Source organism: Protomyctophum parallelum (genome assembly GCF_964188405.1).
Source record: "Protomyctophum parallelum genome assembly, chromosome: 12".
Classification (NCBI taxonomy): domain Eukaryota; kingdom Metazoa; phylum Chordata; class Actinopteri; order Myctophiformes; family Myctophidae; genus Protomyctophum; species Protomyctophum parallelum.
In genome coordinates this window covers 30,060,817-30,204,995 of record NC_139712.1, presented here as the reverse complement: position 1 = coordinate 30,204,995, position 144,179 = coordinate 30,060,817, and the positions used below count along the sequence as shown (strand labels likewise).

General features: G+C 42.1%; 2 protein-coding genes across 4 annotated transcripts in view; both read right to left on the bottom strand.

Annotated features, from left to right (window-relative positions):
- Positions 1 to 25,345: 25,345 nt before the first annotated feature.
- scrib (scribble planar cell polarity protein) lies at positions 25,346 to 139,257 on the bottom strand. Its single transcript, XM_083777743.1, has 45 exons — positions 137,999 to 139,257; positions 94,969 to 95,086; positions 91,739 to 91,817; positions 90,572 to 90,661; positions 89,623 to 89,679; positions 88,240 to 88,303; positions 85,156 to 85,230; positions 84,602 to 84,746; positions 82,605 to 82,723; positions 81,546 to 81,745; positions 81,051 to 81,217; positions 79,388 to 79,515; positions 78,702 to 78,827; positions 76,320 to 76,523; positions 75,463 to 75,669; positions 75,008 to 75,226; positions 70,957 to 71,019; positions 68,198 to 68,287; positions 67,543 to 67,620; positions 67,122 to 67,454; positions 64,530 to 64,610; positions 60,938 to 61,180; positions 60,214 to 60,324; positions 59,536 to 59,712; positions 58,442 to 58,558; positions 56,439 to 56,627; positions 55,854 to 55,976; positions 55,584 to 55,640; positions 53,880 to 53,960; positions 48,821 to 49,255; positions 47,571 to 47,642; positions 46,217 to 46,270; positions 44,359 to 44,415; positions 43,334 to 43,456; positions 42,389 to 42,499; positions 41,505 to 41,564; positions 40,706 to 40,876; positions 39,374 to 39,548; positions 38,640 to 38,865; positions 37,337 to 37,426; positions 36,440 to 36,622; positions 34,445 to 34,584; positions 34,127 to 34,164; positions 30,188 to 30,242; positions 25,346 to 27,270 (listed from the first exon to the last, which is right to left on the bottom strand). The coding sequence occupies exons 1-45, from the start codon at positions 138,155 to 138,157 to the stop codon at positions 27,131 to 27,133; spliced, it is 6,030 nt and encodes a 2,009-aa protein (XP_083633869.1). The 5' UTR covers positions 138,158 to 139,257; the 3' UTR covers positions 25,346 to 27,130.
- Positions 139,258 to 141,568: 2,311 nt separating this feature from the next.
- LOC310868298 (poly(U)-binding-splicing factor PUF60-like) overlaps positions 141,569 to 144,179 on the bottom strand; it is a 12,367-nt gene continuing 9,756 nt past the window's right edge. For all 3 annotated transcript variants that reach the window (XM_083778665.1, XM_083778664.1, XM_083778666.1), the window contains 3 exons: positions 143,928 to 144,042; positions 142,949 to 143,202; positions 141,569 to 142,363 (listed from right to left, as the gene is read on the bottom strand). In XM_083778665.1, the coding sequence (XP_083634791.1) occupies positions 142,064 to 142,363; positions 142,949 to 143,202; positions 143,928 to 144,042 (669 nt within the window). In that variant the 3' untranslated portion in view covers positions 141,569 to 142,063. The remainder of the gene's footprint in view (positions 142,364 to 142,948; positions 143,203 to 143,927; positions 144,043 to 144,179) is intronic.

The window sequence follows — 144,179 nt, the reverse complement described above, 5'->3', positions numbered from 1 at the left end:
ATGTTTAAAAATGATGAAAAACGAGGTTTAAAAAAAATTCAAAATTTCAAAAAAACGATGGGCTATAACCCATGTTTTTTTTAATTTTGAATTTTTTTCACATCCTCAAAAATGATGAAAAACGGCGTGTTATAGTATGCCGTACGGTAGGGGCTATAGCCCATGTTTAAAAAAGATGAAAAACGAGGTTTAATTTTTTTTTTAATTAAAAAAAAACGATGGGCTATAACCCATGTTTTTTGAAATTTTGAATTTTTTTTAAATCCTCAAAAATGATGAAAAACGGCGTGTTATAGTATGCCGTACGGTAGGGGCTATAGCCCATGTTTAAAAATGATGAAAAACGAGGTTTAAAAAAAATTAAAAATTTCAAAAAAACGATGGGCTATAACCCATGTTTTTTTTTTTTTTTTTTTTTTCAAATCCTCAAAAATGATGAAAAACGGCGTGTTATAGTATGCCGTACGGTAGGGGCTATAGCCCATGTTTAAAAATGATGAAAAACGAGGTTAAAAAAAAATTCAAAATTTAACAAAAACGATGGGCTATAACCCATGTTTTTTGAAATTTTGAATTTTTTTCAAATCCTCAAAAATGATGAAAGACGGCGTGTTATAGTATGCCGTACGGTAGGGGCTATAGCCCATGTTTAAAAATGATGAAAAACGAGGTTTAAAAAAAATTCAAAATTTCAAAAAAACGATGGGCTATAACCCATGTTTTTTTTAATTTTGAATTTTTTTCACATCCTCAAAAATGATGAAAAACGGCGTGTTATAGTATGCCGTACGGTAGGGGCTATAGCCCATGTTTAAAAATGATGAAAAACGAGGTTTAATTTTTTTTTTAATTTAAAAAAAACGATGGGCTATAACCCATGTTTTTTGAAACTTTGAAATTTTTTAAAATCCTCAAAAATGATGAAAAACGGCGTGTTATAGTATGCCGTACGGTAGGGGCTATAGCCCATGTTTAAAAATGATGAAAAACGAGGTTTAAAAAAAAAAAAAAATTTCAAAAAAACGATGGGCTATAACCCATGTTTTTTTTATTTTATTTTTTTTTCAAATCCTCAAAAATGATGAAAAACGGCGTGTTATAGTATGCCGTACGGTAGGGGCTATAGCCCATGTTTAAAAATGATGAAAAACGAGGTTAAAAAAAAATTCAAAATTTCAAAAAAACGATGGGCTATAACCCATGTTTTTTGAAATGTTGAAATTTTTTCAAATCCTCAAAAATGATGAAAAACGGCGTGTTATAGTATGCCGTACGGTAGGGGCTATAGCCCATGTTTAAAAATGATGAAAAACGAGGTTTAAAAAAAATTCAAAATTTCAAAAAAACGATGGGCTATAACCCATGTTTTTTTAAATTTTGAATTTTTTTCACATCCTCAAAAATGATGAAAAACGGCGTGTTATAGTATGCCGTACGGTAGGGGCTATAGCCCATGTTTAAAAATGATGAAAAACGAGGTTTAAAAAAAAAATCAAAATTTCAAAAAAACGATGGGCTATAACCCATGTTTTTGAAATTTTGATTTTTTTTTAAATCCTAAAAAATGATGAAAAACGGCGTGTTATAGTATGCCGTACGGTAGGGGCTATAGCCCATGTTTAAAAATGATGAAAAACGAGGTTTAAATTTTTTTCAAAATTTCAAAAAAACGATGGGCTATAACCCATGTTTTTTGAAATTTTGATTTTTTTTCAAATCCTCAAAAATGATGAAAAACGGCGTGTTATAGTATGCCGTACGGTAGGGGCTATAGCCCATGTTTAAAAATGATGAAAAACGAGGTTTAAATTTTTTTCAAATTTTCAAAAAAAACGATGGGCTATAACCCATGTTTTTTGAAATTTTGATTTTTTTTCAAAACCTCAAAAATGATGAAAAACGGCGTGCTATAATATGCTGTACGGTATGGGCTATAGCCCATGGTCAAAAATGATGAAAAACGAGGTTAAAAAAAAAATCTAAATTTCAAAAAAACGATGGGCTATAACCCATGTTTTTTGAAATTTTGAAAAAAAATTAAATCCTCAAAAATGATGAAAAACGGCGTCCTATAGTATGCCGTACGGTATGGGCTATAGCCCATGGTCGAAAATGATGAAAAACGAGGTTTAATTTTTTTTCAAAATTTCAAAAAAACGATGGGCTATAACCCATGTTTTTGGAAATTTTGAATTTTTTTCAAATCCTCAAAAATGATGAAAAACGGCGTGTTATAGTATGCCGTACGGTAGGGGCTATAGCCCATGTTTAAAAATGATGAAAAACGAGGTTTAAATTTTTTTCAAAATTTAAAAAAAACGATGGGCTATAACCCATGTTTTTCTAAAATGTCATTTTTTTTAAATCCTCAAAAATGATGAAAAACGGCGTGTTATAGTATGCCGTACGGTAGGGGCTATAGCCCATGTTTAAAAATGATGAAAAACGAGGTTTAAATTTTTTTCAAAATTTCAAAAAAACGATGGGCTATAACCCATGTTTTTTTTTTTTTTTCATTTTTTTCAAAACCTCAAAAATGATGAAAAACGGCGTGCTATAATATGCTGTACGCTATGGGCTATAGCCCATGTTCAAAAATGATGAAAAACGAGGTTTAAAAAAATTTCAAAATTTCAAAAAAACGATGGGCTATAACCCATGTTTTTTGAAATTTTGAATTTTTTTCAAATCCTCAAAAATGATGAAAAACGGCGTGTTATAGTATGCCGTACGGTAGGGGCTATAGCCCATGTTTAAAAATGATGAAAAACGAGGTTTAAAAAAATTCAAAATTTCAAAAAAAACGATGGGCTATAACCCATGTTTTTTTTTTTTTTGAATTTTTTTCACATCCTCAAAAATGATGAAAAACGGCGTGTTATAGTATGCCGTACGGTAGGGGCTATAGCCCATGTTTAAAAATGATGAAAAACGAGGTTTAATTTTTTTTTTAATAAAAAAAAAACGATGGGCTATAACCCATGTTTTTTGAAATTTTGAAATTTTTTAAAATCCTCAAAAATGATGAAAAACGGCGTGTTATAGTATGCCGTACGGTAGGGGCTATAGCCCATGTTTAAAAATGATGAAAAACGAGGTTTAAAAAAAATTAAAAATTTCAAAAAAACGATGGGCTATAACCCATGTTTTTTGAAACTTTGAATTTTTTTAAAATCCTCAAAAATGATGAAAAACGGCGTGTTATAGTATGCCGTACGGTAGGGGCTATAGCCCATGTTTAAAAATGATGAAAAACGAGGTTTAAAAAAAATTAAAATTTTCAAAAAAACGATGGGCTATAACCCATGTTTTTTTTATTTTTTTATTTTTTCAAATCCTCAAAAATGATGAAAAACGGCGTGTTATAGTATGCCGTACGGTAGGGGCTATAGCCCATGTTTAAAAATGATGAAAAACGAGGTAAATTTTTTTTTCAAAATTTCAAAAAAACGATGGGCTATAACCCATGTTTTTTGAAATGTTGAAATTTTTTCAAATCCTCAAAAATGATGAAAAACGGCGTGTTATAGTATGCCGTACGGTAGGGGCTATAGCCCATGTTTAAAAATGATGAAAAACGAGGTTTAAAAAAAATTCAAAATTTCAAAAAAACGATGGGCTATAACCCATGTTTTTTTAAATTTTGAATTTTTTTCACATCCTCAAAAATGATGAAAAACGGCGTGTTATAGTATGCCGTACGGTAGGGGCTATAGCCCATGTTTAAAAATGATGAAAAACGAGGTTTAATTTTTTTTTTAATTTAAAAAAAACGATGGGCTATAACCCATGTTTTTTGAAATTTTGAATTTTTTTAAAATCCTCAAAAATGATGAAAAACGGCGTGTTATAGTATGCCGTACGGTAGGGGCTATAGCCCATGTTTAAAAATGATGAAAAACGAGGTTTAAAAAAAATTAAAAATTTCAAAAAAACGATGGGCTATAACCCATGTTTTTTTAAATTTTGAATTTTTTTCACATCCTCAAAAATGATGAAAAACGGCGTGTTATAGTATGCCGTACGGTAGGGGCTATAGCCCATGTTTAAAAATGATGAAAAACGAGGTTTAATTTTTTTTTTAATTTAAAAAAAACGATGGGCTATAACCCATGTTTTTTGAAATTTTGAATTTTTTAAAATCCTCAAAAATGATGAAAAACGGCGTGTTATAGTATGCCGTACGGTAGGGGCTATAGCCCATGTTTAAAAATGATGAAAAACGAGGTTTAAAAAAAATTAAAAATTTCAAAAAAACGATGGGCTATAACCCATGTTTTTTTAAATTTTGAATTTTTTTCACATCCTCAAAAATGATGAAAAACGGCGTGTTATAGTATGCCGTACGTTAGGGGCTATAGCCCATGTTTAAAAATGATGAAAAACGAGGTTATTTTATTTTTTATTTTTTCAAAAAAACGATGGGCTATAACCCATGTTTTTTGAAATTTTGATTTTTTTTCAAATCCTCAAAAATGATGAAAAACGGCGTGTTATAGTATGCCGTACGGTAGGGGCTATAGCCCATGTTTAAAAATGATGAAAAACGAGGTTTAAAAAAAAAATCAAAATTTCAAAAAAACGATGGGCTATAACCCATGTTTTTTGAAAATGTCATTTTTTTCAAATCCTCAAAAATGATGAAAAACGGCGTGTTATAGTATGCCGTACGGTAGGGGCTATAGCCCATGTTTAAAAATGATGAAAAACGAGGTTTCAATTTTTTTCAAAATTTCAAAAAACGATGGGCTATAACCCATGTTTTTTGAAATATTGAATTTTTTTCAAATCCTCAAAAATGATGAAAAACGGCGTGTTATAGTATGCCGTACGGTAGGGGCTATAGCCCATGTTTAAAAATGATGAAAAACGAGGTTTAAAAAAAATTCAAAATTTCAAAAAAACGATGGGCTATATATAACCCATGTTTTTTTAAATTTAGATTTTTTTTTCAAATCCTCAAAAATGATGAAAAACGGCGTGTTATAGTATGCCCTACGGTATGGGCTATAGCCCATGGTCAAAAATGATGAAAAACAGGGATATTTTTTTTTTCAAAAATTCAAAAAACGATGGGCTATAACCCATGTTTTTTTTTTTTTTTCTTTTTTTTCAAAACCTCAAAAATGATGAAAAACGGCGTGCTATAATATGCTGTACGGTATGGGCTATAGCCCATGTTCAAAAATGATGAAAAACGAGGTTTAAAAAAAAATCAAAATTTCAAAAAAACGATGGGCTATAACCCATGTTTTTTGAAATTTAGATTTTTTTTTAAATCCTCAAAAATGATGAAAAACGGCGTGTTATAGTATGCCGTACGGTAGGGGCTATAGCCCATGTTTAAAAATGATGAAAAAAGAGGTTAATTTTTTTTCAAAATTTAAAAAAAACGATGGGCTATAACCCATGTTTTTTAAAAAAAAAAAAAATTCAAATCCTCAAAAATGATGAAAAACGGCGTGTTATAGTATGCCGTACGGTAGGGGCTATAGCCCATGTTTAAAAATGATGAAAAACGAGGTTTAAAAAATTTAAAAAATTTAAAAAAAACGATGGGCTATAACCCATGTTTTTTTAAATTTTGATTTTTTTTTTAAATCCTCAAAAATGATGAAAAACGGCGTCCTATAGTATGCCGTACGGTATGGGCTATAGCCCATGGTCGAAAATGATGAAAAACGAGGTTTAATTTTTTTTTCAAAATTTAAAAAAAACGATGGGCTATAACCCATGTTTTTTGAAATTTTGAATTTTTTTCAAATCCTCAAAAATGATGAAAAACGGTGTGTTATAGTATGCCGTACGGTAGGGGCTATAGCCCATGTTTAAAAATGATGAAAAACGAGGTTTAATTTTTTTTCAAAATTTCAAAAAAACGATGGGCTATAACCCATGTTTTTTTTAAATGTCATTTTTTTCAAATCCTCAAAAATGATGAAAAACGGCGTGTTATAGTATGCCGTACGGTAGGGGCTATAGCCCATGTTTAAAAATGATGAAAAACGAGGTTTCAATTTTTTTCAAAATTTCAAAAAACGATGGGCTATAACCCATGTTTTTTGAAATTTTGAATTTTTTTCAAATCCTCAAAAATTATGAAAAACGGCGTGTTATAGTATGCCGTACGGTAGGGGCTATAGCCCATGTTTAAAAATGATGAAAAACGAGGTTTAAAAAAAATTCAAAATTTCAAAAAAACGATGGTCTATATATAACCCATGTTTTTTTAAATTTAGATTTTTTTTCAAATCCTCAAAAATGATGAAAAACGGCGTGTTATAGTATGCCGTACGGTATGGGCTATAGCCCATGGTCAAAAATGATGAAAAACAGGGATATTTTTTTTTTCAAAAATTCAAAAAACGATGGGCTATAACCCATGTTTTTTTTTTTTTTTCTTTTTTTTCAAAACCTCAAAAATGATGAAAAACGGCGTGCTATAATATGCTGTACGGTATGGGCTATAGCCCATGTTCAAAAATGATGAAAAACGAGGTTTAAAAAAAAATCAAAATTTCAAAAAAACGATGGGCTATAACCCATGTTTTTTGAAATTTAGATTTTTTTTTAAATCCTCAAAAATGATGAAAAACGGCGTGTTATAGTATGCCGTACGGTAGGGGCTATAGCCCATGTTTAAAAATGATGAAAAAAGAGGTTTAATTTTTTTTCAAAATTTCAAAAAAACGATGGGCTATAACCCATGTTTTTTTTAATTTTTTTTTTCTCAAATCCTCAAAAATGATGAAAAACGGCGTGTTATAGTATGCCGTACGGTAGGGGCTATAGCCCATGTTTAAAAATGATGAAAAACGAGGTTTAAAAAAAATTTAAAATTTAAAAAAAACGATGGGCTATAACCCATGTTTTTTGAAATTTTAATTTTTTTTTTAAATCCTCAAAAATGATGAAAAACGGCGTCCTATAGTATGTCGTACGGTATGGGCTATAGCCCATGGTCAAAAATGATGAAAAACGAGGTTTAATTTTTTTTCAAAATTAAAAAAAAAACGATGGGCTATAACCCATGTTTTTTGAAATTTTGAATTTTTTTCAAATCCTCAAAAATGATGAAAAACGGTGTGTTATAGTATGCCGTACGGTAGGGGCTATAGCCCATGTTTAAAAAAGGTGAAAAACGAGGTTTAATTTTTTTTCAAATTTTCAAAAAAACGATGGGCTATAACCCATGTTTTTTGAAAATTTCATTTTTTTCAAATCCTCAAAAATGATGAAAAACGGCGTGTTATAGTATGCCGTACGGTAGGGGCTATAGCCCATGTTTAAAAATGATGAAAAACGAGGTTTAAAAAATAAATCAAAATTTCAAAAAAACGATGGGCTATAACCCATGTTTTTTGAAATTTTGATTTTTTTTTTAAATCCTCAAAAATGATGAAAAACGGCGTCCTATAGTATGCCGTACGGTATGGGCTATAGACCATGGTCAAAAATGATGAAAAACTAGGTTTAATTTTTTTTCAAAATTTCAAAAAAACGATGGGCTATAACCCATGTTTTTTTAAATTTTGAATTTTTTTCAAATCCTCAAAAATGATGAAAAACGGTGTGTTATAGTATGCCGTACGGTAGGGGCTATAGCCCATGTTTAAAAATGATGAAAAACGAGGTTTAAATTTTTTTCAAATTTTCAAAAAAAACGATGGGCTATAACCCATGTTTTTTGAAAATTTCATTTTTTTCAAATCCTCAAAAATGATGAAAAACGGCGTGTTATAGTATGCCGTACGGTAGGGGCTATAGCCCATGTTTAAAAATGATGAAAAAAGAGGTTTAATTTTTTTTCAAAATTTAAAAAAAACGATGGGCTATAACCCATGTTTTTTTAATTAATTTTTTTTTCAAATCCTCAAAAATGATGAAAAACGGCGTGTTATAGTATGCCGTACGGTAGGGGCTATAGCCCATGTTTAAAAATGATGAAAAACGAGGTTAAATTCTTTTTCAAAATTTCAAAAAAACGATGGGCTATAACCCATGTTTTTTGAAATTTTGAAATTTTTTCAAATCCTCAAAAATGATGAAAAACGGCGTGTTATAGTATGCCGTACGGTAGGGGCTATAGCCCATGTTTAAAAATGATGAAAAACGAGGTTTAATTTTTTTTCAAAATTTCAAAAAAACGATGGGCTATAACCCATGTTTTTTGAAATTTTGAATTTTTTTCAAATCCTCAAAAATGATGAAAAACGGTGTGTTATAGTATGCCGTACGGTAGGGGCTATAGCCCATGTTTAAAAATGATGAAAAACGAGGTTTAAATTTTTTTCAAATTTTCAAAAAAACGATGGGCTATAACCCATGTTTTTTGAAAATTTCATTTTTTTCAAATCCTCAAAAATGATGAAAAACGGCGTGTTATAGTATGCCGTACGGTAGGGGCTATAGCCCATGTTTAAAAATGATGAAAAAAGAGGTTTAATTTTTTTTCAAAATTTCAAAAAAACGATGGGCTATAACCCATGTTTTTTTTAATTAATTTTTTTTTCAAATCCTCAAAAATGATGAAAAACGGCGTGTTATAGTATGCCGTACGGTAGGGGCTATAGCCCATGTTTAAAAATGATGAAAAACGAGGTTTAATTTTTTTTCAAAATTTCAAAAAAACGATGGGCTATAACCCATGTTTTTTGAAATTTTGAATTTTTTTCAAATCCTCAAAAATGATGAAAAACGGCGTGTTATAGTATGCCGTACGGTAGGGGCTATAGCCCATGTTTAAAAATGATGAAAAACGAGGTTTAAAATTTTTTCGAAATTTCAAAAAAACGATGGGCTATAACCCATGTTTTTTTAAATTTTGAATTTTTTTCACATCCTCAAAAATGATGAAAAACGGCGTGTTATAGTATGCCGTACGGTAGGGGCTATAGCCCATGTTTAAAAATGATGAAAAACGAGGTTTAATTTTATTTTTATTTTTTTTAAAACGATGGGCTATAACCCATGTTTTTTGAAATTTTGATTTTTTTTCAAATCCTCAAAAATGATGAAAAACGGCGTGTTATAGTATGCCGTACGGTAGGGGCTATAGCCCATGTTTAAAAATGATGAAAAACGAGGTTAAATTCTTTTTCAAAATTTCAAAAAAACGATGGGCTATAACCCATGTTTTTTGAAATTTTGAAATTTTTTCAAATCCTCAAAAATGATGAAAAACGGCGTGTTATAGTATGCCGTACGGTAGGGGCTATAGCCCATGTTTAAAAATGATGAAAAACGAGGTTTAATTTTTTTTCAAAATTTCAAAAAAACGATGGGCTATAACCCATGTTTTTTGAAATTTTGAATTTTTTTCAAATCCTCAAAAATGATGAAAAACGGTGTGTTATAGTATGCCGTACGGTAGGGGCTATAGCCCATGTTTAAAAATGATGAAAAACGAGGTTTAAATTTTTTTCAAATTTTCAAAAAAACGATGGGCTATAACCCATGTTTTTTGAAAATTTCATTTTTTTCAAATCCTCAAAAATGATGAAAAACGGCGTGTTATAGTATGCCGTACGGTAGGGGCTATAGCCCATGTTTAAAACTGATGAAAAAAGAGGTTTAATTTTTTTTCAAAATTTCAAAAAAACGATGGGCTATAACCCATGTTTTTTTTAATTAATTTTTTTTTCAAATCCTCAAAAATGATGAAAAACGGCGTGTTATAGTATGCCGTACGGTAGGGGCTATAGCCCATGTTTAAAAATGATGAAAAACGAGGTTTAAATTTTTTTCAAAATTTCAAAAAAACGATGGGCTATAACCCATGTTTTTTGAAATTTTGAATTTTTTTCAAATCCTCAAAAATGATGAAAAACGGCGTGTTATAGTATGCCGTACGGTAGGGGCTATAGCCCATGTTTAAAAATGATGAAAAACGAGGTTTAAAATTTTTTCGAAATTTCAAAAAAACGATGGGCTATAACCCATGTTTTTTTAAATTTTGAATTTTTTTCACATCCTCAAAAATGATGAAAAACGGCGTGTTATAGTATGCCGTACGGTAGGGGCTATAGCCCATGTTTAAAAATGATGAAAAACGAGGTTTAATTTTTTTTTTTTTTTTTTTAAACGATGGGCTATAACCCATGTTTTTTGAAATTTTGATTTTTTTTCAAATCCTCAAAAATGATGAAAAACGGCGTGTTATAGTATGCCGTACGGTAGGGGCTATAGCCCATGTTTAAAAATGATGAAAAACGAGGTTTAAAAAATAAATCAAAATTTCAAAAAAACGATGGGCTATAACCCATGTTTTTTGAAATTTTGATTTTTTTTTTAAATCCTCAAAAATGATGAAAAACGGCGTCCTATAGTATGCCGTACGGTATGGGCTATAGCCCATGGTCAAAAATTATGAAAAACGAGGTTTAATTTTTTTTCAAAAAAAAAAAAAAACGATGGGCTATAACCCATGTTTTTTGAAATTTTGAATTTTTTTCACATCCTCAAAAATGATGAAAAACGGCGTGTTATAGTATGCCGTACGGTAGGGGCTATAGCCCATGTTTAAAAATGATGAAAAACGAGGTTTAATTTTTTTTTTAATTTAAAAAAAACGATGGGCTATAACCCATGTTTTTTGAAATTTTGAAATTTTTTAAAATCCTCAAAAATGATGAAAAACGGCGTGTTATAGTATGCCGTACGGTAGGGGCTATAGCCCATGTTTAAAAATGATGAAAAACGAGGTTTAAAAAAAATTAAAGATTTCAAAAAAACGATGGGCTATAACCCATGTTTTTTTAAATTTTGAATTTTTTTCACATCCTCAAAAATGATGAAAAACGGCGTGTTATAGTATGCCGTACGTTAGGGGCTATAGCCCATGTTTAAAAATGATGAAAAACGAGGTTATTTTATTTTTATTTTTTTCAAAAAAACGATGGGCTATAACCCATGTTTTTTGAAATTTTGATTTTTTTTCAAATCCTCAAAAATGATGAAAAACGGCGTGTTATAGTATGCCGTACGGTATGGGCTATAGCCCATGGTCAAAAATGATGAAAAACGAGGTTTAATTTTTTTTCAAAAAAAAAAAAAAACGATGGGCTATAACCCATGTTTTTTGAAATTTTGAATTTTTTTCACATCCTCAAAAATGATGAAAAACGGCGTGTTATAGTATGCCGTACGGTAGGGGCTATAGCCCATGTTTAAAAATGATGAAGAACGAGGTTTAAATTTTTTTCAAATTTTCAAAAAAACGATGGGCTATAACCCATGTTTTTTGAAAATTTCATTTTTTTCAAATCCTCAAAAATGATGAAAAACGGCGTGTTATAGTATGCCGTACGGTAGGGGCTATAGCCCATGTTTAAAAATGATGAAAAACGAGGTTTAAATTTTTTTCAAAATTTCAAAAAAACGATGGGCTATAACCCATGTTTTTTGAAATTTTGAATTTTTTTCAAATCCTCAAAAATGATGAAAAACGGCGTGTTATAGTATGCCGTACGGTAGGGGCTATAGCCCATGTTTAAAAATGATGAAAAACGAGGTTTAAAAAAATTTCAAAATTTCAAAAAAACGATGGGCTATAACCCATGTTTTTTTTAATTTTGAATTTTTTTCACATCCTCAAAAATGATGAAAAACGGCGTGTTATAGTATGCCGTACGGTAGGGGCTATAGCCCATGTTTAAAAATGATGAAAAAAGAGGTTTAATTTTTTTTCAAATTTTCAAAAAAACGATGGGCTATAACCCATGTTTTTTTTAATTAATTTTTTTTTCAAATCCTCAAAAATGATGAAAAACGGCGTGTTATAGTATGCCGTACGGTAGGGGCTATAGCCCATGTTTAAAAATGATGAAAAACGAGGTTTAAATTTTTTTCAAAATTTCAAAAAAACGATGGGCTATAACCCATGTTTTTTGAAATTTTGAATTTTTTTCAAATCCTCAAAAATGATGAAAAACGGCGTGTTATAGTATGCCGTACGGTAGGGGCTATAGCCCATGTTTAAAAATGATGAAAAACGAGGTTTAAAAAAATTTCAAAATTTCAAAAAAACGATGGGCTATAACCCATGTTTTTTTAAATTTTGAATTTTTTTCACATCCTCAAAAATGATGAAAAACGGCGTGTTATAGTATGCCGTACGGTAGGGGCTATAGCCCATGTTTAAAAATGATGAAAAACGAGGTTTAATTTTTTTTTTTAATTTAAAAAAAACGATGGGCTATAACCCATGTTTTTTGAAATTTTGAATTTTTTTCAAATCCTCAAAAATGATGAAAAACGGCGTGTTATAGTATGCCGTACGGTAGGGGCTATAGCCCATGTTTAAAAATGATGAAAAACGAGGTTTAAAAAATAAATCAAAATTTCAAAAAAACGATGGGCTATAACCCATGTTTTTTGAAATTTTGATTTTTTTTTTAAATCCTCAACAATGATGAAAAACGGCGTCCTATAGTATGCCGTACGGTATGGGCTATAGCCCATGGTCAAAAATGATGAAAAACGAGGTTTAATTTTTTTTCAAAATTTAAAAAAAACGATGGGCTATAACCCATGTTTTTTGAAATTTTGAATTTTTTTCAAATCCTCAAAAATGATGAAAAACGGTGTGTTATAGTATGCCGTACGGTAGGGGCTATAGCCCATGTTTAAAAATGATGAAAAACGAGGTTTAAATTTTTTTCAAATTTTCAAAAAAACGATGGGCTATAACCCATGTTTTTTGAAAATTTCATTTTTTTCAAATCCTCAAAAATGATGAAAAACGGCGTGTTATAGTATGCCGTACGGTAGGGGCTATAGCCCATGTTTAAAAATGATGAAAAACGAGGTTTAAAAAATAAATCAAAATTTCAAAAAAACGATGGGCTATAACCCATGTTTTTTGAAATTTTGATTTTTTTTTTAAATCCTCAAAAATGATGAAAAACGGCGTCCTATAGTATGCCGTACGGTATGGGCTATAGCCCATGGTCAAAAATGATGAAAAACGAGGTTTAATTTTTTTTCAAAATTAAAAAAAAACGATGGGCTATAACCCATGTTTTTTGAAAATTTCATTTTTTTCAAATCCTCAAAAATGATGAAAAACGGCGTGTTATAGTATGCCGTACGGTAGGGGCTATAGCCCATGTTTAAAAATGATGAAAAACGAGGTTTAAAAAATAAATCAAAATTTCAAAAAAACGATGGGCTATAACCCATGTTTTTTGATTTTTTTTTTTTTTTTTTTAATCCTCAAAAATGATGAAAAACGGCGTCCTATAGTATGCCGTACGGTATGGGCTATAGCCCATGGTCAAAAATGATGAAAAACTAGGTTAATTTTTTTTTCAAAATTTAAAAAAAACGATGGGCTATAACCCATGTTTTTTGAAATTTTGAATTTTTTTCAAATCCTCAAAAATGATGAAAAACGGTGTGTTATAGTATGCCCTACGGTAGGGGCTATAGCCCATGTTTAAAAATGATGAAAAACGAGGTTTAATTTTTTTTTTAATTTTTCAAAAAAACGATGGGCTATAACCCATGTTTTTTGAAAATTTCATTTTTTTCAAATCCTCAAAAATGATGAAAAACGGCGTGTTATAGTATGCCGTACGGTAGGGGCTATAGCCCATGTTTAAAAATGATGAAAAACGAGGTTTACAATTTTTTTTTTAATTAAAAAAAAAAAACGATGGGCTATAACCCATGTTTTTTGAATTTTTTTATTTTTTTTAAATCCTCAAAAATGATGAAAAACGGCGTGTTATAGTATGCCGTACGGTAGGGGCTATAGCCCATGTTCAAAAAGGATGAAAAACGAGGTTTAAAAAAAATCAAAATTTCAAAAAAACGATGGGCTATAACCCATGTTTTTTGATTTTTTTTTTTTTTTTTTTAATCCTCAAAAATGATGAAAAACGGCGTCCTATAGTATGCCGTACGGTATGGGCTATAGCCCATGGTCAAAAATGATGAAAAACTAGGTTTAATTTTTTTTCAAAATTTCAAAAAAACGATGGGCTATAACCCATGTTTTTTGAAATTTTGAATTTTTTTCAAATCCTCAAAAATGATGAAAAACGGTGTGTTATAGTATGCCGTACGGTAGGGGCTATAGCCCATGTTTAAAAATGATGAAAAACGAGGTTTAAAATGTTTTCAAATTTTCAAAAAAACGATGGGCTATAACCCATGTTTTTTGAAAATTTCATTTTTTTCAAATCCTCAAAAATGATGAAAAACGGCGTGTTATAGTATGCCGTACGGTAGGGGCTATAGCCCATGTTTAAAAATGATGAAAAACGAGGTTTACAATTTTTTTTTTAATTAAAAAAAAAAAACGATGGGCTATAACCCATGTTTTTTGAATTTTTTTATTTTTTTTAAATCCTCAAAAATGATGAAAAACGGCGTGTTATAGTATGCCGTACGGTAGGGGCTATAGCCCATGTTCAAAAATGATGAAAAACGAGGTTTAAAAAAAATCAAAATTTCAAAAAAACGATGGGCTATAACCCATGTTTTTTGAATTTTTTTTTTTTTTTTGAATCCTCAAAAATGATGAAAAACGGCGTGTTATAGTATGCCGTACGGTAGGGGCTATAGCCCATGTTCAAAAATGATTTAAAACGAGGTTTAAAAAAAATCAAAATTTCAAAAAAACGATGGGCTATAACCCATGTTTTTTGAAATTTTGAATTTTTTTCAAATCCTCAAAAATGATGAAAAACGAGGATTTTTAAATCCTGTAATATAACTGTAGGGAGTACAAACACAGTAAGGAACCTGGGGGTTATCTATGAAAAGGCAACACAATGAGCAGAAAATAAACCATGGAAATACAACAAATTGAGCAGAGCACCGCAGGGACTTGAACCCCGTTCTGGAAAACCAGAAAGTACCACACCAGTGCCTTGGTTTTTGTTTTGTTGTAATTTACAGGTCCAACTCGAATAAAACTAAAAACTCTAATAAAACTAAAAACTCTAATAAAACTCTAATAAAACTAAAAACTCTAATAAAACTAAAAACTCCAATAAAACTAAAAACTCTAATAAAAATCCTCACTCTCTCTCCCCCTCTCCATCTCCATATCTTTCTATCTCCCCCCTCTCCGCTCTCCCTCCCTCTGTCTCTCTCTTTGCCGTATATAGTTTCCCAAACAAACGATGCTATAGTATAGTGTATCATGGGAAGGCAACTGGCGGCTCGGGGGGCACATGCGGCCCCCACCTTCACTTAATGTGGCCCTCAGGTTAATGTCAGAATACTGATATAATGTTGGTTTCAGCTGTTACAATTCCACAACATGCAAACATGACCCGCTTTAATTACTTCAGTCTAAATTAGTAGCTCAATGGTCAACACAAGTATAATTAAAGGCATTTGAAATTACATAAAAATGTAAATTTTCAGGATTCCAATTAAAAAATAGCAAAAAGAATATTCAAGATTTCAATTTGAATATTGCAAGAAATAGCCGATCCACAAGCTCAAAACACGTCGCAGCGCTAGGGAGTGAGTGTGGAAATATAGTGGCCCTCTCCATCGCCAAAGTTGCCCGCCCCTGATATATATCATATTTTAAAAAACAATTCAGGTAGGTGACACATTTTCAGCCAATCAGGAGAAAGTAGCTATTTATGAGCTTAATGTTCCAGTTGTCTGTTACATTACAATTCCACTTGTTTAAACTGTATCCTGACTGTGTTCCTGATTGGATAAAATTGCAGTTTCATCTTTTTCTGTTTAACAAAAAGCTGGAGAGACCGGGAGACCTCTGTTACTGAACAAACACTATAGCAATGATTTCTGTCACAATATAGAGCTATTTAACACTGTTACTGAACACACACTATAGGCATATAGCAATGATTACTGTCATAATATAGAGCTACAGTATTTAAGACTGTTACTGAACACACACTATAGCAATGATTACTGTCACACTATAGAGCTATTTAACACTTACTGAACACGCACTATAGCAATGATTACTGTCACACTATAGAGCTATTTAACACTGTTACTGAACATGCACTCTATAGAATTGATTACCACAATACAGAGCAATTTAATTTAGGTAACCAAATGGACCCCAATAGCAGATCTTCAACAAGTTCAATTGTTGTTAAGCATCTGCTTAATTTCCAAAAAACTACACAATTAGAGAATGTAGAAGATTGCTACTTTTTATCCTTTGTTTATATAATGCTGATGATGTTCATATGTATTATTGTAGCAGAGTTGTTAGTGACTGAGCTTGGTTCATGTTCCAGTAGCCAAGAGGGTACTGTTGACGGATTGTAATCAACAGGGCCCGGGTTCTCGTCCCGTTAAAGACTGAGATTGTGTTTCCTTCTTACCAAACACAATAGTTTTTGCATCTAGTCGAGGTCCATTCAGCATCTGAGCCACGGACCACCATTTGAGGCCATTTAGCCTCTCAGACCAATTTGAGCCACTGACCACCATTGTGAGAGTCTATACATGTAAAATGGTGGTCCGTGGCTCAAATACTGAATGAATAATGGACCTCGACTAGATGCAAAAACAATTGTGTTTGTTTGGTAAGAAGGAAAAACACTCAGTCCTCGACGGGGAAGTGAACTCGCGGGCACTGGTGATTAAAAACAACCGAGAGTAACCAGTCGGCTACTGGAACACTATTGTTGTAGTAACATCCTATATATAAACATCATAACAAGTAACTTCATAAGTGATAACAGACGTTTGTACAAAAAACAGCGTTAAGTATTAAATAACATTTAATTATTTACCTTCTGCCTGCAGACGACGGACACGATGCGACGACGGACACGGTGCGTGACATGGCACTTTCAAACAAACACTGACCAAACCCACCACATCGCGTCTGCGCCGTATTTGAGGGTGGCATCACTTCCTTCCGGTGTGAGGCCACGCCTGCGAGTTTTTACCCAGGAAACTCTTGTAGTCATATTGTAGTCCTCCTACGTTACATCCGGGTCCCATCCGCTTCTCATTGTAAATACAAAATAGCTACATATGAACGCGTGAATCTTTTATTTATTTTACAATAACGTTATTTGTCAGAAAGGAAGCCATTGAGGGTTAAAATGGGTCTTAATGCTTCCAACTCGAGTAGAATTATTAATGTAGGCTAACTGTAAAGTGTCACGACAAAGAAAATATGACGTGGCACTTTCTTAGAACACGGAAGTGGCTGACGTCACGGCTTAAATAAACAATACAGAGCCAGATCTCTAATTTAGCAGCGTCCTTGGTGGTCTAGTGGACTAGTCATCTGATTTAAAGTCCTAACTTCGTAACTTTGCCTGTTCAAACCCCGTTGGTAAATTTCTAACAACACGGACTACTTATTTTTGTGAGGTTATGGTTAGGGCTAGTTTGACATGCATTAGCCTGCGGACCCCAATTTAGTGGCATTTCTATCTCTGGGACCCCCAGCAACAAACAGGTAGGTACTGCAGGGGGTCCCCAGACCCCAGCAACCTTTGATTGATTGAAATATTTATGAACAGTTTGCAGAATTACAGTACATTTTGATTGATAGGCCTACTGGGGTTCCCCGGACCCCAGCAACTGACAGGTAGGTACTGCATGGGTTCCCCCGGACCCCCCAGTCTGAGACTCACTGTGCTATTGTGGGCTATAGGCCTATTGTTATTATAGGTCAGTCCGTAAACACTGAAGTTGGTGCTTTGCATGAAAGTAATTAAGGATAGCACTCCATCCATTGATTCACAATACACTTTTATTATATTAAATGAAGCAGACAGCCCTGTGATGAAACCTTTAGCATTACACTGTGGTTAATACCTTTTTATTCACAATGGAATGTTATTGTACTAATATATCATGGAGGTGTAGTCAGCACAGTAGATTCATATTTCAATCGATCTGGGATGTTAAAATTGTGCAAAACTCTGTTCAATGAATTGCCTCTGCTACATTAAACATTACTAAACATTAAACGTTTTATTAGACAACATTTAAAAAAAATATATTTCACATGCAAGTAAAGGCATGGTGTTGCAAAGCAAAAAAAGCACAAAAATTACAATTTAGGCATTTACCAGACGCTCTTAATCCAGAGCGATTTACGTTAAGCAAGAACAAAAGGCATCATACATCACATAAAATCATATAAAAAGCATTTATCATGAAACATGCGTAAGCTAAGAATGTAACAGTAGAATATCTATATAATGAAACTATACCTATACACCGTATATCTAGGTATATCTAGGTGTGCCCTGGGGAAGAAGACGACAGCCTTCACGCGGCCTTCCCTGTGAGTAGCAAGAAATGGTGCAAGACCAGCTTGCGAAACTAATGTCGCCAACCAAACGCAGAGCCGGCAGGCTTAGGAACGGCGGACGGGCAGTCATCCCGACCGTCGAAAACCGAGGCCTGTCGGTGCTTCAACTCAATGTCGAGGGTCTTACCACCGCCAAACTCGAAATCCTACGTCACCTGGCCGATTCCAACGGGGCCGCAGTCCTACTCCTGCAGGAGACGCACTGTATGACCGACAACATCCTCAAGATCCCTGGGTTCCATCTCGCAGGGTCCATCCACAGCAAGCAACACGGGGTGGCAACTTTCGTCCGGACTGAAATAAGCTGGTCAGCCAGTAGCCAATCCCCACCAGGCTCTAACATCGAGTGGCTGGTTACTAAAATCCAGGAAACTTCAGTCGTCAACGTATACAAGCCCCCACCATCGGAGCTATCCGTGACGTCACTCCCATCAGTAACTGCACCCGCTATCTATGCAGGCGACTTCAACTGTCAGCACACAGACTGGGGGTACAACCACACAACACCTAATGGAGTGGCGCTGAGCGAATGGGCCTCCAACGCTGATGCCCTGCTGCTGTACGATCCCAAGGAGCCTCCAACCTTCTTCTCGGCACGCTGGAATACCACCACCAACCCAGACCTGGCCTTCGCCATCTGCCACAGTAACGACTCAAAACCAGAGAGACGCGTCCTCGACAGGTTCCCCCGCTCACACCACCGACCTTCCATCATTAAAGTCCCATCACTGGTGGAACCGGTTCCAGGGAAACCTGTCAAGCGATGGAACTTCCGAAAGGCCAATTGGGAGTCTTATGCTGAGGAGACGGGAAGAAGGTCAGCCGGCCTGCCAGACCCAGAGACGGCAGATATGGATGCAGCCTACGCAGCCTACTGCCGGGTCCTCCTGTGTGCGGCAAAGAAGACCATCCCTCGTGGTTATAACAGGAACTACATCCCAGGCTGGGATGAGGAGTGCAGCCGCCTCCTGAGTGAACATCAGAGAGCCAGCTCCAGAGAAGAGGTGGATGTGACTGCATCAGCACTGCTCCAGAGGCTTGACGCCACCCGCAAGGCCAGATGGACAGAAGTCGTCGAGTCAATCGACTTCACCCATTCTAGTCGCAAGGCGTGGCAGACCATCAACCAGCTTACAGGCAGAAATACAACAGCTCACAGATGCCCAGTCACCGCAGATTCCATCGCTTCCCAGCTCCTGAAGAACGGCCGCTTCCCGGATGCAGACAAAGACTTTGCCCGACTGACATCGCGAGAGGTGTCCTGCATCTCAAGAGCGGCCAGTGTCGATTCCAACCTCTCGGGAGAATTTACAGCGGAGGAACTCAGTGAGGCCATGAGCAAGCTCAAGCCGGGCAAATCTCCAGGCCGTGACAACATCCACCCGGAGTTCGTCATCCACCAGAGCACAACAACATCTGGCTGGCTTTGTGCTTTTTTTACAGCATGCTACCGGAGGTTAAAGCTCCCAAAGATTTGGCGCCGCGCCTCCGTGATAGCTTTGCCAAAGCCAAATAAAGACGCGGATGACCCCAAGTCATACAGGCCCATCTCATTGCTCAGTGTCCCATTTAAGATCCTGGAGAGGATGATCCATGGCCGCATAGAGCCAGTTGTGGACTCACAGCTCCCACGGGAACAAGCTGGTTTCCGTCGTGGAAGGTCAACAGCAGACCAGGTAACACTACTTTCTCAAGACATCGAGAACAGTTTCCAGGACAATGAGAAAGCTGGGGTGGTGTACCTGGACCTGACTGCCGCATACGACACCGTGTGGCACCGGGGGCTCCACCTGAAGCTGTTGAGGACAATACCGGACCAGCATATGGTGAAGTTCATCATGGAGACGCTCTCCAACCGCAGCTTCATTCTCCAGACCAGCAGTGGGCAGTGCAGTAGGCTCAGAAGACTGAGGAACGGGGTACCGCAGGGATCTGTCCTCTCGCCAATGCTGTTCAACATTTACATCCACGACCTACCGGATACATCGTCCAGAAAGTATGGCTACGCAGACGACCTTGCCATCATGTTGAGTCGACCAACATGGAAGGCGATGGAAGAGGGCCTGAATAAAGATATGGGCACCATGGTAGCATACCTTCAAAGGTGGCGTCTACAGCTCAGCGTTGGAAAGACAGTCGCTGCGGCATACCACCTTAGCACCAGAGAAGCAAGGAGGGAGCTCGAGGTGAGTGTCGACGGCAAACGCCTGGAGGTCCAGCAAGCCCCGAAGTACCTCGGCGTGCGTCTGGATCGGACACTGTCCTTCAGTCAGCACCTCAAAGAACTCAAGGCCAAGGTGACATCTAGGGTTGCACTGATCCGCCGCCTCGCTGGAACAACCTGGGGAGCCTCGGCTAAGACGCTGCGTATATCCACCCAAGCCCTGGTCTTCTCAGCAGCGGAATACTGCGCCCCAGTCTGGAGCAGAAGCCCACATGCAAAAAAGGTCGATGTGGCAATCAACAACGCCCTCCGGATCATCACGGGATGCCTGAAGCCCACCCCTGTGTCCCACTTGCCAGTCCTTGCGGGAATAGCTCCGGCCGGCCTCCGACGGGAAGCTTCCACCCTCGTCCTGGCCAGGAAAGCCCAAAAGCAGGATTGGCACATCCTGCATGGCACCACCACAACTCCAGCGCCTCCAAGCAGACTCAGGTCTCGTCACCCCTACAACAGGGCAGCACAGGAGATGCTCAACACCACCCCTGAGGCCATCTCCAGAGATGCATGGCTAGCAGCAGCGTGGAAGCTGGAGTGGGAGTCAGCCGGGCCCTCCCGCATGCATCGGTTCATCTGGGACCCAGGAGCTGGCGCCATAGGAGGAGATGATCTTCCTCGCAAGCAATGGACCACACTGAACCGCTTAAGAACTGGGGTTGGGCGCTTCAATGCATCATTGCAGAAGTGGGGACTGGCAGACAGTGCGGCATGTGAGTGCGGTGCCCCTGAGCAGACCGCCGACCATGTCATCTTCACCTGCCCCTTACACAGACCGCCCTCAGAGGCCGGCCTCTTTGACCTGGGACCAGAGATGCGGGCGTGGCTCCACGACACCGAGTTGGACCTCTAACGTTACACGAAAGAAGAAGAAGAAGTGTGCCCTGAGATTTTTAGGCTATGAAAAGTGTGCCCTGGGACAAAAAAGGTTGGGAAACACTGCCGTACGGCATACTATAGCACACCGTTTTTCATCAAAAACATGGGTTATAGCCCATCGTTTTTTTAAATTTTGAAAAAAAAATGAACTCATCATTTTTGAACATGGGCTTTAGCCCATACCGTACGGCATACTATAGCACGCCGTTTTTCATCATTTTTGAGGATTTGAAAAAAAAAAAAAAAAAAAAAACATGGGTTATAGCCCATCATTTTTTGAATTTTTGAAAAAAAAAGTTAACCTCGTTTTTCATCATTTTTGACCATGCAGGGCTATGGCCCATACCGTACGGCATACTATAGCACGCCGTTTTTCATCATTTTTTAGGATTAAAAAAAAAAAAAAAAACATGGGTTATAGCCCATCGTTTTTTGAATTTGTTTTAAACCTCGTTTTTCATCATTTTTGACCATGGGCTATAGCCCATACCGTACGGCATACTATAGCACGCCGTTTTTCATCATTTTTGAGGATTTGAAAAAAAAAAGAAAACATGGGTTATAGCCCATCGTCATTGATCGTCAGGTGAAAGTGATTTTTGACGTGCCAATGTCTGCCATTGAGCCCCATTGTAAATTTGAAAGCACTATATTTCTAAAACCATGAAACATATCAAATATTCCTTTTCAGGCAAACATGTCCACCGTAAGATTAACCTAAGTAGGCTAGAATGGGGTTGCTAGGAGTAAGAATGTAGGCTTCTATGTTGTTAGCAAAACATCATCATGGGTGTTGCGGAGGATGAGAAACATTAGTTTCTCATCCTCCGCAACATCCATTCTCATACACCGGCATACTTTTAAGTATGTTGCGGTAGAGAACGTCATCATTTTGGACCATGGGCTATAGTATAATCGCCCAATGCATTTTCAATGGCAATAGCACAAACTTTGGCATGCTACTAGTCCTACGTAGCTCAATGTAGCTCAGCTACTTCTTCCATTTAGCTGTAGCTTTTCAAGCTACATTTCTCCAGGGGCAGAAATGTAGCTTGATTAAGCTACTGCCATGGTAGCTATTATGGTCCTGCCTCTTTGCCTTTTAAACAGCCTGCCAGATGCTCTGTGGGTCATTGAATCTGTTGACATCTTTAAAAGAAATCACCTTTTTAGCACTGCTTTTTACCTAGGATTCTGCACTAGTCTTTATTTTATTATGTCTCATTGTTTCTTGTTCATTTTTATTTGTTATCCTAATCCTCCTAATTAATCTTAACCTATTCTGTGTGAAGCACATTGAACCGTAGGCCTACTTGATGTATGAAATGCGCTATAAATATATATTTTTATATTGTCGCTGTTGGGCAGAAACTTCTTATCTCCATATTCTATCCTATTCTTTGTGTTTTTTCATAAATCAACGCCTCTACTTGATCATACTACAGCAGGGGTTTTCAACTGATTGTGAACGAGGGACCATCACCCTGACTACGAATCAACCTGGGGACCACTCTTGTGTTGGTTGGGCATAAGATTATTTTTATTTTTTGTGACACTTGTTATGCATCCCATATCTATGCATCCCACTGTTTCTCAAATAGCTCACAGACTAGTTAGTGGTCCATTGTATAATTAGATCTGCAGGTGGTCCATGGGAAAACGTTTTAAAATTAAAAAATAAATACTTTGTTAAAGGTATATTCAGTGATTTCACTTAATTCAAATATCACTTCTTTTTTTGTTTTGTTGTGATAATCCTCCCTACTATAGTGTGCTGACCATATAAGGAGTTCCTCCCTGTCCCCAGTTAACCCCTGGGGGTCAAAAAACCTTAGGTTTCGTTTTTGACTCTCTATCCTGATTGGACGAAAGGCTGGGTCCCACAGCCAAAAACGAAACCTAAGGTTTTTTGAGTGAAATCACTGAATATACCTTTAAATGTTTAAATCAATTTTAATCAAAATTTAAGTCCATAAAAAACATATTTTAATTAATAAGCATGAGGGGAAAGGCTACACGGTAGTATGCACAACAAATTATATCAAGCCCTATCGGTCATTATTGACATGAAATATGTGGTCCAGAGCTCAGAAAAGGAAGAGAACCACTTATCAGTTCTTACTTTATCTCACGGTTACCATAATTCAATTCTTACTTTACCCAAACTTCCATATTGAACAAATGTTATATTAATCGGATATACTGATTTTAGGAGCATCGAGCACACGCATACAATAAATATTTCCTAATAATGACTGAACCAGTGTGGGTGCACTTCCCCCTTCTTGAGATTCAAACTCATTTTTTCTGTGGAATGTCTTCACCTCCAACTTCCAAATAAATGACAACATTGCAGGCCTTGTCTCTCCATCACAGGTTCCCAGGTCATTTAGTTTCAACCACCAGTTGAAAACCCCTGTACTACAGCGTCAAACAAAAGCATCACATCTTGTAGATCTTGAGCTTGTAGATCCGTTACTTTTGATAGTTTGGAATTTGAAACCTGAAAAGTAATAGTTTTGGACATACAAGGTTTCCACACGACAGACGATATATTTTGCCGTCATTCATTTGTTCATAATGCAAATCAATCACAAGACACAAGGCAAAGAATCAACGTGTTAAATGAAAAGTAAAATTTATTATTCCTGAACCACAAAATAGACTTCTTTGGTTGTACAAATTCACTAGTTACAGTCTTGTATGAACTCTAACCCTTGACCATAGGACTTCTCGGACCCTCTCCCCTCCAACCTACTTGGAAATAATAGCCCCAAGAGAACTCAAGACAAAGTAGAACAAAATAAAAGTTCCAAACACTGCATTAAAAAAAATGTAGTGTATCCCACTTTTCTTTGAGAATTTATTTTATCTACTGTAAGTTTAAAAAATAAAATAGAATAAATCAGCCATTTTGCAAATGTTAAAAAACCAAACTGAATTTCAGTCAGTGAGAGCAACATGGAAAGTATAATTAGTAGGACCTACATTAAATTAACATTATGCAACCCGTCAAGATGCAAATTGACTTTATTTTTTACGAAAAGCAGAGAGAAATACTAGCTTGAGTATGACTGAAAAGAGACTTTTCTTGAGAGCGATTTTTACCGGGTCAGTTTCGCCTCTCAAGGCTCTCCCATTTATTAGACCAATATACATGCAACAGAGCTCCACCAAGCCTGTTCTAAAACCCGGACTCCTCTAAGCAGTCCAGACATCGCTTGGTCTTAATAATTAGGTCTAAGACTGGCTCAGTTTAACTTCCCCCCCAAAAAAGTCTGCTGTCCTTTCAGTATTTGTACATTATTCACACAATAATAAAACGATTTTTCAGTGGCGTCAGAATTAAATTAACCAAAAGAGATACAAAAAAGCAACACCTGCTACCTTCACAAAAAATAAAATAAAATCCAGATATGTAGAAATATGACTTTTTCACATTGATGTAAAGATGCCCTGAAAAGGGCAAAGGGAAAAGTACCGTAACTTAAAAATGAGAGAAAAAGAAAAATGTATTCCCAAAAAATATTCTGTATATCCGTGTTGCAATCAAATAGATCAGATGGTGATGCTGGTATCTCCAGTGCAGTCACATTCACTGAAAAAAGGGAATGTAACAGTAATAATGAAGCTGCCCCCATTCAAACCATAGATGCTGTACTACTGGCGTACTTTACACATCAGGACAGGAATCATCAAAAGGAATAAGGGCGATAACCGTTTTGATATAACCTCTTCGCCTAGGGGTTGCAAACAGTTCATCAAACAAATTGAAAAATAACTGATAATCTTTAAGAAAATGACCAATTAATAATCGATACAATTTTCTGGGTGTGTCATTGTAGATGATTAATTTGATTAATCGTAAATTGTTATCGATAGATTAATGACATGCATAGTTGCAGGCAGCCCTAAACCTATTCCCATTCTCTACACAGGGAGATATCAGCAAGAAGCTACAAAGTCAGCTTTTATTTTTTTAGACCAGCATAATAAACGGATATGCGACAGCTAGTAAAATATAAAAACTGTACATACATAAAGGGGAATTTCAAGATGGTATACAAAGCAGAATTTATGTAATAAAGTGATATGCCAATACTCAAAGCTTTGTTTAGCTTTAAAAATATTTATGAAGGTACATAGTTACATATATGTACCTATATGTACAATATACTATAAATGTAAATATACATGTAGTTTATGTAATAAACTACATGTAATAGGTACATATAGATACATATAGTAGAGACAAACATGATTGTACAACAGTGTAATATATGTGAAGGCCTTCAATTCGACTAAAACGATATAATACAAAACTTAAAAACTCAATATATTGGCCGAGATAATGTTTGTTAACCACATTAACCCGTTCTTGGCCATGTCATAACATAACATTCTGCAAGATAATGCAAATCTACAAGCTCCCCAACACGTTGTGAGCTTGTAGATGGACTGTTTGACGTATGACAAAGTATAAAAGGGTTTTTAAGTGGTTAAGAAGCTGACCAGTGGGGTGCCGGGTGGCTCAACCAAGCCCCCAGTAAGGCTATCCAACGTTGAAGCTGCCACTACCTACTGGCGAAATATGGAATTGCAGCACTTTCATGGAGGTGGACGGACGTTCATGACGTCACATTCGTAAGCCCGGACCTCAAATTTGAGGTCCGGGGCTAGGCTAGGCTAAACTTCCACTCGCTCCATTGAGTTATAATTATACTTCCGGCAGTCTTCCAGGTGCTTCAAAACGCCAATGAGGAACTTCTATTGAAATTAATAGCGGGGGTGGGAGGGCTAACTCTCCGGTTCGGTCTCTATCTTTTTATTACTCTATGGGCTCAACACTGACCACATGCTCCTTGTGAGGACTCGAGTTCAAATGTGACTACATGTCTCCACTTCCTGCTGTATGCTTCCTGTCTCTCTCTACACTCCTAAATAAAAAATCTAAATAAAAGCCGCAAAAGAAAAGAAAACTAAAATAGCTGACTAATGGCAGTGCAATAACGATATGTAGTGTTTTTTTTTTAAACATTGTGTCTGTGAAGGTAGCAGGATGTTCCACCCTCATTCAACATATATACACTCCTCACCTCCCAAATATTCAACAACATAAAAAGAAACCTGACATTTTACAATCTATTCACTGAAAGCATCAAAAATATCATTCAAAAAAGTTAGTATTACAGCTATAATTCATCTCTTTCTCTTCCAGTACAATGTTTTATTTTTCTCTTCTTTTAAAAACAGCAAAATCATCAAATAAGTTGGGGAAAATAAAAGTCAAAATAAAATACAATCAGTGTGGCCTTCCATTAATCGTCTAATAGGCTCACTGAGAATAGAACCCAAATTGTTGTTTTTGTTTTATTTTAAAGGAGGTCTAGGTAGCAATGCTAGCTGCTTGCTAACCGTGCTAGCGCTTTGTTGTGCCCTAAGGGACTCTTTTTTTGTATGGTCGATGTCTTTGTGCCGACTCATCGATACAGACTGTAAAAGGCATGACTGGCACACAGGATATGATCCTAAGTGAGTATGTGTGCTTCTATGATGATGACGATGATGATTTTCAGCTTCATAGTCTCTGCAGTGGTTAACGGAAGAACAATTCTTCTCAATCTATGGACACAGCATGTAATGTACAGTATATAGCAGTACTGACTCAGTCAGCGCTTCTTCTCGATACGAACGTGTCCCGTCGTGTCCAAATTGTCCTCGTTGCAGTGTGCTGCTTTTAAGGGTTACGTGGGCACGGCGGCCTCCAGGCTGCGGCGGCCTTGTCTCAGCTTGCGCTTGTTGCTGTAGAGAGCCATCTCCTCCAGGGCCGAGGTGGCAGACAGTGGGGAAGAAGGCACCTCCGCCTCGGGGTTCACAGCCGGTGCTACTGGGCAGAACAAAAAACAAAACAAACACATGGAACAGCTTACATTAGCGGGTTCTACGGGTAGTTGCCACATGGGGGGGAAGGCAGGTTTTGCCTCAGACATTCCACGCCATTAACCTGCCGTGTAGGAGAACGGCAACTCTGTGCGTCTACCAGTAACCTCACTCCACTAGTTCGAAGACTTTTTCTAGTTTAGCATGGATACACAACCGTATCTTTTATTTATTGTTCTAATCGCTAACGTTTTTTGATTTAAAAAAGGTAGGATAAGTGACATTTCCTGGTTAAAACCTTTTAGTCATCTCGTCTCTCCAGCTCTTTAATAAACAGAAAATGCATTTTCTGGTAGGTGACAACATTTCAGTCAATCAGGATATCAGATATCGGTACCCTGCATTTATCAGCTTCATTCAAGTTCCAATTTTGTCTGCTCATTTCTTTGTGTCGTCACTTCCAATTTCACTTCATCTGTATCCTGCGAGTTCTCTATGGCGATTGGATAACATTTCTATCCTGACCTGAAAATGCATTTTCTGTTTGTTAAAGTGCCGGAGAGACATGAAGACTCCTGTTACTGAACAAACACTCTATAGCAATGAGTACTATCAGAATATAGAGCTACAGTATTTAACACTTATTTTAACCAAAGAAAATCACTTTACCCTACTTTTTGACCTCTATTTACATTGGACCCTTTAAAATGTTTAGCAGAAGCGCACTCCAATTCCAATTGTTTAGATAGGCACGATCATGGCTTCTTGAAATGCACTCAAAGCTAAAAAGGTTGCTGGTAGACATACAGGCTAATGTTGCTTTGAAGGCAATCAGGCAGACAGGTCATGTGCAGCAGGTGTCTGAGGGCCAGAAGGTCCAATAAAAATAAAATGGTAAAATACCACCTTCTCCTGCAAAATAGGCCCCAAATCTACACCCCAGCTGGACGCCACTAGGTTCATTAGCAGTTGCAACTGCTAAAGAACTGGAAATACTGGACTCATGATTGGATAATGGTGAAATAAGCTCAGAGACGAGAGAGCAAGGGCCATTTGCATAGTCTCGGATGCAGACTGATTCGCTCAGTTCAGCAGTTTAGTTTTTCCTCACTTTGATTCCCAGTCTGGCCATGGTCATATAGAGCGTCACAGTCATGACGACGCCAGGCCCAGGAAATAATTGCCAATGCATTTATTCCTATAGACATTTCAAAAAAAGTATATATTTAAAGACCTTTTAAGCGTCGTATGAAGCCAACTCGAGTCGTGACAAATCATGACAACAAACACAATATTTTGGACCAAACAAATAATTACAAAGAAGAAAAACAACACAAGTGTTGTAACCTGCCATTTTATTCTTCTTTCTAATTCTTTGTTTGGCCCAAAACATTGTGTTTATTGTCATGGTTTGTCACGACAAGAGTTGGCTTTGTCCGCTGCGTAAACATCTTTAAATAAATACTTTTTGAAAAGTCTGAGGAAAATGAACGGGGAATAATTTTCCGGGTCTCTCGAGGGGGCGGGACTGCGACACTATTAGACTCCAGTTACGTAGGCAAGACAGAAAGTGAATCCAATTTTACATTGGAGGACCCTGCTCTCTTTTTAATCTTTAATTTTGTCTTATTCAAAGTGGCTCCATGCGTAGCCTGGATCTTGGTAAGAGATTGAGAATTAGTTTGGCACTCCAATCAAAGTTCACTGTGGTCCGATCAACCTGCACCTGTGGAACAGTAAAAGGTGCTTGCACACAACCACGTGATATGTACTGTATCAAATCGTTATCCACGCAGAGTGCATGCAAGTCATGGTAGTAGGAATGCAGGGTGCTCAGAAACTACAGCATACAGGATTATATAACCCATTAAGACCTGAGGCTGATTCTACAAATGTCTTCTACAGTTTTCTGAAAAACATGTTGCAATATTAGTTGTTCTCAAGCATTTTCATATCAAGGACCCCCAGAATTATATGTATTTGGCCGCTGACCCCCATCTAAAAATACTTTGTTCCAGGGACCCCCAGAAGCAAAGAAAAAATTGATTTGTACAATTTCTTAATAGCCAAAGGATAAAACAATGGTTAAAGTGGTTAAATAAAATGACGGGAAGTAGTTCTCAAACGATTTCGTGTCAAGGACAGCCAAAATCTATATATTAGATTAGATAACATGTATTCTATTGCTAGTTTGATCACTTAAAAAACTCTTTAATCTTAAAATAACTAATAACCAAAAATAGCAGATCTACAAGCTCACAGCACTGTAACGTGTTGTGAGCTTATAGATCTGCATGCTTTCATAGAAGACATTGTGGCTTCTATGGAATCCAAATGACTTGAAATCAGTGGTGGTGACTGAGAACTTGAATCCAGAAGCAGCTTACAGTATACCAGCAAGTCAAACCCAGGTAGAGATACCCTCCCAAAGGCAAGTCAGAGTTCTTTAGTGGGACTATCCCAACGCTACACTACGGTTTAACACACAAGAAGCAGGGTTAGAGACTTAGAGTAAGAAAACACACGCATTCAAAAGACCAAGAGAGAGCACACAGTCCGCAAAAAGCACACACTCTCTCTTTCTCACAAAGACACACAGAACAGTGTATGAATCCTACCAATAGGAGACGCTTATCCCAGGTAGTCACCTGAATCAATGGAACAGAAACATCAAGGTATACATTATTGGGGAGACCGGGTGTGGCCTTTGGGGGCAGAGAGGCAGTTTGAATTCATGTCAGGGTTACTGGCCAGGCCACTTTATGAGGACAATTCTGTAAAACGTGTGTCAACATCTGGCAAATTACAAATGTGTACAAATCTTTGAAAGACAATCAATTTGTTCATCTTGCTTCTTAAATGGCAATTTTCTCCTACTTTGCCTCCCTTAACCTAAAAATAAAATCAAACTGGCCACTCACCTGGGTTGCTGGAACCATCATCCATAAATTGCACATCGTCAGCAGCTTCTGGGGTCTGGAAGGTAAGAGGACAAACTAAATGTCTAACTGAAGGGCAGGGAGCGTGTTCTACGGGAAACCTTCACCACGTAAGCATTCAGTGGCAGTGGGAGGCCTGGCGACAGTGTTGATTTCATCCACTAAAACCATGACGAAAAATGTTCGTCGACTACATATAAACTAAACTATGATGACTAAAACTAAGACTAAATGATATATTGACACTTTTATCAACAGGGGTGAGGAACTGTGCCATCTGTCCCACTGCCAGCGTAGCACCACCCAATACCACTTCCCAAAGGATTCAACCCTTCAGAGAGAGACAGTGTCTCTACATCAATGTTATTTCCCCAAGAGAGCTTGGAGGGTTAGAAAAGGGGTTTGCTGAGTTAGGTCATCAGTGGGGCAGAGGGGGGGGGGGGGGGGGGGGGATTGCTGTATTTATGCAGCAAATAGGCCTGTCACAATTATTACATACCGTAATCGCTTAATCGCAATTATTTGAGATAATCACAATTATTTCTGCATAAACGTCAATCGTTTCCATGTTGAAACGTGTCCACATTTGGAAAGAAAAACATATTAAAAATGATTAAATTTGTCAGGGATTCCTTTGCATATTTAAAGGCATTATGTAACTTTAAGCCTAAATACTCTCTCTCACACACACACACACACACACACACACACACACACACACACACACACACACACACACACACACACACACACACACACACACACACACACACACACACACACACACACACACACACACACACACAGGTCATAGGTGAGAGGGTTTCCAACACAAGAGAAAAGGTAAACAACCAGCCTGCCCCCAAAAAAACAAACCCAGGGTGCAACACAACATGTTTGACAAAATTCACAAAACCAGGATCACTGTGAAACAGCAAGGAACAAAAATGAGCACAAATCCACAGCCGGAACTCAAGGGGAATCCAGATGAAGAAACAGACAGCCACAAGATGCCACAACCCCCGGGTTATCCAGATGAAGAAACAGACAGCCACAAGATGCTACGACCACCAGAAACTAAAACCACTTCAACACAAGCTTAGCTCATCATGCCAGCGTGGGATTTCCCCCCTGCTCTCTCTATGCTGTTAAAAAAAAGTAAGACTACGCCCATTTTCAACCTATCTTCGTGTAACTGGTCCTCACTAATGCTCATTATAACATGGTACCATTTGTGTCTGCCCTGTCCGAGTGCTGTGGACAGTTCAGAAAGCCGCCTACCAGTGACATCATCGATCGGGAATCCTGGCGTTCTATTCCTGGAAAGTTAGCATGGTATAATGGAAGCCATCGTTTTCACGTTAATACAAATCTAATATATAATAATAAAATAATATCTTGCTTGAAAAAAGAAAAAGAAAACAGAAATGTCACTGGTAGGTGTGTTTCAGAAGTGTCCACAGCCCTCCTATGAGACACAGGCTGAGTAGAGTTCGTCTTAACCACTGTATCATGAGCATCAGTGTGGACCAGTGTGGATTACGAAGATAGGTTGAAAATGGGCGAAGTCGTCCTTTAACTATACTGATTGTATATGCCCGCCTACATACAGAAAATCGTGCTGAGGCAGCCGGTTAGTATTTGCCCATATCCTCGTGGTGGCTCCTTTGCTCTTACTTCATATCCAGGGGTATTAAGAGGTAAGAGCAAAATGAACATTGTGTGAATATGGTCCATAACATTGCTGGTTAAATGATAGAATCAGTTTCAGAGGGGAAGCCTTGGGTGGAGTTGGGTGGCGTTGTCGGCCTGACATTCAGCTCATGCAGGGGGATGAGACCCAGTTAGGGTCCGTCACCTTTTTCCCTTTCTTCCCCAACTGAATATTTTGTTAGTTAGGAGGTCGAATAACTCTGGATGCGGTGATTGGTTGAGTGTTAATGTCACATTATTGGTGGGGACGTACAGCATGATGATTGGTTGAGTGTTAATGTCACATAATTGGTGGGACGTGTGATGATTCATTAGCAGGTTACAGCTGGTGATGTGTGGAGGGACAATAGAGGGAAGAACAAGAAAAACCATTGACAAAATAAACAAAAGGTTTAACAACCAGGTGCCGATTATTCTTCTGTGTCATGATTTAGTACGAGTACAAACTGTCATTTGTAAAAAAAAAAAAAAAAAAAAAACAGCGGTTAGACTTGGTTGTGCACCGGTGTGTCGTGCACCTAAAATAAGCAGACCTACAAGCTTGCGAGCTTGTAGATGGGCTGTGCTTGTGAGCATGCAGATCTGTTATTTGCGGTGCCACGACAACACAACTAAGTAAATAAATCACCCACGAGAGTTATAGCCAGAACTACACAGAGTGGCCATGAAGGGGCGTCCATCAATAACTGAGCCACTTGCACTGAAGCCCCTAGGATTATTGGAGGATCTAGAGGGGAGGGGGGCAGCAGGAAAAGCCAGGGGCAGGAGGGGAAGGGGCTTGCTCAGCATGCAGCCAATACCTGGATGTCGTATACGGGTTTGGAAGAAGGAATGGCAGCAAACTGACGGTAGTCAAACTTCTTTGACGACAGGGACTAGAAGGATAGCAGAGGAAGTTGGGGTGGAGGGATGGAACGAATGATTGCAGGAATACAGAATGAGGGGGGGGGGGGGAGAGAGAGAGGGAGGGAGAGAGAGAGAGAGCACAGAGGAACACAGTAGAGGAGGTGAGGGAAGCAGGAGTGGAACAGGGAAGGGGGAGAGGTAGGAGGCAGAAAGGCTGGGTGACTCAGACAGCCAACTGTGGCAAATGGAAAGAGAGTAGTATGTTGTTTTAAGCCTGGCTTGGATAAAGGGAGAATGGGGTGGATGTTGGGTGAGTTAATGCAAATGTATTCATGAAGCCAGTCTACTTTGTCCCCGTTCCAGCTTGTCAGTGGTCTGCCGTCCTCTTTTTGCAGGTAACTTCTTAAATTAACAAGAAAGTCACAAGCTACATCTTTGAAATCGTTTCAAGCCGTTTCAAGTCATTTCAACAGAGCTCCATCTATTTACACCTCTACAATACAGGGCATAGCCGTGACGGACATTTTGTGGTGCCACAGATATACAAACCCATACATTTCATAGAGATTTACGAAAATATTTATATAAATTATTTTATGCCTGGAACCAAGCCACCCAGGCTCCTGGTGAATCATGGGCATAAAACATTTGTTTCCGTGTCCAAAAATATTCAAAAGACGCAAACAAAGGGTATCTATAAATTTATCTATGCATGTCTGAAATCCACGTAACTGGAGAACCCTAACCCACCGACTTCAAATTTCACACACACGTTCCACACCACCACAGGGAGTGCAGTGCCCGGCCTTGAGTCGGTCAGACCCACAGTTGTCCAGAACCGCCACAAAAGGCCGCTGCCCAGGCTCTGGACAGGACCCAAATTAGCCAATAAATTGGTGACACCCGATCACCTCTAGATATCCATATATAGAGCTGGCCTGTTCCGACATCACAATGTTGTTCTGACATCTGCATAGACTCCATATTTGGGCATGCCTGACAAAGAACTCCATATACAGTATGGGCATACAAGGGACTTAATAACTGGGTGGGGCATTCATTTCCAACTTGCAACGTTCCAAGTAGGCCAGTGCCAAAAGGGCACCACTCTAGTTTATTAAATATAGTATATAGTATAATTAAATATTCAACTATCTTTTGACACAGACTCAAATGTTTTATGGTCATGATTGATTCACCAGGATAGTTCCAGGCTTAAAACAATTTATATGAATATTTTTGGTAATCTCCATGGGAAAATATGAATGGGTTTTCAATCTGTGGCACGCTGCTATCCTATAGACAAGTGGAGAAGGAAAATCACACTGTGAAGGATCTGGAATTCAGTTCATTGAAGCTTACCAGTCTGCCAGGTGAGGTCACTCCACGAGGGCTCAGTTCTGTTCCAGAAAAACACATGAAATGTGAGATCAGACCAGAGTCGTAGAGGTTCCCTGCTTATTCAGCAAAGAGTTGAGATATATCAGAATCAGAATCGCTTATTAAAGAAGGACAGTATCACGCAAACAATAATATCAGGTCCGTGGACAAATATTACACTTTAGAAACAAGCCCCAAAAAACGGCAACCACCAATATTTACAAGCAACTGTACATAAACAAGTCCAAAGTCGCTTATAATAATGCAGACATGGCGACACTAGGTGTGACCGTCACCCACCTTCCAGAGGGGTGGGAGAAGGTGTTGGTGCCGGTGAGGGCGACTCTGCCAGCTGGTCTAGTGTACCGCGCTTCTTCCCCTCTCGAGACTTGGCGATGACCATCTGAGCCTTGAGTGCATCCTGCTCCAAAGACTTCATTCTGCACGGAAGAAAAGGGTGGGAGACCGAGTTAGATGGATAGAGGAGAGAGAGAGAAACCAAAGGGGGAGAGAGAGAGAGAGAGCGAGAGAGAAGGAAGAAAGATCGAAGAGTGGCTGATAAGGCGCTTGTGCACGTGCGCGCCCACACACGCCCACACGCCCACACGGCCACACACACACACACACACACACACACACACACCTACATGTGCGTACGGCAATTGTGTTTCCAACTACGGGATGCTCCTTGTCCTGGTTTGCGGCGGTGTCTTACTCTAATGGGTCGATCAATGATCATACAGTGAAACTAAGGGGATGCACTCCAGGATAAGGACAACCCTACAGCTTTGGAGGCATGAGACGTACCCTTAAAACTCATGTCATTGGCAGCTGTATACTTTGGGCTGTATGTTAGTAGGATGGTGCACTGAAATCAAGACAAGGTAGCAAGAAGACAGATGACGAAATGAGACAAGAGATGAAGGGGGGGACGGACGACAGATGAGAGAATTGGAGAGGGAGAGAAAGAGAGAGCTATACAGTATAATGAATAAGGCCAAGACGTGCAGAAGCAAGACAGCATCCACAACAAGTAAAAAAAAAAGAAACACATGGGCAGTGGAAGCACTATCACAACGTTGCTGTGACTGCTTGCTTAGATCTTATCTAACTCAATGCGTGCCCCCCCCCACCCATTTCATCCCAACCCACACAAAAAGCAGTGCGCCACACACCACCCACGATGCCGTGCGTCCAGCCCCCAGCACACTAGGGGGGCGGAGGAAGCAGACCTGAGCTGGGAGGCAGCCGAGGCAGGAGGAGGAGTAGAGCTAGGAGTAGTGGAGGCAGCGGTGGTGGTGGGGGGCTGGCCCTGATGAGACGCCCTCACCCTGGCCTGGTACAGCTTCTTAGCCAGGTCCTGCTCATACTGTTTAACATCGTCCTCTAGGCCATAGGGCCTGGAGAAACAACCCACCACGACGCCGGGGGGGGGGAACCAAGGAGAGGAGGAGGGGAGGGAAAGGAGCAGGGAACCAGGAAGAGGAGAGGAAGGATGAAGAGAAATGTACCAGAGGGAAACAAAAAAGGGGGAGACAGAAATAAGGAGAGAGAGAGAGGGAGGAAGGAACAAGGAGAGGGAGGAAGGATAAAGACAAGTAAGGATATAAACAACAACAGAAGAATGGAAGGTACAGTAGAGTTAAGAATAGAGCCCGACCTAATTTGATTGTATTTAACCACTTAAGCACTCAACTTTTTAAATAAGCAAGTAGCCTTTTGAAACGGACGGTTCCCTAACTATGTGTCCCATTCAAAAATGTTAGACGATAACCGATCGGAATGTGTAGCGAGTTTGTAGATCTAGATCTATATTTGAAAAACCTAGAAATCTTTGCCTATAATGACACTAGGTTTAAAGTGATTAAAATGCCCGTATATCGGTAAAACCAATCTCTTGGGCTCTAGTTAGGAAGAATAAATGAGATCAGTGTAGCAGACAGGAAAACGGCATGAGGGAAGGCACAGACCATGTAGCTATGTAAACAGCTATGTCATTCTGTCACAAATAGCCATATTAACATTCACTCTGTATTTTGGAACTGCTGCTTGGAAGAGGGGCTGCTGGGAAATGAACCGAACTTCCAGTTACTAACCCACAGCTGCCAGGAAGTCTGTGTCAGAAGCAAGAGGTCACCGACCTCCACCACAAGAACATTTGAGCGAGTGAAAGGTCAACGGGAATAAATCGGACAAAACGTTGAAAGGAGAACAGGGAAAGAAAGGTTAAGAAGGAAAAATCTCAGAGAGATGGCATGCTAGTGTGTGTGTGTGTACTTGTGGTGTATGTTTTACCGTGCTGCCCTCCACATGGCTCTCTTCTCGGCCTCCAGAGCTCGTTTCTCTGCGGGCGACAGGTCCTTGTCGAAGGCCACGGCCAGCTCGGGGCTCTGCATGCGCAGTCGCTCCTGGTGTCTGCGCTCCGCTTTGGCCGTACGGATGGGAGCCGACGACTCGCCGGGGTACGAGGGGCTGAGACTGACAAACACATCACAAATGGAAAATCATCACATACACATGCCAATGCACAGATTTACATATCCTTGACTAGGGATGGAGCTCGTTAATTCTTATTGAGAACGGGCACCTTATCGAACAGGCTTATCGAGCCGGGTTATTTTTTGTTCTTTGTTCTTTTTGTTGAAAGACGGGAGGCGACAATAAATTCTGAACAGAACCAGTATCTTTTAGAGCCTTCAAATACAGTACTTTTCTAACAGACGGAAGGCAATTGACCTTTTTACTTTTGGAAATAATATTGAAGAAACTGTTAACTGGTTAATGTGTGTACAGTCACTTTAAAAGTGTAACTTTGTTTACTCAGGCAGCGCTGGTTGGCAGGTATCAATACACTTTTAGACCAACATGTTTGTGCCAGAATGGGTGATTGACGTCATGGGCCACTAACATGCTCGATAACAGGATTGATAAGCCCAAAGCTTATCGATACCGGATACGTTATCCGTTTTTGGGGGGTATCGGGTGTCAAGCTCTATCCTTATCCTTGACACGTGTGCTGTAATAATAATAATATCCCATAAAATTCCATGAATTTTCCAAAGCTTTATACAGTAAATAATTCTTGATTCCTCAAACCTTTGGTCCAGGTTGATAGATGAACCTGTGCATAATGTTCTCTCCCAAAGAGATAGAGAGAGCCAATACATCTAAAATGTTTTATTTAGTATTTACCCAGTCATAGAGTTGGGCCGTTGCTCCAATCTGAAGCTGTCTTCCAGGGAATTCCTCTGAGAGTCTGCTTTACCATCTATTGACGAGGGCCTACACACACACACGACAGATTAACAGTGTTTACAGACTGCTGCGTTTTCCGAATATCGTAACGAATTTCCTTTGAAAATAGCCGATCTACAAGCTCACAATGTGTCACAATGTGACGCATTATGAGCATAATTTTATTTTCAAATGATTTATTTATAGATTTGAAAACTTCAAATGGGAGATTCTGTATAATTATTATTATTACTTTTATTTATTTATTTTTACTTTTACTGCAATACATTTTGAATTGTGGACTTGTAACAGAGTATTCCTATATTGCAGTATTGATACTTTTACTTAACCCATTTTGGCGGGAACCCCTTTTAGTGTTTTAAGCATTATGTTATGCTTTAGCTATTGAAAAAGAGCGAACATTTTTAACTCAAATCGTTGCTGCTGGGGGGTCCCTTGAACACCATATTTTCAGATGGGGTCCATTTTTGGGGGTCCTTGACATGAAAATGTTTGAGAACCACTGACATAGAAACATAGGTTTTTCAGAAAAACTATCGTATTTTAGAAGACATTTGTAGAATCGAATTTAGGTCTAAATGGGTTAAGTAAAACATTTGAGTATTTTTCCAAACACTGACCCTAGGGTGCCACAGGGCACTTTGAGAAACCCAGGTCTCGGGACCCATTTGTGGGTTGCGGACACATTTTTATGGGTCCCTTAATTTTTTGTTTCCTACATTTAGTTTTTTTTACTTATTTTCAAAAAACATTCCCTCCCAAAAAGCAACATTTTTCATCAATTAAAAACAAAATTCAATGATTTTTTTCAGTAATTTATTGAAGAAAGCAAAGAAAAATCGAATAAATTGCATAAAATAGAACAAATGTTTAAGAAGTAGTGAAAATACTAGATTGGATCCCGGGGAGACACTGAATTGCTCTTTTGGGCCAGGGGCTAAAAAGTTTGGGAACCACTGGTCTAGTGGCCTAAATGGTAAATGGTGCATTTATATAGCGCCTTTATCCAAGGCACTTTACATAGATTGTGCATTACATTCACCCATTCACATTCATACACCGATGGCGGCGGAAACCATGCAAGGCACCAACCAGCACAACAGGAGCAATTAGGGGTTCAAAGTCTTGCTCAAGGACACTTCGACACTAACTCTGGGGGAGCCCGGGGTTCGAACTGGCAACCTTTGCGGTTACCATCCGGCCACCCCTAAACCTTCCACCCCGATGAGAATGGCCTTACCCAGAGCTGCCACTACAGTAGCTGGGCGGTGTGACATTGTAGCTGGGCGGCGTGGAGCAGTGTCTGGACGGCGTGCTGGACACGGGCTCCACGCTGTACTCCACCCCGTCCAGCAGCACCTTGCCCGTGGCCTTCATGTCCGCCACCTGCTGCGCCAGGTCCTCCTCGTCGTCCTCGTCGTCCTCGTCCAGCAGGTACTCCCGCGCCCGCTGCTGAAACCTCATCTCTGAGAGGGGAATTATATATATATATATTATATATATAATTAGAATTATATATATATATATATATATATATATATTTTACATTTTGTAGTGAGGAGAGGTTATTGAGGGAAAATAAAGGGAAACTCCGCACACTCAATCTGCGCACAATCGGTTTATTTTTTTGCAAGCTTTCGGTCTACTGACCTTCTTCAGGCATAGTGAGGAGAGGTTATTAAAATTAATAAATACAATTATTACATCTCAATCATAAAATACAAAAGGTTTGAGGGATTTCATTTGTGCAGAAAAATTAATAGCTTTTATATATCGTTGCTGTTGGGTAGAAGACTAGAAGTCTCTGTGATCTCCATATTTAAACTTTGTGTTTTTCGTAAATTAACGGCCTACTTGATCATACTACAGTGTCACACAAAAGCATCAAAAGTAGCGTAATTTAAATCCTGAAACGTTTTGGAGATCACCACCCGACAGACATTATTCACAGGGTTTTCGGCTGTGGGAACTGACCTTCCTCTTCCCTCATCTTCTTCAGGTCGTCCTCTCCAACGAGGGAGACGCGAGCTTTGGGTTTCTCGGGCGTCTGCTGCTTGACGTCGATCTCAAAGTATTTCTGTCGGTCCCTGAACGACCGCTGCTCTGGACTGTCTTTACCGCCGGCCGGAGAGGGAGTCTGCGGAGAGGGCTGACACGAGACACGCTGACATGAGCCATGAGGGCGGTTAGGGTGTACTGCAGGTCAGAACGGAGGATGACCTTTAGCAGCCCAACTGTTTAAAGCAGGGGTCTTCCCACGTTTGTCAGGCCTTAGCTGAGAGAAAGATGAAGCAGGGACCCCCCACTACCAATTGTATAAAATTGTGTTGCAGACGTATTCGTAGGCTTCATAGACAGCTTCATAGACTTGTTTGACAGCACTGTCAAGCGTTGCGTTAGCTTCATGTTAATGTGTATTCTCAGACAGAGTAGACCGCTTAAAACTGTTAATACTTAGTAAACTCTATACTTGGTCTGTTCTTCTTTCCCTCTAGTCTACACCAAACTTTCTTTTCTGAAAATAGCAGATCTACAAGCTCACAACACCTTGCAGCGTGAGGCATTGTGAGGCTGTAGATTGGCTATTTTTGGCTAAAGTTCTCCTCGAAATAGGGATGCTAGGGTCCATGTGGTTAATGTAAAAATATATCTAATAATCCTATCCTACCTACTGGTAACTCTGAATCACACTGGTAACTCTGAGAAACCCCTAGGGGTCCCAGACCCCCTGTTGAAGACCCCTGGTTTAAAGCAAAGGGTTGATCAGGGTCGGACACCAACCATTCTCCTCACTGACCCCAGTCAGTGGCTACTAGTCTTTCGATCAATACACTTAAATACTTACTTTTTTACTAGCCTGCACAAGGAATGACAATACTAACTCACCAGTCAAAGCTGAAAATGTTAAAGAATTTTGCTGATCGCTGGTGTTACGTTCCCAGTTCCTACCCACATGAAATTAATTGTTGGCGAGACCCCAAGAACAACAAATGAAAGAAGACCAAAACTGACTGATAAGATGTCCATTTAATTTTGAGTTGCGCATTACCGTTTTTTGGCCGAGTCAAGAGAGGAAATCGAAGAACATTATAAAAGAAATTAGGCATTGAAATTATTAGACCCAACACCAAAAACGAAAACATTTTCAGTCTGATCTTCCGCAAGTCGCATTCCTGACACAACAGCAGCGAATGCAAACTCCCACGATGCATAGAGACAGAGGGACAACCGCCACCGTTCATTAACCCAGCAGATCACAGCCCGACTGGGGGGGAGGAGAGGCACCTTTCAGACCGGTGGGTATACCTGCATGTCCAGAGAGGGCCTGGAGAGGTGAGGCACGGCCGCCAGACTCATATAATCCCGACGGTCAGAGGAGGAGAGGGAGAGCCGGAGAGAGGCCAAGCCACCCCAGCCCCCACCGGCCCCCTCGTACCCCACTAGCTCGTCGTCAAACACCTCGTTGAGGGACTCAGGCTGAAAATGGCCACACAAGTTGTGACTACACTTTGTTGTGACGACGTCCAATTAGAATGGTGCTGTCATAGGCGTACTACATTTCACACAACCTTTAGAATTAATCTGTGGAGATACTCGCGTCTGTACTAGAAAATGGCACCTGGAAAAGTGCCATGTTTTTTTTTTTGCAGGCAGCACTTGAAATAGCTTTAAATAAAGAAATAACTTTAATCATCCATACCCAACCATGCTTCTTGCAAACATTAAACACAGTTTTGCCTTAGCCACTGATAACAATCCATGACTGTAGGTCTGGAACCTTAACATTTAACAAACAGGTTTATTTGAATAGGATTTCAATTTGTTGTTTGTGGGGGAAAATAAACACACATAAATAGGAAAAGACAGTTTTGTTATATTTGTTATAAATTTAAAACCCTCAGATACTAACTAACCGCTGTACAGTGAGATTTTAAGGAACTAATCTTAAAATAACTGAAAACAGCAGCCTATTGAAAAGCGATGCATTGAGAGCTTGTAGATCGGCCATTTTCGTTGCTTAACATGCTTCTGTGGAATCAAAATGACTGAACCTGCACTGTAATGCATGGATATGTATCTCACCACACTGAGAAGAGTAACTCACCTCTGGAGAAGGAGAAGGCGGCATGGGGTGGACATTGTTGTTCCTCACACCATAGAGGTCCTGTGGGACGGAAACGAGGGCAATAAGTACAACGTTAAGCCAACTTTAGTACGACAAAATGTCCCTCACACCGAGCACAAAGATAGGGAAAGTGAGCAGGCATGGTGTTAAAGAAGGGGAGTCAGGTGAGTGTCGGCACAGGAAACCACGCAAGGACGTTCAGTCGCATTTGGGGATAATTTCTTTTTCAAAGAAACACCACTGATGACGATGTCTAGAGATGGGACGATATGAAAATTACACGTCACAATTATTGTGGCAAAAATAATTGCGACGATATCACGATAATCAATATAGTTAAAACTTGCCACTTTTGTTTAACCACTTGAAACCCCTAGCATCCCTATTCTGAGGGGGACATATTCCAAAAATAGACAATCTACAAGCTCACAATGTGAGCTTCTACATCTGCTATTTTTGGCAAATCGATTTGTGTAGAGTGAATTAAGAGCATTATAAATGCGCTCTTTCCAAGTCTGTTTGATCAAAGTATAGATGGTTTAAGTGGTACTAAATTTGCAGCTCAACAAAAGCCAATTCATCCTAGTGTATGACAATTTCAGGATAAATTAAAATCCCCACCATACGATTATGTTGAGTGTTTTTTTGTATCATAATAAACAATAACGATTATCGCCCCATCCCTAACGATGACACTGTTGTACCAAAACAAACAACAACAACGATGAAAGTGAGTGCATTCCACGGCACTGGCTCCGATAGGCCAGCCTGCTCCACGAGGGTCGGGTATGGCAAAGCATGCTTAGTGACGTCACAAGCCGGGAGGGCTCTGGGAGCCCAGCACGCCGTGCAGCCTACTGTACCTGAGGCGACTCCAGCAGGGCCATGGAGTGAGGCACGGCAGCGAATGCCTTGTATGCCTGCTTGAAATCGATGGGGAACTCGTCGGGCGAGTTGGGGGAGGGGGCGCGAGGCTGCAGGGGGAAGGGGGTTGTATGGAGGCAAGAGAGAGGAGGGCAGGGTAGGGCAGGGTAGGGCAGGACGGGGCAGGACGGGGCAGGACGGGGTGCATGTGGTAGGAAACCAAAGGGAAGGAGGAGGAAGAGGCAGGAGGGACAGACAGACAAGAAGGAGAGGGCAGACTATGAGAAAACCAGCAAAGTCGGAAGAAGACAGTGGAAGAGAACAGGTGAACGTCATGGCAGCTGGTTTCATGTGAGAGAGGGAGGGTGTACCAGAGAGACAGACAGACAGACAGTGGGGCTTGGAGAATGAGGCAGTGCTGCTGCGTTTAAAGCTGCGACTATGATTTTCTGAGCACTCTGGGTATGAAATAAATTCAGGAAGACATGGGATCACAGACAGTCACGTCAAGGAAGAAAGCCGGTTAATTCCAGAACAGTGAGGCTATGGTCTCGTCTGAGGTCTCACTAGGGTGGGGAGGCTGTGCCACCGCGTGTGGGTGAAGGTGTCCCACTGGACTGTTAGGCACAAGCACAGTTGTATCCCCTGTGCCTGTGGGTGGGTGTGGCAAGTCGTGTTGCCTGGTAAGTACTGGTTAGATGATGGTAGGCGTTGAGCCCCACCTCAGCCCAGGGGTTAAGCGAACCGCTGACCGGGGATAGACTCCCGCGTTCTCGGCAGATACCGACAATAAGCCTCTCCAACCTGCTTACTGTCTAATGTGTGTTGTACAATATGCTATATGGCTCATACAGTGGCAGTGTGGGCAGCACAAGGCTGAGAGGACAGAGGGGAGGGGGGACGGGCTGCATACAGTCCTATGTGGGGGTAGTGAAGGGTCTTACAGAGGTCTGGGAGTTGATGGGGGAAGGGCCATGCTGGAAGGGGTTGGGGCTGTGGCCATCCGGGCTGGCGGGAGACGGGGTGGACCACACGCGTCCGAGGGGCTGGATAGCCCCCGGTCTCGTCTAGGAAGAGAGAGAAAAATACATGTAAGCTACATTAACTCATTAACGGTTAAAACCGGGAAAGCATGTCATATTAGATTTAATGTTGGCTAATCAAAAATAGCAGATAAACAAGCGCTGCAAGCTTGTATATGGGCCATTCTACCGAATTGGTTCAAATTCAGAGTTGGAAATTGTGTAAAATTGGTATGCTATTTTGGAAAAACTTTTACCATATTCATGTTGCACCAGATCTAAGGGACACATATTTAGTAAAGGCACACGCAATTATCATATTGTATTTTAATAATTAACAATAATAATATTCTTTTAATAATTGACATATAAAGGAGGTTTTTTAAATAATTGTATATTATCTCAATTAATGTATTGTGATTAATTAGACCATACTATGACATTACTACAGTAAAAAGTCTGAATACTAAATTGTTTTTTAATGTGTTTTTCATTGTGGGACTGCAATTTGAACCAATTCGGTAGAATATCTGCCCATATCTGCTATTTTTTTTTTTTAATTTATAAATAAATAAATCATAAAAGTGTGCAAACTACTGATTTATATGGTATTTGTAGAATCGGCCTCAGGTCTTAATTGCTTAATCACTTAAGCTGTATTTAATGTATCATACGACGAAAAGCAGAAATAAACTATCTACAAGCTCACAATGCGTTGCAACGTGTTGTGAGCTTGGAGATCCGCATCTTTGTTGTTGTATAATTGTAAAATGATGGAAGTTCGCACAAAGTAGGGAAGTCACAGTCAATGTGGTTTGGTCCAAAAATCAAGATGAATGAAGCATTGAAGCATTAAATGGTAGAAATGTAAACTGGAGGAGATGAAAGTGTAGTCTCTCAAAGGACTCCCAACTACTGGCCAAGCATCAAGTCTATTTCACACTCACTGAAGACGGGCTGCTGCTATCTCTGCCGGTGACGTTGGTGGGGTAATGAATGCCTGCCTGTAAAGAAAATATGAATGAGAATGCATGGATGGACACGGCGGCTCGCATGACCAGACACACCCACAGGCTTGAGTTTCAACAGGCATGTCGCACCAACTCCAGGAGCACATACTAAAGTCACCGTGCCTTAGCTTTGGAGCTGCTGTCGATGAATGGAAGCACAGAGCATTCTCACAACTGGAACAATGTAAATAGACAACCGCTAAGGCTTGATGCATATCGTTTACAACATGCTAAACTTTGTCACATCGTCCCCGACATGTTTTCTAACACTTCTCTACCAGGGACGACAGAAAATGCATCCAATATTACTCGTCGATAGCACATCTTTCAACATAGCAGCCTGTACCTGATCTAGTTTAACGAGATCAAATGTGTCACAGCAGCTAGCAAGTAGGGATGGGACGATAATCTTTATCATTTATCGTTATAAAAAACACTCACAACAATCATATTACGGAGAATATAATTTATCGCAAAATCGTTCTCCGTCATACACTAACTAGGATGAATTCGCTTTTGTTGAGCTGCAGTACCACTTAAAGTCTCTATACTTCATTAAACAGAACTGTAAAGAGTGCATTGAATTGGTAAGCTCCTATTTCACTCTACTCAAATCACTTCGCCAAATATTACAGATCTAGAAGCTATTTTTGACGAACGTTCCCCCCAAAACAGGAGGATGCTGGGGATTCAAGTGGTTAACAAAAGTTCCATTTTGAGCTTTAATCATATTTTGATTATTGCGGTAATATCATTCATCTCAATTATTTTTGCCACAATAATGGTGACATGTCATTTTCATATCGTCCCATCCCTACCACCAAGTATAGACAAACGGACAATCAAGTCACTTGACATTGCTCTCCATTATGATCTCTGATCCACTCACTCACTCTACGAGAGCAAAGCAACAGCCAGTCGGGGAGGAACAGTCAACATGCTAAGATGCTGTAGCTGAGATGGTTAGAATCAGCATGTCAAAACAGACAAGCCACACTGCAGAGAGCAGAGGGCTTCCAATAGTAATTTAGAATGACATTGTTTGCATCTTTTACAATGATATGTTGGTCATTTAAAGACCAAGCAGATGACAGATGAAGTCATTAAAGGGACACTTCAACCTTTTTGCAATACAATATATGTTAATGACGTTTAGAAGATTTAGAACACTTTCCTGTTGTTGGTCTTTATGTGTGTAGTATGTGGTTTTAGATATTTTAGATTTTAGCAGTGAGCCCAGTATCTCTGATGTCATCGACACTGGGCTCACTTCCTTCCTGGACTACAATTCCCATAATGCTTTGGTGCACTGCTCCTCCTTGTGGATAGGTGGAGGGCTCTCTTACAGTGTTTCCACACTTGGGCAGACAGGCGTGGCCGTTTTCCGCTGTCTGCCGGCGTATCAAAAACCCACAAAAAAACCCCACATAAAACCCCCCAGGAAAGTGTTCTAAATCTTCTAAAATTAACATTTTTTTTAGCAAAAAGGGTGAAGTTTCCCTTTAAGAATTTAGGGATGTATGGTATAAAAACAAATACACAAAAATAGAATATTTTCAATTGGCACATTATGACCACAGATATGCTCTAAATGTGTGGATAAACATAATCATTACAGCTGGTCTTTAAAAGAACAAATATGTAAATATGAGTTGGTTCTAACGCAATTAGTATTCACTATTAATTGTGACTTCGAATTAAGTTATATACAGCTACATATAATATACAGCCCGAGCTTGTATAATAATGCTGAGAAAGCCAGGCCGCAGCAGAGGGGCCCATAGGACCCACTTACAAAGCGCGTCTCCTTGCCTCCACACAGGGAGCTGTTGGACGAATGGTGGCTGGGCTAAGGCAGGGAGGGAGGAAAGATCAGAGGGAGCCAGGCAGAAAGTTGCTCTGCATCTAGACTAGGGTTGGGATCCGGAGTGGAGAAACCGGATCCAAGACTGAGGAACCACAAATCGGTTCCATCACATTTGGAACCATTTCTGGAACTGATTTTTAATCACACCGTCAGAGCTGGACTTTTAAGGACCACCATAAAGGTGATTTTTCGACCGAATATCTGAGTGAATTTCGGAGGACGTAAAAGAAAGAAAATGACCTCAGTTTATATCAATCACGTTTGCACACTGCCAGCGAATATTTTGACCGTATAAAGTTTTTTCGGACCGGGGTCGATTTAATCCGTTTTGGTGTTGGTGACAGGCTGACAGCTAGTGATAGCCAGGGGGGCAGTCAGCCAGATATTTCGTGAAGCCTCATTTGAAATCGGTAGTTCATATAATGGCCTGTTGTGGCGCTGGACTGGACCCAAAAAGCCCCATAGCTCCATAGAGGCCCATGTATTTTGGCCCAACTTCACCTAGACTGTATTACCTTAATAAACATGGTCATGAATACTTTCTTCTTCCAGTCACTAGTTTAAAGTCTCATTTCTAATGTCATAATATTCTTTTTGGAAAATTATGGTCCCATTAATTAAAAAAATGACCATAAAGTCGCGTATGTTCTGAGGGGCGTGGCTACCGTTACAGTCTATGATCGGGATTCCCCTCCCACTCAAGAGTCTTCTCCTCCCACTCGAGTCAAAATAAAAACCAACGGAGAAGAAGGGGGGAAGTCCCGCCTCGTTGTCTGGGCAGCCAATGACCAGCTGGTACAAAACGGAGCCAGCCAATGGCCAGCTGGTACCAAACGGATCTAGAAAGATGGCGACTTACATCAGGAATTAGCATATTATTACAGGCTTCATTTTACGTTCATGTTAGACCCGGGGAACGCTTTGTCCATATTTTTTACAGTCTATGGTGATAGCCTACTACTTTCGGATACGCAAAACGCAGTGTAAAAACATACCAGTGTGCAACCACCTTAACTCTCACAAGTTTTACAGTTGGAAGTAAACCTTCTCGAGTAACACAGAGGGTCCATGTACCTCACTTTAAGAACCAGTGAGGTATATATAGGAATCATTCAATGGAACCATTAAGGAAATAGACGGTTAAGAGGGAATCGTTAAGAAACCCGTTAAAATTCGAAAGGATCCCAAACCTAATCCCCGACCAATGGCGAACAACATAAAATAAAGGATGGAGATGTATTTTTCTTTAGAGAGAGGAGTACTGAGGGTTAGTGGGACTCACCGGCTGGATGGTGGGGGAGTAGGGGGCATCTCTGATTGGACTGTCTGTCCTTGGGAGATCACCAGAAGCCCCCTGGAAATATAAACAAAAATGGAAATATAAACAACGACTGCTTTTAGACCAATATCATGTTAAACGTATCAAAAACATGTACAGTACATGAACAGTCATGTACATAGATTAGTTAACAAGATTTTTCACAGTAAGGTAATCCCCTAAAATTATTAGCAAATAATAAACATGCACTCTGCTAAGAGGTTGCGCTCAAGGTGTGAATTCAGACACCCTGCTGCCATAAAACTGCTGTGAAATGTGAGTTTATGGCCATTATATCGTTATTGTGGGGCAGACATCTCAATATTACAACTTTTTGTGTGTTCTTTTCTGTAAATTAACATCCTACTTGATCACACTAGCGTCACACAAAAGCATTCGAAATAGCAGATATGCAAGCTCAAAATGGGGCACAAAGCATTTTGAGTTTGTAGATCTGCTACTTTTGCAGTTTGGAAAAAAAAAACATTAATCCTGAAAAGCAACAGTTTTGGACAAACAAGGTTTCCACACAACAGTTAGGAGTTTGGTACCAGCAGCCACTGCAGCACGCAATTAAGCGTCCATTTCAACTTGGTATTTCTGATTAAATTCAAATTGTCTCATCCATCAGTCTTTTTTTTTGGCAAATCACCAAACAGTGTGACTAATTTGCTGCCCTGGTTATGTTGGCTCTGTGGACAGCTGTCAATACTGACATTACTGGCAATCCTAACTTGGACAACTCTGGACTTTTTCACTTCACTTGCTCACAGATATCACACACAATATCCTTTCCAACTCAAACTCTGAGTTAACGAACATTGGTTTGTTATTTTGGGATTAATTCAAGCAAAACAACCATTATTTTAAAGACAAACTTAACGATGACTTTTGTGATGTGTGAACCGTGCATCACAACATGTAGTAGTGTAGGTTAATTAGGCAAAGCAAGGCACTAACATTATCAGGGTTGGGGGGGGACCTCCACCATCATGTACACACCATAATAATACGCACACATTTCACTGTAAGCCACACAAGATTAAAAAGAATAGTTCCTGGGATCATACTAGGCAAGACTGCCAAGTTGCCGCATAATTCCAAGGTCTCCGCTGCCGTAGCCAGGTCCCCGTGATACAGGTGCAAAACCAGTGTATGTTAGCCACACCATGCTGCCCTTCAAACCACACACAGGTGACAGGTGTGCCTCTTGCCTTGGAGTACAACCAGGGCTGCAGCTGGCCCGGCTTCCCATAGCCAACGGGCGGCCCCGACAGGATACGCTCCTGCGGGGGGCGGCCCTTGCCTTTGCGATTTGCCACCAAGAAAGGGTTCTCCTTAAAGCAGATGGGTTGAGAATCCACAAGGTTTTCGTCCTCTTCTTCACCACCGGTTAGGGATGATGCCGAGCTGTCTAGCATCGTCGAGTCGACCTTTCCTTGCGGGGCGGCGGTTTCGCCGAGAGAGAGCTGGGAGGTGACGTGCGTCAGCCCCGTCTCTGGGTTTATACTGGGGCAGCACTCGGGGTCCACGTGGTAGAGGGGCTGGGAGGGGTGGGCCATGCCAAAGCCCAGGGGCTCTAAGGGGGCACCGCAGTGGGCCTGCAGGGGGGCCTCCATGGGAGCAGTAGGTTTTACAGTGGGAGAGGACTGAACAGGGAACAAAAGGAAGAGAGACAGCAACAGAGGGTAGAGAGGTACAGTGAACTGAAATGACAGCAATGGAGGGTAGAGGTAATGAAAGCAGTTACAGAGGGAGCAAAGAGCTGAACAGTGACATACACAGCAAGCTTAAAATAGCACTGAAAGGTGTCAATGACAGAGCCGGAAAAGAGCCAAAGATAAAGCCATGACTAGGGCTGTCACGATTATGACTTGACGATGAATTGTCATACAAAAAAATGCTAACTATTTAATTGTGTGGCTTTTAGGCCCTGTAAACAAAAGCTGCACGAGGCAGATATGACAAAAAAATACTTAAAATACATAAATGACCGACACCAATAATCAAAATAAATAATGCATTATGGGAAAACTACGCCTTATTTAATATTTTATACTCAAAATTCATTACAAAACAGTGGAAATAGCTCATTTACAAGAGCTCACAACTGTAATATTGTAGATCGTCTATTTCCATGATTGGCTAGTTATTTCTCAACATTTATCAGCATGGAAACCATTATGACGAACAAATAATTATGATTATCTAAAATAATTGCGATGATCACAGGCAATTATGTAGTCATGTGACAGGCTTAGTATTGACCTTATTGAAAATAGTAGTGTGAAACACAGCCAGGAAAAACAAAGAGAGACAAAGGGAGGGTAAGTAACAGGGAGACTTAAGGGGGGTCATTTCCAGTGAGTAAACCTAAAAATAGATCTGAGGCGGCCGATACATATGACTTATTTTTGTGCCACTGCCAAGTCATTAGAAGACAGCGACCGTGTCTTCACATCCTAGCACTGTTTTAGTTCTATTTACAGACTTGACACACTTGTCAGGCATCCAGCACTAAGAAACACCCACATGGTGTCCATTCAATCTGAGCCTGGTGCCTACAGTAGATAAGCTTCTCAGTGGTCACCATTCCAGAACCATTAGAGAAGTAGTAGAGACACTTTGAGTCTGCTGGTCATCACATTATTGGCTTAGGAATGCGACATTAAATTAAATAAAAATCTCCTTGAACGACTCCATGAAACTGCACTGGACAGGATGGGGCTGTTGAAAATAAAAGGCCATGTGAAGGTAGACGCAATACAACATGTGACAAAATGCACAAAGCTGTATACTGTAGGTCTGTAGCAGATACAAATCTGTGGTATGGGGGTTTCAAATAGCCGAGACCTGAAGAATACTTCAAATATTTCAGAACCAACCTACAGTATACCTCTAAACCACACCAACTAGCTACCCTTGTGAATCCTTCAGCAGGGGCCGTGGCATATCTTGTGTCCGTGCCTAAGAATACTCCTCCTGGCATTGTGACACATGCAGTAATGTGGTTCTCAATGGGCGGGATGTAAGTGGCCCGTAGCATGAGGGTCAGCAGTGCTGGCATGGCCACAAGTGCTTTTTTGGCACCGGAGGACTGTGACAGCTGGGGTTGTGGTGTCTAGGAAGCTCTCCTTGTGTGACTAACTAATATCACATGCTGAGCTACCCCCATGCCACACTGCTGGGATAAGTAAATGGCGCAAAAGGAGAATGGGGGAACAGAACGAGAACAAACGTATCAAAGTTTATCTCCGTTTATCGCCAAACCCATTTAGACAAGTTGCACCTATGTTTTTCGTAAATTAGTGCCCCACTATATCATACTACAGCGTCACACAGCAGCAGCAAAAGTAGCGGATCGACAAGCAAACTACCATTTTTGTATTTGAATGCTGAAAAGTCATATGAGGTTTGCAAAATATATTTTTTCTTTATTTTAGTTTTTAATTTAGGCAGGATTTCTTTTAGAAGGCCTCATGTCTTAACCCATTCTGTACGGGAACCCCTTTTGGTGTTGGCATCATGTTATGCTTTAGCTATTGAAAAATAGCAGATCTACAAGCTCATAGCGCGCCACCGAGTGGTGCGCTACAAGCTTGTAGGTCTGCTATTTTTTTTAAATCGAAGGACGACTGACATTTTTTTAATCTGATCTCAGGTCAGAATGGGTTCATCAGACCAGTGTGTTGTCCAGTGGAAACCTCGTATGAATCTGATCTCAGGTCAGAATGGTTAATTGGTTAATTCTCACAGCTTATTAACAGGCTTCACATGCACCATTACCACATATGTAAGCCCATGGAATCTGCTGAAACTGCACTCTTGTCTTCAAGTTATTTAATAAACTAAAAATCTAACCACGTCATATTTAAATCAGAAATGTTCAAATTAAAAGTAATAAATGAATGAAGGCAGTCTCAACGGGCCTTTGTGATACGACCAAAGCAGGACAGGTGGAATGAAGCAGGGTAATTCTTCCTCTTCCACCAAACGGTAAAGACGAACAGCTGCAGAACATTTGGTTGGCTAAGTTCTCTTTATAAAACCAGTAATGTGATGGCCTGCTCAGTGCTCACTAACAGGAAAATAACAAAATGCTTTTTTGTGTAAGATCTTGCCTTTGTTTACAGTTTACGCTCTAAGATAATCCTTTAAAGCCATGTATCTAAACATCGACTGTGGTACAAAGTATCACAACAAACTTTGCTGTAATCAACTGACCCCATCGCTGGCAATAATTTACTGTCACGCTGTTCCTGCTTTTCAATCAATGCCATAGAAATGCCTCAAAGTAAAGCACAAATCATACACAAATTACACTGTACAATGAAAATGACAAGAGAAATGAATGAAAGGAGAAAGTAGAAAACATCCGAGAGCCATCTGTTGACTGGAATCCAAATACTCACTGAGGAAAGTTGACAGGACTAGGTCTGCAGTAATGTCCACACGCTACACGCTCCTCTAAGGTCTATGGACGTCCACAGTAAAGACACTTTTTGGTGACACTCTCCGGCCCCCGTCTTGCACCCCCTCCCACTCGCATGGCTCCGTCCAATTCCAAGCCAGACCCAACGTTTTAAAATAACCCTCATGAGTAAGTGGCTGAATAGTAGCCAGCTGTTCCCTTCCCCCAACATGACCAGTCTTTTTGATCAGCCTAGGTCTAGGAACTGGAGCACCAGGCAGCACCAGAGTCCACCCCTTTGGGCAGTGCAAACTCACGTTTCCTTTTTTTGCACCTTCTTTGAAATGCATGTACCGTAAACACTCGTCATCTTCGCCATATCTTCTGTTCCTTTTTTAATCTGCTCTGAGGAAGGCTGAGGCCAAAACGTGTTCTCAACAAATAGAAGAAATGTGCGTCTGAGCCCGTCTTGCATCTTTTATTTTAAGACTTGGGAGTGCCACGTATTTCCACTTTAGTGGTATTTGTTCTTCCGTTCCTCTCTCAGGAGTTGGCCTGGGTCTTCACGTTAATCCTTGCCCATCCAAGTTATTCTCTGCGGGACCAACAGCTGCTCTCATTGTCCCTTTGTTGTTCAGAGAAACATTACATCACATTGTGTTCGGTTCTTTTGTGTGGGTTTTAGCCTCGACTAGACAGCGAGGACAAGGTACTGTATTGGTTCAGGAATGCATGACTCGGACGTTGTGTGAACATGCATGGCGAGAGAGGTTGACATTCTGGATTTCGCTGTCTCTCATTCTCTGACCACTCTGTGGCCAACTGCCTGGCCCTGGGTCAGCATTGGTGTCCAGAGGGGTAAACACATACATTCCACAGGGATGTCTATTCTGAGCCATGAAGGCAGCTTCCCACATTAGCCGGGATACAAGAATAGTAATACAGGTATTTATTGCTTCTTTATGTATTTTAGGCATCTACTGCTTCTTCCAAAAGGAAATCTTAAAGACTTATTTTCTTTCTTTCTTCAAACATGTTTGGGTTTATTCATGGGCAGGAAAATAATACATACATACATAATAATAGAGCTTCTATTGAAAATTGATTTCACACTTTGTGTAGTTACTAGAGCAATGGTTTTCAAGTGGGGTCCACGGACCCCTCCAGGGGTCCTTGGGGGTTTCAGGGGGTCCCCAGAACAGCTTCCTGAAAGCTGAAAGTCTTTGAGTCAAAAGGCCCATTTGAAAACCACCACTTTAGTGTCATCATAACCTTAACACCTCCCCCATTGTCTTACAACAAGAGCTGTTGGTGAGGCTTAAGTTCAGGTGGGTGTGAAAACTATACTATACTTAATGAACTGGTGGGTGAGGCCACATAAAAACATAATTCGAACACTTAAAAAGAAGTACCTGATGATGGGGGTGGGGGGGAGGAAGAGATCACGCAACACTCCATCTTTAATATAGCTTCACAATCATTTTAACCTTGGCATGAAAAAAGCTTGGGAACCACTGTACTAGAACTAGAGATGTTGGATCAATGGCTGACACAGTATGGTGGAACTTACCCAAGCCCCCAGAACAGAAAGGGAGAACTGAAGCTTAATGGACATGCTGGCCGATCATAGGCACTGCAGCGAGATTACGGTTGGGGCTTAGATACATGAAGGAACTTAAATTGTTTCGTCCAATGGGCTCGACTCACGAGCATGCGAAACAACGTCACAATCGTCACAGAGGCCCCAAATAGGTCCCGTGACTCCAATCACACTTTTCCAACCCGGAAGAAGGGGTGAATATGGAGTATCATGCGTTGGGTGAGGAACTCCATACAAGTGAATGCCCTTTCTATGGACTTACCCTGTTGACCTTCTGTAGACTGGTGGTGGGCAGTGCAGCTAGGGTCTTGTAGTCCAGTTTTAGAGGCCCAGCACTTAAGTTCTACAGGGAGGGAAAGATGAGTCAGCTTAAAAGCGAAAAAAGGGGCTGTGGTCTTTTTAACCCATTTAGACCATCTAAATCCTGACCTAAGTTATTCAGATTGAAAAATAAATTAAAACCCATTACAACCGGGAAAGCATCTGTGTCATTTAACATTTTCTTTTGCGTTGGCCATTCAAAAATAGCAGATATACAAGCTCAGAGCATGTCACTTCATGCCGTGATGCGAGCTTGCATCTGCTATGTTTGAACATTTTAGACAAATCTTGAAATTCTGAAAACTACTTAAGAAAATAAGAATGTAGAATACTGCATATTGTCCATGTCGCACAGAAACCTTTTATCTCCATATTTCTTTGACTTTTTCATAAATGAATGCCCTACTTGATCATACTATACTACAGCGTTGATGGGCTACTTTTGCCAGTTTTAAATTAGAATCCTGAAAAGTAATTTGAGATATGAGGTTTCCATCCGAATATAATATACTCTGTAGCAATGACTACACACAGAGGTGTTCCCGGCTTGAAAGGTGTAACAACGTATAATGTTAGCTCTTTCCAGGTCTAAATGGATTAAGACTGAAAGCAGGTGGGAGAATTCTCGGGTCAACAGTGGCCTACTGCACACATGGATGCTGACCAAAAGTGAACAAAGCACGGGCAGTGAGCATGATCCTATGGAGATGATTTCATTGTGTTTGTAGACAGACCCTTCTTTCTACCCAAACCAGAGACTTGTCTGTCTGAGGACCTGTGCCCGACCAGGAAGAGTCTCACCTCAGTCTCCTCCTCCAGCAACCTGTTCGCCTCCTCGCGCTCCAATCGCATTCGCTCCTTCACCAGGAAAGAGGGGGTAAAGGAGGAAGACACCCAAGCACGCACAGAGCCACATCATGAGGGTTAGCAGTGAAATGAGAATGAAATGATGATGGGGAGGGAGGGGTGATTTGCATTGAAGGAAGGGTAATGAATGAATGAATGAATGTTAAAGGGGATGAAATGGACGGAACAATAATCATAAACGGAGGAGATGGGATGAATGAATGAATGGTAATGGTGTAACGGTGAATCCATCCAAACACACCAAAAAAGAGAAGAGGGAGGGGAAGAGGAAAGGAAGGGAGAAAGAAAAAAGAGGGAATACAGAGGAAAAGAAAATGATAGAACCCACACACACATTAGAAAGGTGCTCTGTTGAATGGTTTACCGGAGCAGAAAACAAAAAGCATGCAAGGTAGGACTTTATGGACACAATGCCCAGCAAAAGCAACATTCACCCAATGGATGCTGCACAGAGCTGGAGCGTTGGACACCAAAAGGACACCTGGTGTCCCTACTTTGAGCACGTCATTTGATTATAGGTGAAAAATGTCAACTATTTTCAAAAATAGCTCACAAGTTCACAACACTGTGCACCACGGCGTGTTGTGAGCTTGGGTATTTCAAAAGGTTTCCCCTCATACACATGTGACACAATATGGCATGGAATTGTGGACAAAATGTTATCCAACGATAACGCCTCTGAGAGGTTAAATCTCATCAAATGTGGCTCAAATGCAGGATAAATAATGGACTTTGATATGAAAAGGGTTGCAAACCACTGTCCCGCAATGTCACTCACCACTTTCTCCATCTCTTCACGCTCCCACTGCGACGTCTCCCTCACCATCTCAGACTCCTGGACAAGGAGAGGTCAGGTTTAATCACATGAAGGTTTATTCAGGTTTATTCTGGGTGAACAATCGGTGAACAATAGATCTGCAATAGATTTCCGCTAAAGAGATCTGGCATAGAGGGGGAAAGAATGAGTGGACCAAGTATAGAGCACTGGAGGACCTACTGCGGTCAACAAGTGTGTACGGTATGGTAGTATGTTCCGAGTGAGTCTCACCTTCTGTAAGATCTCCATCTCTTCCGGGCTCAGGTCTCTATCTATGGAGGAGATGCTCTCCATGCTGTTCTTGCGAACGATGCCCGCCGATGCAAACGGGTTGGCGATGATGCCAGGAGAGGCCTGAGGGTGGACGTACAACAGACAGACTTGAATTTTACAATCTTTCAATAGATGATTATCTTTTGAACAAGTGCCCCATCCCCAATAATGAACATAAATGATAATGATCAAAAATAATTGATCACCGAGCAGACGTTCATTCATGAGCTAGAATTTCTTGAAATATATTTTTGACATTCACTCCCGTTACTATAGTCTTTTTCAAAATTATAAAACGTAGCAGATCTACAAGCTCACAACACATCACGCTGCAACGTGTTGTGAGCTTGTAGATCTGTAGCAGGCAACCATAAAACGACTTGTCTTTTAGTTCTACTACTTTTATTTAGCTTATGACACACGTCAGTGAAAAACGTCAGTCGACGAACATTTCTCGTCATAGTTTTAGCTGACAGCAATCTACTATGCTGAACATAAATCCGCTCCCTTTGGGACTCCTGGTCGGCGGGCGTCTCGTCTCACCTCCACGGCGGCCGCGTTGTTCGCGTCGAAGCCGTCGCACACCAGCATGACCAGCGTGTCTCCCACGGCGCGGAGCACCCGCACCGCCTCCGTGTGCGTCATGCCCAGCAGACTGTGGTTGCTCACCTCCAGGATGCGCATGCCCACCTGCAGGCGCGCGTCTCTGGCGGCCGCACCCGTTGAGCTCACCTTTGATATGCAGGGCAGGGACGTAAATATGACACAGATCTCAAGTTAGATCTCCATTCAATTCAACCTTTATTTATTATGTCAAATATAAGTAAGCCTTGCCAAGCCATGTGGCCCGGGGCAGGAGCCCATCTCCTGTTTCTGTAGTGTGAGGCGGATTGAGTTACATGTAACACCCCCTGGACATGGCACTAGTATGTCGCAGGGATTTACTGCAATCCGTCCATTGATGCGGAGCGCCAAGCAGGGAGGCTTAATTGGGTCCCATTCTTATAGTCTTTGGTATGACCCGGCCAGGGAATCGAACTCACAACCTCCCAGTCTCAGGGCAGACACAGAAACCACAAGGCCACTGAGCTGGTTTATTTGTAACAGAGCTCTTAAACTTTTACAAACAATAGTGAAAGATAGCGTGTGTAAATAAATAACCAGAGAACCAAGATACAGCAGAGCATAAATATTGACTAATGGGCATAAGGTGCATAATGTAAAAATTCCATAAAGATTATATATAAAATAAATGCATATGAATACTGTATGTCCCTATGCGCAGAGGAATTTACTGTATGATAAGCAGTGTTGGGCAAGTTACTTTTAAATTAGTAACTAGTTATAGGTACTACTTTCAAAAAGTAACTTAGCTACTTTACTAGTTACTGCATTAACCCATTCTGACCGGGCACCCATTTTGGTGTTGGCATCATGTTATGCTATAGATATTGAAAAATAGCAGATCTACAAGCTCATATCGCGCCACCGAGTGGCGCGATACGAGCTTGTAGGTCTGCTATTTTTGAAAAAAATCGAAGAACGACTGACATTTTTAGAATCTGATCTCAGGTCAGAATGGGTTAATCAGACCAGTGTGTGTCCAGTGGAAACCTCGTATGAATCTGATCTCAGGTCAGAATGGGTTAAGAAAGTAACCAGTTACGTTACTAGATACTTTTGCATTACTTTTAGCCATTTAATTTTCTTCAATATTAATGAATACAAAGTAACTAGCTTGATTACTAGTTAGGGCAAAAAGTAGCAACAGTAACTTGTTACTTTCGAATGCGTTAGTTCCAACACTGAGGATAAGACGGATAAGTAAATCAATTCCCACCAGACCTAGGGTCTGTGCCAAGCTGGGATTGATCACGCACGCGCACACACGCACGCACAAGTTATGCACAGTTTATGAATATCTGAAGCGGCTGCAATCTTTAGAATTTAGTCATTATTTTGTTTTAAATCAATGTTAAGGGTTACACATTATTGCTATCTTGTGCACAGGTACATGAGTAAAACTTATTTTTGTTTGGCTTCCTTCACACAATGCAGCAGGCAGCATAGGTAATAATAGTGGAAGTAAAGAGAAAAAAAGGGAAAGAGAAAGAGAAAAACAAAAGCCAAAAGAGTCAGTAGTTTTATACTATAATAAAAAAAGTATCAGCGTATATAATGTACAAGGTACATAAAGACATAGCATGGCACAGTACCTTATGTAAACAACACTAGGTAGGAACAGTCAAGCTTTGCAGTTAAATAGTAGACAAAATATGTCCCTCCTCAGCCCTGAAACACAAGCCAATTATGTTTGCATAGATACCCCGGGAAAGCCGGATACAACACGGTGGACTCGAACCCACAAACCTCTGTGGTCGTGGGCAGGGACTCCACTGCACCACCCAAGTGCCACATTAAAACTGTATAGCGCAGTATTTGTTTACTCATTGCGAGTCATATGGTCACCGCAAAATTCAACATTTTTTTTGCCTCTAATCTATCATCATCTGGGATTACAAAAGTGAACAGAACAGCTCCAGTACCTTGGAGATGAAGATGCCCTCGTCAGTGGTGTCGAAGGGGTTGCCAGCGTGGCCTTTGGCTCCTCCGCGGATGCTAATACCTAGCTTCTCACCGGGCTGTTTCTGGATGATGATCTCCTATAAATGACACACACACACACACACACACACACACACACACACACACACACACACACACACACACACACACACACACACACACACACACACACACACACACACACACACACACACACACACACACACACACACACACACAGTTAAGTGGTACATTATGCCTGCTGTCGACAGTCTCCATTTCAATGTTCTCCTTCCACTTACTTAATTCACGTCACTGCTTATAATGACATAACTGTATACTATGGCTATGCAATACAACTATACTGTACTCCTATTAACAAGTCAAAAAAAGAAATGCCAATTACAGTGGGTCTATATACACTGTATATTATACAGTATATAAAACATAGCATTGGGTGTGGCACCACTTTCCCTGGCTTCGGTGATTCCAAGCTGGATGAAACCCACGAACGATCAGAGCAGAACTGTGTTACTTTGCAGGATGCTACAGATGTATGGGGTCACAACAGAGCGGGGGACACTAACAACCTAAACAGGCTGGCGAGGAAGGCAGGCTCCGTTGTGGGGACCTCACTGGAGGGGGCGGAGGAGGAGGTGGCTAAGGTGTGTATGTGTACAGCGACGATGCTAGATTAGGCCTGTCACAATTGTTACATAATCGCCTAATCACAATTATTTGAGATAATCACAATGTATTTTTGCTAAATCATCAATAGTTTCCATGTTGAAAATGTCCACAGTTTCAAACATTTTTCAAAAATATCTACAATATTTCTTTGTATATTTCTTTGTCATATCTGCCCTGTGCAATTTGTGATTACGAAGCCTAAAAGGCAAACAGAAATACAAATTGTAACGTTCCAATGTTCAATGCAAAAAAACACAATTAAATCATTAATCGCGATTATTTGTGTGACAATTAATCGTCAACTTAAATTTGTAATCACAAAGCCCTAAGCTAGATGCCATCATGATCAAGATAAATCCATCTAGAACTCTCCATGCTGCCTCACCTGCATGCCAGGTGGTGACGGGTCCCGGCGCACCAACATGGTGATCTCCTGCTTGTTGGCTAGCAGCGCCCGCACGGCCTCCTGGTGTGTGGCGTGACGCAGGTCTATGGCGTTCACCTCCAGGATGCGGTCGCCGACGCGCAGGCCGCTCTGAGACGCCAGGCCGTGAGCAATCACCTGCACACCACACAGTGCCACGGGTAAGACAGGCAGGAGAAGATATTGAAGGGCTAGGCTTAGGTATGAGTGCCACCATTGGCACAGGGGAGGGTGACCACTGGCGCACTGCCATAAGTTTTAGAGAGGTTTTTTCTTTTAAAATTACATATTAAAAAAAACGCTAAGTCAGTTAAGTCCCCTTCTCTACTGTATATACAAATTACATCCTGCGCATCATTTTTACATTCATTCAAATTATTGCTTTAATGATCATTACATCCCGATATAAAATAAAATAAAGGATGTTATGTATAGCCTATGGATATGGCACACTGACCAGCAAGACAATGCAAACATGTCACTTGATGTAAAAAAGGTTGCTGCCCCATAGACAACATGATAGATGAAGGGCACATTATGTCAGCTATATTTGGTGCATGCCATCATCACGCGAAAAGCAATAAATCAGCCTTTAGATGAGAGCATAAATAAAGATCTGTCAGACAGTACATGCAATACCTTTGAGATGAATACCCCAGGCTCATTGATGCCAAACGGGTGACTGGCATGGTCACTGCCACCCACGATGCTGAGACCCAGAGGACCACCTGACTTCACCAGGGTCACTTCCTGTTAGGATAACGAGCACAGTGTGTTACGTGTTGTGTACGAAACGATTCCAAACAACATTTTAGGGCTTTGAGAAATAAAAGAAAATAAATGATCAAAGTACATTCTTCTATATACGGTGGTCAAAGCATTGACACAGTTGTAGGTACACACAGGATGTATACAAGACTCTGTAGTATACAGACAGAGTATAAAGTACAATATATATATAGAGATAGAGATATATACATATATATCCCCTTATATTTGTATTATACTGGCTCTTTATACAGCCCCTGATTTAAGCCTCTGATTGGCCAACTTCTTATTTGGATGAATGAGAATCATGTGTAGAGGCAATGAAGGCAAGCTGATGGAAAACCTGCAAATTTCTCTTTTAAATGGTGTAAGGAACAGCCGAGTATGTGGGTTATGTTGTGCTATGTGGTCATCCCACTAGTGTGTGTGTGTGTGTGTGTGTGTGTGTGTGTGTGTGTGTGTGTGTGTGTGTGTGTGTGTGTGTGTGTGTGTGTGTGTGTGCGTGTGCGTGCGTGTCAGAAAATAAGGATAAGGTCCCCTTTAAAAGTAGCTACTATTCATCAGCCTTCATGTCCTGCTCCTACAGTGGTCTTACCTCGATGGGGTACTCATCCTCCAGCTGGCTCAGGTGGTTGAGGCGCTCGTCTGTGGGATCCTCCTGGTCCGGAGAGTCGGAGGGCTCTGGGGGTGGGGGGGAGTGGGCCCGGGCCCGGGACAGGCCCGGCGAGCCTGCCGAAGCCTGGTCTCGCTCCACCAGCAGGGCAATGGTGGGGGAGGTGCCGGTAAGCAGCGCTACTGCCTGGTCATGTCTGGCCTCTGTCATGTCTACACCATTGATCTGAATCGAATAGCAAAACCAAACGGTCAGCTCACTGACACTCTCTTCCAGGGAAGGGGGGGGGAGAAGAAACCCTGACCTTGCTGGTCATCCTGGGACAGAACGCCGTACCGTTCAGAGTTATAGAATTAAATAAAAGAACCCCCGTACACTATCTACACTTGCACAATAAGGACAACTTTATTTAGCCTCAGGCAACGTTTCGGTCAATAAGATCTTGTGTAGATGATGCGGGTTATTTTATTATATTCTAGACGTCTGATGTCTGCCTACCCTCTCTGAGCTGATCAGGCGTGCACCTTGTTTTTAACCCGTTTAAAAACTTCATCCCTGATTGCCATTTCAAATGCCTCATATCTACGTACAGTAGCTGTCCGGTCAATTCCCAGCAAGCAGGACCACAGCACTTGGTCATTTTAACACATCTAGGCAAATATACAGTGTGCGGGTGCATTCTATTCCTTTCATTGATGTCCAATGGCCTACGCACCTGTGCAGACGCCTGACTTCTAGGTGTGCGAAGGTTTTTTCCTACAACACATCTAGACTAGAATGCATCCAAGGCCAGAGGGATCACATTTACAGCCAAACCGGTTCTATTAAATGATGTGCACGTGCACATCCATTCATGCTCGTTCACGCAGGCGCACATGTATACAGGCGAGTGGAGGCAACGACTGATTGACCCACATCAGCGTTGGATTCAGCCACGCAAAGCATGGTTCGTGTTTTCTGATTGGTTAATGGGAGCATGTTTACATGGACAGAACATGATAAACATCTATGCAACCACTGAAAACAACTATTACGGTATAGGTATATACATTACATATTAGTGTTTTAGAGATATTTGTCAGGACTCTGGGCGGCTTGAAATCTGGACCATCCTGGGCCAAACCAGGACGTGTGGTGGTCACCCTTATCTAGGACCATTTGTGATTTGATCCAGGTATTAGTACCGATTACGTTTGTTATTCGGAGAAGAAAACAATGAGCCACCACCATTGCAGAGCAATAGGAAGAGGCACAGAAGAGAGTTAGAGAGGGGCGGCGGGTGGGGAGGTTGGGTTTTGGGGAGCTGCCATAGGCATTGCGAGCTGGCATTGCTTCTCTATGGGAGCGGAGGGGGGAGGGTCAAGCTTCAGTCAGTTTGTTCAAGCACACTATTAAACCCCCAGGCAAATTTTATAGTGCTCTAGTTCCGATTTATTTTGTCTGCTATTTGTTTTGTTTCATCACTTCAAATTTAACTTGTTTAACGTGCATCCTGTATGAGTCCTCTAGTATCCTGACCTGAATATTTATTTTCTATTTACTTAATAAGTACATTATTAGTATATACTGTACAATAAGTAAGTAGGTCGGAGTGGCGTATTGTTGGTATCGGCCAAGAACGAGAGGTCTATCACCCTTTTCAATGTGCTATCCCCTGGGAGATGCATTGCTACTCATACCGTATACACCGATTTGGTGGTGCCTGGGATCAAACCCAGAACCTTGTGGTCCAAAGGCAAGTGCGCTACAGACTGAGCTACCCAGACAGAGCTGGAGACACATGAAGACCCCTGTAACAAATCACTCTATAGCAATGACATTGGAATATATAGAGCTATTTATCAATTCATCAACAAAATCTCACATACACCCCCCTTAAAGGGAAAGAAAATGCACCGTCCTACCCCTATCTCTGAACGAATGATGATGTAATATTAAGTCGATGCAGCTTCTTGCCTTTGCTCACTTAAAAACACAAGCGGCATAAATGAATCGCTGCCCAAAGAGGCTGAATTTTAAGTTAGAGAGGAGAGTTCTTAATCAGCTGCCTTAATACTACCATATAAGGAACAATAGCACTATGCATGTTTTGTTAAATAAACATTAATAATACCCTTTTCACAGTGCTAAACTGAGTGAGGCGGCCATGTTGGGGACAGAAAGGCACTAATAATGATAATAAATCAATGTGCGGCCCTCTGGTCAGACAAACAGACGCCAGCGCTGACCCGACAGTACCAGCGCTTACCAATATGGCTGCTTAATGCTACTGCATCTGCTGCTATGGTAATGCATGCCGTGCCTTCACCATGTCAGCGGACCCACAGGCTCCACACCCCAACACCACCACCACCACCCAGCAGGTAGGCAGGGAGACTAGGCAACTGTGCATTAGTAGAAAAGCATGCAGAGGAAGACAGACAGCGTGTAGAGATACTGGGAGAGATGGAACTGGACTCGGGAGAGAGAGAGTAGGAGTGAGAGAGAGAGACAATAAGAGAGAAGGAGCACGAGAAACTGTGTAGAAATAGAAATAGAGAAGGGAGGTTGATAAAATAAAATAAAACGAAAATAGAAAGCAAATTCATTGATTGCCATTCTGTCATTGCCAGAAAGAAGGGCTTGCCAGAGAAAGACATGGTTATCAATCCAAATAACAGAATGCGATGCTAGGAATGGGCGTTGAAAGACAGAGGTGTTAAAAAACAACATCTGAAATGTGTGTCACTGAACAGTTATGCTGGGACAATAAGCAATTTTGAAGTATCAATAAATGGAAGATTTTCATAAAATAATTTTGGTTTTATATTAATTAAAAATGTCAAAATTCAACAATATATATTGTTACCTGAAACAGTGGTTTTGCTTTACATATACTGTAGGCTAGTACATTGCAAATGACAAATGACTGCTTGAATTTCCTAGCATCGGCAGCAGTGTTGGCCAATCAAAGTATCACAGTATCAGTGTTTGGGCAGAATGTAAGCTTTCTTTTTTCATGCAAATCATAGTTTTGTTTATCAATCTCAGTTATGAAAAAAATGGATAAGCTGGTCTCAGGCTTACTGAACAGACATGCAACTCCATTACCGAAAGCATTGACGAATGGATGAGGGAGGATGCAAAAGCCAAGCTTTGAGGATGAGGAGCACAGAGGAAATGAGTGACGCTGTAGTTATGTAAGTAGGGCTGTTAATTTACAAAAAATGAATAAAAAGTTGGACAGGACAGGCATGAGGTTAGATTAATATTGGGACTAGATTAGTAAAGGTGATTTCTATTCATGGATGAGTCATGTGTTCTTGTTTGATGAGGCAATTTCCTGCATCCAGTCTATATGGAGTTAGTTTTGGCCCGGCATCTCACTTGACAGAACTAAACCTACGTTGCGGGACCAGAGGAGAGTTGTGTGAGCTTGGTATTTGAGTGAAGCACGAAATGAAGTGAAGCACTAGGATGGTACCCGTCAAGACTCAAGAGTGACGCAATATCAAAATGGTGTCCGTGTGAATATGGTCTACGGCGAGAGGGTTAGGTCAGGTGATGTATCATAGGAGGGATAGTTTAAACTCACGGTGATCACCCTGTCTCCTACAATCAGAGTACTGTCTCGACTGGCTGCCCCGCCCTCTGCGATGCGCGATATGTAGATTCCCTGAAAAACAGGAGACAACAAGTTCACAGTCCGTATGTTAATTTACATGAGAATACAATGTTGGAGCAGTGGTTATATTAAAACCAAGAAAGAAAGACATGCCATCTCTGTTTTATCTTGCCCCATCTGCATGAAGGCGGCGCACTCTCGCGGGATCTAGCACCAGTAAGCGTCACCCAGTTAGGAAACCATTTGAAGGATTTGTGTAGCATTTCACCTGTAGTGGATATATCTTATGCTAAAACTCATTACTTTTGAACCCATATATACCCAGGAATGACAGGGCCTTTTTTCTTACGCTTTATACCACAGGCTTTTAAGAGTAGCAGCTGATATTAAGATGTCATCGGTGTACTGCAGCTTGCAATTTGAGATTCACCAAATTGATAGTAGGAATAGTTGCTGTTACAGTTGCTCTTTCCTGGACACCTCTCTGCCTCTCTACTAAACCAGCCATAGCAGGTGGGTGGGGGTTGGGGTTCCTGGTGCAACAGGCAGCACCCAGCTGAATCACAGTGCTAACTCACAGCCCGTCTACAACTAGGGGTTAGCAGATGGTCAGTGAGGGGACATCCTCCCACGACAGCACAACCCAAATAAAGACCTCCTTTATTCACACTCATTAGTGCTGGCGGGGGTCCACAGGTCATTTTGGAGGAGGTGTTTGGACAGGGACAAAAGACACAAATGTGTTGCCATGCCATGTGTTTGTGAAGCAAATTAAAAACATATGAAATTAAAGAAATATCAAATAAATTATGAAGGATAATCAGGAGGCCCTGGCACAAGGTCCTCATTAAAAAACCCATGAACCCGTCTCCCTCGTTTCCCCAAATAGAGGTTGCACAATTTGTTTATGCGACGTGAATGAAAACACCCTGAATGCCTGGGGCCTAGCTCATCCAAAAAAATATAACACAAAAAAGTAAACATGCAGGGACCAAGTCTACTGCCCAAAACTCCACAGAGCAAATACGAAATAAAGCAATAACTTGTGAGGCACTTCATCGACTCAAACTTTAAAAAAAGACAGGTGAAGACTTTTACAGACCTGTCTAAATCATAAGTTTATGCGTCCTTTTCCTCTTTGCAGGGCTCCCCGTGTTGCGTGTGTGCTGAAACAAGCCTGTTGCACACAGGCCAGTGCTCAGGCACAAATATACACAATCCCTGCCCCCCACCTCTTCCCATTCCAGTTACAGTGGGCCTATCGAGTGTCAGGGCTTGCTATTCATATCTCCGTTGCCTGGGGGATGGCTTAAACCGCTGGGTGGCTAGAATAGATGGTGTGGAAATGGCCTGACATGGCTAATGCCCTGGCCACAGTAGGGATGGGACGATAATCGTTATTATCGTTTATCGCGATAAAATAAAACAACGCTCACATTAATCGTATCGCAGTGATTTTCATTTATTGTGAAATCGTCCTCCGACATAAATTAGGATCAGTTCACTTTTGCTCAGCTGTATGTATCCTATACTTTAAACGCCTGCATTCCCTTTCCCCCAAATGTGAAATCTTCCATTACTACATCGCGCTAGTAAGTCTGATCTCTCTTTAGAAGCGTCAATATTGGAACCGAGATGAATGATGAAGTCAGAAATTAGAACAGAAGATCGGCGTTCTGATCAATCTGTGCAGAAGCAGCGTAGATTCAGAGAAAATAGGGGGGGTCATAAACAAGGAAGTGAATGGGTGCGCGTCCACGCGAAACAGGTCGGGATGGGCTAGCAACGGCCGTTTCCAAAAGAAATCCCGTTTTATATCGATAAAAATAAATACCTAAAAACGTCCCCACACATCCTTAGCACCCCACGGTTTTATTTGATGAGGTGTGTGGACATCCTAGGAATCACACGTGTTAAAGCATTTTGATTATCGTGCGGTCATTCTGGCATGACAGTCTCATATCGTGCACTGTACAGTCTTGGGACTGCCTACAGGAGGAGAGGTTAGAATATGACACCATGTGTACAAGGTCTTCCACCAAGCAGTCGCCAATGAAATATGTAACAGCTTGTTGAGAGAAAGCCCACGTGTAACTCCTACAAGTAAGTAAGTCCTGCCCTATGGGCCACCCATGTGGCCCATAGGGCAGGAGCCTATCTCCTGTTTCTATAGCATGAGGCAGCTTGATGTACAAGTAGTGCACTGCACGGCTAGAAACATACTACTTCATCATTTTAATTAATCACACCACAATATACTAGAAATTCATGATAATTGACAAAATACTTTAAACTAGCTAGCTTTAAGTATTTTTATTTCATACATTTAAAAAATACATTATTCAAGTATTTATGAAAATGCTTCCTAAGGTAATAAAATTGAGTGTAAAGGCCAGCCAAAACCTTCTTCACTATGTAAAATGCTTCTGCCACTAGCAGGAGGGAAATTGGCGACATCTGCTGGGCCACTAACGGGAAGCTGCAGGGAACTTCCGCTTGAGCCTCAAATTTGAAGACCTCTGCCTTGCCTTGTCAACCTGGTTAATGTGCCCCATGTCTCACCGTGTCGCCCGTACGGTAGGCCGTGGAACCCTTGCCTCCGGCTATGCTGAAGCCCAGGCCCTTGTCGTTGCGGATCAGGCAGGTGGTGAAGCGCTGGCGAGGGACACTGGCAGCACCACCGGGGCTGTTGGCCTCCAGGCAGAACGGAAGGCCGCTGCTGCGTCTCTCCCGGGGGAAGTAGTCGTCCTCGGGCCGCAGCGGCGTGGTGGTGATGGCGTTCTCCGGCTCCACCATGCGCTCGCGCAGCACCGACATGGAGACCGTGACGCCGGAGCTGCGGAGGGCCTCGACTGCTGTGTGGTGCTCAGCACCGTTGAGGTCCACGCCGTTCACCTTGGAAATAGAGAGAGAGGTAAATACGATAAGGTTCAAGGTCCTGAGATTGAGATGTTCCTCGGCTCGGATCGACGGTGGACTTTACCTCCAAGAGTTTATCTCCAACTTTGACTCCTGCTCTGGCAGCTGGGCCCTCCTCAGATACTCTGGAGATGAAGATTCCCTGGAGAGATGAAATATGTATTGTTTAAAAAAAAAAAACATCCACAGTACTTTCAAAACAAAAATCCAATTTACTAGGGGTGGAAAATAAAATCGATTCATAGATTAATCACAAGGCAGACATGGACGTTTATGAATGAATCGATTCACAAAATTCACAAAAAATCGAGAATTTTCTTTAACGAAAGCTGCTTAATGTTTTTGTTTGTAGTGTAATAAAAGATAAGTTATCTAGAGTATCTGTTTTTATTATGGATCATTAGAAAGAACTGTTTATTAGTCACACAGTGAGGGGGAAATAAATCAGGTATTGGAATAAAGATGCATCCTTCCTGATGCATCAATAGTCGATTTAAGATCGGAATGGGAATATAATTTAATAGTCAGTTACCTAGAGATTTCAGCCCCTACTATATACTAGACCAGGCACTGGTCTACTCAGGAACGATGCAAGTCGGTTAACCCGATAAATAATGCATAATACGGGTCTGTGCTCCATGGCAGAGTCCTCACTAGGAAATTAGGATTTCTTTTTTTTTTAATACTTTTGGCAGGATTTGCAGACACCCTGATCATACCTCATCGTCTCCTTTGTATGGAGTGGATCCTTTCCCCCCCGCAATGCTGATGCCCAGCCCACCTGTCTGCCTCAGGATGTGCAGGTTGTGCTGCGAGGTGAGGACAAGAGAGGCCGTCAGTGAAACTAGTGGTGAAACCGGACCCGAAAACACATCCGCTCAACTCAGCAAAGGTCAAGAAGGGAGCGAAACCCACAAAGTTGCATCACAATTTGGGGGAGTTAAGGTGGTTGACGAAAAAACGCCGCTAAACAGTGTGCAGGGACCTTAAATGTCCATCTTACTGCCGGTCTTTATAAAAGCCAGTTACTTACTGGCCATGCAAGAATGCAAAGCATTATTAGTTTTAACATCTTCAATGACTTCAGTGATGCTTAAATTGTGGGAGAACTCTCCTTCTGCCCATGAGGTGGCGCCAATGTTGGGGAAAACAACTTGAGACTGTGGACATAGACAAGATAACAGGTTTGAAGTCTACAAGTCTCTCAAGACTAATCTCAATTTAAGTGGATGTTTTGGATTTCATGTCTTTGCTACATTTTTGGACAACTGAGAAAAATGAAAGCTGCTGCCAAGTAAACATTTTTATATTACTATGTCTGTGTATGAAACCACTTAATTGACATTAGTCCGTGAGCATACAATGACACACACACACACACACACACTGTCTAAAGACCTTTAGCTAAACATAGAGGCTAACCTCAAACAGAACACATACTGTACATTGTGTAGTGTATGTATCGAGGGGGAAAGGACTTTTAACATAATACTAATAACACAGATTGAATAACAAGCCGTGAGGGTCCTCAGACTGAATATATGTGTATGCTGGGATGCGCGCAAGCCATGCATAATGAAAGAGTGGGAGAAGAGTGGAGAAAGAGTGGAGGAGATGAGGATCAGGTGGAAGGAAGGGGAGTGTATGTATGTGGGAGACATGGGGAGAGGGGGGGGGGGTGCCGAGTCCTGGGCGTGGGCGAGAAGGCTGTGGGCTGCTTATAGTAGCGTAGAGACATTGCCATCTTTTCCAATCAACAACAATTGCCACGGCGGCCATTTTGCTCGTACGTCATAACAGGAGAGGGTGTGGTGTGGGAATGACATGCGAGCAAAGTGGCTTATCGTGTGAATATGGTCAAAGACATCCTGTGCATTCGGTGGCAAATTCTCAAGATGTTTATTGCGCAAAAGGCACAGCAGGCTATTAATGCAGAGATCATGATGCCAAGCTTGCAGGAACACAATCATTGAAACTAGAATTTCTTATTTAGAATGTATTTACCAAACTATATTTTCTCTCAGATTCAGTAAACTGAACCAGTACACAGAAGGTTAATGCCTGAGTCATTACAAGTTATTGTAATGATATTGAGAATGATACTGTACAGTATGTATTTTATTATTTGACACCAGAAGTAACCACCCAGCACTTTATATGGTTAAATATGGCTTATTCGTTTTTCAACTCAAACAGACACTTTGACAAGGCTACAAGCTATTTTAAAGGGGTCCCTAAAATATTACTAAAGCCAAGCATACCAAACAAGCATATACCGAACTGCTGAACGCACACATGTTTCAATGGTGAAATGATTCAACAAATTTGGCTGAAAGTGAGGGCTTTTTAGATTGACAGCTTTCATCACACAATTGTCTACAAATATTGTCGGGCACAATTGTTTCAGTCAACTTGTGTGGCTGGTCTTGGTTATCAAAATCAAATAAGTGACATTAAAATGTGAAAATGTACAACCCTTGTGAAAACCCACCGCCATTCAATACAGTATCATGAGTTTACAGATGACACCAAGAACCTCTCTTTTTACCATTTTAAGTGGCAGCTTTCTTCTTGCCATGATGATGCTAATGTACAAAATGTTTTTTGGCTATTCAAAAATAACAGATATAGAAGCTCGCAGCACTGCGAGAACTACTGATTTCGTATAGGCCTGAGGTCTTAATGGGTTAAAGATAAAGAGGCTGTGACGAGACAGACACACAGACAACAACAAAAATAGCCCATTATCTACCACATACATTTCTGAACGACTGAAATACATATGCTCTTCTTTTGGTTGGCAGCTCTGTTCACAAAGTAAACATGTATGTCTGTCATGCCCAGTATTAAAAACATAGCATAGTTCTGCAGGCACTCTCTCCATCACCCCGCCCACAACCAGCCAAATTGTCCGGCAAGGCCACACAGCCTGGATGAGGGGATGAACAGGGGGCAAAGAAGGATAAGCGAAAGGAAGGGAAGGGAAGGGGAGTGCGTAGCGTCGTTGAACCTGGGGTAGGGCTGATGCCTTTTACCGTGTTTCCCAGAAGTCAAGAGGGCAAGATGAGAATTATCATCTGCCAGCTCTCATCAGTGCACTGGATCACTGTGCATACAGTTGTCCTTGGTACAGATGTCCAAATTATTTAAAATGTTAATCTAATGTTTAAATCCCCACTTACGATTAAAAAATAATAAATAGAAATATTACAATTACATAGTAGTCACACCATCCCAGGTTCTACCATGCTGGCCGCTGAATCAATGAGTAAGGCTGAGTGTTTCCCTGATGATTGGCTTGGATTAATCATGGATTTCTGTGGGTTGTTTTCCCCCACCTGAGAGCAGTTTGAAATGGATGAGTGAATGGATTGAGTGAGTGAGTAAGGGACAGGGACAGACAGAGAGAGAGAGAGAGAGAGAGAGAGAGAGGGAGGGGGGAGAGAGACACTGGATGGGAAAGAGAGTAGGTACAGACCTCTTCCTCCTCAATTCGAGCAGGTTCAATCAGCAGATTATTGACTTGATCAAATGACACCCCCTGTTAGGACAGGAACCAGCGAGAGGCATGCGGATTAGTGAGGCCAAAATAAAGTTATGCACACACGCGTACTCAAAACAAAACAAAAAAATAATTATAATTGCAAAAATCAAATGAACAAAATGTAAACAAAAAGCACATCCACACACATACACACTTCCAGTTAACCTCACCACCACGCAAAACCACACACTCCTTTTGTTAGCTTTTTTGGTGTGGGGGGGGCTTTATAATTTAATATATGGGGGACCCAATTCAAAGTAAACCTCAACCCACACTCACTCCCCAACCACCAGAAGTAAAATACAGGCAGAGGTGGAAAGATGAGAGCCATGAGTGAAACTACCGCAACCATTGAAGTATAGAGAGAGATGCATGAAAAGTCAACCAAAGCCTCCCATAACGGTGTTAACCAGAACAAAGCAAGACACAATTCCCTTCAAGTGGAAGACACTCAATTATGCCAAAGGACTACACTTGGATTAAAGAAAATATAAAAAATATCATCTCATGACGTATGCCCTAAATATTGTGCGATGTGTGAAAGGAGCAAACGCTAGAGAGCTTGTAGTCTGTTTTCGCTGTGCAACATGTTTCTTCTATGGATTCTTCTGATTCCAAATGACTGAACTCAGTCATGGCGACTGGGAACTTTAATCCAGTAATAACAACAATAAATAAGTCATGAAAACAGCAGATTATGTCAAATTGTCTGTTGCAACGCACTCCGTGAAGCAATCTTCCGATAATATGAGCTCTGATTATGTTCAATAATAAACCATAACACACATCAACTTTTTGGATCTCAACATTCCAACTCTGCCAGTGAACATTCTTGTAGGTCTGGAAGGCTGCCCGCCACCCAGACAAACCACACTAAACCAGAGAATATTAGTTGTCAGACTCAGTTGTAAGACCATTTAAATAGCAGGCAGAATCACCAAGAACTAGAAGTTAAAAAACCTGTTCATAGAGCACCCAAGTCTGACATCACTGCGACTAGAGGGCGCCATTGCCCTGGGTCACAGCAGTTTATTTTTTTGAGTGGCTGTGTGTGGCTGGGTGCCTGGGTATGAGCACGAAAATAGCATGGTTGTTTTTTACCACCTGTGTGCAAACTAACACACGCACAAACACAACTGTATGTATGTATGTGTGTGTGTATATATATATATATATATATATATATATATATATATACACATGTATATACACAGTTGTGTTTGTGTGTGTGTTAGGTTGCGCACAGGTGGTAGCTATTTTTGGTATGTATATATATATATACATAACAGAAATAGCTACCACTATATATATATATATATATATAGTACAGTAGAGGGTACAGTAGAGGGACCCCCACACGGTAACTGTCATTTCTCAACCATTTCGGAAGTGGGGCAGCTCGCCGGAATCGGCCCAGCCCACGGGGCGCGTTTCTGGATGTTCCGGGGACCCCCCCCCTCCAGGGGACTCCCCGGGGACCCCCAGAGACCCACACATGGTAACTCATTTCTCTACCCTTTCAGACGTGGGGCGGCTCGCCAGAACCGGGCCGGCACCCTGTCTGTGGTCCTGTGGGTCTGGAACTTCCCACAGTTGCACCACTTACTTCACATGTGTGTGATTATTTTTATATTATTGGATTTCCCATAGGGCTGTGATTCTCAACCAGTGGTCCAGGGACCACCATTCTTCAGTTTTAACTCAAGAGTAAAATTATTGTTAAACATCTGCATTACTTACTTTACAAGAAGTAAATTGGAGAATGCAGAAGAATTGTTATTTTTTATCAACATTTGCCAGTTCTCTCCTAAGGTACCCCCATCAATACAGCATGGAATTGTGGAAAATCTTCCATTGTGGAAAGTCCAACGACAACAAAATATTTTAAGTCTTGGGTCTGTGAGGATAAATCTCATCAAATGGTGGTCTGTGGCTCTAATGAAAAATTGACCTTGATATGAAAAGGGTTGAAAACCACTGCCATAGGGGAATCTTAGATCACATCATAAGAACTGTGTTCCAAAAATAAACAAATCACCCCAGAAGGTTTACTCATATGGATATGAATTGACAATGAAAAAGTATTTATTTTTACTCAGACGTTATCAAATGTAACTCAATATCATACCTGACAAATTGACGGGGTAGTTAATTTTTGGAACATAGTTCTTCTATGACATGATCCAAGATTTGCCAATACATATGGAGTTGATTCCAATACAAAAAATAACGCTGTGACCCGAGGCCCATAGTGGGACCGACGTCAGGACTGTGGTACTCAATTTGTTACAATTAAACCACTTAAAGTTGTACAATTCTGCAGGATCAGGGAACATATAATGAGCTTTGATTATTATTATAATGCTCTCTATATCGTTTCCCCGGTTAGGGTGATGAATCAAACAGATCTCAGTTAAGCTTCCTGGTGACTGGTTATCGTCGATCAGGAAATGTATCGTCTTATTTCTGAAGCAGATGCCACTCCCTCACCACGCATACACACACACACACACACACACACACACGCAGGCACATTTCGCAAAGTTAACAATGCAGCTGCTGGGCAAAAATAGCAAGTTCATTAACCAATTGAAAAAATATATATATCAGGAGAGGGTGCAAATGATATGGCGAAAAGCGTAGGACTGAAATGGGCAGGTGTGAAACAAGATGAGCTGGAAGTCAGCCCACAGCGAGCAGAGGGGAACGGGGGGTGGGGCATCGTCATTTGACATCAGACATAGAATTAATTTCGGGCATAACATCTGGCAATATGAACAAAGCACAGTAGTAGAGCTCGACATTATGACTAAACCGGCATGTTCGGCATTGCAATACAAAAATCATAAAATGTCCTCCTCGCAACATTGATTATAACTTCAAGCATCAAGAATAGCATACTAGGTCATTTCTTTCTCGTAAGTAAACACACCTCTTTGTTATTTTATGTCTAAAGTGACGGGTGATGTTGAGTTTATGAAGAGATCAATGATAAAAGATACACTGCCACTGCCACTGCCACTCGCACACAAGAATGGTCATTTAATGTGAAGTTGCTTCATATTTAAATAACCTCTCTTGAATGTGCAAGTGGGCACCAGTGTGTGGGTATTTTTTGTCATTGATTTCATCTACTGCTTGCCGCCTACACTCCTGCTTTTAAAGTAGTTTTCACTGGAGCTTATGAAGAGGAAAGTCAGTAATGATGTATCTGGTGTGTTCGTGGAGTACATAGTGGACACCGTGTCCTTGCAAAGAGGGGGAGAGAATGCCAAGCTTTGAGGGAGATAAAGTTGGCAGGTAAAAAAGTAGCAGAGCAGATTCGCAAAGTCAGCTCCCAACAACAAAACTCCCCATGGCTTCTAGAGCGGCAGGGCGGTTGAGAGGAGGGGGTTGTTTATTATTCTGCACAGTGACCCTGCATGCACCCTGCATATCCCTCCTCTCAGTCAAAGTGCTTAGCAGGACACTCCAAACCAAATGCAAGGTGCAAGGCGGTAGCTAGGGCTTCTATGCATGTTAAGGGTTTGCATAGAGGCAATGAGCAAGCATTTGCTAATTCAGTATACTATCAGGGGACAGATAACTAAAAGGACACTATCCTTAATATGGTGATGATTTTAACGTGGTTGTTGTGCGGTACTGTGTACCCATGGGGTATGACTTTTTCTAAGATGCAATAAGACAGACTGCCATTATGTTACTAATTGGCATTATACAGTATACTGTATGTATGCATCAGGTGGTGCAGTGCTATGTCAAGACACATCCCAAGACACATCCCAGTACGTTGGTTTTAATTAACCATATACCGTATATAAGGTTTAAGTGGTTAAGCAATAACATGATTCTGAGAAGGAACATTCTCTAATTTACATAAAAAGAAGGAACTTTACAAAGAAGGAACATGCTCTAACCTAATGTAAAAGAAGGCACAGGCGCCTTCCTGGAAAAAATACTAAATCCCCCCAGCTCTCTCCTTTACCTTGACTTGACTGTTGTTCACCTGGAGGTGCCGACTGTCTTCCAGCTCCGACACCTCCCCCGCCCTGTGTCGGAGAAGAGGTGTGACGTTACACTCCTCCTCTTCATCCTCCTCCTCCTCCTCCTCTTCCTCTTCCTCCTCCTCCTCCTCCTCCTCTTCCCGGTGACCCTGGACAACTGTCTGGATCGGTGTGTTGTTGAGGCTGTCAGGGTTGAAGCCCTGCACAAGATGCAAAACGACAAGCAAAAAAAATTATCTCACGAGTGAAAGGTTTTGCTGGGCCAAAGGTCCCAATATGCAATTTGTGAAACAGCGTATTTGCTTCCATAGGCGTCTGAGCATGACCTTGAGAGCTTGTGCAACATGCTTCCATAGAAGACATGATGCTGGCTTCTATCTGTGGAATTCTAACGAGTCGTGTGATTGTGAATGTGATTGAGAGCTTGAATCCATGCCTGCAGCAGCGCGGCCACCGTCTCGGGCTTGGGCAGCTTGGTGATCTTGAAGTGCTTCTTGTAGTGCGGCGTGTCTTTGCGGATCAGCCGCTGCTTCTCCATGGGGAAGGACGGCTGCTGGTCCTCGTCCCCGCTCCCCTCGCCACCGTCGTCGTCCTCGTCGGGAAGGCCACGGATGATGGGCTCTTCCGCAAAGTGCACGGTGGGCTGGAGAAGAGAAGGGAGCTTCGGTAATTAAATATATAATATACTAGAGGTTCACACGCCTTTGGCTCGCCCACATCTAGCTTAAAAATATTTAAAATAACTAAACAAGTAACTAACAAAAACATTTAAAATCTACTTCCCATCATGCACCTGTAACCAAACATGCCTTAAAGGAGAGTTTCGCACAAGCTGTTTCTTACCGTATATGAAGACAATAAAAAAAAAAACATGCAGAGCGTTCCATACCAAATTAGCAGATTTACCGTCCGGGTGGATCAACCGCTAGAACTCTTATTCAATCGCGCGATTTGTTTTAGTTTTAGTTTATCTGTTGCAGATGATATGACAGGTAAGTCCATGTTCTATGTGGGCTGATGTTAGACCCCTGCTACGCCTTTCTTAAAGGACCAGCGCCCTATATGTTTATTATTTTTTTAATAATTTTTTTTGGTCAATTTTTTGGTGTGTGTGAAAGAATACATATTCAAAGATGAGCTCACATTTTCACGATTAAAAAGAAATAGCAGATCTGCTGATCTACATCAAAAATAAGGTGCTTAAAAGCTAAGGTGACACAGAGTCCAAGTCTTAATGGGTCAATGCAGTACGTAATCATACTACTTACAGTGTCACTCTGAACCAACACTGACCTCAATGTACTCCACCTCCATCTCGTCCAGCTCCTCCTCCTCCGGGTGGTTGTGTCCGTCTAGCTGGTCCTCGGCTGCTGTAGCAGCTGCTGCTATGGTCACACCACCACCCCCCCGCCTCTCCTCATGAGAGTTGGCCGACACGGTGCTGTTGGAGGCCTGGGAGTCATGGCTCTGGTTGGACAGGCCACTCAGACGCTTCTCCTATGGAACCAAATGCCACTTAGATAAACACCGTGAGCTACTGCTAACTAACGAGTCATTTCTTACAATGGCGGTCTGGGAGTGAGTGACCCGGATGTGAAAACATGGTAACCTGCCCTATTCTGCGTGGCACAGCTAACTTGCCACCCTGTAGAAGTCAATTGATTAAGTATGTCACTAGTCATTCACTTTCACTTTAGTGTCACTGATGCACTGTTTAGGGACATACATGTGGCAAACTTGCACTCAGATACAATAAAACATTTTTATGGACAGTCCTGTGATTATATCAACTAGAATTTCGCGGGCCTGCGGCCCGCTCATCCTCGATGCATGGCAAATGGGAAGAAGGCAATAGCGGGAGGGCGATGCGAGTGCTGAACTGTACCCCTTTGTACTGTACTGCACTCCTTAGTATTGTACTGTACTGCACTCCTTAGTATTGTACTGTACTGCACTCCTTAGTATTGCATTGCACTGTACTGTACTGTACTGTACTGTACTGTACTGTACTGTACTGTACTGTACTGTACTGTACTGTACTGTACTGTACTGTACTGTACTGTACTGTACTGTTATTAGTGTTGTTATTATTATTGTTGTTATTATTATTGTTATTATTACATGGATTATTGTTCTGATGTGAGCTTGTTTGTAAATGAGTGAGTTTACAAAGAAGCTTATTGTTATTATTATGATTATTATTAGTAGTATTGTTATTGTGATTGTTATTATTACATGGATTCCAAAATTGCTAAATATAAAAATACATATATTTTATTATTGACATTTTTACAAACAAATAAATAGGCTAGTTACAGTAGCTGCCCACTTAAGCACCCTGACCACTGCAACAATGACATTAGCACCCCTCCCCACCCCAAGGATGGCCTATAGGTCAGGAATGTTGTTTTTCCAGTTCTAGATGGGAGATCATTAAGATGCTGCTCAGCTGCTGCATCCTGTATTAAGATGCATCCTTACTTCCTCCCTTTCAAGCAATGGAATTTAATTGAATGGCTGGAAATGTACCATTGTTTTGTCTGTAACTATATACCCCCTTTACCCCCCGTGGCGCCGGGCCTGCAAATCCAAAATTAGTGTTAATATTTCCACAGCCTAATTACTAAAGGATAAACTATCAGTCTTCTCCGAAATCTGTCAATCTTTGTCAACTCAGCACGTGTTGACAACGCATTGTAAAAGTAGTGTGAATATTTCCACAGCCTAATTACTAAAGGATTGTGACTGTGGGGTGACAGACATACAGTCTGACATACAATAGGCTACACGTGTGCACAGTTAATAAACAATGACCTAATATGTCCAGAGTTCTTAAATTAACATAGTTGGATTTTAACAGAAAGACAATGCCATAAATCAGTCAAAGTGAGTGACAAACTCAACAGTAGCACACAGCATGCAAGGCAGCGATGCATGCATGCAAACATGTTTCTCCAGCTGAGATTTAGTGTCTCCATCTCTCTCTGGAAGAGGTTGCACATGACCTATACGGCCACACTGAGGCGCTCGAACCCAAACACATGAAGCTTCAGCTGACACAAAACAACACCACGCTGTTTGTCCAAAACACACAATAACTCCTCTCCCACCGATGTCATGTGTTCATTTATCTTTAGCCATATGGACTCCATTTGACCCAAATCAACACCTAGCCTGTTTGTCCAAAACACACTATCACACTAGGCTGTTGAGCTTGCGCAACAACAGCGTGTTTCACAAAAGTCATATTTGTAAAGTAAATAAGACATTTGACTAAATGCAATGTAGCCTATGTTAATTCTGGGAGCGTGCAGAAATTATTTTGCATAGAGAGATGTGTGGTAAAAGTGTGGTTCGGTCGGAGATATAGGACGGATAAACGGCCATGTGCTCGTGTACCCCCTGTCTATTAGGGTAGCAGGATAGTCAGGGTGCAATCGCAGTGTATGTCTTCTATGAATAAAAAATAAAACTGACAGTGGATGGTAATTTATTAAATTTATGATTTATCAGTTGACAGTGAATTGTCAAGTAAAATGTCATAATCGTCCTAACTAAGGGTTAAAATGACCAGCCACAGTCAAAGACCATTTGACTGGTGGTCATTTCCGGCTCCGGGGACAACCCAGACATAACACCCAGACATAACAAGATGTGATATTCTGTGTACTGCACCTGTGGGTCAATGGACTCTGCATCCCCGTCAGGTTTGGATGTGTACGCTTCATTCCTCCTCTCCTCGATCACTTTCTTCATCACCTTCAGCTCACTGGGGTGGGGTGTGGCTCTGCGCTGAAGGCCCTGGGGTGAAAACAACACATTTATATTAGAGATATAATTCAGTACAGACCTGACCAGACTTGTAAATTCCTTCTTGTCAAACATAAAGCAGATGTTCCTGTAGGGCAATGACAGCGAACTGTGAAAGATGAAGTGTGAAGACATGTATTGATCATCAGATGTGATGTGGTAAATGGTGCATTAACTGCATTTATATAGCGATTTTATCCCAGGCGTTTTATAAAGATTGTGCATTACATTCACACTGATGGCGAACCATGCAAGGCACCAACCCTGTGAGTGCTACAGCGTCATCCGGATTTAGAGAAGTTTATGCAAAACAACTGAAAATGTTTGAAAGACATAAAATCTCTTATTCTTTTTTTATTCTCTATTGCCCAATGTTACTCCCACAATGTTTACTTAAAACAGCATTTGTCTTATACAAGATGATGTCTGGCAGCATATGTCTATTAGCTTGTCTTATGTTTTGTCTCATGAAATATGAATACAAGTAAAAAAACAAACAAAAACAAGAGTGCATAGATGAAAAGTGACTTTGAAGTACTGTGGGTCCTCACCCTGCGCTCCGCAGCGGCCTCATCGTCCTCTTCCTCGGCCTTCGTCTCCTCCTGGAACTGGATGACCGACACTCTGTTCAGGTTGCTGTCCGTCCAGACGTCGTCCACACTGTTCTGAAGCAGGTTCTCTGTAGAGGGAGACAGACAGAGGCACGTTGGACGCAGGGATCAAACCACTGAGAACTGACCATTCTGACCTGAGATCAGATTCTAAAAATGTCTGTTTGAAAATGACAGTTTTCTGAAAAAGCTATGTTTCTATGTCAGTCGTTCTTCGATTTTTCTAAAATAGCAGACCTACAAGCTCGTAGCGCGCCACTCTGTGGCACGCTATGAGCTTGTAGATCTGCTATTTTTCAATAGCTAAAGCATAACATAGTGCTAACACCAAAAGGGGTTCCCGCCCAAAATGGGTTAATCCATGGAAACGTCTCATGGTGACACAGGCAGGAGGATGATAACAACACAAAATTCTAAATAATTAAAGCTGAACAACAAAGTGCATTGGATAAGGCGCTATATAAATGCACCATTTACCATTTTAAATACTACTCCTACTACTCACTAGGGCCGGAAATCTCTAGGTAGTAGGTACTGATTCAATTCGATTCCGAGGGCTAAGATTCGATTATAAATCGATTACAGATGCATCAGGATGCATCTCGATTCCAATACATGATTTATTTCCCCCTCACTGTGGGAGTAATAAACCCAGTGCTTTCTAATAGGCATGTAACGATATGTCGTATTATCGTATATCGATATATCAATATTAATCCCGACGATACTAATTGATTTATAAAAATAAAAAAATCGATTTTCCAAAAAAAGGGGGGGAAAGGGGTGGGGGGCTAGTGATTTATGGTGTGTGTGATATGAAATGTGAGCTTGAATCATATTCCATCATATTCAAGTGCTTTTGGAGAAAAATTAGACTGAGTCACTTTCAGTAGTAGAGCACTGTAGAGGAAGCTGTGTGTCTGTGCCCAGGTTATGGTCATTGATGCATGCAAGGAAGGAAGGCAATTATGTTCCTGCACTGTCAAATAGGTCTACATCTATCCTAAGATGAGCAAAGAAAGCTTTTTTTACATGTTAACTCGAGCTAGGTTCTAAACAAGAAAGCATGTTTACAGTTGTTGCACAGAAATTAAGTAATTTTACAGAAATGATTCCATGCAGTCACTTTCAGTAGAGCTGTGTGTCTGTGACTGTGCCCAGGTGATGGTCGTTGATGATCAAGGAAGGCAATAATGTTGAACTGCACTGTCAAAAGTAATGCTACTTCTTTTGCAATGTAGTTAAATAGAAATTTTGAAAAAGCTCGGGGGGGGGGGGGGGGGAAGATAAATTATATAAAAAAAATAAAAATATATATTTATGTTTAAAATATCGTGAAAAATCGTATTGTGAACCTCATATCGTGATACGAATCGTATCGTGAGTTGAGTGAATAGTTACATGCCTACTTTCTAATGATCCATAATACAAACAGATTAATTTACTTCCATTATATTTTATTTCACTACACATTAAGCAGCTTTCTTTAAAAGAAACAACATGAATTCTGTAACAAGATACAAAAATGATAATAATCGTCCATTTCCGCATCGCAATTGATCTATGAATGGATTTTATTCTCCAGCCCTCCTACAGTACTCACCCAGGCTGGGGGAGGGCTGCTGGGGCAGCAGGTAGCAGGTCAACACCTTCTCTCCCGTCCTCTCATCATCCTCTGTCTGGAACTTGAGCATGGGCTGGGACTGGTTCTCTGCCAGCCACATGGCCTTCAGGTTGAGGTTGGCCAAGGAGAAAGGCAGGTTTTGTAATCTGGACAGAGGAAAGAGGTCCATGAATAGGGGGGGGGGGGGGGGGGAACGACACAGACATGAAATGGCTACTGTAGCAGAACTCCACCACCTCTCATGCAAGTATCTGACAACATATAAACAGTCACAATAACAAATTTCATGAGGCAGTATTGCTTTGTTTTCAAAATATACGGTTTTCTTCATTTCCTGAACAAATTAATATTTTCCATTTCCTGAAAAATGAACATTTTGGTTTTAAGTGGTTTCTGTGAAAACAGAAACCACTTAAGTGTTTCCTGTAAAAACAGATAGCCGCTTTCCGTTTAGAGGCGTTTAGTTGAGGTTACCTGTTTCCAGCCACGTCCAGCACATGGAGCTCGGTGGCGTCGGCCAGCTCTGCTGGCAGTCTACTCAGGCGGTTGTCTCTCAGCGAGAGGACATTAAGGCTGGCACAGCCGCCCAGCTCGTCGGGCACGCTGCCCAGCCGGTTGCGGTCTACATTCAGGTTGGTCAGCTTCTTCAGCTTGCCCAGGGAGCGAGGCAGTGTCTGCGTTTGTGTGTGGGAGAGAACGACAATACACCGAATGTAGTGTTAAAGACACAAACAGACACACAGAGAGAGAGGGAGAAGCCATTATCAAAAATTAAATGAAAGATGAAATGAAAAATTCATCTTTACAGAACGATCTTACTTGTCCTAGTTTTATTATGCCTGATTTATACTTGGTTGCACAGCAGGTCACACGCTGAAAATAGCAGACCTGCAACCTTGAAGATCTGCTATTTTTGGTGTGCAACAAACTTTACTATGCGGTGTGTCAAAAAAAAGTCTGTGTTTAACCACAATGCCCTCCCTCCTCTCTCTCTCTCTCTCTCTCTCATTAGCAAGCAACTGCAAGCAAGTGCAGCACTGTCTCTCTCTCTCTGTTTCTGGCAAACAGCGCCCCTACTGGTACTCATTATATGATGCTCATAGTCACATAGGTGAACACGTGAACACATAGGCGGACACGGACAAAGCTGTTCCTTGGAGTGGTTGCACCACTCAAAAAGCATAGATAATAGATGTACAAACTCCCATCAATGCGTCACATCGCAACATTTGAGCTTGCAGATCTCCTATTTTCAGAGAGATTTAGCTATAGATTGAAAAAGGTAGCGGACTTATCGGTCATAGATGTGCAGCTGTAGTTCATAGCTTCTAAACAAAACTACAAGAATACTAAAGTAAACTTCCATCCAACTTCCATCCATCTTCAACCGCTTATCCGGAACTCATTGCTATATTTAAAATAAAATATAAAGCTTAAAGAAGTAAACTTTAAGCTTTATATTATATTTTAAATATCGCAATGAGTTTTCTTTTCATTTTCCTCCGCTCCAATATGGTGCAGTATAGAGCTTACCTGTAGGAGGTTCTCTGTGACCACCAGCTCTGTCAGGTTCTCACACTCTCCTATGGAATCTGTGAGCTGTGTCAGCCTGTTCTGGTCCACTTTCAGGATGGACAGTTGCTTCAAAGAGCCTGCAAATAACACATTGTGTGTCATGAAACAACATGGTACTGAGTATCGATAAAAGTTAATTAGAATACATTTGATTCATATTGCACTTTACATTTGACACAAGTCTCAAGTCTTAAAAACGGATGAGTTCTGTATTCAAAATCAGTGGTGTTTGGAGGAACGTGCAGCAATGGGAATCAAACAGGTGAATGGTAAATGGTAAATGGTGCATTTATATAGCGCCTTTATCCAAGGCTAGATATTCACCCATTCACACACCGTCTGGTCAAATCTGGTTTGACCAGATGAAGAGCCTTGGCTCAAAATGTCGTTTGGAGCATATGAGTGTGCGGGGGTTCCCTTCTCTTTTCATATGTTACTTTTTGAACCCAGCACCTCCACGAAGTGATGTGCGTATTTTACTATAGTTTCTGTATCAACACAAGTGGAACATTATAAACCTCATCACATAGTAGGCCTTTATCCTGTTAAGCCCCAGGGGGAAAATCTGCAGAATCAACATTGAAATTGCAGATTGATTAGGTCTCTATTGATTTATTGAGTGCTGTTCAGAGGTAAACAGCCATTGCACCCGCCGGCGATCCATATATGGCCGTCTCCATATATGAAGATCACAACAGTGACACTCATCAAACCATAAATAGCCATACATGGAGAAGACTGGATCATCACCTAGATCTGCATACATGGAGCCGGCCAGCAACTCTACATCTGACCTCAAACCCTTAGATCTCCATATATGGAGCTTACCTGTTCTGACAATCCATATGTTGATCTGACCTCATCAAACCCTGTACACTCAAGACACTGCCCCCACTGCGACCTTTAGATCTCCATATATGGAGCTGAACGGTTCTGACATTCCATATGTTGATCTGACCTCATCAAACGCTGTACACTCAATAACACTCCATATATGGCCAGTACAGAATTCATTCCATGTTGATCTGACGCCCCATGATAAAGCGCCAGCGCTCGCCCAGCAGTCTGTCGGCACCCGCCTGGGGGTGTCTTACTGGTATTAGCCCATAGGCGTGATAACAGTTTAGGCCCTGCGGCTGATACACCAGTAGCTAAGCAATCAGGACAACTCAATGTGTTCAACGAATGCCATTGTCTTTCACATTACTTTGTGATTGAATAAGGCTATGGGTAAGTGATCGCCTGGACATTCATCAAAGACCTCTGAAACCATCCCCGGGCTGTGACGCATACACCAGCCCTCAGTGGGATAACCTCTTGCAATGACAAGGCCTAGGAGGATAATCTATATATGTGCAGTAAGCTCTAGTCAGTTGCTAAGCTGTCTGCGACATTTAGAGCAGGCCTATCCCCCTATATGGCTCACTGACATTACTTCTCCACTAGAGGGCAGTGCCATCCTTCTTGAGCCCTGCACAGTATCCAATAGCACAGCTATGGCATACAATGGCATTGCCCAACGGTCTACTTCATCAACACTGACTGCAGTCTGTTGACAGCAACGTGGACGAAGGGCCTGAATCTGCACTTCTTGCAGACAATGGAACTACATTATCCAGGTGGTGAGGGCTCTGTATGAGAGGAAAACCGAGGTGGGTTTAAGATGGATGGTGAGCTTTTTTCCGACAAAGATAGAAGATTCTATATCCCCCCGTCTCCCTATCTCCCTCCCTGTTCAACTTGTAAAAATATATATATAATTAATAATGATGGGTAGATACAGATAGTCAGTCAGACAGACGTCAGCAAACAAAACATAACTTTTGAGAGTTGAGAAATGTGTGTGGGCATGCTACACACTGGGGACTAGCGAGAAATTAAAGAGAAACGTAATAAATGGTACAAAAACTCCTACATATAACCCTAGTAGTGTGAGAATAAGGAGACTAACAGACCTATGCTGTCTGGGATAATCTCCAGCAGGTTCTGTGTAAGCAGCAGATCGGTGAGGGCCAGCAGACCGTTCAGCTCCGAGGGCAGCTCCTCCAGCCGGTTCTCTGACACGTCCAGACACACCAGCCTCCGCAGGTTCCCCAGCTCCTACACACACACACACACACACACACACACACACACACACACACACACACACACACACACACACACACACACACACACACACACACACACACACACACACACACACACACACACACACACACACACACACACACACACACACACACACACACACACACACACACATTATCCCCACAGTGATTCAGTACAACGGTTCTTAAACGTTTTCTTGTCAGAAACCCCAACGTTGAATATGTATTCTGGCCGTGGAATATATTTAGTTATAGTTTCAGTCATCATAGGTTTATTTCAGTGAAAAAGGGTAGTAGTTGAACATTTTCCACCAGTTGTACTCGACGACACATAAAAGGACAACCCCCCCCCAGCCCACCCCTTTTTGACGAGGATGGTGTGTGTACTCATTACTCACAGGTGGTAACAAGGACAGCTGGTTACGATCCAGCCAAAGTTCCCTCAGGTTGGGAAGAGCACCAAGGGTATCAGGCTAGCAGAGGAGAGGAGAGGAGAGGAGAGAGACAGAGGAGAGAGCAAACAAAAGGCCATGTTTGTGTTATCTTTGCAGGTGATTAAGTGGCTCAGGGTGCTGAAATACAGTGGGAACAGCCGCACGCACAGCCTCGTTGACTCTTTTAGACAAACAAAGCATTCAGGAACGGTGGTTGTCGGCCTTTGAAGACATGCATAAATAAATACTGAAACCAGATATAATCATTAAGGAAAGTTTATGCATGCACTTATGTAAACTCTTAACACCCTGAACACCCGGCGTTATTTAATCCATTAAATCATAGCGCCCAGCGATTTATAGCAGCAGCGCACATTTAGCGACGGACCGGATGCTATCCCGGTTGTAGCTGAAGTAGCTTGATGTAGCCAAAACACTCTCGATGCGATCGACAACAACGGCAGGTATTTCCAGGGAGAGAAAAAAAAAGTCTGGGACAGAGACCACTTCAATTCAGCATAGAGTAGTGCAAACGTCGATAACTATCTGCTGATTTCTGATCGTCTGCACCTTTGTTAAATTGACGCACACACATACACACACACACACACACACACACACACACACACACTCCTCTATCTCTCTGTCGCTCTAATTAATTTCCATTTTCCAGCCATTCCCTTTTCCTTTTTAATTTTGTCCCTCTGTTGAACATGGATGTTTTATCGATGCAATTGGCAGCGTGGTTTCTTGCGCACGGCTGTAGCTCTCAGGGGCATTGGTTAAAAGTGCAGGAAATTGAAGGTCATAAAAGCCGCCGGTGCACCGACCAGACCACAGACCAGACCACAGACTTAATCAGTTTATCACATTAATGTTTCAAAGGGAAGAGTAAAACCACTTGGAGAAAGTTGTTTTGATGAAGCTTCGGAAGTGGCCCCTACAAACAGCGAGATACCAGCTGCTATAAAAACCACTGTAAAAACAGGGGGCTCAATAGCTAGCTCAGATTTCATTGTTGCGACCACAGGTCGCCGCAGTTAACTATGAAATCGTGCATTTCCCGTCAGTTGGTTTGGTTAATGGTTGGTCACCCCAGGCATGATCATATATGGTCATACTTCGTGACATTATGTGATGTCATCAAAACCCACCTGTTCAGAATCGCATTTCCAAGCTGACGTGTTTTTAAACTTGTTATCTGCACTGTTTTCTTGGTTTTACTCTTTTAATAGTTTTTTCTAATAAAGTTGTCCTTTTTCCTGTTCCCCCCCTGGCCCCCACACATGTAAAGCGTCATGAGTGTCATGAAAAGTACTATATAAGTCCCAGATATTATTATTATTATCAATATTAAGCCCAAATATGGAGATCCCTGATGTCATCAATATTGTCCAGAAACTCTACATCTCACCTCAAACCCTTACAGCTGACCTGTTCTGACATTCCATATGTTGATCCTTCCCCATCCATCCTTCCTCTTTGATGTCTCCCTTTTGACTTATACCTGTCCATTCATACTCTAGACTGGCCTGCCCCTTAGTGCAGCCCGGCAGCCGGCGAACACTACAGGCCCGAAAATTAAGGCCCGGCCCTACCTGGGCCCTCATCAAACACTGTACACTCAATATATGGAGATCTAGGGATCTCCATATATTGATCTGACCTCAAACTCCGTACACTCAAGACGCGCTCCATATACTGTATGGCCAGTACAGAATTAATTCCATATGTTGATCTGCCCCCCCATTCCAAAGCAGAAGCGACTGGCGCTTAAACTTGGGCGAATTGAACTTGGACGTTGCAATGCATTTCAAGCTTGTAGATCAAAAGGTTTTTTAGACATTTGCAAACTTGTGAAATGGGATATTCTGCAGGAGTAATTTTACTTTTGGCACTGTATAATTTGATGGCAATACATGTGTACTTTTACTCAAGTAAACTTGGTAAACTTTTACATTTGTGGTATTGATACTTCTACTTAAAACGTTTAAGTAGAAGTATTATACTACATATAAACTGTAGAATTTTTGTGGTTGTAAATTAGCTCAAATTTCAATGTGAGTGTTTGGGCAGAGTGTCAGTAGTCAGTACTGCATATAACTGACAGACAGAAAGGCAGGCAGGCCGGGTTTCAGAGCATGATGTAATGTAAAGTGTTTACTCAGCCTCCGCCCTTGTGTCAGGTCACAGTCACATTGTTTACCCTGTGCTGCTATTGAGACAGCCGGGCACTCCCAGGCTTAAAGCCAGTGAAGGAGTTTGTACTTGAGTAGAAGTATCAGTACCACAATGTAGAAACTGTAGTAGTAAAAGTCAGGTATTCAAAATGTAAAAGTTCAAAAGCATTGGCGTCAAAATCTACTTGAAAAAAAAGTACTGGTAGTCATTACGCAGAATATCCCAGTTCACTTTTTTTTTTTTTTTTTTTGAAAATCTACAAGCTCACACGTGAACTTGTAGAAATGCAATTTTCATAAAGTACACATAGGGCTAAGTCTTTAATGCATGTTTTCCAATAATCCAAATCTACAAAGTTAATTTGTAATCCAAGATTTTGAAATAATAGTTTGGAAATAATCAAGTATAAAATACCTCAACATTGAACTTGACAGTACATGTACTCAGTTACTTTCCACCACGTCTTAAACCAGCCCTGATGCTCCTCCTGGGTACAGAACAGAACCTGGGCCTGGCAGACTGGTACCGCTGCATTAGTCTCTCGAGACAGACTGTTAAGAGGGTGCCGTTTCTCCTTCATTTGTCAATGCGTTCCCAGATTGGTGGGGTATAAATACATGGTTACAGATCATAGGCTTCATAGCGGAAATGCGAGATGTTTGTGCTCCGCGTTAGTGGGCATGTTTTTATTTTGGGGTGCGTGTGTGTATATGCAAATGTGAAGTATGGTGTTTTTGTGTTTGCATGGCCTGAGCGCTAGAGAAAACGAGTCACGTATGGAAATGTGCGCAAGACAGTGTGTGCGTGCCGTGTTGTGAAAATGGCGGGGGGGTTGTGGATGGGGTTGTGTGAGCTGTCGGGCCTTACCAGAACTTCCAGTTCATTGCTGCCGAGGTCCAGCTGTTCCAGTTTCACCAGGAAAGACAGTGACCTGCATATTTACGGACACAGAAACACCACAGTGAATCACTCAGAGACATGCACACTACAAGCCAACAACAAGCCGGATGTCCTTCTACATGAAGCTACAGCATGCCATTCATTCACTTGTGTAAATAATACATGCAAGGAATGTTTCTGTGAAAACACCGCGCTGCTAAAGATATCGACAAGCGCCGCTGACAACCACTTTGTTCGTTGTGAATGCTCTGCCACAGACAATTGTCACATTCACGTACGTATGACAGGTGGTTATACAGGCTACAGGGGGTGAATCAATGTCATGCCCTCGTGATCATATCTGTTGTTGAGCTACAGTAGCAAACACTTTAAGCCTGGCGTGCCTAATTTCAGGCATGTGATTATATTATATTATATAAAAATAGTGAAAACTAGAACTGCACTCTGTCGAGTGCCTACTTGCTTGTTGCACACTAGTAGGCCATAAATGGCTTACTACTATGGAATATCGTCCTGGACGAAACTAGTACTTGCACGCTCTGCTTGCGCAAGTAACTAGGAAACAGCTGTTCGGCGCATGGCCAAGTATACAGTATACTTGGCCAACAAACAGGCAAACAGCAGATCTAAAAGCTCACAATGGATTGCGCTGTGAGCTTGTAGAGTTACAAGCTCTATTTTCACCAACAAGATTTGGAGTAGAGGGAAAAAGGCAGGGGGGGCATGGTACGATCAACGAAGTACAGTATATCGTCTCTGTCCAAAACTGTCACTTTTCAGGATTCAAATTAAAAAATAATAATGAATAATAATAAAACTATTTGTATAGCACCTTTCATGACATGAAATGCAGCTCAAAATGCTTTACAGAGCAAATTATAGAGAAAAAAGTTAAAGAAAGGCAAGGCAAAGAAAAGTAATGCAATACAGTGAAGACATGAATTTAAAAGATCAACTAAAAGCAAGAGTGTAGAAGTAGGTCTTGAGCTGTGCTTTAAAAATGTCTACAGAGGCTGCCTGTTGAAGGTATAGACTAGACTATGCACATGCATGATTTTCCCATCAGGACACGCCCCCCTCATCTAGACTGAGTGGCAAAACATTGCAGCATGGCGTGTTGGAGTTTGGAAGCGCTCGTTGGAAAGCACTCAACCGTCCTGCGTACCACCTGTTTCTAAATGTCACATAAACCAGGAGGCAGCAAAATGTTGTGTTATTGAAAACAAGCTCTGACACTTAAATAACATTGGGCACCCTGGGTCACTATTTTGAAAGTGTTGTGAGGGCACACAAAGCGTGTTAATCGGCACCAACGTCTTGTTAGCTCCCTCCCAGCGCGAGGACACTTACGCAGGCAAGGACTTGAGCAGGTTCTCCCTGAGCTCCAACGTCACCAGGTTGGACAGGCTGCGATGAAGAGAGGACAGACAGGATGTGGAGAAGGAGGGGTTGGCGCGAGGAGAGACAAGAAAGAAAAGACGGGAAGGAAAGAGGATTGGCAATAGAACAAGTGATGGGGGGGAAGGGGAGGGGGGTTGAACAGGAGGAAGCAGGGTGGGGGGTGGATGGAATGGATGGGGAGAGAAGACATGGTAGAGGAGGAGAGGTATTAATGCTTTGCTCACTGAAAATAACAGATCTCCAGTCCACTGTCGCTATGCATTTTTGATTCATTGAATACGTTATTAACAGACTGCAAAAAAGTACAGACGTACAGTTATACAATAATGCTAAAAAGGATAACACCAAAAACCCTGAGGACTTGAATATAATGTATTTTCAGTGAGAAATGCCATCGTGCGACAAAATATAAACGAGGGTTCAGCAGTCAGTCAGATGGAGGGAGGGTCTGTTTGTCTGGGCAGCCTTGGCAGTGTGAGGGGCGCCTCCATCTGCCTGATCACAGCAGGCCCAGAGAGCCCAGAGCCAATGGGCCAAGAGCTCAGTCTGTCTAAGATCCCGCTGGGCTACGGAATTAAAACCCCTCACAAGCCGGGCTCGCCGTTTGTAGCGCTGCACATTAAATCATCATAGCTTTCACAACCAATTATGTAATATCAGCCTACTACTGGCCATATGGAAACGTTTCCTTACTGAATAAAGATATGTTAATTTAAATGATTCCATGTGTGCTTGCTAAGAGATGCAAATCCACTTTCATGGCAAAAAAGAAAATGAAAAAAGTCGACTCTAGCACTGCAAGACTACAGGATCTTAGATTTGAAGGTGAAAATGTTACATATTTTATGACAAAGTATAAAATATAGATTTTTAATCTACACTCCAAGGTTTAACATACTTTCCGATGTCGTTGGGCAGCGTCTGCAGGGACACGTCGTTGAGCGCCAGGTGAGCCAACGCGCGGAGCTGAGTGAAACCGTCCGGCAATCTGAGGAAGAGAACGGAAGGTTGGAAAAGGGTTGGGAACTTGGGATCAGGAATCGCAGGACCCAGGAATACATAGGAATCGTTAAAGTTAACCGTTAAAGAATCGGGACCGTTGAGAGGGAATCGTTAAGGAATCGGGATTGTTAAAATCCCAAAGGATCCCAAAACCCAAATACATGTATGGAATGGCTTTACGAGGGACGAAGACGATCAACCCATGTGGAAAAAGTTCCATCTGCAAAAGTGTTCTCCAGACTCCTGCCAAGAGTTCCAATGCTCTTCTATAGGGGGAAGTTGAATGGGGAGAGGGGGTTTAAAGAGGGGGCTTCCCCTTGTTGGCTTTAGCTTGACACTTCCATTACATACAGAGTAATGTCTGGGTCACAGAACAGCACACACACTGGCACACCAAAGTCAATGCTTCTCCTAGAGGCGTGCTGCTCATGGACCACTCACCACTGCATAATCGCATCAGAGCCAGCGGCCTCTTTTTACACATAATTAGTCATGAAAGGTGTTGAAATTAGACAACACACACACACACACGCAGTATGATATTTTTCATTCTGTTAAACTGTGAATACGAATCGGTATACGTAGTTGGTGAAATTACTTGACAACTGACCAGAGGAGGAATCACAATGTATGACTCTCTCTTCTTGCCTTCCTGTAGTTCTTGGGGAAAATGACACGATGGGAACTAAAAACTAAAATGAATTTAACTAAAACGAATTCCATCCACTTTTTTTTACTCGTAAAACTGTGATGTGACAATAAAGTTGATACCAATTGATCATATTTTCTGGACTGTATATTTAAATAATTTGAATAAAGATGTCTAAGGAGGCTTTTATAGGACATGACAGGTTTAAGCAGCACACGCACACGCGCACACACACACACACACAATACATGCACACACATAACCCATAGTAGCTCATAAACAGGTCATCGAACACCAAACTAGAGAGTGGGAGAGTGGGATATAAAATATATAAGACCCCCACCCCCCCCCACCCCCATTTTCCGTAGAGTGTCAATGCTGAGAGGAGATATGGGCTGTTCCATTCCACTTTACCTGGAGAGGGGGTTTCCGCTGAAGTCTGCGATTTCCAATGCCTTACAAAACTTAATGCTCTCGGGGATCTCAGGAATGTCTGCAAGGAAAAAGGAGAAGGGGGGGGGGGGGTGATAAGTCAGCATGGTGGACTGAAGACGTGATGGGAGGAACAGGGAAGAGACGGGGGGTGGTGGCGGTGCTGGTCACATTCTATAGAGAAAATCATTTCACGTTCCCTTATAATAAGAATAGCCACCAGATGGGAAGGAGCAGGCAGGGAACAGAAGAAGGGCATACAGTACGTACAGGGAGACGCTGCCTCTTGTTTTCCCCTCACTGTGCCATGTACTGTATTCACACTGTTCAACAATTCAAACTTTAGTATCGTAGCACTTGCCCTAGCCCCAATGACCATGGCATGCAGTCTTATGAAAAGGTTTTTAATGTCATTTAGATAGCAGGTTATTTAGAGTCAAATGCCAGGTTAATTTTTTGATCTGGCATTCGATGTACATTATTATACATTATATTATGTTTAGACGGAGAGGTTCTTCTTGGTTTGCCTATGATCCTAGATTACTGAGTCACAACACTGATTCTAAATGTTTTTAATAGACAGTTTACTTTGCTTACTCATGTTAAGTCAAATTGTATGCATCATACAATCATTATTAGACAGCCAATAGTGATCTCTATGCAAGTAAAAAGTGATGTAAATGTTATCAACAATTAACAGCATTGCCAATCAGGTGGTCTAATCATTGTCTAGACAATGAGAGACAAACTGAGGGTGGGTGTGGCGCCAGCATGGCAGCAGTACCACCCTGCAAAGAAATTACCAAATGTTCATTGTCATAAGCATCTTTGGCAAATCAAAGACACGGTCCCCTCTGTTGCCATCTCCCATGAGGCAGAAAGACAGATGGGCTTGGGCTTTATAAGCATGCTGCACAGTGCAGACACTGCTGTCACTGGCACTTGGTGATATCCATATAGGACAGATGCCTCACCGGGCCAGTTCTTCCTGTTACTTACTTGTTACCACACTATAGACTTATATATCAATTTGCATTGAACAAGGACAGTGAGAGGACAAACGCTATATACATCCACAGAGTATGCATCTGCGTGCATGTGTGTGTGTGCATCTGTGTGCATGTGTGTGCGTCTGCTGCTGAGTTGCAGAATGCAATACAGCGGATTCTAAATAAAGCAGGTCTCACTTGAGATGCTGGTGGATGGTTTTCCATGCATACACTAAACTGATACACGTCTTGTTTTAACACATTCTGGGCGGGAACCCCTTTTGGTGTTTTACGTATTATGCTATGATTTAGCTATTGAAAAATAGCAGATCTACAAGCTCGTAGCGTGGCACTTAGCTTGTAGGTCTAAGTGAAAAATGTGGCACAAATCTTTGAATATATTCTTTCAGGGCGAGCGTTTTTAACTCAAATCTTTGCTTCTTGGGATCCCTGGAACAACATATTTTCAGACGGGGGTCGGCGGCCAATTACACATATTTTTGGGGGTCATTGAAATGAAAATGTTTGAGAACGACTGACATAGAAACATGGGTTTTTCAAGAAAACTCATGATTTAGAAGACATTTGTAGAATCATCCTCAGGTCTAAATGGGTTGACACATTTTTTTATTTCTCCCCAATTTGTGTTTTCACTCCCTGCTGACCGACCCCAGGACATAGGAATACGTTGGACAAAGCCCAATGCACCCACGGTGGATTTCAACCCTCAACCTCCGTGATGAAGCTCGTAGTGCGCTACGAGCTTGTAGATCTGCTATCTTTCAATAGCTAAAGCATAACATAATGCTAACACCAAAACGGGTTCCCGCCCAAAATGGGTTAAAATGAGCACGTGCTAATCGTGAGGCTTTTGACATGTTAAAATGAGCATGTGCTAATCGTGAGGCTTTTGACATGTTAAAATGAGCATGCGTTAATCGTGAGGCTTTTGACACGTTAAAATGAGCATTCTAAAATGGCTAGTCCCAATACTTCCCACTAACTTTCCGATTAGACCACGTACTAAATCTCATGATAGTCTACACCTTAAATCAGTTTATATCAATCCCAGGTGCGTTACAGTGATCCCGCATCTCTGTAGCTGAACTAGGGAAGGGGAGCGCTTGATTTCCTTACAAACCCTGACTGTGCGGGGGCGTCTAAGCACCGCCTGCATTCATAGGACTGTGAATGCATGGGAATGCACAATGCAGTCTTGTAAATACAGCAAGTGCCTCCTTATCCCCTGTCACTGAGAACAGCTGTTCTGGAAAAAGTTTGTCGTAAACACACAGGCTGGCTGGACTGGCTGAGTAAACAAGGAAGTGGCTCTCTATGGTCGGCGCAAAGTGTAACTACTTTTGTGAATTAGGAATAGTTTTTTTTTTTTAAGATATTTTTTTGCGGCTTACGCCTTTTATTGATTTTTGAAGGGACAGACAGTAGGCTGACAGGAAACAGGAGAGATGGGGGGATGACATGCAGTAAAGGCCGTGTCGGGTCCGGGAGTCGAACCCGCGGCACACTGCGACTGGATTACCAGTCCGGTGCCCAGACCGTTACGCTACGGCCTGGGCCTAGGAATAGTTTTATGATGTTAATATTGCTATGTTTGTAACCGTTTTAGAAAAGCAATAAGCAACGCTTATAATACGCAATAATAATAACAGCAGCTCACAAACCATGCATTTGTGTTTATGTTTGTGTGTGTTTGTGGTACAGTTGTTTCCAATACCAGTATCGGAAAAGCTGCCAATACTGCATAATTGCTTATCAATTATATCGTATTTCGAAGCATTCGAAATACGAAATTGTTGATGTTGTTGATGTTGATGTTGCACTACTGTTTCATACTCTTACTGTGCTATTTACTGAGTATTTTACTAACTTGTAGCTGCAAGTTAAATTGCCACCCCAGATTAGTGGTTCTCAAACCCCCATAACTCGAGTGTGTACAAATGGAAAGGGTCCATTTAGAACCCCCTCAAGGAGCCCAAATGGTCCCAGAAGCAGAACCCCACTTTTAGAACCAGTGTCCGACTCCACCATCCACAAACTTAGTCTTAAATTCCCATTGACAATGAATGGATAATAGTAGTACATCATAGTGTCTGAGCAAATAGGCATTGTGTCTGGGGGGGGGGGGGGGGGGGGGGTATGTATCTGTACATCTCTAGTGTCTATGTGAGTGTGCGTTTGTGTGGGTGCATGACGTGTGTGCACCATTTCTAGAGATGTCCAGTTCCACCAGCTGCATGAAGTTGGCCACCTCTGGAGGGAGTCTCTGGATCTCATTGTCGCTCAAACCAAGCTTCCGTAGGTTCAGGAGTCTGAAGAAGGGCTGTGGAGAGACACAGAGAGAGGCACGCCATGTTAAAACCAAGACAGAGCGAACAGCTGTATGTATTGCAAAGCCCCTATAGCACGACAGGCTACTCTGGTCAGCACTCCTGCGAGAGGGGCAATATGATCCACAGTCGCAGGCAACCACAGGCTAAATCGAAAAAAGTTCCCATGCATCCCATCATATTCTGTATTGTAACCCCACACCACAGGCTTTTTTACCTTTGGTATATCTACTTTTTGAGAGCATGTATTTTTGCTTCATGGCTTGCCAACATTTCTACTGTACAAAAAGCAAAATAAATGACTTATGTTTAGGTATTTTAATTAATGCGCAAATAACATGGATTTTAAAACTGCTTTTAATATTTAAGATCATATTGTCTATGTCCCTCAAAGTTATTTCTAATGGTTTGAGCCTCAATCACCACTCTGATATAACCAGTCCTTGTCATTTCTTTCTGGACTTTGAAAGCAGTTTTAGATGAAGTACCACAATGTCCTGGAGGTGGTGGGGGTGCTGATATGCAGATTATTTAATATTTGAGTCATTATAATACTGATGCTAGATAAAACCAGGCTTGTTTCCATTACATGCCAACTTGGAAAATCAACAATGGTGGACATTGTAAAAAAAAGTGGAAATGCAAATTTGGAACTGAAGACTAAAGAAGAGGAGGAATTATACAAAGTAGGGTGACATTGATGACATCACGATGAGACCAAAATCAGTTGAGCTGTTCCTGAGAGCAATTTCCATTAAAGCACCTGTATGATATGAAAGCCTGATTGTTCAAAATTGGTCATTTGTGGGGATAGAAAACACATATGGGAGCCCCAAAAACACAAAATAAATGGAAAAAGTTGAATTTTATGTTATAGGTCCTTTAACATTGTAAAACCTACGTCGCTGCTCCAACTAGTTGAAATAAATCACAGATTAAGGCTTTACATTTTGCTTTGACGACCATTCATGTTTATGGAAGATGCTTTTACACATGTATTCTATAATCGTTCAAATACTCTTTAATCTTAATATGACTATTGATCGAAAATTGCCGATCTGAAGCGCACAACACGTCGCAAGACTCGCAACGTGAGCTTGTAGATCGGCTATTTTCAGTGTGCGACATGCTTCCATAGAAGACATGGAACCCAAATGACTGAAATCAGTCGTGGCGACTGAGAACTTCATTCCAGGAGCACTCAGTATTTATGTGGGGAACCTTTAAACCAGTTCAGGGGAAAACCGTTTCATTTTCACAGAAAGAACATCAAAGTGCCTTAATCACACAACTACAAACCACTACACACAGTCTCACACACACAGTCTCACACACACACACACACACACACACACAAAAAAAATAGTGTGTCCTGTATGTTCAAACGGGGCACATTCCAACGACCACCCCTCCTCGCCAAAATACACTCCTCCTCGCTATGGTAACGCCAGCCAAACAAAGTGGCTTTCGATGAGAAGGAGCAGAGCGCTGGGTTCCGTGACCGGCGTCGTGCCAAGTGGCTTTCACAAGAGACTGCTTGTTGGACCGAAGGGGGGACGGACGGTCATGGCATTCAGGAAATAAATTAAATTCGTGTGTCCTCCGCTTTTCAGATGGACACGGACAGACAGGCTGACGGCGAAGGACAACGAGGGGTTACGGAAGGCTGATACCATGAGGCGATTAACCCATTAAGACCCGAGGCCAATTCTACAAATACCTCTAAATCCTTCGTTTTCAAAAAATGCATGTTCAAACTTTTGTGTCAAGGACCCCCCCCCCAAAATGATATGCATTTGTCCGCCGATCCCCATCTCAGTAAGTTTAGTAAAAGTAAAAAATGGTTGCTTTAAATATATATGAAATAAGATTTGCACAAATGTTCACGACTTGTAGTTTATTGAGCTACGAGATTGTATATCTGCTATTTTTTAATAGCTAAAGGATACCATATGGTTTAAGACGTTAAGTGGTTAAAATCTAAAATGGCACAGATGCGTTCCCGTATTTAATGGGATAAGTCCTCAATCAGCATTGGGTTCTGCTGCTCACAGAGGACCTACTGTCTTGTCCTTGTTGATGTCCAATCAGAATTCTCAGACACCAAGGGACACGACTAAAGGAGAACATGCCAACCTAAGCTTTTCTGGAGGCAGGAATTTAGCTGGGAATTCAATATTGGGGGAGCGGGAGGGTTTCTGAACACAAGCGGCACGCACGCAAGCAAGCATGACTAAAACGTGGAAGCTGAACCTTTATTCAGCTTAAAAAACCTCAGGCTATTCTGAATGGCTCTCTTTGTAAAAGCATTTTGTTTACATGTCAATAACACTAGAGCTAATTTACTGGAAAATACAGGGGAAATTAAACGGATAGATGGGCACCAAGGACGAGTGGGCACCACGTGTTAAATTGGCTATTTTGTAAAATGTTTTAAGTATACATGATTAGTACATACATTCGACACTATTAAGGTCTATCATTTCTAAAATTGCTACAAAACCAGTATATCCAGTCATTTTAGGGCATATAAATTAAGTCTGACAATGATATACCGTGCATGATCACATCATGTATACTTAAGACCATTCTTCAAATATAATTTTTTGGTGGGGAAACTGACAATTTTACATTGAGGTGCTCTGTATCCACCAGGAATAGGGTTTCATGAATGCATTGCAACAGGTTCCTTCTCCCCCCCCAAGGAGCAGTGTAAGCACTTTGCACAGCAGATGAAACCAGACGCCCATCATGGCTCCGTGTATATTGTAATGTTTCTGCCTGCGATCGGAGATCTGCGCAGAAGACCATTAGCCCACATAGCTTACACAATACAACATGCTAAGGGGGAAGAGAGCTACAATTACATTGCCCGAAGAGGGACAAGGCTGCAGGCAGCGTAGCCGTGCACCACCTTGATGACAGATATTTCCTGTTCTTGACTGGTTGTGTGTCTATACTGTAATGTTGTCTTGGGGGGTGTGTGTGTGTGTTGTGTGTGCGCGCGCGTGCGTGCGTGCACTTGTGTGGGCACAGTGGCTAAACAGGCTCTCTCCTAAGTTATCTGGGGGCTACTAGCGTGCTATGGATGTGGCGGATCCAACAGCTGGCAGGCTGGTAAGGTGAGCAGGGCAGGGATCTTTCTTCCTTTTGTGTGCTTGGTCGGTCATTAGCACGCCCCATATTCACTAGCCACTTTCACTGCTGCATTATCTGCTTTTCAAATATCACAGCCAGAGCTGCAGTATGGCAGGTGAGTTGCCAGTCACCTAGATTGGCTCGTCGAAACGGTCGTACCATGCTAGAGTAGACAAAGCTACCAGTACAGCAGCCAATGACAGAAATGCACCAGAATCATGTTTGTCTGGTAACAAGTATGTTCATGTTCATGAGCTCAGAGGCAGAAAGAGAAAACAAAAGAGCGTGGTGTTTCTGTGGTCCCCAGCAGGTGCCAGGTATCGAATGGCAGGAAGAGGAAATAGGAGCTTGAGTGTGTGTGTGGGAGGGGGGGGGGGGCTCACCATGAGACCAGGCCCAGATGGGAGATGAACGCTGGAAGAACAGGTGACACTGGTCTCCTGGGAGTTACCGTTGCACAGACAGACTTAAATATCAATGTCTCTCATGCATGTTATTGGGGCCGTCCAAATAACATGTACTTTTTTTCTTTTGGACGAGCGCATGCGTGGGATACAGAGAAAAACTATTCACGGCACGCTTCCCTTGGACGTACGCGGACTACGCACGCATTCATGGGATCCAATGATGGGCATCGTTCTCTTGTTAAATGCTAGTCCATAAAATGCCAACGTTCCCATACTGACTGGCGAAATTAATGTCCTGAGGGACCAGACAGGGAAAATTGCCGAAGTCAACAACTCGCCTCTATGCATACAGTCCTGGCTCTTACTGTCTGCAGTCGACTGGAGTAAAAGCCAGGACTGTATGCAATCAGGCCTGTGAGACAGTGTTCATTTAAAGGTTTTTGAATAGACTAAGACTAGATAATAATTTCAGAAGACTAAATAGGACTAAGACTAAATGGTGTGTTATCCAAAAGACTAAGCCTAAATATTTTCTGTCAAAATTAACATTGTATTAAGACTAAAAGACTAAGGCTGCGTCCGAATTCATTCCCTATGCCCCATATAGTGCACTACTTTGGGGTTCCGCCATTTTGTATTAGTGTCCGAATGTGTAGTGAGCATTTTTGCACCCTAATGTAGTGGAAGTAAGTATCCCACAATGCATCAGGGATTGTAGGGAGCATCCCTGATGCATCCTAGACGAGTGGATCTACCCCATAATGCATTGCGCAGGCTTGGTCTTGAGAACACATGCTCGTGTGTGCGCACATGCACTGCATCTCCATGCATGCGCGGGCTCCAGCTGAGAGATGCAACGATACTGATTTTTCAATTCCGATCCGATATATTAATTTTGAACTTTCCCGATATCCGATATTTGCCGATCCGATATTTGCTGTAGGCTACATAGCAAAACAAATAAATACAAAAAAAGTCAAAGAGGGGATGTTTATGGTTAAGTGTTTAACCTGTAAAAATATGAATATGAACTGTTTAACCTGTAAACCTTAAGGGAATGGCCACCTGTTAATTAATACTATGGATTATTATTATGTGCAAAGGTACATTTTTACCCCTAAAGTGATGCCTGCATGTAACCTGTTAATTAATTCTATGGTTTATTAATAATAATAATAATAATAATAATAATAGTAATTATTATTATTGCTATATACACGTGGTACCTTTTTACCCCTAATGCGATGCCGGGAATCAGCTGGGCTATCATGTGTTAAAAGCCTTAAGCCTTACCGACAGAACTCGGGGAGAAAGAAAATACCTCAGGACGTTTGTTATGGCGCTAGCTGGTGTTGTGTTGCTACTTTAGTTTGCAAACTCTGTCTTTGTCTTAAGAATTGCACTACACTTACAATCTGAATCAGTGTTTGAGCTTCTGACAACAATGTCATGGTTTGATAACTGAGCCAATTATATAAAGACGGATTTTACTGCGACGACGACGTGCGCTTATTCTTCATCATCATCATCACAGCAGCATTTTTTTCAATGGCAATAATAAAGTTACAAAGATTGAATCACATAGCGCTAAACAGCACGTGTGCAGTCAATATATAGCAGAAGAATGGATTACAAGAGCAATCTCATCAACAATGTCAGAACGCAGCTAGATGATAGGCTCCACCACACAACTGAACTGCGCATGCAGAGACTTGACTGATCCGTGCGACGACGGGTAAAATGTATACTTTTATTACTGTTAAGTCTGTAAGTGATTCCATTCTCTTATATTGCATATATTGCATATATTGCACCTTAGTGGGGCTTTTTTCTATAGTCTGTTTGCAGTCTGTACATACTGGAGGTTGGATTCGCTCACTGCACTGTCTGTGCAGGACGGACTGTAAACATTAAACACGTGTCCCCCTCCTGTATCGGAGCGTGTATCGGTGGCATCAAATCCGATCTCCGATACATTAATTAAGCTGGATCGGAGGCCGATACCGATATAATATCGGATCGGTTGCATCTCTACTCCAGCTAAGAGGCAAAAGTTGAATCAGCGAAAGAAAACAACAGTTTTTAAACGTTTGTTTTCCCTCTTTGTTCCCTAGAGCATCTCAAAGCTACAGATCGAGACGAATGATATGTGCAATTATTTGCAATTGTGTTATTGATTTTATTCATAATAAAACAAGATTACTAATCTCAGATTGTATCACCCAGAGCATGACGGTAGGAGAGGAATCAGTTTCGTTGAATATATTAATTTATTGATAATCATTATCAGCTATTAGGCTATGTTATATCACAAAGGCTAAATAGTATACCTGCATGTGAGACAAATTAATTGTGGCACAAACATATATTATTCATTAATTCCTACCATGAATAAAAATAAAATAAATATTGAATTGCAATAAAAGAAATACATAAAATCCTATTGTAATTTCTTGGACTGCTTTTTCTGTTTTTTTAACCAAAAATAGCTGAGCTGCAAACTCACAACTCTGATGTCGCGTTACTCAACTATTTTTTCCCCCCAAGTCCATATATATATATATATATATATATATATATATATATATATATATATATACCCCAACATATACTCCGTTTTATAATTTAGTTGATGGTTCCTATAGCAAAGCCCCACCGTTCGAACTATGGGATTGCAAATATATTCACAGTGCAAAGCAGTTGAAAGGAGGATTTTCAAACTAACTCGGATTCTTGGATCGCTGTCCTTGGAACATTGGGATTCAAGACCAAGACTAAATCAAAATCTGCTGAAAAACACTGTTAACACTGCTGTGAGAGGATGATTCTGAAGGCTCACAAATATGCCCATGCACTGTGCAGTACTCTGCCGTAGCCGTGTTCACTAGCTTTTCCTATCTTTTCAAAGAACAATAAATAGTACGCTAACAGGGACCAAAGCATATGTTCATCTAGAACAGGCCTAGATTCTAGAAATAGGTAATCAGTGGTTTATACAAATTGAGTAAAAAAAAAGGGGTGACTGCAGCTGAGCAGTTTTTTACAGAAATAGATTTAAACAAGCAAAGACCACTCACTGAGGAGAGTCTCCAACTAAACAAACTAACCAAAACACCCCTGGTCAATGGCTAAAACAACAACAACTAAACAAACTAACCAAAACACCCCTGGTCAATGGCTAAAACAACAACAACTAAACAAACTAACCAAAACACCCCTGGTCAATAGCTAGGAGAAGGGGGTTTAGTGTACCGACACCCACCTCCTCGTTCTATTAGTGTCCCTAGACCAGTCTGTTCTGTCACAACTCAGTGTGTATTTGTCTCAGAGAGAGAGAGAGAGAGAGACTATAGCATTTGATACAGACTTATAGCATGTTATGTAGACAGCACTATAATTGCATTGTATGTAGTCATAGCACGTCATAGTACATATGTATAGCATAGTAGTATAGATGTATAGTTTGTATGTATAGTTTCATTATATAGATATTCCACTGTTACTTTCTTAGCTTACGCATGTTTCATGATAAATGTTTTTATGTGATGCTTTTTTGTTCTTGCTTAATGTAAGTCGCTCTGGATTAAGAGCGTCTGCTAAATGCCTAAATTGTAAATTGTAGAGAGAGAGAGAGAGAGAGAGAGAGAGAGACCATTTGCGTTGGTACATGCCATCACATCGGTGAGAACAAGTGAGCTACATTTCCTTGACAACTTTACGAGTGTGGCTTCTTTTAACAGAGTACTTGCTACAGTCGTTTGGCTTTTAGAGGGAAGGTGCTGGAGTCATGTTGGAGAGCAGCGGTGTGTAGTACAGTAGAGCAAGTGATTCCCAAACTGGGGGCCGAATTTTTATTTTGGGGGTTCTCCAGATGGTTAGCTTAACGAAGTCTCAAATCCTACAATTCCAAGTGCTTGTCAGGGTGGGGCGGTCCCAAATTCAATTATGATTATTTTGGGGGGTCACGGCATGAAATGATTGAGATTGAGAACCACTGCAGTAGAGTGGCACAGAGTCACGGGAGGGCAGGGACATTTTTCTGGTGAGTCACAGTAAAGGGCAACATACTCATGTGGCTTCTGAAGACTACAGATCAACACAAAGCTTCAATGAGAACTAGGACACTGGGACATCTGTTGTGTCCTTTGTTTATGAAAGCGCCTGAGTCAAGTCACAAGTATTTGGGCAGACACAAAAGTCACAATTAACGACCGGCCATATTTTTTTGAGTGGTGCAACCACTCCAAGGAACAGCAATGTCCGTGTTCACCTATGTATGTATGTATGTATGTATTAATGAGCACGAGTATGACCGAGTACCAGTAGGGGCGCTGTTTGCCAGAAACAGAGAGAGAGATAGTATTAGTGCTGCACTGTTGACTGCTAATGAGAGAGAGAGAGAGAGAGAGAGAGAGAGAGAGAGAGAGAGAGAGAGAGAGAGAGAGAGAGGAGAGGAGGGGGGAGGGGAGTTGCACCACTCAGTTCACATGGGTGTGATTACAGTGATTACAGTTTTACTAAAGAGCAAGCTATATATGGCTGCTTAGATAATTTTTATTTATATACAAATTAATTTGCACGACAAAGACGAAAGCGATGTGGGGAGGATACGTCACAGACTGAGAGGCCGTTGCTCCAGACTGTATGACGGAAGAATTTGAAAACTGCGAGACTACTACTGTGAAAGTGTATTTTCCGGATGAACGTTAAGTCAAGTTTACGTTCGCTTCTGTGAGGGCATCAGGGGAACAGTTTGGCTTCTGTATGCAGGACTTGGGAAAGAGGGAGCATGCTCCGTTAACGTGCATATTTGTGGGCAATATTTATGTGAGCTTGTTTGTTTTAAGCATGTGTTTATGCAGGTGTTTTATGTGCGTTGGGGGTTAGGACACAGTAAAAAAAACAGAGAGAGAGAGCGCGAGGGAGGTAGACAGACAGACGAGGAGAGAGAGAGATGGAGAGAGATAGGTGTGTTGGTGGAAGGCACCTAATTAGAAACTGACAACAGCTGTCCCAGAGGTAAAGGTACGGTGATGTAGCGTGTGTGTGTGTGTGTGTGTGTGTGTGTGTGTGTGTGTGTGTGTGTGTGTGTGTGTGTGTGTGTGTGTGTGTGTGTGTGTGTGTGTGTTGCTAGCAGCTTTCTAGGCACGATGAGACATAGCCGGATGGACACAGAATTCAGTGTTCAAGTCAAGTGACACCATTTAGCCCATTAGGCTACAGACAAAACCACACACACACACACACACACACACACACACACACACACACAATACTAAACTCCCCCCTTCCGACAGCACACATGGTCGACTGCCAAGCCAACGCATAACTCTATACAACTTTCTTCTCTAAATTAACCCATTTTAAGACCTGAGGCAGATTCTACAAATGCTTTCTAAAATCAGTAGTTCACAACACACACACACCAGTAAGACCCCCTGGGGGCAAGAAAGGGTGAGGTCACGTGCACGGATCCGCCTGGGTGACGGCAGACTGCTGGGCGAGCGCTGTCGCTTTGGCATGGGGGGTCAGATCAACATATGGAATGAATGCTGTACTGGCCATATATGGAGCGTGTCTTGAGTGTACAGGGTTTGATGAGGTCAGATCAATATATGGACCACAAGGAGGAAATGTAATTACACCACATTAAGCCCACCATCCCAAATCCCCCCTTGTCATTCTTTTCCATACAGCTGTTTCCTTTCATATGGAAGTGGAATCCCTATCCATTCATTCATGCTCTCCCATCCCAGTCCTCTCTGCAGCCACTAGCCTGATGATCCACATTCCACTCTGGCCTCTTTTCTAGATTCTTTGTGCTCTCGCAGTGCAACACAACATAGTAATACACATCTAAAACATAGACTATTGTGCACGCAGTCACCGCTGGGGTGAGGGGCTCAATGACCACTACATGCATTTGTGATGATGATGGACCCTATTATTCAGAGTCTCGGAAAAGAAGACGAGAGGATTTGGTTGACTGCACAACTCGGTACAGCACACAAAAGGGGTATTTCACTTTAAACATTTTAAATATCTATACAATTCTACATCGGGTACATGGGTCCTCTATTTGTGCAAGGCATGCTCTTATTCAATGTAAATTACTACACCGTGTCTACTACACCAAGGCCAGGTTGTCTAGAATATATAACGATGTGTCTCCTGAGTGTGATAGATGTCGGCAGGCTCCCGCAGACCTCATCCATACGTTCTGGCTCTGCCCTTCTCTGCACAAATATTGGACCGATATCTTCAATTCCTTATCAAAGATAGTCGGGCAAAGAGTGGAGCCCACACCTTTGGGGGCCCTGTTTGGTGTTTTTCCCTCAATACCGTCGCTCTCCAAACCAGAGAGGGATGTTTTGGCCTTTGTCACTTTGTTAGCGAGGAGACTAATTCTGACCAACTGGAAATCGCCCACTTCCCCTTCTCACACTCATTGGGTTAGGGACACCTTGTACTGTGTAAAACTGGAGAAGATTAGACACTCCTTGAATGGTTCTTCCGATAGGTTTGGGAGGATATGGGGTCCATTCTTTCAATTCATTCAGAATTTGAATCCATCTCTGCTTGGGGATGAGTGAGGTCTGCTGGACTTTTGTTTTAAAAGTAACTTATACTGTGATTGGATTGTATGGATTGTATTGTATTGGATTATGGATGTATCATGTACCTATGTTTATTTTTATTTTTATATAGGATGTTTTTATATAGGATGTTGTGTACTGTTGTTTTGTGTGTACTGTTTATTTTTCAACTTTTACTGATCTTGTATTTAAGGTTTGTTTGTCTTGTTTTCTGTTGTCCTTTTTCTTTGGGGTGAAAATTCAATGTGTTTACTCTTTTATGTCATACTTGTGGGGTTTATTTAAGAGAAGCTGTTAATGTCAATTATTCTTTTTCAAACTCTATCTCAATAATGCTTCTGTGAAAAAAAACAATAAACAAAGTTATAAAAAAAAAGAACATTTTAAATATCTACTCTGCTTTTACCCAGTCCCAGACAGTTTATAAGTTTCTTGATTTGAGATGTACAGACAGGTCAAGGACTCAGGACTGTGACATCAAAGAGCGCCATGGACACAAATAGTCGTCCCAGGTCTGTCTTCCTGCGTTAAAGTGTCTTCAGTCCAAAGCTATGTGAGGCTGCAGAACAAAAGAGATCATCAAGAATGCACCATGAGTCATTTCCAGGCCCCCCGGGTCTGTGGCGCATTAATTAAGCAACATGGCATAGTTTTTTTGCGCACGGGCTCACACATGCGCAGTTTGCGCACACACACACACACACACACACACAGTTTGTCCTGCACAGTTTGAAACCCAGAGTCCCAAAAAGTGAAACTCTGCAGGGTCTGAATGACCCAGCGCTCCTCCAACCTGTCATCTGCCCCCCCATCCCCTCACACTCTCCCTCTATATACTACTACCAACTCCTCCACCTCTCCGAGTTCCCTCCATTTTCCTTTGCAGAGGGACAAAGCCTAACCCGCCCAGCAGCTCTCACACAGGGCTGTCACTCACAAGCAGTGTTGCCAGGTCTATGAAATCAAGCCCCAAAAAGACCATATAGGGCAGTGGTTCCCAAACTTTTTCATGTCAAGGACAGCAGACATGGCAGACTGGCTGTCAGTCAGAGGCCGGGAGGTCAGGAGATTTCTCCATTGTCAAAAAGGCAGTGTTGCCATGTTGGCCTATTATAAGCGACTTTGGGCATCTTTTCCTGTAAAGTTGCTTGTAAATATTGGTAATTGCGGGTTGCAGTTTTTTGGGCTTTTTTCTAAAATGTAGTTACTAGATGCTTATTTAGACTTGCTAAATAGAGTTCTATTTCATTAAACTTTTTTGTGCCAGGGTCAGGGAGCCCTACAACAGATTTGTGTATTTCAAAATATTATACATTTTATTTCAAGAGTTTTGAGCGTTGTGAGCTTTTGGGGCTTGTTTTTTCCTAGACCTGGTTGCTTATTCCTCCCACAAAATATGGCAACACTGTCAAAAGGCCACCACAGAGAAGGGAGGAAGAAGAGGGGGAGAGACTTGAAAGGCACAAGGGGATCACAACAAAAGGCAGGAATCTGGTAAGAACAGGATAGAGAAAGTTGGAGGAATAGGGGTGGGGGACAGAGGGATGGCGGATTATTAATGAAGAAGGGGGGGGTGGTAAACAATGGGTTCCCAAATAGGGAAGAAGAGCCTCACAATTCACTTGTGTTAATGGAGAGACACACACACACACACTTCTCAACTAGAAAATTCGCAATTTAAAAAAATTGCAGAGTGTGGTTGCCGCAGTGGCTTACATATGCCCCTCCCAATAATATTGCCAGCCAATTACAATTTCAAGTCACACCTTAGATCATGTGTAAGTAATTCAGAGGGGATTTAACCCCCAAAATTCATGTTTTTGCGACAAACAGTTACATTTCTCGCATTTGCGGCGCCCCCTATGGATGAAAATGGAATTGCTTTTAGAACTTGGTTGATTAAACCACCCCGGACATGCGATTCAAATTTGGGATGGATTGGACATTCCGTTCGTGATTTATGGCATTTTTTGTGATATAGGCCTCTCCTACTAACTTTGGACGACGATTACGGCCGAACGATACGCACTATCAAAATTCTGCAGATCGTGTTTGAATTGGATGGGTCCAGAGATCACGTGTACAGATATTTGTGAGATTTGGACAAAATCTGTAGGAGGAAAAGAAAAAAGTGCGTTTTGGACAAAATTCTAAATGGCGGAAAATCCATCATGGCGGAAAAGGGGCGTGGCCTATATGTGGAGATGCGTCCAGGTAGAGATGAATTACCAGGTGAGAGTATTACCAGGTGAGAGTATTACCAGGTGAGGTACCAGGCGAGAGTATTACCAGGTGAGTATTTTAATTCACTAATAAATTAATATCAATTAAACTATACAACATTTCTCTTAACAAAATACAAGCACACGATTCCCGATTTTTCCGGTCAATTTGACATATGGCTCAACTTAAGTGCGTACAGTCAAAACTGTGGGAGGTATAATGCGGCAAACTTTGTCTTACTCCAGTAAAATAATAATACGTAATAAAGTGTTACAGTTACTAGAGTTACTACAAAATGAATTGGAAATAGCTCAAAACACGTCATTGCCGGCACCATTAACCCGGTCGATGCCAAATTTTGCACACACTCCCTGCATGCCAACGATGAACCTCTGCCACAAATTTTCGAGAACGCCTGCCCCTTATTATATAGTTAGCGCCAATAACGTCAGCTGCTGCGGCTATACCCGATAGCAGGCTCGACAAGCCAAAAGCTTATTGTCTCCACCAGGCCGAAGGCATGTGGGGTGAGTATGTTTTGCACTCCGTCCGTCCGCGTGTGTGTCCGTGTGTCCGTGTGTGTGTGTGTCCGTGAACAGCTAATCTCGGCCACCGTTAACCCGGTCGATGCCATATTTTGCACACACACTCCCTGGATGCCAACCATGAACCTCTGCCCCAAACTTTCCAGAACGGCCTGTTATAGCGCCACCAGGAGGCCGCTTTGTGCAAAACAAGTTTTTCAATGCCATATTTTGCACACACACTCCCTGGATGCCAACCATGAACCTCTGCCCCAAACTTTCCAGAACGGCCTGTTATAGCGCCACCAGGAGGCCGCTTTGTGCAAAACACGTTTTTGCACAGTACACCTACAGATTTTGTCCAAACATCACGCAAATTGGTACACAGTCTCTCTAGAGCCATTCAACGAAACGGGTCTTTCAGATTTATCAGACTCCATCCTGATTGGTTAAGATTGGCTTCCAAAGTTCACAGGAGTGCTCAGTTTCAAACAAAATGCTGCAAATCATGAACACATCGCGTGATTTCCGTGAAATTGTGCACCCACATTCCCACTAGGCCGAGGACGAAATGCCACATGAACAATTTCAACTCAGCCTCAAGGTGGCGCTATAACTGGCCGAAAAGTGTTTTTACCTCTAACTGCACGGATCTGTGGATAACCTGGTGGAGACCTGTGCCCGGAAGGGCACTTTTTCTAGTTGATACTTGGGTCTCGATAAATGTCGAACCGGGTTTGTAATGGACGCGATTTTCGGGCTCCATCCCTACTCAAATCATCCAATTGCCATCCAAGGCATAAGAAGAAATGGCACCCCTTTCACATTTTCCTATTATAGCGCCACCAGGAGGCCACAACCTGACCTGGCCTGGCGGAGACCTGTGCCCCGAGGGGCACTTTTTCTAGTTTCCTTGTATTTCTTTGTGAAATCTTACCTGTGCAACTTTAAAGCCTTAGTTTTTTTTTTTAATATATTCCAGTGTTCAGCAACAAAAACACAATTAGATGGTTTAATCAAATTGCACTTATATGCGTGACAATTCATCGTAATGTATAACCGTGACAGCCCTAGACTCAACAACAATCACGTGATTCCCACCCTACCATATAGTGTGGAGTGGTACAGTCCTGGCTGGCTTACCATGGGTCCTCTAATAACCTACATAAATGTCACTGTACTGTACTTCCTCTTGCCCTACCTATCGCACAATCCCTGTGTGACTTGTTGCAGCTCGGGTGCACTGCAGTGTGTGAGTGTGTGTGTCAAAAGAACGACTACGGTGTGTGATGTGACCGTCGTTATCAAACAAACCGGCAACACACTACTACTGGCACTCCAATGCTGCACTATGTGCCACGTGTGTCTCATTTAAAGAGATCATACTGTATCTAATCCTATTAACTTCACACATTAGCAGCAGCACACAGCTCTCGGGGGCACATAAAATATATTCACCGTGTGCATATGGGGTTGGGGTCCTTTAGGATTTCAACGATTCCAATTCCCTAACGAATCCCTCTCAAGGCCTGGACATAGTCCCTTTTGTGCCTTGCGTGGGGGAGTCAAACACACACAAAAATCGCAAGTTTATTTTAATCCTTATATAGTCCTCCCGTCGCTATTGTAGGCTTACGTCGGTCTATAATCACTACTCGTCTATAAGCATCTACTAGTCCCCTAGATGGCAGCTAGAGATTGGATCATTGTACAAACTACTGATTTGACATTAGTTATAGTTATGACTGTATAGTGAGTTTTACACTATATTATCATAATTGAAGTAGGCTATATACCACTGCCTGTGCTGGCCAATCTACAAGCTCACATCGCACTTGCAAGCTTGAAACTTATTCTAATTGAATTGACCCAGTTTTGCGTCTTTTGCTTGTGATGTAATCAATGATCATTGCGTTCACACGGGGCAGATTGCAGTCTACCATTCATTGTCAAAGGAAGCCAGCGACATGAAGTTCATTACTAGTGGATTATTATCATCTGCAACGGAAAACACGGTTTGTTGGACGCATCTGTAAACGGTCAAATTGTCACCAAATGGAAGCATAGGATACGATAAATATACACAACTGTCAGCGCTTGTACACAAGCTGTTCTCCACCGTAATTCCGCAGAGTTCTCGTCTGAACACCAGGGATGGACTGGGTCAAAAAATAATCAGACGAGTTTGCAAAGCAGTGCTTCGAACGATGATGTCATGTTGTCCTGTTTAACTGTGATATATCCATGCCGGTTGTGTTTACATTTACAGCTCAATGTGCTGGCGGAAGTGTCATCCTCTTTCAAGAGGAGGAAAGCCTTCTTGCTCTCTGCTGCCCAGGGGTACTTTTGCTGTACCCGAAGCAACGGGACGCAACGCAAGCATTTTGCTTAAGTGGCTGCTTCTTGCGTTGATTACATTCGACTTTGCAAGGCACTTCAACGGTTCGATTCCTATAGGGGGTTCCAAATGGAAATGGACCCTTAAAACTAAAAGGTGTGTAACTAGTTTTGGTGGTCCTTGAAATGAAACAACCGGTATTGTGATTGCTTAATAATGCATAGCAGACATGTCTACATACCAGCTCTCTGAGGCCCATTTTCCACCAGCGTTGTATTTTGAACCAAATTAATTGTTTCAGATCCCTAAAAGTTGGTTCGGAACTGGAACCAAAATACACTGAAGTGGGCGTGTCACTATTCAGGTTGGAAGATGCAGGCATCAGAAAATAAAGAACAGAACCTGTTCTAGAACCAAAGTTATTTTGGTGGAAAAGGGGCCCCGACAGTGTGATTAAACCGGAAGCAGAATCGGTTCCAATATGTGGATCCAAGGTTTGGATGCAGTTCCTCCGTTTCCGGATTCCAGCCCTGCCGCCGACCACCTAGGCTGAACACGGAGGCCACACAGAGAGGAGGGCGTGGCCCCAGCCTGCATGACTGACAGCCCCACTTACACAACACACTCTACACCTGTCCCAGCAGTCCCTTTGATCTATCTGCACACACAGCAAACCGCTAGAAGCCAGGCGAACACAATCTAGTCCAGGGCCAGGCTGCAGTTTGGACCCACGTCTGTCACGGTTACAAATTTGAGTTGACAATTAATTGCGATTAACGATTCAATTGTGTTTTTGGCAGTGTAAGTAAGTAGGTAGCCTTGCCGAGCCATGAGGCCCATAGGGCAGGAGCCTATCTCCTGTTTCTGTAGCGTGAGGCAGCTTGATGTACAAGTATACCCCCTGGACATGACGCTAGTATATCACAGTGTCATGTCAAGCAGGGAGGCACTGGGTCTTTGGTATGACCCAGCCGGGGATTGAACCCCAACCTCCCAGTCTCAGGGCGGACACTCTAACCACAAGGCCACTGAGCTGGTGTTTTTGACATTGACATATGAATAAAGAATACATTTCTGTTTGCGGCTGGTAATCAAAAAAAATGCATAGGGCACATATGACAAATAACGGAAATATACAAAGAAATCCCTAACATATTAATTACTTTATTCCTAAGAAAAAGTAAATAGCTGATCTAAAAGCTTACATGTCACAAAGTGGCGTGTTATATGCTTGTAGATCTGCTATTTCAGCTTTTTTTAATGCATGAAAATGTTTCAACATTATTTGAATTACGTTTCACGATTATGACAGAATAATTGCGATTATCTCAAATAATTGCGACGATTATGTAATAATTTTGACAGGCTTACCTACAGTATAGGCGGAAAACTCTGCTGTGATGGCGAGAGGGAGTGACAAGCGGGGAGAGTGAAATCGCAACCCATCTAGCCAAGTAGATTAAGCAATGCTACGCCTTGAGTTGACACATTTAGATAACCGCTATGCTCTAGTTACAGTAAATAACATGTTTGCATAATAGGGGAGGAAATGTAGGGAATTTTGAGGCAAGGCAGGGATTTTTCTTACTGACCAAAACAGTAAAACAGAAATTAGAAGCATTTAAACTGAACCTTGTACAGAAAAAGCAAATTCCAGGAGTGGAGAGACTGCTCTGGTCGGCTTCGTGCAGCAACAACACACACTGGCACTTTCAGAACGTCTCATAATAACTCATAACCACTTCCATTCCATTCCTAAGAGGTGCAGGAAAACAATGCTGTATTATCTCACAGGGAGAAGTAAAAGCTGCAATCATGCATGAATTGGCACTACTAGTACGTACGGTGAGAAGACAAACATGCACTGCACACACCCACACACACACGTGCGCACGCACACACACATGCCAAGGCTCTGTAAAACTGGCACACATCTGCAGTACCCCCTACCAAGCTGAACTTGCCATGGTGTAGGACGGTATCCACTGCTATGCTATAGTATTCCCAGGCTCGCTCTCATGTTGAGGTGAGAAGTGGATACCACCAGCAGGTGAGGGACTCGCCCAGATGCATACATTAAACTACTACTCAGTGAAACAAAAATGGCGACTGCAGAAAGTAATGTTACGACAAACAAAGCTTATTCATACGCGTCAAGTTTGTTTAATTTATATATTTATTGTGCAGTGCACATAGGCAATGTATTTAATACATCTTTGTTCCAGTTTCTCTCTCATATCGGTTATGGTTAAATAATTCTTGGGGGCTTTAATTGCAATATCAATCACAGGATTTTGTGTCCATTATGTTGCCAAGCATCACACACAAAGAGCCATTGACTTGAAAATATTAAAGATGGGGAGGAATAGGCTGGTGCAGCGTGTGACATTGAATCCGTTTCAATGCAGTGAATGTGCCTGTGGTCATTCACCCGAAAAAGCAGATGGGAGCATGAGTAGCCAAAACGGGCTCCTAGCTTGCACCTCACACTCCCACACCATTGGGTGTCCTTGGTGCTGAGCTGACTCAGTCAGCACCATCCATATCTTTCCATTGACTCACTAGTCCACCACTCACAGAGTTCATGCACAGCGGTTTTCTCAAATGAATCAGGTCCAGACATTGTCCGGGAGGCGACGGAATGAGTTGTTGTTCTTTTGTTTTTTTCTGCTGTGGTCTCCTCTTGGAGGCCTGTTGGGGCTCTGTTGTTTACACAGGGAGCTGTATTGTTCAGAGCAGACTGTCAGAGATCGACAGTAGAGAGAGAGATGGAACAAAGAATGGGGCAGTGAGAGAGTGAGTGAGAAAGTGCCCGACCTCTGACCTGCACGCTCATTTTACAGAACACGTACAATTATTTTGCATCTCATCCATGAGTGTATTATGTTTCCAGTCAGGTGCTAGGGAAGCAGCTCTTAAATCTCAGCTCACTCACTCTCTGGCTGCCCCTGGTGTGTGTGTGTGTGTGTGTGTGTGTGTGTGTCTGAGTGTGAGTGTGAGTGTGAGTGTGAGTGTGAGTGTGAGTGTGAGTGTGAGTGTGAGTGTGAGTGTGAGTGTGAGTGTGAGTGTGAGTATGTGTGTGTGTGTGTGTGTGTGTGTGTGTGTGTGTGTGTGTGTGTGTGTGTGTGTGTGTGTCTTGACCAGGGCAAGAATGTCATGGGTGTTGAAGTCCATGGCCACCGTAGGCCCTCAGTTTGGCTTTCGGTCCCTAAGAAAGGTCAAGTTAATCTCTCCCCTGAGGCCACAGTTGCTTTGATGCCCCGCCTGTCTGCACTTCCCTAGCTGATAGTGCAGTTTTTTTCCTCTGCCTCTTTCCTGTCAATGTATTATTTTAAACCCTGGTGTATTTGCAAATTGTGAATTATGAAATATAATAATAATAGTTCAGATTTATATAGCGCTTTTCTAAGTACCCAAAGTCACTTTACATAAAGAAAACAAACAAACCAACTTTATTTAGAAGAGAATAAGTTCTAGATCAAAAATATAAAAGGTTAAGCATTGGTTGGGGAGGCATCTTAAACCAGATCTCAGCTAGAAGAGGTGTGTTTTGAGTGAGGTTCTGAAGTAGAGGAGGAAGGAGGCATTGTTGAGGTTGGGCAGTGCATTCCAGTGCATTCCCTCAGATCTGCAGCAGGATCTGAGGGAACGGGATGGAACACAAGGTTTGGGAAGATCGGAGTGGTAGGGGGAAGACAGACTATTTTTATTAACCACCTCGTCTGCAGATCATCTTCAAATGAGTCCAGTGACTCTGATTAGTCCAAGGCTCAGTGTGTGCATGAACTTTTGAGTCAGTCCTTTATAAAAAAATATTGGTAATTTGGAAATATTGTGTGTGGGTGTGTGGGTGTGTGCGTGGGTGGGACCGAAATAGCCATTGCACCAGGTCTTTAACTAAACTACCAACTACTGTGCTTTGCACAGCAGCGTCAACAATCCCATCAGAGCACAGCTGAATAATCAAGATGTAGTCACAGGGCTGAATATAATGAGACGCACACATGTGGCACCCGAGAGCAACCAATGGTTAAAGAAACGATTGCATAAATGAATAGCGCCAGCTCGCCGTCTGTCTCTAACAAATGCTGATCGTCCATCTGCTCTGTGGTGAAGGTGAAGTCAGGCAGACGAGGAATGGATGCATGGGCAAAGCTGAGCGGACAGCCCAGCCCTGGGGCAGTCCAATCTAAAACAAACCGACTTTACGTGTGTGTGTGTGTGTGTGTGTGTGTGTGTGTGTGTGTGTGTGTGTGTGTGTGTGTGTGTGTGTGCGACTGTGCGTGCGTGCGTGTAGGGCCGTCAAGATGATGACATTTTACTTTACCGGGATTCCTTCAAAGTAGGAGCTCTGGGGTGCCGGAAAGACATGGCCGCTTTTACTCTGACACGCGATATCAGTATGTCATTTTAAAATAATCTAGGACAGTGACTCTGAAACAAATACCAACATTTATCGGCAGTATCGGCAGCTTTTACGATACTCTTATCGGTTTCGGGAAAAACTCTAGGTCATGTGTTTGTGTTGTTTTTTTGCTCCAATGCAATCCACATATTTCTGAGATTCTATCATGCGGTTATTAAGCCGGTTCTGACACGTATTCCTGAAAACATGTAGCCTGTGGCGCTGTCAGCCAGACTGACGGCTCGTTGGCAGGTAAAGCACTGCAGCGTGTCTAAAGCCCTGGGAAAGACAATAGACCAGGAAAGAGACAACAATGAATGCTGCCTGCTGGACATGACAGAGTAGATTGAGAGGCAACAGGTAGATGTGGCACTCTCTGGCTTACACGCCTCGCCGCCGCCACTACACACACATCTGGAACGTCTTTTTGTTTTGCTCGTAGATCGGCTAATTTCTGCAAAGAGTTTGGTGTAACAGGGAAAAGCCTAAGTACAGAGCCAAAGGGCAAAGTTCAAGTGACAATTAACTTAAGCGCTCGCTCTCTCTCTCTCCCCCCCTCTCTCTCTCCCTGAACAGATACCAAGGAGACCCAATTCGAAATGGGCACGTGCCGATTTTCACTGAGGCATATAATAACGCAAGAGATACAGTAAAGTGGCATCTTCTCTTCTTGGGAGATTCCATGGCCAGAAATCAGCATAGTTAGAGTTCTCATGACCCATAGAGGCATACGATTCCACAGTAAAATAAAATAAAAGAACACACAGAGGAACTTGCCTGTACTGTTCCGCAGCGTAGTTGACCGTATGTTTACATAAAGACTGGGGCTGGTAGATTGACCCCTTGTTAGCTTGTTAGTAGAGCAAAGTATCAGCCTCAGCAAAAATCTACTGAAATCTGGATGGCACCCGTGTATTTTTTGTGTTTAGCAATTCTGATATGTGGCTAAAAATATAATTTTGGTATGAGATACTGTTCTGCATTGACAAAAAAAATTAAGCTTAAGGTTTAGCCAGCATATGCGATATTATAACTCAAAATTATTGTATATAAGAGCTGGAAGAGCGTTCATCTCAAAAAGCATTACTTATCTGCAAGTAGGCCTAATTTGAATGAATTTGAATTCTGATACTGTGATTCACCATGGGAGGGCATGAGATTGGGTGTCTGTCGCAGAGCTGAAATATCTGCAGAAGTGACACTGGCAATTGCTTTGCACAGCGTAAAGCGCTTTCCAGTCAGTGTTTTATAAATAGACAGGTCGGCTAATCCTGATTCCCAACCGTGTTGGGGGGCTAATCATTGCTTTGGACACTAAAACTGGTAACCTCATACACCAGGAAGAAAGCCTGGGAAACATTGAAGTGACTAGTGGAAAGAAGGGGTCGGCTGCTGACAGGAACCATTACGGGAGCCACTCCATAGAAGGGGAGGTGCTTGCCAAAGTGCGCACATCAATATTGCCCACGCATTTAACTACTACAGCAACTTCAGCAAGTAATGTTATGCCAATAATAATAATAATACTAATAACATAATGTGCTGTTTGTTTATATCGTGCAGTGCACATACTGTACCTCAGTCAAATGTTTGCAGATAATAAATAAATAATAGATCGTTCCATCAAATCTTTGTCAGAAAAACCGCATGCGGACTCAAGCGCAATTTAGCCACGCCAAAGAGTTTGGAGGAGATGGCAGAGCAAGGCCCATGGGGCTGTGACACCAAGCTCACACTAAGATCAAGACACACTCACAGGTGTTTTTATGGTCCGAAGCTGTTCAGGGTTAAACTTTGGGATAATTGGCTTTAGGTTCAAATGTTTGTCAACATGACTGACTTTGACCGCTCGCACAGTCAACTTGACTCACTTTGACCGTGCGCACGGTCAACTTGACTCACACACACACACACACAGTACTTTGAATTATTGACTTCTCCCACCGAGCTAAAAGCAGCGGCACCATAATGCAAAATCAGACCCGTCTGAACCGAGTGGTACTGTACTATACTGTAGTATAGTACTGTAGCGATTCCCAACCTGTGCGCCGCAGCACGTCTGAAATGCCCAAATGTACCGGCAAAGAAACGGAATGAATGTAACACCTTGTGCGCCCTGCTGCTTTTTTCTCATGTCGAATACAGCTGAGCTCACCTAGAAACCCACACAGTGTTGCAACAGTGACGTGAGGTGGACTTGTAAATCGTCTGGGGGCGGAGCTACAGCGCTTGCACTCACTGCATGTTCGAAGGCACACAGGCGACAGAAACATGCCACGCAGAGAAGAGCCAGATCCTTCATGTTAGAAAAACGTTCACTGTTGTCACAATTATTTAAGCTTGCCAAATGTAACTTTCAAGTGAAGTTTATGGAAAGGAGTCTTGCCTGACTGTGCTGAACCAATGAGTGATTCAGCGTGGTCAGATTGAAGCTCCGACCTGAAGGCGTGGCCTCAACACCAACAGGCTATGCAAAATGATGCACTACATGGGTCTGCAGATGGCTGGGCTGAGGATTCATCCAAATGAAAACCACGTAAGACACATAAGCAAGGGCCAAAGGCAGTGATTTTCTACAACATTAGAAACAATGGACCTCCCCATCCGCATTGTCGTGACTCATCGTCTGTGATTACTGGACCAACTAAAACTGTTTTCAACACCACGGTGGTCCATGGCCCATTCATGCTCTAGTTACTAGAGCAAGACTAGAGTCTATTGAGTCTATAGTTACAGGGACATGCAGGGGCTCTGTCAACTGTAGCGTTCACACACAGCAGAACTAACTACTAAGTGTAGAGAGGGGTCAGAAAGAGTCCCCTCTCGCTCTCTCTGTCTCTATGTTAGCATAAACATGACCTCGAGCCAGCAGCGCCATTGTTTATAGTCCACTGAGGACGTTTGGCTCTTTCCTGGATGGCTTGGATCCGGTATGTGGCCGCCTGCCTGCCGTTTGTGTTTGTCTCCCTGTCCTGAATTGCAGCACCACTGCTTTATGCCATCGCCGTTGTCTTTGGTAACATTGTTTAAATGCGAGTTCCTTCCTGTCCGGATAACACAACAATCAACACATTGCAATTAGAGGAGCTGTATAATGCTACGAAATTGATTGATTTAAGTGAACGTTTCAATTTCAAATATACAGAGGACATTGGACAACCACGGTAACTTAATCTAATCTTCCATAGCTCCTATATGCTTCATTTTAAAACAGCCGAGTATCTTTCATCTCTCTCCATTTTCGAAAGAGCATCTCTGAATAACAAAGAATAGGACCGGCACACTGTCAGAAACTTGATTATATGCACTTTGTTCTACGCACCTGTCACAAACTTCTCCGTTTTGATGCTCAGAAACATTATGAAAATGGCTTGTCTGCATGTATCATACTTCATAATTACAATGTTTCTGGAGGCAAATAAGGACGAGTGTCCAGGTGGTGAATGTCACAGAGGCAGAATTGCAGGGTGACAATAGCTAAAAGGCTATGTGGCATATTAACACTCATGGACCTGAACCTATGGCAGCAGGTCAAGGTGGGAGTCCGACAGTGAGGAGTGAGCCCACTCTCCCACCCAGGTCATACTGCGGTAAGGAGTTTGGCAACGTCTAACCAAACATTAGTTGAGGAGGCACGATTCATGACCCCAAGTATCGCTTTGCAACTTGAATGTTGCATACCGTTGCATGCCACGTTTTAAAAGGTGTTTAGCGGTGCAACCCAGTATGAGCGGAGAGTGAGAAGAACGCATGTCTGCATTCCATTATCAGTCACGTGACGCGGCACTACCAGGAACGTTGAAACAATTCACATAATACAACCTGGGAGTCAGGTGGAGCCGGTGGAGGGGGGGGGGGGGGGGGTGTGACTGTGTGTGCGCGCACGCCCCGCGCTAATCTAGGCCTGTTACACCTATTGTTATACCTGGGAGCACCTCTCTGGCATTTTAGAGATAGATAGATAGATAGATAGATAGATAGATAGATAGATAGATAGATAGATAGATAGATAGATAGATAGATAGATAGATAGATAGATAGATAGATAGATAGATAGATAGATAGATAGATAGATAGATAGATAGATATTCTTGTTGAATAGAATAGATTCAGAGACAGGGGAGGAAGAGGGCAGGGCACTGGTGCTAGTCGGGTGTGTGTACATGACATTCTCCAGCTGACAGCGTCACAAACCACGTCCAAGAGCAGCTCCGTCTGGGAAGTAAAAATCGCTCCATGCAGCACTTTTTTATTCATAACAGGCAGACAGTGTGTGAACGCACTCTAAGAGTCTATATTGAGCATTAGAAAAAGTGAAAGTGTGTGCGCATGTGTGAACAGCCTTGGGTACAATTGGTTCATTGTGTGTCCAGGTTACAGCCCCCCCCCCCCCCCCCCCCCCCAGTATCATGTGGTTGGACGTCAGTGGTTTTGCAGCCGTGGCCTCGACATTCTTTCTCCTTCAGCAGACTTCCCAGAGGTCGGTCTCTCTCCGTTTCTCTGTCTCTATTTTCTATTTCTATACAGTATGTCTCTTTCAAGAATGTGCTCCGACTGCTTGTGGAGTTCAGATTGGAAAACCAACCAGACCTTAACCATTCTCATCATCTACTGCAGTGGTTTTCAAAGCTTTCCCCAGACGAGGACCCCCAAATTGATATGCATTTGGCCGCTGACCCCCATCTGAAAATGTTTTGTGCTAGGGACCCCGGCCAGAAGAGAAAATGTATGTTTAAAGAAATGCAAAAATCATTCAGAATTTTCCACACATTTCAAAAACAGCATATGTACAAGCTCGCAGCACGATACCAAGTGATGCACTGTGAGCTTGTAGATGTGCTATTTTTGAGAAGCCAACATATAAAGTGGTTACATAAAACTCATTAAAGTAACAGCAACCAGCTCTTAGCTGCCTGGAGCCCGGGTCTACAATGTATTATCTGGCGCCATAATGGTCACTATGACTACCAACTCTGGCTATGTACGTTAAAAATGCATGATTCATGTTATAAAGATAATAGATATGCGTTATGAGTGGGCAAACATGTTGTGCCTATGGCACATTTCTTTGGATTTAATATATTGTTTGTTTTCCTCCGATACGCATGCACACATTTTACTGAATACCCTTAATTTAACCTACGTATATATACAGTATATAATATGCCCATTTTATTCAATGCTTAAGCCCTGTCAAAGTCATGTAGGCTCACGCCATATGACATATTTAGTGAATAGCAAATCTCATAATGCATAGCATTATGATGCAATGCAAACAGAAACTACGGTAGAAAAACCTTTCAAGCGATCACGTTTTTTATCACCGTTAAATAGAAATGCATGCAGTCCCACGTTAACAATAAATGAACTGAACGTTAGGTAAAGTGTAAAAAAGAGAAGAATACAGCACACTCGATCAAATAAAATCAGATACTGCAGCCAGCCAGGCAGCGGCCCAAGGACAAAGTGTGGCTTCGAGACAAGCAGGACTCTCCTCTGGGATAGAGCTAGCACTGGCAGGGCATATCGGCCTGGGTGAGCATGGCGCTGAAAGCAGATTCAGAGTGACTTTTGTTGCATATGGCAGGGAGGTTTGCTTTGCAGTGACAGACGATCTTGAGGCAGTTTGGCATCTGCCCACAACCGAACCGACGTTTAAGACTAAACAGGCCCCGGCGTTGGCAAACCGCTGGAGCCTGGGAGATCCATCACCCTGGAGACGGGCGTTTGTTTAACACGGGAGGAAGCAGTGGTGTGTAAACCTCTGTGGCGTGATACAAGGCTGACAGGTTTGACATGCAGAATGATAAGCCATACTATGTCACAATCTAGTATTAATATCATATCGTTGCTGTCAGGCAGAAAGCTTTTGCCTCCATATTCTAACTTTTTGTGTTATTACTTCATTTCCCGTAAATGAACGCCCTACTTGGATCATACTACAGCATCACACAAAAGCATAAAAAGAGCAGATCCACAAGCTTGAAATGCGACATGAAGCGACACCTTTCGAGCTTGTAGATCTGCTACTGTTGCCATCCTGAAAAGTATCATCCAAAATGATTAAAAAAAACACCCACCTACATTGTACGTTCATTACCAATAGTGATGTTTCTAGTTCACTAATATCACTATGAGCATAGACCGGAATTATGTCTGTGTCACTGCCCTTCATGTCCATACAGTGGTTCTGACTGTCATCGCGACAATGGTAGTTAATGCTGAACTGCATCCACTGGGCTATACATTATGTAATAATATAATCATGTACCGGTAATCTATAGCAGTGGAAAATTGTCATTTCCTTTAAGAAACATCTATTTTTAGAACATTGAAAGTGGAGAACATAATGTGGTGATGTCTCCATAAATACCTAGCAAAAATAACCTAGCCAAAATCCCTGCAGCCTGGCTTACATGTGACATACTAGGCAAAGGGGTGCCGTTTACTCACTCAGAGATTACTGAGCCAAATCCCATTAATATGTCATGGGCGACAGCTTAATTAGCAGAATTGTCTCCGCACCCCTCCCACTCAACAGCAAGGATAACCGCCAGGGGGATGACCAAAAACACAGCGGCGCTGACCTGTTAAAAGTCACAGACTAGTACGTACTCTGTACTGTACTTTTTTCACTGACGAAAACTAAATAAAAACAAAGCTAGGATGACTAAACCGAGACTAAATGTATTGACAATTTTGTCAACAAATAAAAAATAGACAAAAATGTTAGGGAGGGACTAGTGGCGACGAGATCCAGTAGAACTAAAAGACAAGTTTCGTTGCGCTTGGGTATTGCCCTATGAAAATACTAATAGCAGATCTACAAGTTTACAATGTGGCTATTTTCAGCATGTAACCATGTGTACAATAAGACATTTACGACGCCATCAAGGCGTTTTGTCGACAAAATCAACTGTAGATTTAGTTGACTAAAATTCAAAAGGCTATGAATAAAACTACATAAAAAAATTGCTGTCGAAAAATCTACACCGCTTTCAGTGCTTTGGGGCTGCCTGCCTGGAGCATGGCCTTTCCTGTATGCTCATCACGTGACCCTCCCTGGAATGTAATAGTAGTTCTAAAAATATCACAAAAAGGAGCTCGAACCACCCGATTGAATATTTTATCCGAAATTGTTGCACGTTAAAAGAGAACTGTCAGCCACTGTTCAGGATCGCTGTATGTGTGGTATGTGTGGTTAAATTCAGAGCATTGAATTGAACTATTGGGCCGTAACATAAACATTGAAATGATTGATTTGACATAACACCACAGCGCCTTGAGCAGCAGCATGTGCTGCTCTCCTTGCTCTAAGCCATCTCACAATGGACCAAAAGGACCAACACAGTCATCACTGCTTCAAGGGATAGTTCACCCCCCCCAGACAAACAGAAATGTAATATTAATTGATAATGTTCCAATGTTCAACAGAAACGCAATAAAATTGTTAATCACGATTATCTGTGCGACAATTAATCGTCAAGTAAAACACAGCAGGCCTTAGTTTTGAAAACACATCTCAACGGTGTCCTCCTGTATTCCTTCAGCTTAGCTCCATTACTGCACTCCTGTTCTAAATCCCTAGTGAAGACAGAAACTATTTAATTAAAACATATATGAGGGGAACAGGCCTGGGACGGCTTGCATTTTAATTGAGACAACTGAATGGAGTCAAGTTTAATTTAGGAGCAAGATACAACTGTGAAGACAGGTGTGTGTGTGTGTGTGTGTGTGTGTGTGTGTGTGTGTGTGTGTGTGTGTGTGTGTGTGTGTGTGTGTGTGTGTGTGTGTGTGTGTGTGCGCACGTCGCCAAGTTCAATGAGCTAGATAGTGTGTGTGAGGGTCACACAGTCACGCAAGCGTCTCCATTTGTGCAAGTATAGGTTCTAGTATGTGGAATTTGCAGAGAGGAATGTGAACAATTGAGTGTGCGTGCGTGTGCATGTGTGTGTGTCTTCCAGAGGGCAGGGCAAACTACTGGAGATTCCAGTCATGCCTTCATTTCCGTGGAGGTCACGTGGTGGCGCAGTGCAAACACAGCTATGCAGAGTTAACCACTCAAACCCCACAATATGGACTTGAGCAGAGTTCCTCAGGGCTCTATACTTTTCTGTTGGGCAAAGCTTGCGCGGAAAATAGCCGATCGACAAGCTTTCTGCGAAAGTCTTACCCACAATAAGGATGCTGTAACTTAACTTAGTAGGTTATATTAAACATGAATTCCAAGCACAGCGGGGCCTTTCAAACATGTACACTCCTGCACAGATTTCACACAAAATGGTGATTGTGAGGAAATATAATTAGAAATCTGGCTGCTGGGAAAGGAAAAACAAAGAGCAACACAAAGAGCTGCATTGTGAATTTTCAACAATTGTGTTCAAGCTAAAATAACTGACCTTTCGCTTTAACACAATGAAATCCAAACTTGCTCGTATCAATCATCAGAGGTTGGTTGTTGCCATTCTAATCAAGTTCACCGTCTTAAATCATCAGACACCGACAACAAACATGGCAGGGATAATTTTAGATACGCAAGAGGACAAACATGTTTAGTGTCCTCTTGACAGGCCCACTGGTGTCTGGTGCACAGTGAATATTTATTTGTGGCATTAGTGCTCCTAGCCAGGGGTGCCAAAAAGGTAGATTGTGAATCTACCAGTAGATCACAAAGGATGTGCTACCTGTAAATAATAAAAAAGGCATGTGCCCACTGTGTACCACGCAATATTTTATTTTCAGTGTTGCGCATAAACGTCAGTACTAGTAGCATTAAAATTTTATACAAAACAAAACAGTACCAAGTCTTGTATGTTATGCCAGCGCTGCTATTCCAAAGCCCCTTCAGGTACAGTTTTAAACAAGTGTCAGCAACACAGGATAATAAAAAAAAACTGTGGGTAGATCTTGTTGAGCTGGTCATTTTGAAACTAGCTGGAAAACGTGCGGGCGCCGTGGCCCCTATCCTAGGCCCAGCGTGCCTAGTGGGAATATGCGTGCACAGTTTCATCGCAATCGGACGCTGCGTTGAGGAGTTGTGGCCATTTGCTACTCCTGAAAACTGTAGGAGCCAATCGTGGCCAATCAGGATGGAATATGAGAAATCAAACAAACCTGTCTTGATCACATGACTATGGAGATCATGTGTACCGATTTGCGTGAATTTTGGATAAAATCTGAAGGAGTAATAATAGAAAATGTGTTTTACATATGTCGGCCTCCTGGTGGCGCTATAAAGAGCAGATGTGAAAAATTCCAGACAAAGGTTTTTCCTTGGCCTCTAGGGAGTTGGCATACAAAGTTGTCCACAGATCCGTGCAGTCAGAGGTAAAAACACTTTTCGGCCAGTTATAGCGCCACCTTGAGGCTGAGTTGAAATTGTTCATGTGGCATTTCGTCCTCGGCCTAGTGGGAATGTGGGTGCACAATTTCACGGAAATCACGCGATGTGTTCATGATTTGCAGCATTTTGTTTGAAACTGAGCACTCCTGTGAATTTTGGAAGCCAATCTTAACCAATCAGGATGGAGTCTGAGAAATCTGAAAGACCGGTTTGGTTGAATGGCTCTAGAGAGACTGTGTACCAATTTGCGTGATGTTTGGACAAAATCTGTAGGTGTACTGTGCAAAAACTTGTTTTGCACAAAGCGGCCTCCTGGTGGCGCTATAACAGGCCGTTCTGGAAAGTTTGGGGCAGAGGTTCATGGTTGGCATCCAGGGAGTGTGTGTGCAAAATTTGGCATCGACCGGGTTAACGGTGGCCGAGATTAGCTGCTCACGGACGGACGGACGGACACACGGACGGACGGACACACGGACGGACGGAGTGCAAAACATACTCTCCCCCATGCCTTCGGCTGGTGGAGACAATAAGGACACAGAGTACAAGGAGAGATAACCATCTATATTCTACAGGGTGCACAAAAGGTAATCTACCAGTAGATCACAAAGGCTGTGCAGGTAGACCACATGACATGGCCCTAAAAAAGGTATAATTAAAATAGGCCTATAAAAAGCATATATTAATAATCAAAATTCACAAAAAGCCTCTTTTTGGCATCTGTCATTAATAGGCGACTTGATTGATTGACAACAGGGCCTGTCAATGTGCAATGCTTTGTGTTCAAGAGTCAGTGAATGCGATGAAGATTTTCCCCCGACTATTTCCCATTACACGTGTGTTTGTCTTATATGTAACGCCAGTGCCGCTATTACAAAGCCCCCTCAGGTACATTTTTGAGGGGTGGGTAGATCATGTTGAGCTTGCCATTTTAAAAGTAGTCAAAAAAGTAGATGCAAATCTGGTTGGTGCAGACAAAGTAAGACCTTTACTTAAGTAGTATCTCCAAAGGTTATCAATACACCTTTTCGGGGATTTAAGTTAACTCATTTCGACCTGAGGTTGTCAAACGTCTTCTAAATCCTGACCTAAGTTCTGTTATATTTTTAAATAAAAAAAATCATTAACAAATCATGTTGCTATATACACAACTAAAATGACATAGATGCTTTCCTAGATTGACCTGTGTAAGACTCAACAACATATAGGCTTTCCAGGTCAAAATGGGTAAAGGAGGGAACCATCTTGAGGACTGCCTACCTTCTTATCTGTACGTATCTTTGTGTTTCCTTTTGAATTCCATTTCTATGGAGGGAATTCCCCAGTTTGAAAAATCTATTACAGGCCATGGGCTGTATGGCTTTACGGGATGGAAAAATGGCAGACGTTGAGTCAGGGAACCAAAGGATTAGCAGCAGTACTGTAGAAGGCTGTAGAGGATGGCTGATGAGGAACAGTGACACAATTAACCAGAGAATGTATGGAGGGGTTTCTGACATTTATGTATAACGCTTGAAGCTGCATTTATCCCACTGACTCTGCAGTGCACAGACAGCCCCCATGTGTGGAGATGGGCCACACAGAAATGGCACACATTCCACGCCTCACTTGATTATTCCCGCTTCCTCTTGGGAGAGGCACTCCCAAACAAAAGAAAATCAACAAGACAACATAGACGTCAACAACAAGACAGGATCATAGGATCCAAACCCGGACTAGAGATGTACCGATAATATTTTCTTCCTTCCCGATACCGATTCCACTACCACAACATCTGCCATGTGGTCCCGAGTGTGCACCCGGGACCATAGTGTGAATCTGTCCTCAGAGTTATGACTATGAGTGTCCTGGAAAGTAAAAAAAGGTTGAAAACCACTGATCTAGGAATAAATAAAAATTCCATTCATAAGTGTAGCTACAAGTTAGCAAAATACATATAAAGAGTACAGTAAGTGTATAAAACACTAGTGCAACAAACTGAAGCATTCAAAATATGTCTGTAAATGAAATAGCAGCATATTTGTATCGGAACAACTCTAAAAACAACAAGGCTTTGTGTGCCTCCCAGAGCAGCTCTGCTACTACTGTGACCAGCTTAACACAAAGTCTTTAAGAGGTAATTCTAAAAAACAAAACACAAAATGAAAAACAAACTAGCCTCACTGATCGTGGCTCTATTTTAAAACTGTGACTGCTTCGTTCTGTTGGCCATGGCTCTGATGATGAAGTGCTTATGATGAAGGGGAGGTTAGAGTTACATCCAAGTGAGGAGACGTCAAGCAGTGGCAACAGCACGTGTTGTTGGAAACGAACCCCGCACTGTCAGAACAGAAGTGGACGGAGATAGTCGGCAGGTAAACATGTCGACGGAACAGCAGCCAATGCTGGTATATCTACAATCCGGAGCTACCACCAGAGCAGCAGAGAAAGCTTGGAGGACCAGCAGTCACCAGGCCAGAGGACAGTGTCAGGTTACAGGGTGAGTGATGGGAGACGTTCAGTCAGCGACTGTGTGTGGCCTGCAGATAAAGTGTTCAGTGTTTGTTTGTGGTCTATTTTTAGTGCCCTTCCTCTCAATGTATTCCCCCCACGAGGCATGACACAGTGGCTTCAAAGAGCCACAAGTGTGACCAGCAGCAGGGCCTCGTGGGCCCTCATCAAAAGGGTCAAGAGTCAGCATCCTATATCCTATATCCTATATATAAGAAATGGCTGCAGACACGATTTTGTGGTGTTCATAATATAATCAGGAGTCAGGACATATACCAGGCAGCCACTGTGGCTGGTGGACAAGAAAGTCTGCAATTCTGTTAATTGGTTGTCATTTGTGTACATGGCGCATAAAGACTGTTTACAAAACAGGACGACTGGAGGTCGATGACTTCATATTGCTATGTTAGCAGAAGTAGGAAATCGCTGGTGGCGTGCTAGTCAATTATGACCAGGGCTGTTATTTAGTCTAATTTCTAGCTACCAGACAATTTTGCAGTTGAGTTACTATCATTTTGGGGTAAACTTTCATGTTCTCAATCCTTGTTTGCCTGTTGTCTGGTAAACATTGGAGCACTGGTCTCTGAGTCCACTGCGACAGCGCTACATGTCAGCATGAGAGACTTTGCAAAAGGCCATACAAACGCCACTCCCACTCCCTGCTACAGGCAGGTCTTCAGCCTCGTACTTGTGTGCTTCCACAATAATGTCCAGAAGGAATTGGAGCAGTGTCTGCTCCTGCGTGTGCATGTGAGCGTGTGAGCGTGTGAGCGTTACAATATTCTACTCCCTTCAGAGGGTGAACCCTTCGAAGAGGAAGCTTTGCAGGTCTCAGGCAGAGTCCTGCAACGGGTCGGATACCCGTGATTCCCCGTGGGTACCCGTGTTTGGCGGGTGGTAACGGGCGGGTATATATACCTTTATAAATTAACGGGTCCGGGTGCGGGCGGAACGCAACGCAGCGCGGGCGGGTACTTTTTTTAATCAGTGGACCCGCACTGCGCAATGTTATAAACAGCAGCTGAGCTGGGGTTTCTCCTCAACAGTGGAGACAAGTTAAATCCGTCACATGCCCAAGGAATCGACAGTGATGTCACATCACTGCCGATTCCTTCATAATGGCGTTCTGTTTCTCCTGCTGTGCTTCATGCTACTTCCTTGTTGCATAGCAGTGACATCACGGTCTAATCCTTGCTTCATTATCTCGTAGCATTTCACGTGTGGAGTTTATTTTTTTATCACCAGGCTGCAGACTGTAGCCTATATTTTCGTTCGCGCTGATGAAACACCAAGGGATTATAATTTATAATGCCAACATTCAACACAAGATGTAAGCTAACCCAGGTAATGTTGGCCTAATGCGCCACTCTGTCTAAGTGTAAATAAAGTTAAAAAGATTAGCCTGATTAGCCACACACACACATGCACGCACACACACGCACACACACGTCCTATCATCCCTTACCCAACAGCTGCCTCCGCCTCCGCCGCAGCCATCAATTATTCACTGGAAGCTCGCCACCGTGTTTACCTTTGAAGCTGGCAGACGAGGGCAGAGTGCACGGGGAAATGGTGCGATGCGACGTCCTGAACTTCAAAGCCTGATTTATACTGCATTTAGTCTTAGTTGCGCGCCAACAGGGACTACAAGCTCACAACATGTTGCTCCGCAATGCGCTGTGATGATGACCTTGTAGATCTTTTTTTTTTGGTGTGTGATACGACAACGCGCAACAACTAAAGTATAAATCAGGCATTACAGACAGCGCTGCTGGTGATGTCACTAGCATAATCCTTTCTCATGCAGCACACATGACCTTCGCTGTGTCATTAGACATGCAGCACAATGATCCAGCCTGATAAAAGAGTAGCCAGGTAAGCCTAGTTATGACATCAGTACAAAAACACAGGTGACAAGTCAACAGAGCGGATGCTACAATAGTAGTCACACAACACAGAGTCACAGAAATTACGGATGTGCCAATGAGACATTTTGGCAGATATCGATATCCGATATAATTAATTGCTGTTCTGGCCGATAACCTATATTACCGATGTCGATATGATCTCATTCTGTATTAAAAAATATATTATATTAAATAACTTTGTCCATTCCATCCATGTAACAGGGTATCTGCACTGCAGGCTTAGGCAAGTCAGATTTAACTTTAATACCAGGACCGATGCTGATGAATCAAATGGAAAGATGCATCAGAGTTTGTAGCTGCAGCAAAAGATACAAAGCTACAAATACGCTGTGAATCTTTGGATCTTTGCCTGTGTGAACGCAGCATAAGACTGCATGGTCGTCAAGGCTAGGGCAAGTGCTACGGTCGGCGACGGCAAGTCACAATTACTGGCTTCACCGCACTCCCCCCTCAACAACACCTCCCCTCTCCCCTTAATCCATCTCCGGAATAAAATCCCCATTACACCACCCTCTCCTCCCCACATAGAAGGCAGAGGGGGTGGGGGCCCTGGGGGGTGGGATGAAGGGGCATCAGGATATGTGACCAGCTGGTCACCACCAGCGTAGACAAAGAAACCTGCTGAATGTGCTCTTGCTCTTGTGATTGTGCGCTGCTGTTTTCTTCATGTGTAGGTTCCCCTGGCCTTCCCCTGCACTGTGATTCAGCAGCGTGTTGAGGCCTCTGTCAGCTTATCCTTATCCAGTTAACTCAAGTAGTTCTCAAACTTTTTTTCCTCAAGGACCCGGTGCAAATTGATATATGATATTTGGCTGCAGACTGTCTGAAAAAGCTCGTTGTGATAAGATGTGAACTTGTGCTTGTGAATCTGCTATTTTTGAATAGAGGCTATGAACGTGACATCATCATCACAGCAGTTATGCGAGAACGCCTACTCAGCTCAGCTGAATGGCAAAAAACTACTTTCTGGCCTTGACAGCCCATACACAAGAAAAGTCCTATCCGATTGCATTAAACAACGTAAACTCACTTTGCCATATAAAGGGAAATCTCTTGAAAGACAACTGCACCATAAAATGAAACATACGGATGTGAAATGTGTATGTTTGTCACAGTGAATAAAGGCAAGATATGTGGATAGACTGAAGATAAAAGGAGCTGGACTGCTGGAGAAATGAGTTTGTTTTTTACAGCAGAGTGGGCTATATGTATATATAGGTGTGATTTATCACTGGTCCTGGCCTAGTTTAGCCAGCCACCAACAGGAGAGGGACCACAACACTCTCCTGGAGAATCCAACATGTTTGGTGCCTTTCTATACATCTGTAGAGTACATTTTTATTATAGGCTGATGTCCTTTGGTCACTGGCCTACTCGGCGACCACACAAGTCAGAAATGGCAGCAAGTTGGGAATGCATGCTCATAGAGGTTTTGTGAATAGGTTATTTTTTGTGTGTGAAAACGCCATACTCCAAGATGTTCCTTAGGTATTAACCAGAGTTCCAATACTTTCCAGAAGTTCCCAGGGCCTTAAATCCCCCAACACATGTTTATGATGGTGAAATCTACCGTGTGTTCCATATTTATACTTTCTGGGGAACATAACTTATTACATAAACTAACTTACATAAACTAATTTCTGGGGCACATAACTTATTACATAAACTAACTAAAGGTCTTATGGCATCTTTCCATTGCAGTCCCAGCTCGACACGCCACGGATCTACCCTCAGAGAGCCGAAGCCCCAATCATTAAAGACATCCTAATGTTCCAGATATTCACCAAAAATAATGCTGAGTGCTGACTTCGTAAAAAATACATAGGCTACTGCTGCTGCAGTAGTTCTCAATTTCTTCCGTGCCAAGGTCCCCCAAATGATTATATTTGGCCACGGACCCCCAGAAGAGAAGATTTGTGTCAAAATGCCACAGGCACGAAGGGACACACTGTGAGCTTGTAGATCTGCTATTTTTGAATAGCCAACAAATAAATGGATAAAGTGGTTAAAATGATTGTGATGCTACATCCCCCTGGAATCACCCCAAGTACTCTGAAGGTCCCCGGAACCCACTTTGAGAACCCCAATGGGTTACTGAACACAAAAGGCTTGAAGACCCCCCCCCCCCCCCACCCCAAGAAAAAAGGCTAAACCAGTGCCATTAGGCCAACAACAATACTAGCAGAACAATGACAGACCATTTAGCGAGATCTGAAAGAATGGCATTCAAATGCAATTTCAATTGGGCCGAATCATACACAAGGGACAGGAGAAAGAGAAAAGCGGTTTGATGATTTTATCTGCACACTTTGTGCTCTAAAAGTGGCCCGAAATGGCAGAGGAGCAGGTCCCAGATGAAGTCGCTCTCTCTACTCTGGTTCAGTGGCCTGTGAGAGGGCAGGGATAGAACAGGGGAGGTCTGGAGCCATTTTCACGGCCGGCTGAAGACCTAATCTGCCTGCCCCTGGGCAAGAGAAGAGAGATGGGGGAGGGGGCGGGGGGGTTGATGACAACAGCTGAGGATAAGGAGGAAGAGACTGCACACTGTCACTTCCTCTTTCTTTAAAGCGACGGGAAAATAACAATCAAATGGCACATTTTATTTCAGTTGGTGGACATGAGGTCATGTGATAAAAGCACACTAGGAACAGTCATTGGGTTATACCCCCATACGGTGAGTGACATAACCCCATAGCCTGGTTGATATACAGTACCTGGAAGGTCCCGTTATATAACCCCATAGACTGGTTGATATACCTGGAAGGTCCCGTTATATAACCCCATAGCCTGGTTGATATATACCTGGAAGGTCCCGTTACATAATAGTATATCGTTGCTGTCGGGCAGCTTATTAGCTTATTTCTGTAACGACATGCAGTTGGCAACACTGCCAACCATACTGACGAGTACTTCTGATTGCCGATTGGCTGCCTTGTCTCCAGCAACAACCTATAACATCCCATAGTCTGCACGCCATGAAGAAGAGTCACAACATAATACTAGCCATGTGGAAAGCAACCAGGCATGTGGAAAATAAACCACACGCATCAACGTGAACGGCATGACGACACGCACCGCAGACTACCGCGGACCCCCGCAGGGACGCCCCTTATCCGCGGACCCCCACGCCGGCCTCCACGCGGATAAGGGGGGTCCCCGTGGAGGTCGGCAAGGGTACAACCAAATGGACAGTCCATTTGTACAGTCTCAGAGTTTATTGTTAGAAACTAAGGGTCCTTTGGTTCCATTTGTAGTAGGCTAAGGCTACACTAGTCACCTGGACACATCCTGTTGTTTCCACACACATTAAATACAGATACACAGATATTTATATTTCATAGCACAATTCTGGAGATATACGGTGGGAGCTGGTTATTAATTCATAATGTATGAATTATTGTATTGCACTGCTTGATCACACCCCAGTGTCACAGAAAAAAATAAAGCAGATCTACAAGCTCAAAATAGGCTGCTTACGCTCACGTTTTGAGCTTGTAGATCTGCTACTTTTGCCTTTTTGGGGGGGGGGGGGGGGGGGGGGGGTGGGGAGTCGAGGCCTGCTGGGCTCGGGAGTCGAACCTGCTGCACGCCGTCCGGCTGGTTTGGCAGCCTAGGTGCGCCATACAATGACATATAGGCCTATATTCTAGTGCAACACACCCACAAGGGACATGTTCCCTATTCGATCTGTATTGAACAACGGATGAGCCAATAAGAGAATTGGTAGATAGATGCAGAAGGCTATGCGGCCTGTATTACAGGTTTGTTTTGCAAGTGGCTGCTGTATATACAGCCAGAGGCATTATGGCCGCTCCCAAGAAGGGGACACTCTGTCCTTCCTCTTAATTTCAACATACACATGGGTGACAAATGAAAGGTAAAACCAACGTCTAGTGTCTTACTGTCTTAGTAAGATCTTAAGATGTGAGGACATCATGATCCGCCAGAGCATCTGCAATGTGCCTTGGCATAGATTCCATAGACCTGTCCCCTCATAGTCGGAAGGAGACTGGGGGATTTATATTTTAGTATGTCTGATTAGTTTAAAGATGACATTCACACACAAGACGGATATAAAAGACAGAAGTATTGAGTTAGAGATTGTGCTACTTTTCTAGAATGTGGTCAAATGACGCAGCCATTTTCATAAACGTTTCATATTTGCCAGGTGACGTATGAGGCAGTGGGCTAATTTCTAAACGGGAATATCATATGCCACATTTGTGATGAAAATGAGCTGCATGGCCAAATACATGTAATCTATGATTAAAGGATTAACAAGTGGCCCTCTCTGACATGGACACAGATTTGTGTTCGAGCTGCTGTGTTTTGAGTGAGTTCACGGCTGGTAAATCTGAGCGTAGAGGGCAACAAATAACTTTGCTAGTGGGATTTTGAATAAAATTGAAACACGGCAGCACTGCTCTGAAAAGACATAGATAGACATATTCCATCACAGGATAAAGGTTATGATACACAGAATAACTTTTATAAATAACATTTGCAGTGACCCTTCTTTCAACAGGGACACCAAATCATGCCAGGAAGAAAATATCCCCCAACTAGAGTTCTCAACGGGCCTGAAAATTAAGGGCCCTAACTGATCAGGCCCGAGGCCTGGTCGGGCCTTGTCGGGTTCCGGCAGAGTTTGAGAACTCTTCCCCCAACAATTCTCCACTCATTTGTGTCACCTGGCTATTGCTTCTGTATATGCGACTGGTCTATATAATACACATCCCTAATAAAACTACTTTATGATGTATTGGAAGTTCAAATGTAAGACAGGGTAGGGGCAGGGCAGAGCCACACAGTGGAAGAGACAAAGAGCCATGATGACATTGGATATGGGGGCCTGAATGGGGACCAGTCAAGTCAGGGTGAATGGGTTACTTTGTGACCCGTCATGAGACTTTAGGATGCCTAAAACAGATAATTCCCCACTTCCTCAACCCGATCGTTGAGGCCAGCCAGGCTGGGGGGCATTCTCATCCTGTATTCCCCCTCAAAAAGGGAATCTGCAATCTCAGCCAGTTACTTGAATCATTTAACGAATACAAGAGATATAGTATAGGTCTCCTCCACCTCCCCTATACTATAGCAAGCATTCCTTCAATAATTTACAGAAATACAATGTTTGGTTAAGATAATAAAGGATCACATAAACCATGTGTGTGGCAGAAACCTGCTGATTCAGAACAACAGGGAACAAACTCCAGTCTACCCTACCCCTCTACCACCGTTTTAATCTCTGGGCAATTTCAGACAGTCACAGATCCACTGATGAAACCAAAACATGCATGCAGCAACTGAGATTAGTTGTGCAATGAAGTGCGGTGGGAAGCACTAGTTAGTGTTAACAACTGAGGATACATGGGCATGAGGGGAATTCCTGACCAACTGCTCTTATACAGGTCCTCAGGCCTCGTTCCATGCAGGCAAGTAGTACTGGCTCAACTTGTGACATGTGTGTAGTGTACATTCATGTTTTTTACCTGTCAATAATGGCAACCAATTATCCATTGAGGACACTCCCTGACGAGTTCACCTTTGTCCCATTCTCTATAAATGCCTGTCATACCCTGAAGAAGACATATTGTGTCAAAACATTGGTGTCTTAAATAAAATAAAAAAAGGCTACAAGCTGTGTGACCTCCTCTCTCTCATTTTTAAACAGTTATAAATCTCCCGTGGTCAGCACCTTTTGTTTGTTTTTCCCTTTTCCCCCTAAAATATGTTCTCATTCCGATATGCCTTAAACCTCCAAAAGAAGTTCTGACTTCTGACTATAGACGAATCCATGGAGCTGTGCCCTGTAGGCCAGGTGTAGGCAATCAATACTGAGGTGTCAAGCTGCGCTTAATGGTACACCTCAGCTATGTCTGCGCCCAGGGCCCATTCTTGATGATACACAATGATGTACGATGATTAGAGTGCCCCTCACTTCACACGGGTGTGATGTTTTTGTATATGTACTGTATATCTATGAGGGCACCCCTCCATGGATTTGACTATAGACATTTACAAAGATGCTCAAACTGGCTCATCAGATACAAGTCTAGACACATGGCCTACCACTCAACTCAGAGTGGGACAAAGCCGAAGAGAGAGTGTACATAAACATCATTACTGCAGCAAGCATAATCTATGGCTGCCAGGTGTGGGGGACAGTAGGGGGTGGTCAAAATAGATCCACAGTCACAGTGAACTTAAACTGTACTGTAAGGACATCTCTAAATCTCCATCTGTTCACACTGTTAAACACCCTGTCTCCCAAACCGCAACATGCCCTCCCCCAACACTGTGCACGTTACCACGGCACGGCTTATCGGCTTTTAACTGTAGCCTTTTACATATTACACATGACTTATCACTGATCACTCCATTACTGTTCCTTATTTAAGCAGGTTAGTTTCCTTGAGATCAAAAGTCTCTTGAAACGGGCCCTGTATACCACTTGTGGTAACTTGTGTGTAACTGTGTATAACATGCTGTATGTACTAAGTACTACTGTATGTGTCGGTGTATTTAACACCCACACTATGATTCTCATCACTACAGAGGCTGCATTGTCAAAGAGACACAAGTGAAAATGACACACAGAAAAAACAACACAAGAAAAGTACTTTGGCCAAAACTGCAAGTCTGGAGGGTTCATTATGTAGCCAGGTGGATGAAATTGGTTGAATGGTGAGCAGTACGGGACAAGACAAGTGTAGCGTGAGATTCAGACTCTTTGGTGGGCTCATTCATTGTGCGCTCACTGCCTCTGTTCTTGACCCTTTGTGGGTCTGCTTCTGACCTCTGCGTTCCAACCCAGCAACCTTCCTTGTACGGCAGACCAGAGTAGGGCCCATGCTTTAGCTGCTCTGTCACTAAACATTTACGTCTCTTGGTTAAAGCCACAAGCACCACATACAGAGGGCCGTTTGGTAGAGGTTGGTGCTGTGGCTCTTCGGTCGATCTTCTGGGGCCCTACAACTAAGGTGGACTGGGCAATGCTTTAGAGTGGCTAAAAGAGTTAAACATCAGAGGTATTCCTTCCCACATAATCATAAAACAAGTTATCTTAAACCTGTATAAGAACTTTGCATTGTGCACTGATTTCTTGCACACAGTACGATTAACTATTGTTAATAATTGAGAGCTTACAAATGGAACCAAATGGTCCTATAAGGGTACATTTGTAAACTCAGAGTTATGATGGTCCTTCAACTTGTGTTTTAAAGAATTAGTGTTGGTCTCTGCTCTACATGTAAAGTGTCTTGAGATAACTTGTGTTTTGACACTTTAATATAATTGAATTAAAACGTTTGAGAACCACTGGTATTGTTAATTGTATGACATAGATGAAGTCCACATACCAGCTCTGACAGTGTGATAATCCGGTTCTGGAAACATTTCCAAATGTGATGGAACCGATTGCGGTTCCGGATACGGATCCTAACCCTATCTGTGCGTGTCTGCTAATCAAATAGAAGACACTGTAATTTAGCTGAAATTAGGCATCTAATCTGTACTACAGTACTAGGCTGGCTCACACAGCCAGGCAGGACTTTTTGTTCTGGGACATACTTGAACTCAGCCTTGAGCCAGCCTTTTAGGGCCCAGCACCAGGGACAGAGTGGATATCCAATCCCACTATACTGAACTAGTTTTAGGTACAGACGAACCGCACTGTCTGTGTGCAGACAAGCATCACTAAGCAAACCAGGCAGCCAGGCGTCCCCAATTTGTGTCGAGAAGGCCCCCCCGCTAACTAGCTCGAAGAGGAATTAAATATTAAACAACTGTATGTCTCTCTGTTGAAGCCGAGTGGTTCCTCAGAGCAGTCCAGGCTCCTGCAGCCTCTCATAATATCAGTCTAGCCTCCAGTGAAGCCTGGAGCCAAGTCTACATCGTCCCCATTATATGCAGTCATGTTCCAGCCATCTTTTATCAAATCAACACAAACAGGCTGGTCCACTTTAATACACTTTTGCATAGAACACTACTACCAATGCCACAAATTAATATTAACGATCAACTTGATCATTAAGAAATTCGGTATATGAACCTTACCTACAGTGTACAGACAGATATGTTAATACATTATTATGCAAATGTCTGCAAAGATATGAAATAATAAGCTCTGGAGTCTGGAGGGCTTATGTATTGTGTACTACAATCAAATCGAATCATGCAAAGGTTCCAATGTTTGTGATTCTTGTAAGTAAAGGGCATGCTTTGCCAAGCTTCCTATGTGTCTTTGACCTTGATCTTGTCAACATCATCATCATCCTGTGCCACTTGTCCCTTTCACCACCAGGCTGAGCAATGAAGTCTGCGACCTTGTCAGTGCCTTTTAATCCTGAACAGTGCATTCATACGAATTTACCCGCTCTACTCTACCACACAGCAAGGGCCTTGTCCCAAGCCAGAACAATGACCAGAGCTGCATAATGAGGGGAAAGTCAAGCCAGTGTCTCTGCTCCACTGCTCTGGTAAAAGCAGGAACTTGGGGGTTAAAGGAATGAACACACAACAGTCCAATCTCTCCTTTAATAAAAAAGGACAGGACATTCACTTTGGCCAATGCAAACAGAGCTTTTATCATATTCCAAATAGTAGGAGAGTGTGGGTGGGGAGAAAGTGTGAGAAGACTCATTCCACGCATGCCTTCCCACTCAATGCCCAATCCCTCTGGACATTTTCTGCCGTTACTACAGGCAACACACACGGTTGCATTGCATGCCAGCTCTCTTGGTCTGCCCAGTCAGTGCATCTGAAAGTGCAGCATGCACATTTACACTCAAAAGGACCGCAATAAGCTCTCAAGCCTTTTTGTTTTGTTTATGCGTTTGACAGATATGTACAAATATATGTTCGTTATTTATGTATACATGTGTCAATAAAAACATCAATCAATGACAAGAAAACCATGCTGTTGCACCATGCTAGATAGCACTTTCCCCAACTCTTCAAAATCTTCTTTAATGCTGAATGGTCCCTGGTTGGTGTTCCCCCACAATGTATTTATATCAGCAACATGCTAAATCAACAGCTTGCAGAGGACTAACACGTTCTGCCCCCAGCAGTGAAGGGATTCAACTTCAGTATCTGCCCTCATCAAGCTACTTGAAGAAAGCAAGCAACTTTTGCTAAAATACATTTCAAAAGCTAAGATTTGTATATATTTTTTTAAACCCTAGCCTTAGATCAAGACTATCATAGATGTATTTATCGAGTCTGACTTTTGCTTTACATATATGGTACTAAACCCCGGACTGCAAGGGAACATTACAGCCCCGCAATCCCGTTTACGAAATGTTTACAATCAACCGTGTGACCGTGTCCATATGAGGTAGATGGAAGAAGCACAGGCCATCAATCATGTAAGCATAATGCTGCCACTTGTGTGTCACCGCAGCCCGTGGTATGGTGCGACTGCAGTCAACTTGAGTGGCATTGTCATGAACACAACCTTTCAAGGTGAGGAGAAGAGATGTGGTCTCTTTCAAAAGAAAAAAAGTGCCCTACCTTGGGTAATTCTTTCAGCTGGTTGGCATCGAGCAGAAGCTCTTCCAGGCTGCGGCTGTACCGGAACACCTCGTCGGGGACGGTCTGCAGGTTGCAGTGCCGCTTGTCCACCGACTCGACGTGGCGGTTACAACGCCACAAAGGGATACACTTCAGCATGTCCGCCGGCCGCCTGGGGACGAGGTTTGGTCGCCGGTGCTAGTACACGAATCTCCACATCGGAGGGTCGAAGGAGCGAGGAAGGACCGCCGAGTCGGGCTGTGGGGACGAGGATGAAGGAGGGTGGAGGCGGGGGGTGAAGGAACCAACCCAGCTCCCACACTACTATCCAAAATGGGAGGCCGATATCCAGTTAGACAGGACACATACAATTAATCCGTGCAACGAAGTGTATTTCCTATTGCCAGTTCCTATTTACACTCACAGCAGTGTTCAGATTCTCCTGGAATATATTCCCGGAATTACAATGATCATATTAGCCCAGAGGTCTTCTTCCTCCTTGCTTCCAAGTGTTTCCGGAATCCTCCTCACAGTCACAACCTACTTTCCCACTGAATGTGTGTCGTTTATTAGCCTTATGCAGCTCACAGCCCCTATTATCAAACCCAGCGCCGTTGCTCTAGTTGTCGTTTAGCTGGAAAAACACGCAGCCTGCGATCCGTACAGATTTAAACCATATTTGCTGCTCTTCCATGGTTGAATAACGGATACTATAATATAACACATTCGATATGAACTACCATAGACAGTCCCACTGACTGGCTGCCTGCTGCGCAGGTGATACAGTTGTCCTCCTCGCCGGCTTGTGTTGTTAGCGAGCCGTTAGCTAACGCTAGCTTTAGCCAAACTGGTTGTGGATTAACTACGCCTTTGTGCCTGGCTGGCTAACGTCGGCTCGGCTAACCTCCTTAACGACCGCTTCTCCGAGAGTTTGCTAGCGACCCCGTGTGCTTGGTAGCCGCATCCCGAAAGCCGTCGCTTAAATTGTCCACGGGTTGTTTTGCGCTGTTAATGTCGAGTTTAAGTTCAGGAGTTTGAGCGACACAGCAGCAGGCAGTGACGGTTCCCTCTCGTTCTACTGTCTGTCTAGTGTCTGCTGATGTGAAGTGAACCAGTGCCACTGGCAGCCAGGCCGAGGAGCGAAGGCTTCTTCACTGTTGCCATTTCCTGCGAGAGAAATAAGCACGAGCACTATAAACCCGATGGTTTTCAACCTTTTTCATTTCAAGCTAAAAATGTCAAAAATAGTTCATTAGTTATTCGGTATTTGAGCCACAGAACAGTAACACCATACCATTTGATGACATTTAGTCTCTCAGACCCAAAACTAAAGAATATGTGATTGCCCTTGACTCATTGGATAAGATTGTGTCCACAATTATCCAAGTCCAGACAATAGTAGGACTCAAATTAACAATTCTTCTACTTCTTAAAGTAGGTAAATTGTGCATTTATATAGCGCGGCAAGGGCCTTTATCCAAGGCGCTTTGCATTCACCCATTCATTCGCACACATTCACACGGCCGATGGCAGAGGAAACCATGCAAGGCTGCCAAGCCTTGTACATCGGGAGCAAATAGGGGTTCAGACTAGAGCCTTGCACAAGGACACGTCCATGGTTATTGGTTACCAACTCTCGCAACGGCAGCAATGGGATTTGGGCTATGGACCAGAGGTAGCCTACCCCGGACCACAGATTGAGAACCACTGCACTGGGTTAAAAAGCCCAAATAGGCAACTAACTACACTAGTAGTAACACTACACTATAGAAACAACCGACAACCCCCTTAACTTCCAACTACGTACAAACAAAATAAGCTGTTTTGGCAGCTGAATGGCAGGATATCTCTGAAGATGTTGGGCAGATGTGAGGAAAGAAGGAAGATACACAACTCTTCTACTGTAGCCCTGAAACATCACTGTGAAGTACGAGCGTCATGTGAACCATCAACCATGTCTACTTCTACTGCAGCAAGTGACTTTACTGGGGGATCACAACATCGCTTGTAATAAGCAGACATGGCAACACTGGCTGTGTTGGGGGCTGGGCTCTGGCTCGAGCGCTGCCGCTTTGGAAAGGACACACGACCCGTTAGCTCCACCTAGCTTTTCTCGCAGGAGAAACAGTCAGAGACACTGCAAAAGTTCCATGCTTCCCTTCTGTGTGTTTAGTGCAACAGGTTAGATGCCATTGCCAATATAATACACGCATACTAGAAACATAATCTCTCTCTATGTTATGCAAATGAAGCTACTCACAGTTATGTCAACACAACCACAACACATACAGGAATGTTAGGTCGTTTGTATTAGCTAACTTAATATAAACATTAAACATTTTAAACCTTAAAACAAATACCGGTAGGCCTATCTCATTTCTTCCTCACTCTGTGATTATGTTCTGATGTGTCATTTTTTACTCATCAGCTTTTCTGTCTTTTTCTTCTTCTGTTCAGTTTGTTTCTATTTCTTTATTGCACTGCTGGTCCCCTTGTAAACTTGTATTATTTTGTTTTCTTGTTTAACTCTTAATGTATGCCACGATTCCAAATAAGCCTGCTGGGTTATTCATCTTCTTGCACAATAACTTGTTTTGTATTGTTTTTCACATTACAAATGTTCTAAATTCTGATATTGGATGAGACCTACATTCAATGTATGGTAGCCTACCTCAGTGATTCTCAACCCGACATGATTTTGGGGGGTCCCCAGAAGTTGCAATTTAATGACTTTTAAGACCTTTTTAATACCTCAAATATATGGAGATGATAATTTTCCTTTCCAGCTCGATTTGGCAGCTGCCCACAGTGCCAAAACTACTACTAGTAACTGGTGTACCGCCTGACCTGAAATGGAATACCGGTATATATCTTTTGGTGGTTGAGCTGGTCATTTTGAAAGTAGCTCTCAAGTGTGGCCACCCCTGCCATAGCTGAATGGTTAATGAGCCTGCCTAGGACTCCAGAGATCCCAGGTATGATTCCAACCCTTTTGAGTAGACGCCACAAAAGAAAACAGAACAGGAAATTGTAGCATCATCTATTTGTCATGTGACTATAGCCGAATTATTTGTATTGGGGTCATGGCATGTACTCATTGGTTTCTGTAAAGCCCAAAACGCACGATTGACCAGTCATTGCATTGGTGTGGTAACTGTTGACCTTAAAACCGCTTGGTCAGTTTGTTGCAAGGAGTTGCAACTAGTTGCATTGGTGCAGTTGCATGTAGGCAGGCAGCTCCATACACTACAATTTATGCAAAAAAAGTAGTTTAATCATGTCAATTTGTCAAACCCCACAGGAACATGATTGTTCTATAGTTGTAGGTCTGACTACCTAAATGACTTGGCCAGACGGCCACAATAAAGCCCAATATTAATCAGCAGCAGGCAGTTAAAAATACAGCATTTAAGGGGTAATGTGTAAAAACAAGCCGATTGTAGTAGTTGGTTCAGTGGCAAATATGCCACTACATGTCAGGTTGCACAAACTCACCAGTGAATAGGTAAGACCCAGCTGAAACGTATGCAGTTGCACTGCAGAGCCCAAAGTTAAGATTACAAATAAATATTACAGTCAGCAAATGTTTTATTGAGCAGAAGTTTTAACTGAATAATCAAACACTTTCCTAGGTGTTACGGTCAAAACGAACAGGTTCAGAAAAACACGACTTAACATCTTCATCAGGATTCTTCTTCATCCACCAATCACACAACCATCCATTATAATATCTCATCACTTTTTGTGGACAATGAGAACCAATAATAATGTAGAAAAACATGTTTACATTTCCTGACAAAAAGGCAGAAAACACATAGGCCAACATGGGAAAGCTAATCATATCAGATTTTAAAAAAAGAAACTTTTAACAAGACAAAAAAATGGAGTTCACATGTGAGAAGACAATCTGATCTGATGCAAATCCATCAATAGACATTTAATAACAAAAAAACAAAACAAAAAGGATCATGTTAAAAAAGCCAATATCTCCAGTTGCCATTGACAGTGATGTGTGGGTTTAGACAACCGGTATGCAACAAGTTCTGGCAGACCGTTTCGTACAGTTTATGCAGAGAGGTCACTGCTATTGAAACGGTCTTGGTCGTACACCTCTGCGACAACCTTGCGACCGCCGAACCAGCGGTCATTTAGGGCCTCAATGGCCTTGTTCATTTCCGAGGCCATGGAGAACTCCACAAAGATCTTGACGATGATGTCTGCGTCCTCCTCCTCTCCTTGCTTTTCCTGGTAAATGATGACTCTGTTGACCGCACCGAATTTGCCACACTCCTCTGTGACCTCTCCCTCCAGTTCGTCATCGATGTCCTCGGGTCCCACCATGTTTCGGAGCACCATCACCGTAGACTGCATAACAAGGGGAAAAACAAGAACTGAGGGAGCACCAACAAGACTTTCTACATAGAAATTCTGCTGCCCCTTTTCTTCCATTTATTTCAAGCATAGACTTCCATCTAAATACCCCTCTTGGGGAAGTTTCTTTAAGTGAATTTTGAATGCAGGTCCGAGACCAAGTAAAGCTGAATTTGCATCATCCACCATCACTGAATTCTATTCTACCACTGTTACTATTGTAAAATGGGCCTGAAAATCCACCTTTCAGCAGGCCCAAAGGAGGAAATGATCACGCCCCTTCCTTTTCCTCCTCACTGTATACACTAGTGTTTTATTATTATATTACCTGTGATGATATTGCATTTTATTGCATTACATGTCCTGATGAGAAAGCAAATACGTCAAATATTTTAATGTGACATAATTAACCGCAATGTTGATTATAGAACGCTGTCAATTAAGACAATAAAAAACGTTTGCCGACCCCTGGTATAGACAGACAATGCACTAAACCTTACCACGTGCCCAGAAAGGGCCAGTGAAATACTGCTATTGGGTGTAAATTCCGCATAACGGACCATTAGATCGCAAACTCACCTCAGATTTTCGAAGCAGTTTCTGCATGACCATGTGTCTGGCACTACTGCCAGAGATGCTCATGTGCTCTTGGTCGCTCAACATCTCCTGTCCCGTCCCGTCCTGCTGACTCTCCTCCTTCTCTTTCTTCTCCTGTATGCTCTGGGCAGCAGCAGCGATGGCTTGGGCAGACAGGACCGGCGGCGACGCCAGCACAGGGTTCACAAGCCCCACCTGGGGAAGCACTGGCATGGTCGGCCGCACCGGAGTCACGCCTGGTAGTGGAGGCAGAGATTCATCACAAGGTGGCGCACTACTACTAGCCAGACAAAATAATAGACTTATTGACTAATTGAGTGACTGCCAGAGATTTTTTAACATCAAGGTTAGACAGAAATGACAGAATTACACGTATTCAATATTTCTTTCAATGATTGAATGAGTTGAATTATATTGCAATGTATTTGAACCACTTTAAACTAACGGTTAAACTGTTTTTGCCTCTGGGGGCACCACCTCGATTTTTGTGTAGAGACAGGAACTCTGTTTGGGTCCTCCCCTTAGTCTACTTCCTCCCGGGGGCTTCTGAGTTTATTTGTACGAACAACAACAAACATGTTTAGGGCAGTGGTATCGACAGATTCTGATGTGATTACTTTAACCCCAACATTTCCATTTAGGGCTTTTTAAAATATATGCATATAATGTAAGTATATGCAGAATATATACTGCATATAGTGTGCCATATTCAGGTTGCGTCAGCTAGGTTAGGAGGGGGTGCACAGCCAAAACTGTTTGGGATTCGCTTAACTGGTTAAAATTGTATTAGGTCCACCAAAATAAACTACAGTATGTGGAGCTCCCAAATCAATAATAATATTATATATATATTTTTATGTGTTGTAATACAGTACCACAAGTCAGGTTACCGATTAACCTTGCTTACTGCAGGCTTTATTACTCACTCAGCTACTCCTATCATTTGCGCGCCCTTACACACCTGTGATAACTCCCGGCGCCTGGGCAGCCATGACGGCCTGGGGTATACCCATTTGCTGACCAAGAAGCTGGGGCGCTGCTAACGCCCCAAGGACTGATGCCCCGGCAACAGCCTCCTTGAGAGAGGGGGGGCCGGAGACATTAGGCAAGGGAAACACACAGAAACACAGCACAAGGCAGCACAGTCAACGATCACACTGCGTGACACACGGTGAGCTAAACCTTTCCTCATCTCATTAACAGACTCAAAGCT

Bases quoted from the DNA above. Each gene is read 5' to 3' on its own strand.
- scrib (XM_083777743.1), bottom strand. From the start codon at position 138,157: ATGCTGAAGTGTATCCCTTTGTGGCGTTGTAACCGCCACGTCGAGTCG. The intron at 64,611-67,121 runs GTGAGACATGGG...CCTGTTTTTCAG, and splicing joins CCTACCGTACGGGCGACACG to GGAATCTACATATCGCGCAT. The intron at 41,565-42,388 runs GTACAGTAGGCT...TCCGTCCCACAG, and splicing joins CCCTGCTGGAGTCGCCTCAG to GACCTCTATGGTGTGAGGAA.